We start from the raw sequence: 121,910 nt of genomic DNA on the forward strand, positions 1-121,910 counted from the left end.
TCTGAAAATTTTCAAACAAGAACCAAAGACAGTTGAGCATATAAACCTCCTGTGTAACGGTTATGTGAGCGCTTAGCACTAACTGTACAAGCCCAGTGGTCGCGGGAGGCTGGCCAATAAAGCCGATAGTCACGTACTTGGCTTTGATAATTGGATGAAATTGATTATCTCCCATTTGAACTCTCTTCACTTGGAGTCAAGGTTGTCACCAGCTGTATTGCAGGTGTTTGAGGCCTTTGAAGTTGTGTTGAAATAGTTGGGCGCAACTTGTACGTTCAGAAATATTTACTTGCCTTTGCATGTGTTAGTGATGGGTGACACAGGAGGGGCAGGATACGCTCACCTTTTCGCGAACAACTGGTATCATCAGTATTTGATAGTGATTTATAAAAACATACTCATGATATAGTCGGAATCGACTATCGACCCTGTTTTATGCAGATTTCTATTGGATATGGAAAGGGTTTTGTCGCTTCATTTCTTAAATTGTTGGCATCGTGCACATTTGCTTATTTGGAATGACTGTTCAAATACCTGTACATAGATTAATTGATAACAATATACTGTAACAGTTAAGACAAGTGATCTTCTTTAACTAAAAGACTAACACCGTTGTGATTATACAGTAAACTACGGTTATAACGAACACGCTTATAACGAACTGACGGATATAACGAACTTACTTTTTAGTCCCGGCTGTAGTTATGCTGTATATATGCTTATAACGAACTGCGGTTATAACGAACTAAAAATAGTAGTTCCTTTGAGTTCGTTATAACCGCAGTTTACTGTAGTTTTATTTGACTGTTGTCATATTAATCCTCAGACTGAAATACCGTGCATGACAATAGTACAGAAGCGTCAATGGTGAGGGGAATGCGTGGTAGCGTAAAGGTTAAAGCGTTAGCTCGTCAGGCGTCAGGCGTGAAGCCCATTTCTGGTATCCCCCGCCGTGGTATTGCTGGAATATTGCTAAAAGCGGCGTAAAACCATACTCACTCATAGGCAGGTGGATATACATACTCGGATCGTTTACACGAGTGGTATCAGATTCGCGTTCATTCAGCGCACCGCGCCCTGTTGATGAAGGGTTCGAATCCCAGATTTGCCCAAATTGTTACCCTTGTCTGTTCGCTTCATACCCATGCTCGTGGGTTTCACCACGGTGGTGAACGTCTAACATTGGGACACTTTGTGCTTGTATCCCACATTAAGCCGCCAACACCTGACATTCTGTTCAAATCGGCATTGAATCCAACACATTCACCCATTCACCTTAGCATGTGTCTGATTGATTATGGGTGACAGTGTTTCAGCTGTTGCGGGCTTACTGGCTGTTTTTCTGTAAAATTTAAATGAACAGATGCTTACGGTTATTGAGGCAATTAGCTTGGTCGCATTTACGTTTTACCAGGGAGGGAAGGTGTGGGTTGTGATCTTGTATATGTCGGAAAAAAAGAAAACGTGATGAACTAAATTATTTGTTTCTGGTTTACTGGTCTCGGTGGTGTAGTTTCAATACAATAAGCGTCAAGTGTTTATAGACAAGTAATAGTTTGTAGCATTATTTTATCTCATAAGAAAATCCAAGGCCCTCCTAGAATATAAATGGTTGCTCCCTTGAAGGACACGCGGGGATGAAGTCACAACGCTTATATTGATTATGTTTATATAGAATCTAACACAACACCATGTCATAATAGTCATAGTACTGGAATATCAATTCAACAAATGCATGGTGTGATTCCTTGGGACTAACGATGCAGTTAATAGAACTGATATGTTTAATGATTTTCCAATTTTTCCTTTTTAATTTTATGAAAACGAATCCAAAACCTGGAACATAATTTCTTCGATCTCGCTGCAGTGTGCTGTTACATGTGGTGAAACCAGTACTTGGATATATTTGCATATGCTGTGCTATGGTGAAAAGAGATCACAAAAAGTAATTCCTAATAGATGACATCATTTGCATATTGATTCGATCGTGATACCAATTTCATCGGATTGATTTATTTCATCGATAACACTATCCATAACATAATAAATACTTTTATAACAGGTTTTGAAGAATAAGTGAGTGAGTATGGTTTTACGCCGCTTTTAGCAATATTCCAGCAATATCACGGCGGGGGACATTCTTTTTGAAGAATGAAGATATATAGGATCAATCCATGCTTCCTTGCAACGACGTAATGATATTTCACAGTTTTCTGGTGAACAATTGACTTGCCTTGGCATGTGTTTGTGGCGGGGGCCACCTTTTCGCGATCACATGGTATTTGAAAGTGATTCATAAACACATGCTTATGATATAGTCAGAATCGTACAATGGACAGTTCTTTTGGTGGAGAATTCTTTTGATTATGGAAATGTTTTCGTCGCTTTTATTTACACCTGTGTTAGAATTGGTTGAAGAAGTGGAATAAGTGGATCGGGTGGTAAGAATCCAGGACGTCTTTGATTGTAATACTACAGTGCCCGTTGGGGTAGGACGTTGCTCTCACCAACCACTGGTTTATTTAACCAGTCTTAATTATATACTGACCGTCGTCATAACGAAGGAATATTGACGCCGCGAAAAGAAGGAATATTGCAGCGGCGAGTATTAACTGAATGGTAAAGTTTGATGTTAAGTTCTAAGTATTCATTGATTTTCTGGTAATTATATTTTCACTATCTTCATGCGGATTGGGACTGCCTCCGTGGTGTAGTGGTAGAGCGTCTGCCCGGAGAGCTGAAGGTCCGGGGTTCGATCCCAAAACCATACCAAAAGACATTAAATGATGGTACTTATTGTTACCCTGTCTGCCGCTCGGCATTAAGGATCGGAAACAAGAACTGGTGGGCTCGGAGTCAGTATACTGTGTCTGAGTGGAGTATTAATGTTAAACTGAGGCATGGTATCTCAGTGGGCTAGCACTATCAATCGGCATCAGTCCGTACAAGTACAAGCAGCCACACACACACACACACACACACACACGTACATGCACGTCGCTATGTAAGTGCAATTATCTTGGACGCGACGTTAAACCCCATTTCACCTTACCGCATGTGGATTGGTGATAAAACGGTTATTTTTGTTTCGTGGTGAGTTGTCTGAATCTTCCAACGTCGCTGACACTAATTGATGACGAGGCAGAAATTGACGCTTCACAAGGTAAATTCGCACGTGTTGCACATGGAAACTGTCTCCCACTACCCGGAAATACCCGTGGGTTCGACACGCCTGGTAAGTGTCACTTCAGCTGATTATGCAAATTTATGGTAATGTCAATCAGTCGAGTTTCGGATCTGACGACTCAACATTTAAAAATTATGAAAATAATCAACTTTATGAGTGTAAAATAAAATTTTAAACACCACATAAAGTGAAGATGATACATGTATTATTTATTGACATAAAACATACTGCAAAATCTAAAATGTTACCATGACAAATTAACAAATTTCAATTTATCATCCTTCAGGAGTTGAGAATATCGGGAGGAATAACTTTCCTTTTTCTTTTTTGGGGGGCGGGGGGTGGGGGGTGGGTTGGGGGTGGGGGTGGGGTGGGGTAGGTGTTTCATGCTCTCTCTTCTGATAAGCGCACAATGCGACTCTTACTAAAACATTGTTTGATCAGAGTTTCAACTTTCAAGGCCTTAGTTAAGCTTTAAACAAATTCCTCAGTGATAAAAAGGACTTCCTATGCAATTCCCTATTTGAACCATATGTTCCGGTATGTTACGGTATTTGCAGTTTCCCCTTCCCCGGTCTCACCGCCGTGCTCTAGCTCTATTCCGCTGTGGTGTTGCCCCGCTCCGTGTTGAGACAGGTCGCTACAATAATATACCATTGAATGAACGGGTGTGTTTTAACTGTCTTGAATGCGTGGAGGATGAAAGCCATGTTTTATTTCATTGTCCTTTATATAAAAACATTACTGATAGCCTTTTAACTACATGTGCGAATCTCTGTGATACTTTTCAAGTTTTATCTGATGTTGATAAGTTCTCTTTTATTATGTCCAATGATGATTTGTTGTTTCTAACGGCCAAAACCTGCAAACTTTTACTTGAAAAACGCAAGAATATTTTATATAATGCTTAGATTTACCTTCGTGATATATTTTACCCTTATAAATTCTACTTGTATTTATTTTTATGTGACCTCGTCTCTCATAACTCATATTGAGTGGTGCTGTACGTTTATCTATGTTCTATGTATATATGTATGTAGTATGTTGTACAGAAGTGAGACGTGAATAAACAATTGTCTGTCTGTCTGTGTTGATATCATTCTCCACCTTCCAGTCACCTAGTGCTCAGCACACTGTAATTAATTGATCAATAAGCATGGACGCGTGTGTGCTAAAAGATAATTGGTGACAAAGATGTACTTTGAAAAACTAAACTTGCATGTGAGTGAGTGAATTGGATCAAGAAATATATATTGTTTGATTTAACGCCGGTTTGAAAAAAAATGAACGTCGACATGTCATTGACGTTTACCACTTTGGGGAATTTCACGATCACGATTAAATTATAATGTTGACAAACCAAGGACCATAATCTGGTTGAATCTAAGATCAATCTGGTCAAATCCAAGTCAAGCGGATCCTGCCAAGACTAACGGAGGAAATTCACAGCGAATTGAAAGGTTTTCGACAGCAGCATGTATCCAACGTGTCGAGGCCTCTTTAGACTTACAAATAGGACGGTAGTACATCAGTTCACGTCAAGAGGAACATGCTTTACAATAAGCATAGATATATTTCTATGAATGTGTGTTCATGTCATGGTTGTCACTCTCTGCGCAATATCGCCTTGCTTTTCAGAATACGTGTTAACTGGAGCAAATCCGTCAGAGACGCATGTACGTTTAAAATGAACCACACATTACGTGTGATTGTTTGTTGTTTAACGCATATATCCAGCAAAATGACGGCGGTCTGTAAATAATCGAGTCTGGCCCAGACACCCAGTGATTGACATCATGAGCATCGATCAACGCAATTGGGATACGATGACATGCATCAACCAAGTCAGCGAGCCTGATCATCCGATCTCGATGGTGTTTTTTAATACATATAAATGTGAGAAAGATTTTTTCACTTCCCTGGTGTGTTGAGAAAGTACAATATTTTTTAACAATATTTCATTTGTGTTGCATATTATTTGCTTGTTAAATGTTAAGTGTAGGGTTTTTTGGGTGGATGGGGTTTGGCATGTAGGGGTTTGGGAGACAAATCGTCTTGGTCGACAGGTGTTGCAGATTTAGGTCTCTGCACCTGCTTACATGGGAATGTTTCGTGAATTTTTAGTGTTCAAAATATTTTTTACATGCAGCGTGATGTGATCCACCTCTGAGAACGTACACCAGTTACCAGAGTGCAATAACGCTAAAAAGGCTTATAAAAAACTCTCAATCAAACATAATCAGCTAGGTGTTAAGTGGCTATGACACCTGTTGATGGTCGGATAATTACACAGATGAAAAGATATATGGCATTGGTTGTTTTTCATGGCCCCAGACCGGGATGAATGGCCGTTAAGGCAGTGTAGTGTGATGAAATATGCGCGCATGAACTCTAAGGTTTAGTTTGAATAGAAAGGTGGAAATATTTACTTTGATTTTCATCATAATTTAAGTTAAAACGTCAACGCCACAGTGCAATCATCTTCATAACATCTGTTTAAATACATTCCATTAATAAAATGCCTTTAATAGACACATTTCAGATCACAATAAAGAGAATGCCAGTTTCTTAAAGTTAACAGTTTGTTTACCTTATGCAAAACGAGGAGATACAACATTGCCTAGCTGCAACAGTGTCCCTGATGTTACGACGACGTATGGATGTAAATATATCATAATAATATAATATTAATGTATTACTTGTACACAGCACTGTTTCCAGCGGTCTGTGTCTGAATATTACACTGCGGGTCGTCTTTAAGCATTGTATTGTAGGTTATATTTAAATCGTGGGTAATATTTGATATTGTAAGTGCAGGTTGCTCGTGTGACCCAATATTTATATGTTTTTAAACATGTGATTTAATTTATAATTTGTTTATATGTTAAATGTCTCTCATAACCCTGAATGGGTGGCCATGTTTTATCTTGTGGCGTAATGTATTTTTGTGACCATGGGTGAGACAAAAATAAAAAAAATTCTTCTTCTTCTTCTTCTTTAAAACTTAAAAGAGACACTTATCGTGACTGACTCTACCTTAACCGTATGTACATCGTATGAAAGCCCCACGAAGAAAGGCGATACTGGTTCTACAAAGCTCTGGTTCAGATTATTCAGATTATTTTTTTATATAATACATATATTGTTGCGGGGTAAATATCTGAACAAATGGAAAGTTGTTGTTCATTTTATGATAAAAGCGTTAATTTGTGTACATAAAAACTATGTATAAAAGAATATATATTTTTAAGTTAAGGCAATAGATTTATCCCATGGCGGCAGAGGTCGCCATCTTGTAAAATGGCAAATGAGGACTATTCGTAGTCCACTATAAATTGGATGTCGTTCGTTCGTTCGTTCGTTCGTTTTCGTTCGTTTTCGTTCGTTCGTTTTCTTTCGTTCGTTCGTTCGTTTGTTAGCGTGTGTTGATTAGAATGTATAAGGTGAGAACACCCCTGCCTTGGTGATATCATCACTAAATAAAACAAAAGAAACATATTTTTGAAACATACGAAGTTTGTACACTTATATGCGAGTGTAGTTAATCGGTAATATATGAATATTTTTCAACGTCTTTTTATTCTAATTGATAGTTCAGATAAGATGCTAGCGTTCATTTTCTTCCAAATGGTTTGGACTTGGTATCAGTGAAAAAATGTCGTATACAATATTATTGGTACAGGTGTATTCACCAAAAGTATTTTTTAAATAGCCATAATTGGATTAGAAAGTTTAACACATCCCATGACCAGTATTGCTTCTTCAAACGTGATACACGGTACGTACTATACTTCTAAAGTGTTGCAGATTTAGGTCTCTGCACCTGCTTACATGGGAATGTTTCGTGAATTTTTAGTGTTCAAAATATTGTTTACATGCAGTGTGATGTGATCCACCTCTGAGAACGTACACCAGTTACCAGAGTGCAATAACTCTACTAAGGCTTATAAAAAACTCTCAATCAAACATAACCAGCTAGGTGTTAAGTGGCTACGACACCTGTTGATGGTCGGATACGTCTTTTTATTCTAATTGACAGTTCAGATAAGATGCTAGCGTTCATTTTCTTCCAAATGGTTTGGAATTGGTATCAGTGAATTGTTTTCGTATACAACATTATTGGTACATGTGTATTCACCAAAAGTTTTTTTTTAAATACTTAATTGGATTAGAAAGTTTAACACATCCCCAGACCAGTATTGCTTCTTCAATCGTGATACACGGTACGTACTATACTTCTAAAGTAAAATTGATGTTAAGTTACTGCTTCATTCTATTCATGGATCAAAATGTAAATCTGACTTGTATTTAAAATCAAACGATCCTAATACCTAGGAAAACTAAAAAACCTAAAGCCTAAAGTGTCCTCCACACGCCCATCTTCTTCATCAATTGAAGCGAGTTGCGTCACACCTGTTTGTACATAGATACACCTGGCCGCTAATTACAGGTATCCAACCGAGCGTCCATGTGGGGAAAAGACGCCGCACACCTGAGCAATTGATCACAATAGGCATCAAATAGATACTTATCTCTGCATGAAATTGACATTAGCTTTAGATTAGCATTGTGTATCAACATGTATTGATGTAATTAATGAGAGAACAAGAAGTCATCAGGGCCATACTGGCTTGTATGAGGGATCGATTACATCTCCCCTTCAGAAACGTCCGTGGAGTGAGAGAGCAAAGCAGAAATTACTTTCCCCCGCTGTGGGGAAGAGAAGATGAACAAACAATGATGAAGAGTATTCAATTATGTGTTGGGATCTACACAGAAAGTTATAATGAACATGATCTGTGATGGTTTGTTAGTTGGCTAAATATCAAATATGCGAATATAATGTCTAAGGTTGATTTTACATTCATACAATACATCACCTGTTTTAATGAATATACGACTTTATAGTTCTATTGAAAGTATTTGCATGAGTTCAATTGTAATTACAAATTTGTAAAAATATTTCTTCCAATCTATGTATTACTTCTCGATTATTGCATTAAGCAATTTGTTTAACGCATCTTTCAATATTTTGTTCAAGCTACATGAACTAAAAAATATTATTACACATTGGTTACCATTATTATCTTGTAGCTGGGATTTTAGTCCCTTTTCCAACTCAGGTGTTTGTTGGTTTTCCATTGAATAATTTAACAAGAATTTGACTTTCATCTGACTGAGGATGGTACTTCTTTCAATAGTGCGACTTATTTAATTCAGAAAGTTGTTTCATATTTTTAGTTTAACTAGAGCAAAATACAACGTATTGTCAAAACCCAAAATACATGAACAACGTCATATAGACAGCCAAATAATCGTTGAAAAACATTATAGCCTCGTGTTAGCTTTCACGATTGTTTTGATTTCGAAAAACTAGCAAACTCGTAATCCAAACTCTGGTCCCTTTCATTCCAACATTTGTAAGAACCCGACCTCCACCACCACCTGGGAGGATACCACCACTTGTTATCAAATCAATTTGTTCCATGTTTGGAAGTAATTAGTACCTGGTAATTGTTCCTTTGATGACGTCACACAGTCATGTTGTGGTCAAATGCGACCGCCCCACCTGTTAGGTCAACTTGTATCGGTGATAGCAGGGACCTTGCACATGCCGTAGGCCTGCTTCGTTAATGTGCATGTTTTGTGTGACTGTTATTCTAAGTAAGCAATGAAAGGGACTTCCGCTGTTAAATCTATCCTTTAGGTGTGATAATGGATTCAAACTAATTCCTGAAAATCGCTTAAAGCGATAAACAGATGCATTTCAAATCGATTTTGTATCAGATTATACTACATACTATACCGTGGTTTGTGCTGCAGGTAAAACACATTACTAAAAAGTCCTTGCATAGATCGAATTTTACATTTTGGTTTTCAATTTGACGGTAGGTGTCTGTTTGCATCATTATAGCAAAAACTGTAAATAGAGAAAATGAACACTTTTTTCTTACCAAGTTACATAGACACTCGACCCGTGAAGATCCAGGGTAGGATAGGTCTTCAGCAACCCATGCTTGTCGTAAAAGGCGACTAACGGGATCGGGTGGTCAGGCTCGCTGACTTGGTTGGTGCATGTCATCGATCCCAATTGCGTAGATCGATACTCATGATGTCAATCACTGGATTGTCTGGTCCAGACTCGATTATTTACAGACCGCTGTCATATAGCTGGAATATTACTGAGTGCGGCGTTAAACAACAAACAAACAAACAAACAACATAGACACTCGTATGTTATTTAAATGAGTATAATACCATAGAATGTAGCTTTCACTTTTGTTCACTAAACAAATCCACTTGTAAAAATGTTATATTGTTACAATAAAAATCTTATTTCACAGTTGCATGATGTCTTTGTATTATATTCCCTTACTTTAGTGAGGGACTAAACTATATTTTATCCATATCGCGATGTTTATGTAATTGTAAGAGTGTAAGATTTGTGTATGTGTTTTGTGCCACGGGTGGGGCAGGATAACTTTTCGCACCCCCCTGGTGTCATCCCTATTTGACCGCCTCCGTGGTCTAGTGGTAGAGCGTCCACCCGGGTTCGATCCCCGGCCGCGTCATACCAAAAGACGTTAAAAGATGGTACTTGTTGTTACCCTGTCTGGCGCTCAGCATTAAGGGGCTAAAACAAGGACTGGTCGGCTCGGAGTCAGTATACTGTGTCTGAGTGGGGTATTCATGTTAAACTGCGGCATGGTATCTCAGTGAGCTTGCACTATAAATCGGCATCTGTCCGTACTATTACAAGCAGCCACACAAACACACACACGTACATGCACGTCGCTATATAAGTGTAATAATCTTGGACGCGACGTTAAACCCAATTTCACCTCACGTCATCACTATTTGATAGTGATTCGTCAACACATGTTCATTACATAGTCGGAATTGATATTTCTTATTGATGTGGAAATGTTTTGTGTCACTATAATTTATTCCAAAACTATTATTGAAAAAACACAATTTCCTAAATGTTCAGATATTGTACACCTCATGTGTTTAGGCACTGTGTGTTCTCGTCTATTTTAAACTTAACACAAACGCGACAAAATGCAACAGTTCAATAATCGCGTAAAATGTTCCAAAATATATTTACTTACAAGTATATATATATATATATTCATTTTCAAAATGACACACGTCACAGTCATTCTGTCATGAAAACATATGTTCCATAAGAAATGAATAGGTGATATTTTTTCTCACATATCATATCCAGTTGTGAAATAGCATGAAGTGTATAACACGTTTCTGACATCAGTAATTATATATTGATGAATTCGAATTCAAATGTTCATGAACCAAATTGTACAAAAATGATATAAGAAATTATGTACTGTATATACAATGTGATATGTAAAACGCATTCCCCCAAAATCGAAATACTAATTTGCACAAAAAACATCTATAATGTCTATTGCTTTATCTATTGAACACTTTGTAACACAAGTTATGTGGCATTTTTTTGAGTTACTGTTTCATGTTTTTCAAGGTCAAACGCTAAACAAAACACCCAGAGGCTGAGGAGATATATGAAAATAGACATTAAATTTGTTACCAAAAATTAACAACTAGACCACATACTTTAGTTACGTATAACTATGATAGCTACAGTTGCAGTGTTCCTTGTTACTATCTGCAATAATCTTGGACGCGACGTTAAAACCAATTTCACCTCACCTCGCCTCACCTTGTTACTATCAGACATGCACAATCATTAACTGGACATGTCCACATATGAACAATAGCTCATTTAGTACAGAAAGCAACTGTTTCTTAAGACGTGTACATGAGTGGATGAAGACAGGACACGAGAGCGAGTCGTGGGTGGGTGGGTGTATGATTGAGTTGGAATGATTCAGCCTTGGCACAGCCATCTGTGTCACCGTAAGTCGTTCATACCTTAAAACTAAGAAATCTTGGAATGATTTAGATACAAACAACATATTCAAAATACTATCCTCTCATGACAGATAATGTAAACCTGAAAAACCAAGCGTAATGTAAGTCGTTCATACCTTAAACTAAGAAATCTTGGAATGATTTAGATACAAACAACATATTCAAAATACTATCCTCTCATGACAGATAATGTAAACCTGAAAAACCAAGCGTAATGTAAACGTGTATACGGCATGCAAGATTAAGGCACAACTGCAGTGTTTTAAAAGGCGAATACTGGTTCAATAAATTATTATTTTTGTAATTTCCACTTAAAACAGTTACCATTTCGTCTTTTGATGTTTGAATAAGAAATGACTTTCGAAATATACTTAAATTAATAAATTAAACAATGTACTAAACACAGTTCCATCATGTCCATAAGTACTATGTACAAAGCAAGCAAACTGTATACTTTATTGCAAATAGAATTTGATTAAATTTATCATCATCATCATCATCATCGTCGTCATCATGGCATGTGTAAAAGTCTTTATTCATGAAGTAGTGGTTGGCTAATTCTACATATCCGAACTGCACGCACTCACACACACACACACATGAGGTTGGGTTTAAGTTTTTTTAAAGTGGATTTTATAAATAAAAACGACAAATTCCTTTCCATATTCACAAGAAATATCTGCTAAAAGCAAAGTAGAATTCAAAATAGGGAATTGCACCGGACATCATTTTTGTCGTTGATTTGGAAATGTCCTCCACCATCGTACTTTTTGAAAGCTTTACTGAGGCCTTGAATGTTGTAACCTTGATCAAACAACTTTTACATGGAATATTGCTCGACATAAAGGGAAAATTGACTATTGGAAAATTGAGGTCATCCCTCTTGTCATGTAGGCTTGGGGAAAAAGGACTTGGTCACTCTGAATCTTTATACATAGATCTAAATATGGAAAAGACGAGGCGGTCTAACTGGTCTTCTTTATTTGTAGTTCAGGTAGTTAAATCAGTGAAACAAACAAACATTACACGGTAATAGAAAATAACAAATCCACGACAGGGTGTTCGCATTTCCCCTTTTCTCTCTTCCATTCTGGTGGTGGGAGCATTAACCCTTTATAAAATATTAAAAACACATTTTTGTATTAGATCTTTAACACGCCTATGAAATGTGACATTTGGGATATACACGAGACAATTTATAAAGACTCTTTCAACGGATGGGGACCGCCTCCGTGGTTTTGTGGTAGAGCATCCGCCCGGAGAGCGGAAGGTCCAGGGTTCGATCCCGGGCCGCGTCATACAAAAAGACGTTAAAAGATTGTACTTGTTGTTACCCTGTCTGGCGCTCGGCATTAAGGGGCTAAAACAAGGACTGGTCGGCTCGGAGTCAGTATACTGTGTCTGAGTGGGGTATTCATGTTAAACTGCGGCATGGTATCTCAGTGAGCTAGCACTATAAATCGGCATCAGTCCGGACTAGTACAAGCAGCCACACACACACATACACGTGCATGCACGTCGCTATATAAGTGCAATAATCTTGGACGCGACGTTAAACCCAATTTCACCTCACCTCACCTTCAACGGATGGGAGGGGTGAAACAAACATAATTCCAAAAAATAATGTTATAATTTCTTTAGGGTCTTAATAGGCTGTGTCACTTTTTACGTAGGAGAATTGTTCTCACCAAGACACGGGTTGAGTTCTGGCAAGCTGCCTTTTGCTACACGCCAACAGATTTATACAAATATATTCAAGCCTTTCAACGTCTTCAATACCCTTAAACATAAGTTAATGGCCCAAGCCACGCTTTCTCATAAAATGAGGATAAATGTAAGACCGCCGATAGAAATCCTTTACCTTTATAAACAACATTTTGGACCTTGTAAGCTCCACCATCTGCTGTGAAAAATTGCCAATGAATAACGTTCTCGTTTCATCTCAGATGGAATATAGGTAGAAAAATAAACGTAAACAGTTGACGTTTTTGCGCTCATTAATATGAAAGAGTGTGTAATCTATACGCCTGGAACAGGACTCACATTTCATGCTACATGAGTTCCAGCGCATTGTTGACAGAATTAAAAGAAACAAATTCATAATCGAACAATTTGTCGACAATATACACAGTCCCATCTCGTCACAACAATAACCAGTTTTATACGACTGGCATCGCTGGTGCTTGACTCCACACATGGGCTATGTATGGGATGAGAACAGAGCAACCAAAACACATTATGGGGCCTGATCTTGACGCCCTGTTGCGACGGATTAAAAGCCTTCTGATCCACTCTGAGTTAACAGAAGAAGAAAGGAATGGCAATCTTCGCCATAGACGATGAACACAAGGCGGTATTAACTGCCATATTCCACCAAAATCTGCCAAATCCCACGGATAGGCTTACAGCTTTGATCTAAGTCGACTCGCATGGCTGAAAAACAAGATGGCGGAGATTTATTGTTGGCATTTCTCACCTCCGCACTGCCCCCTGGCGGGGCTGAGATGAGTTGAATTGTGTCGGAATGACCCTGCGCCGAGTCAGGGCAGTCCATCGTTGATGACTATGTGTCGAAATGATCAGAGCTGAACAAACCATTTCGTTGTTGATACCTCGCCCACAATACGACAGTGAGGCTCCCCGAAGTTTCTGTGCTATCAAATCAGTGCTCTCCTGGTTATGTTAGGGAGCACCTGGGACACTCGCGTTTATTTAAGTCAATCAAGTTTTGTGGTCCTTCAACTGAATGTTATAGCCAAATTGACACTATCAATGTCAAGCACCCATGGACGCTTCAATTCAAAACTTGCATAATTTTATATTGGAGAAGGGATTATAACCTTCAAGGGATATGAAGATTCCGTTCTTGTGGAAACATCTTGTCTGAATGACTTGAAGTGTTATTTTTGTCAGCATAGGTCGTAAAGCGTGTTTTTCAATTATGATTTATTTTTCATCACTGAACATATGCTCAGATCATTCATCCAAATATCCAATCTTTCAAAAAACGAGGTTGTGACTTATGGGTATATACTGGTATGTATTGACAAAATGTAGAAATTTCAAAATGACAGCAGAGACTCGAAGACCTTTACATTCAATATGTTGTCAATATATTACCGCTTTTGGAAAAGGTTTGTAACTTGTGGAGGATATGGTTTGCAGTTTCACAAGATAGGAATACACTCTTTGATCAAAATTGTACAACTATATATCAAACAATATTCATTAAAACAGCTGATGTTCACCGATAATGTCGGGACTCTTTTCTATGTGCATGTATATTTGAAGATGAATAAAACTTGTCATGTCCTCTTTGTTTAGATTGTGATCTTATCTCATTATTCTGTTGTGATTATTCGCCTTTGCGGAACGGTGACCTGATCCTTTTCCTGGGAAGAAATGCATGCAGGTATTACAGTAACGAATTGAGTTGTCTTTATTTGTTTCCATTTCTGTTTGTTTAGAGTTATTTCTTATCAACGAAATAGTTAAAAGTAAAACGAAGTACTCACGAATTGTGATAATGTTATGTAGACTATACCCTGGTAACGGTAACTCGACCATTTGCAATAATTATATTTTCAGGTAAACTATACGAGATCATACGACTGCCCCCATGATCTAGTGGTAGAGCATCTGCCCGGAGAGCGTAAGGTCCGGGGTTCGATCCCTGGCCGCGTCATACCAAAAGACGTTAAAAGATGGTACTTGTTGTTTACCCGCCTGTCGCCCGGAATTAAGGGGCTGAAACAAGGACTGGTCGGCTCTGAGTCAGTATACTGTGTCTGAGTGGGGTATCTCAGTGTATCTCAAGCACTATAAAATTAGTCACAAATAGCCAGACACACGTGCATGCACGTCGCTGTATAAGTGCAATAATCTTGGAAGCGACGTTAAACCCCATTTCTCCCTTACTTTAAGTCAATTAACGAGTACGTTTGTTATATACCTTAGAGAGTATATTATCACTGTGAATGGAATATCAAGTGAGCAGGTAGATGATGAGATCTGTATATGCAAATTGTCTCATACTTAACGCTGAGTAATATATTTTATTTGACCCCATTTAAATACATAAACATGCCACCCCGTTAATCTGGAACCCATTAGTCTCGAAACTTCCCAGGCCATTACCGCCAGGTATTATCAGAGGATTTATTACGAATCCGTGATTCGTTAATCCGGAATTTTGCTATTCCGGGCAACTTGATTCGGAACTGGCTGAGTTTTGGTGTAGTGTTTTTAATGGTTATTTTGAGTATTACGAGTCAAAGATAACATCGCCATTCAAACACGAGTATGGTTTTACGCCGCTTTTAGCAATGTTGCAGCCATGGTGGGGAAGGGAGGGGTGGCGGAGGGGTGTGGATGTGTGTGGGGGTCGGGGTGGAGGAGCAGGAAGAATGGACTTCACACACTGCACCCAAGCGGAAAATGGAACTTGCGTTTTCGGCATAACGAGCCAGCGTTGTATCCACTTGAATACATTACCATCTGCTTAAGCATTATTCCAGCCATATCACGACAGGGGTCTCCAATTATGGGCCTCCCATGTACGGAATCGAACCCGGACCTTATGCGTGACGAGAGAACACGGTAACTACTTGATATATGTGGCTTTGAAAGATGCACAGTTAGCTGTCAACTTTAACCATTTCGCAACCCAGCCGCTCTAATGTGCCAAAAATGTAAATTCAAAATTCTAATAAGTGGCGGGAACTTTTAAATTTAGAAATTTAGAGATTATTTTAAAAATACGTTTTAATTACTTCATATTAAATTGAAATTGTAGCTGATACGTATCCCGCGACATCACATACGGCGTAATGGAGACCGCCAACTGAGCAAGTCGATACACTTGTACAGAAGGTTGGCTTCTTTATAGTGCGTGATCTTGGGGGCCCCTTTGGAAGCAACACGTGCTTGCAATGAAAATTAAGTCTATTCATTCAATTTTATTCAAACTCTGAAACTGATTAGCTTTGCATGACGTGTACAAAAAGGAGGATTATGCATATTCGGTTTTTAATTACGGTGTTGGTTAGATAAATCACGAATTTCAATATCGCTCAAAAACACATTTGGGATGTATTTTCTTTCTGAATATAATTAATGCAGTCATGCTAAAAAATAATGGACGAAGGTTTATTAAAAGACAGATAATTTGATATTCATGGATATTCCACACGACTCAAGAAACGGCTAGCTAGGTTTTAGAAAAGGCTTTGTGTTACAGCAGTCCACACCACATAATTTTTAAAATTCGGAAATTGATGCTTGAATGGCAAGATAAGTTGGTGTGAAGAACAATTCGATTCGATGAATTTTGAATGACGTGATTGGAGTTCAGATCATATTGCCAATGGTACAAATGGCTGGTCTGAACGCATCTGGGGGGCATGGGTGGCCCAGCCGCCTAGGACGCCGCGATTCGCTGTGTAGAGTTGCGTCCCTTGGGCACGACAGAAACCTATGATTGGTGGTTCGAATCCCGGTTCGCCCCGATTATGTTTCTAGGTTTGTCAGCACCATACCCATGCTCGTGGGTTTCACCGAAGTGATAAACGTCCGAGACCTGCATCACTTCGGGCTTTCCTCCAACATTAAGCTGACACGTCGTGATATAACTCGAATATTGTTAAAGCGGCGGTAAACCCAACTCACTTACTGAACGCATCCATGCCAGATAGGTCATTCTCGCCCAGCGTTTGTTTTACGATCAAATCATGAAATCTCGAAGACAGCTGTGGGCATATATACCAGGCTGGGGGGAAAGTTGCACTTGAATTGTCGGACAATACTCCAGGGCTCTGAACTTACAAAATTAATAAACCCGGGACACATAATCCGTAATTCCCCCTTCCTTTACAGGTTAGTCAATGATACATTCTCTGCTCAACAGCTTGCTCTCTACCGTGACATCTCACCCTGGAAGGAGCATCAGCTTCTGGGATTCCACGGTCCAACGATTATGACATTCCGTAAGAGACAATGTCTTCTGTGTTCTTGCCTTCATACATTACCGACCGCCTCCGTGGTCTAGTGGTAGAGTGTCCGCCCGGAGAGCGGAAGGTCCGGGGTTCTATGCCCGACCGCGTCATACCAAAAGACGTTTCAAGATGGTACTTGTTGTTACCCTGACTGGCGCTCGGCATTAAGGGGCTAAAACAAGGACTGGTCGGCTCGGAGTCAGTATACTGTGTCTGAGTGGGGTATTCATGTTAAACTGCGGCATGGTATCTCAGTGAGCTAGCACTATAAATCGGCATCAGTCCGGACTAGTACAAGCAGCCACACACACACACACACGTACATGCACGTCGCTATATAAGTGCAATAATCTTGGACGCCATTTCACCTCACCTCATACATTACCGGTAAGAACATTTTCTATAACTTCTTTCTACCCCCAGCCAATTATAATACAACAAGGAACGAATTATTAAACTGAGAATAAGGATAGCGGGAGTTAAGCCAAGACGCATTAGCATAAGCTACTATTGCAACGTTTACAATGCTATTATTGTTTCACCGCGTAGGTTACACTAACATCTGGTCATAAAACAAATGTTGTTAAATTATCTTTCAAATTTAATAAAAGGGAGCCAAAAGACTGTCCTCATTTTCAAGTGCAGTAATATAGATTTGCCTAATATATAACTACTATAGGCTTGCATAGGCTGTATTGGATAGATTTGTTTCAGGGACGGAATGACAGACTATATGTTGGTCACCAATAACGTTTTACCCTGACTGCGTTTAGCATTACGCCATATGAAAGTATACGTTCTGGTTCAGAGCGAGTTAGGGTTAATTTGTCTGTTATTATAGGTTGGACAATTACCACCACATGAGGGTTGGGGGAAGGTAGGTGTCATGGGTGATGTACAACTTAATAATCCTAGACGCGACTGTTTTCACTGACATGTGCTCTCTCAACCTTTCAATTTCTTTGAAAATTACTGGGCGAGATTCATAAATCATCAATGCAAGAGAACAACCATCCTTGATTATCCGCCGAAACAGATTCCATCCAAAGCAAAGGGGGAATTAGCAACGAAAACCATATGAATGGTTGGTTGGTTGGTTGGTTTGTTGTTTAACGCCGCACTCAGCAATACTCCAGCTATATGACGGCGGTCTGTAAAATAATCGAGTCTGGACCAGGCAATCCAGTGATTGACATCATGAGTATCGATCCACGCAATTGGGATCGATGACATGTATCAACCAAGTCAGCGAGCCTGACCACCCGATCCCGTTAGTCGCCTTTTACGACAAGCATAGTCGCCTTTTACGGCAAGCATGGGTTGCTGAAGACCTATTCTACCCCGGATCTTCATATGAAAGTCAGTGATGACAACAGGCGCTCGCGAAAATTGTGAGCATGTATAAACCAGAAAATGTCGGATTTTGTTAAACAATGCAGATCAGTTAATGTCATATTAATAAAAATGACAAAACCTTTTTCCATATTCCTAAGAAATCTCTGTCAAAAGCAAAGTCGATTGTACGATTCAGACTAAATCCCGAGCATGTGTTTATCCTCACCTGTATCCTGCCCCACCGGTGGCACCCGTCACAAACACCTGCAAAGGCAAGTCAAACAAAGATACATAAACACTCGGGGAGCATTCCCTTCATAGTTTTTTCGCTTCGAATTCATTTTCATGATGCTGTTGAAGCTTCAAGCTTGTTTAACACTACGACGAGTGTCCAAGGAGTATCCAAACACGCATGCGCAGTGGTGGTAGGGTGCTGAGTGGCTAAAGAGTTCCATTTTCCGGATGGGTACAATGTGTGAAGTCCATTGTGTCCTAGCCCTGATATGGCTGCAGTATTGCTAAAAGCAGCGTAAAAATATATTTACTCATTCACTTAATCATGCAAGACACACGTGCGATTAAAAAAATATTCTAACACATAGTTCTGAACATGTATGGTTTATCTCAAGTGACTCTGACAAAAACAATGGTCGGCTCGGAGTCAGTATACTGTGGCGGAGTGGGGCATTCATGTTAAACTGCGGCATGGTACCTCAGTGTGCTAGCACTATAATACTAGCTTTGTTTCAAGAATTGATAACTAGTAATTTTACTGAGAAGTGGAAGTGTCCTGCCTCAGGCTAATTTTATCAGTGTGACTTGCAATTTATTTGATGCCATTTGGAGTTTTTTTCCCATCAAGATATACAGTATTTGAAAGCATGGTTTCATTATATTGGCCGAGTCAACATTCGTCAGCCACAATGATGCAACAAATGGCCTCACACATGTTGAAAGATCAAGAATTCAGTTCTGGTCTGAAGAAGCAACACTAGAACAACCAAGGCGCTCATCTCGCTCATGCACCCATGCTTGCCGTAAAAGGCGACTATGCTCGACGTACGAGGCGACAAACGGGATCGGGTGGTCAGGCTCGCTGACTTTGCTGATGCATGTTATCGATCCCAATTGCGTGGATCGATGTTTATGAGGTCAGTCACTGGATTGTCTGGTGAAGACTCGATTATTTACAGACCGCGGTCATTATGCTGGAATATTGCGGCGTTAAACAACAAACAAACACACAGAAAACATTCAAGGCATACAAGTCGTCTGCCCAGACATCGATACTGTAGTTGGGCCTAAGTCTTTTACGCCATTCTCAAATCATCCTTGGTCGTTGTTTTCTACTTCCATAAACACTACCAAAATATCAAATACAGTAAACTACGGTTATAACGAACTCAAAGGGACCACTAATTTTAGTTCGTTATAACCGTAGTTCGTTATAAGCATATAAACAGCATAACTACAGCAAATAGTCGGGACCAAAAAAGTAAGTTCGTTATATCCGTCAGTTCGTTTTAAGCGTGTTCGTTATAACCGTAGTTTACTGTATCTCGAAATACTTTACAGATCTCATTTTCCAAATATACTCTTCTGTCGGGGTGACATAGACAGGTTCAAAGAAGCAACCTAACATTTTGGATACATAGTGTCTTTTCATTGATAAAGGTATGAAATGGGAATGACATCATTTCAGACAGACAGTTTATTCAGTATTTTAGGCATCAAGGCCCATAGTACAATGCAGATTGGATATTAACATGGTTACGTGATGTACATGATCAGATTTTAAATCAAGTTAAACATTCCTCATTTTAAAGACATGTTTTAAGAATACAGAAACAGCATGGATCATATCAGGATTTTCAGAGTTTAGCAGATTTATCATTTCGGTGTGTACTGATGGCGATTGAGACGAACGTGGATAGCTGATCGTATTAAGGGGACGATATCTTATTGAATCTCTGGAATGCCACACGTCAAGATCAGGGCCCACTTGCAAAAAGCGATCTTAGAGCTACGACTATTGTAAGCCTATGTTACAGTATGGGAGTTACGATCATCTTAGTGCTAAGATCACTTTGTGCAAGTGGGCCCTGATTAAGCATGGCTGCGATTCCCACGTCACTACCATACTGAGGCAGTTGCCATCTGGACAGATCTTCCAAGACAAACAAGCTTGGATTGGTAGTCTGCCAACAATCAAAGGAGAAATCGAGACCCTTTATAACCTATTTATGCAAAGATGGAGAGGGAATTAAAGAAACATAACCCAATTTATCATCTTTTCGTTTGACGCAAAATGTCCTCGAAAGTAAAATGTTACCTTTACGAAACTTGCAGGAATTCTGTTGACAATTCGTTGACTCTTTGGTCAAGACTGACGCTTTTTTACTTACAGACACATATCGTTAACTCGAAATCGCGTAGATCGCAGTCATTTAAAAAAAAACAAAAAAAACATTTACGTTACCGTCAGTCTGTCTATTGTCAGAGCTCTGCTTGTCTCATGTGTCTCAGCAACATCAGAGCCATATAAATTCCGACAACCTGTTTATTATTCGATATGGATATGGTCGCGTCATACCAAAATACAAACGTGAAGATCCAGGTTAGAGTAGGTCTTCAGCAACCCATTCTTGCCGTGAAAGGTGACTATGCTTGTCGTAAGAGGCGACAAGCGGGATCGGGTGGTCGGGATCGGGTGGTCGGGATCGGGTGGTCAGGCTCGCTGACTTGGTTGATGCGTGTCATCGCATCCCAACTGCGTGGATCGATGCTCATGATATCAATTACTGGATTGTCTGGTCCAGACTCGATTATTTACAGACCGCCGTCATATAGCTGGAATATTGATAAGAAAGGCGTCAAACATCAAACATCAAACCAAAATACTTTAAGATATGGTACGTGTTGTCACCCTGTCAGACAACGCTCGGCATTAAGGCGATAAAACAAGGACTGGTCGGCTTGGAGTAAGTCCACAGTGTCGGAGTGAATTACCAATGTTAAAACTGCAGCAGGATATCTCAGTGGGCTAGCACTATAAAACCAGAATAAGCCCAGCCTTGTACAAGCAGGCACACACACGCACGCATGCTCGTCGCTATATAAGTGCAATAATCTGGGCCAGACAATCCAGTGATTGATAACATGAGCATCGATCCACGCAATTGGGATACGATGACAGGCATCAACCAAGACAGCGAGCCTGATCATCCGATCTCTAGTGACATGTATACAGTATACATGTTTCGTATTATCGATCCTTTAATCAGGATAATTTCAATGGAACTTTAACAATTGCAGAAACGAATTTCATTATATAGCCCTTAGTATGTATGTCCATGTCGGAATTCCAGCCAGCTTGCTACACCAATTCCGTCTGAAAACAACGTTTATAATTGTAAAACGGAGGGAGTTAACACATTTATAGCACCATTTCACAATTAATATCTTTGTATTACACACAAAAAATCGACAAGAACAGTGAAATGACAAGTAACATATCACAGAATCACATCTAAAATTAGCTGAATATTAAAAAGATTAAAACATAAACAAACATACAATAAAACATTTAGGTTATAGATCGCCAGCAACCCTAATATGGAACAACACGGTTCTCAAGCAGGATTTACCGCCCTTCTCATTGGCGATTGTTGGCAAATGTAGTCTTTAGAGTGAGTGAGTGAGTATGGTTTTACGCCGCTTTTAGCAATATTCCAGCAATATCACGGCGGGGGACACCAGAAATGGGCTTCACACATTGCACCCATGTCGGGAATCGAACCCGGGTCTTCGGCGTGACGAGCGAACGCTTTAACCACTAGGCTACCCGACCGCCCCTGTAGTCTTTAGAAGCTGCAAGCCCCGACAAAACTCGCGAGGGCCTCATTTAAAAAACTGCATCTTATTGTGACAAATAAATAGACATATAAAATAACTCAGGCCACAATTACCCATACACCTTTGAAATTACGGGCCCGACACGATGTCTACCGGCCACGGGTTGACGGCCAGTTGCTTATTTCGAACACTGATTACAATACGATTAAAACTTAAAAAGACAAAAACATGCTTTTAGAGACTATAACGTTTACCTATACATATTTGACAGCCATAAAACTATTCACGTCATTTGACCCCATTCTATCAACACCTTGTTTGGGGCGCAGTTTATTCCCACAGCCTGATCTAAAAAACGAGAAAGTATAAACTGAATGTCAAAAGAAATTGTTCACTTGAAAATTGGATGTGACCAAAACAATAGTAAAATGAGTGAGTATGGTTTTACGCAACTTTTAGCAATATTCCAGCAATGTCATGGCGGGGGACACCAGAAATGGGCTTCACACATTGTACCCATGTCGGGAATCGAACCTGGGTCTTCGGCGTGACGAGCGAACGCTTTAACCACAAGGCTACCCGACCGCACCCAAAACTATACAAACGTTATCAAAACGTTACTTGGCTGAACACAGTTGTCGAAACACTGCAATTTCTTGTTTGTTTCATTTTAGCAACCATCAAGTGTATTCTTTCTTCTGCCCAACAGGTTATTTTAAATATTTTAATCACGGGAATATTAGGGTTGGGAAATGGTCACAAAGACTTACCGAGTCTCACATCTGTTGGTAATGACAAGACACGTGGCCATTATTGCAAAATTCAAAAATATGATGAAAAGTAATAATAATCGAAAGTGGGTATTATTTTTTAATATCACTTTGTCATGGTTTGGACGATAAACCGTGACAAGTAACTCATAAAGCGGATACACTTATCTATAGCTTGCATCTATGTTTATCTACGTGTATATTTACAGCATCAGGGTGTCAATGGCAAAAGCGCAGGTGAAAATGGAAAGGCTGTTTGTTGAAGACTGTATCATAGAATTGTCAACTGGAATGAAACGTATCTGTCGCATATTTGGTTCCTACCGGAAATAGGCAATATTTGATACGATTTAAAACTAGATTTCACCAATTGATGTCGTTTCAGCAAAATAGATCCATTGAAGAAAACTTTTTAGGTATTTTGACATCACAAAAGCCACAATATAATAAATTTATCATGTGACCAGCAACGCCGGGTATTTATCCAAGCATATCGCAAAATGTTCAAATCTACCGATTATTTCAGTCAATATCCCCATTTACTGGGGGGAAAAACAACAACAAAAAGTATTAGAAAATATCGTAGTGTATAACGATCGTTCATGAAACAGAACCTATTATTGTGCATTTAATTTCACAATCAGATTGTTCGCGAGTGTTGTACAAGCTGGTGTAAACGGCATCGATAAATAACTGACGCGTATTGCTTATAGTATCCTCATAACATAGGTAGGGTAATTATATCCAACCTTAAAAGTGTCTGTCTCTTACTTTTAATCGCCCACGGGTAATTACAATTCTTCCCTGAAGTGCAATGCTTTGTGTAAAACAGACCATTTGATAGCGGTGTGAAACGGGACACTGCGTTAGTAATTTGTCAATTGATATATTTAAAAATTGAAACAAGGCGTGAATATGAATTATGCTGATAGAGGACGGCCATCTCGTTCTAGTCTCGCATGGCTCGTGATCTCGCGTCAGCTCATCTGGTAAGTCAATTGCGGTATTGTAATGCGCAGTGTATGTTCGACAGTGAAGCGAGTAGCTACTCAAAAGACGCATTATGAACAGTAATACCGATCTTAACTTCCCGTGAAAATTGTGATTCTCGTGGAAAATGACACGACATGGTTTGGAAGCACCAAGCAATGCCAACACTGGTTCCATTGTCCCCGGATTACTCATAGTCGGGTTGCTTCCAAATCGATAAAATTCGCCATACAAAACCTAATTTCTCCCGCCTATCGTTATTAAGTTGCTTTTATCCCTATCCCAGCTCGTCTAAAATATAACTGCTTTGTTAAGCCCTTCTAGCCACGGCGATCATGCTGTGAGGAAGGAGGATGAAATTTGATGTTACAATAGGCGACAATGAATGGTCCCCGACCGCCATTTTCTTTCTGGCGCCGTAGTGCGAGTCTATTGACGAAATTCGCACTTCGAGTCGAAATGGAAACTATGAAAGCATTTAACTTCTGAGAGCAAGATAAATTGATTATATTTTGCTTCGTGTATGGATGATAGAGTCTTTTTAATACGGGCTAGATAAGCGAAAGGATTAGAGGGCTTATATGTGACTGCCCTGACAGTCTTAACGCTTTGCCGCCATTGCCTCAATGATACGATAGAGAAAATGAGAGGGTTGCTTTCATACCCTGTCGGGGAATTTTGATAGAAATATGCTACGTATTTGGGGATAACGCACGTAAACAAGGTTAGAGTATTATTGCTTCTGTCGCCGGCGTTCGCTGACCATTACAAGAAGGCGTGTCGAACCCCTCAACACATACAACTTACAACAATAAGATTATTTTCTACATTTTCGTTTCATTGAAAGTTAAATTAGCTAATAATTTGGATTGGTTTTGTGTTATTTGTACAGTCCGGTGTAGTTTTCCGATTGGTACGGATATTTCTAGAAGGAATGCCTCGAAATTGATGCTTTCAATGTCGAAATGCACAGCAGTTGGCAGGACGGATCGCATTGTCCTGTTTGTTTGTATGTTTGTATGTAAAAACAAATAAATAACATTGTATTATTATTATTATTATTATTAGAGTTATTTTTATAAATTCAATTTAGTTATTATGCAACTTAAAAATATATGAATTAATGTTATTCCTCTTATGTATGTTTTATCTTTTAGGGGTGATTCCGAGATACAGTCTACAATGCCCTTCAAGTGTGACAGCTTTACCGTAGTCTTCTAGAATAAGCAAGTCAATAACTATTTGTTAAGAGCCATCGAATGACACCAACATGTTCATAATGACAGCGTGGTTTTGTTCCATTTGCGGTAACATATGCTCCCAGTGTATAATCTTCACTGAATCAGAACACGAACAAATGAGGATTTTTGATAATTCAAATTACATTGTATGTATAATATAATGTGTAATGAGTCCGCTTTCTCGTGAGAATTCACTTGATAATGTGCTTCTGTGATAGTTTAAATTTCGAACGTGAACAATACTGAGTTGCTGTGACGGTTCAGAATGATGTAATTATTTTTAAGTACGCGTGGTTGTACTGGCAGTAGTAATTGTGTGCCAGCATAATGAAGATAAAAATGGCGATGATGATGTTATTGATGATACATTACGCTGATTTTAATAACAGCATAATATTAACACGCAACGGTTCGATAATTTTATGAAGAGAAATTGAAAATGGTCTCCAATGATGCACACCAAAAACTATTTTTAAAATATTTTTTAAAATACAAACGGAAAATAACCACACAAATATAACTATATTGCATGCTATGGCTAAGCATATTCAATCTCTTAAATTAAGATTTTATTTGAATAAGAAAATCGCCAATTTGAAAACAGTTTTAATAATGTTAAAATATATTTTTGTATATAAACTTGGGACACTAAACAATATATATATAAATACAATACCTTACCATCAATCTCGTAAATGTAACTTTTATTAAATAAATATGTCACCAACTTGAAAACCTAATTTGATGCACCAAAACCTCGTCCATCCCCGACATTCCATTTTTTTATTACGCACAAAGCGAAATAATTCTTTTATATATATTTCAACACCCCAAGGCATCCAAAGAATTCCCAACCCCCACATCAGCCCAACCCACCTCTACTGGGCTGTCAGGGACGAACATCCTCTCATTTGCCGGCACATCACGGTCCCTGAGCCACAAAGAACCCTCCTAAAGGTTAAGGGCAAATACAATTAATGAATCGGAACTGAATGATCCGGAATGGCAATTGATAGTCGATAAAGGTGCTAGAGACACAAAGAAGACAAGTGTTTATGTGGGCGAAACAGGTGAACTATGTTCGCAAGCTCCCTGTCCGTGTTGATTACAAGAATTAACGCCGAAGAGGTTAAGGAGGCGGTGATCTTTCTCCCTTAAGTCAATCGCTAATGCATTTAGCTGCAGTTTTATGCGATAAGCTGAGAACAAATAAAGTGGTTTTATTGGAAGACATCGATCAATCATGTGTTAGGGCATTCTTACCCTGTATAGCGCTGTTCGGGAACGATGACAAATGATGGCTTTGAATCTCTGGCCCGTGGAGGCTACGTTTCTCAAAAGCAAAGCCGACCTTTTGTACTTGTATTACAATAGCAGTTTGGATATACCATAACGTGCAAAACAGAATATATATGTGCTCATTTGTGTACCTGTAGTATTTGATCAGACATAACTGGAGCAATCTTTTGTTATGACTGTATTGTCACACAAAAAATCTTCATGTACATTAAATTTATCTGCAGAAGATCTAAGGATTGAAGGATGTTAATATCAGATACACATAAATCCCATGCTAATGTATATCTTTGTGGCCTGTTTAGGTGTAAAATATCTCCTTTATATTTTGTTCTTGCGCGTCATTTTTGCGAAATGTCGCCACTTTATTGATTTTATTTCGGGGGATGGGAGTAGCACATGAACATGGAAATTGTGTCAAAAGACATATAAGAGATCACAGATAAAATGTCAAAGGCGAAAATGATTTAAAACAAATCCATTTCATGACCACCGCCATTATGCAAATATTAACTTGGGATAAAGAAACATTTTTATTCGATCCATACTTTTCGTGGGACAATCGGTCGCTGAAAATGTTGTTGTTTAACGCCGCAGTCAGCAATTTTCCAGCAACATCAAGTGCAAAGTCCCATGTAGTTGAGGCACGATGACAAGCTACCAACCAAATCACCTAGCCGGGCCACCTGATCCATTTAGACGCATCTTACGACCAGCATAGGGACTGGGAACCTGTATTCTAACCCGCTATCCCGACGGACGTATTGTATGTGGAAATGATTTTGTGAAAACACAACGCCCTCGACATTATATATGCGAGTGTTCAACAGGTCCACCTTGTTATTTCTTGTAACTTTTGATGTAAATGACCTGAAGGGCACCCGTGGCGGCTGTTTGAAGCACTTCTTACGTTATTAGCTGAAAATTGAAATGAAATTGCTCGCGTGACTTCGTACACAATCTGTTTATCAAAAAGACGATTTCTGTGTCAGTTTTTATAGGCTCACTGGCTGAATTCTTATTTTGGTTCAAGGATATTTATTTGAAATATCTCTTAGCGCTTGTGTACAATAAAATACACTGTACTTACAAAAACTATTTAAATACACATTTCCGAATATTTTTTAGATATTTTTTATGACCATAAGTGAGATACCGAACATTCTGAAATCGGGTTTCAATTTATTCGAATTTATTCAGTTCAATGAAGTGCATGGAGAATTTTTCTCAATCCAACAACAAAAGACAACGGTTATGTTCGTAATCTCAGCAAATCATCACTCACGCACGCAAATACGCACGCAACTACGCACGCACGCACGCACGCACGCACGCACCCACACATCAACACCCATTCTGTTGCTTTTAAGTTATGCACTAATTCCCGGATCATGCCTCGTCATGTTAAACGCGAAATTGTCATAACAGATCAGTTCATAATTGCTTTTTCTTCTCTTTCGTTTTCCTTATGTCATCATCTTGAATCTGTGTTCGTTCATTTTAATTTCAGTTAAATGAATAATTGATTACTCAGATTGTATGCTTTATGAATCTTAAATGAGAAAGGAAGGGGTTCTTTTATGTGGATTGACAAGATGTAACATGCCATAAACTGTCTTAGGTTCAACTATTCAAGCAGTAATCTCAAGTTTAAACTTTTTCGCAATATTTTATTATGAATGCATATATTTTCTTGTTGTATACTTGGTGTTCAAATGTGAAAACAAACAGATTTTTATTTTGATTAGAATAAGAATAATTTGATACTTCTCTCGTGTATCTTGTCTTCCGTGTTGCTTGTATACAGTATGTTATACATGCTGGTTATAGTACACAAAGACCTACTGAATCTGTACTAATATTGGTATAATGTTCATGTTGTAAATTAATAATATTTTTCCATGTCAATATATAATAAAATATATTGATAAAAGTTGCATTGTATGTATGTATGTATGTATGTATGTATGTATGTATGTATGTATGTATGTATGTATGTATGTATGTATGTATGTATGTATGTATGTATGTATGTATGTATGTATGTATGTATGTATGTATGTTACCATAATGTAACTTGTGCCTAATCCATTTGATTTACTTTCGCAGTAAAATACGTTTGAAGTTTAAACGAAAGTTTATACGGACTGTGTTACCACGACAAAACATCGAAGCAGCAATATAAATACAGACTGCACATTCATTGCCATTAACTATTGTCAATAGTTTAACGTTGTTTTTAGCGAACACCTGGAGTCATCCCTATTTTTATAAACACAAGTTTATGATGTATTTGGAATCGAACAACGGACTCTGCTTAAAGAAAATGTTTCTTTTGATTATTGAAATGTTTTGTTTTATTTACATGCAACATACATTTCCGCAACAATACTGGAAACTGAAATTGTTGTGTGTGTTTTAATAAATGTTTTATGAAACCTATTCATGATTTGTTCATCAATGCTGCAATACCTCAAACTCTCCGTAAAAAAGCAGAAACGTACGGTGTTGTCATTTGTGTGTCTGTTTTCGGTATTTGAAGATTGTGTACGTACCTTATGTACGTACAAATTCAATTTACAGATCAAGATGATATTTTAGAATACTGATTTCCAGTGATCCATTCACATACGTTTCACCTCTATTTTGCCTTTTACGCCCATCTGTTTCGGTGGATAATCGAGACTGGTTATTCTCTGACGTTGGCGTTTTATATTCAGAATATGTAAACTTTAAAGACAATATATGAGACCATATGGAATATAGTTATTGTTTAAAACAAGAAATAAAAGAGACCTTTGAAACTGCCTCATCTGATCCATGTTTGGATCTGTGCATAAAGATTCAGAGTGACAAATAACTATAAACAATAATGTATGACAAGAGGGATGAGTTCAATTTTCCAATAGTCAACTTTCCCTTTATAAAGACCAATATTCCTGCAGCTCCAGCCTTTGGTGTCTACATGTAAGAAATGTTGGGGTACAGTCGAGCATGAAGATTTCAAGTAAAAATTTCAAAAGGTTTTATGGTAGACATGTGAAGACCATTTCCAAATTTGACGCATCAGTGACAAACTCTATGTCTGATGCAATTCCCTATTTTGACTTTTACCGTATGTTCCCGGTGTTGTTTTTTCCAGGTGAACAATCGGCTTGCTCTGTCTCCTGCTAGTTTAATTACAATATGATATTATATTATACTTACACGTACATTTGAAATGTCATCTGTCTCTATAAAAGTTTTCAACGCAAGAGTTAAACAAATAATATGTTTTGTTATCTTGTCATATTTTTACTAGTTTTTCTTTGGCCAGTTGTATTTCACATTGGATATCGAAGGCTTTCTCGTAGCTTTCTCGTTCAAATTGTTGAAAATGATAATGCCACGTGTATCCAGGGATATGTTGTCGTTTACTTAATGCTTTTAAGTTTATGTTAACCATCCTGCGTTGTAATACCCTGCACAGCTGTGTGTGGCACTCCTTATTCTGTCATCATGATCAATGTGTCTCTGACCAGTTTTGAAATTATTCCATTTTTGTTCGTTCAAACGTATCTAAATGCCACCAACGTGAGAGTGTGAATGAAATGTAACGTCGATTCGGCAGTGTTTCAGCGACGTTAACCAACTGAATTGAATACCTACCTGACAAAGATAATATTTTTTAATTTCTCTCAGTGATATAGTCGGAAAGGTACAATGAGTTTTCTAATGATAATGAAGACGGTTTTAATAGGTGTCAAAGTTTTTAACAGTATCTGACTTATTCAGATGTTTTGGTCCCAATACGATAATATGCAATAGTATGAGTATGTAAACAACGTTTGTGCTTAATGCAACCTACACGTTGTTTCTTTATATGAATTCATTTCAAACATATAGAAATAGTTGACAGAACCTTTCCGCAAATTGTCAATAAAGTGAATTATGCATCAAAGCACAGCAAAATGTAGTTTTCCCAACGAAACACGTACGGGGAGTCAAACGTGAAGAAAAAGACACTCAATGCGTTGGGCAAATTGAGTTCAAACATTCACTTCTTTTGCACTGTGTGCAATTTGAAAAGCATCAAATGAAAATGCTCAACTCTTTAGAGTCTTCAACATTGGCTAATGCCCTATCATATTCGTGTATCCAACAGCCCTTCACATCTTTCAAACGTTCTTGATATAGTTTCTTTACTCCTCCAGGTATGCTATAAATTCCTATTATCCCACCTCACTTAAGCAATATAACAAAAGTCAAGAGTTACCCCGTCTTCAAAGTAGATCCGTACACCCCACCCCCAAATTGATTCCGTGACAGGTTGACAGGTCCGATCCTCATTCATCCCCATTCATGTGGAAGAAAATCAACATCACGTGACAACAACGCTCCAACCGCAGGTAAAACTAGCCATGTGTGAAGTATTGCTCTGTCAACCGACCTAAGTAATTATATTAAAGTCGTATACGCGACGAAATCCGAGTTATGATACAAATTTCACACCGCAGTGCGACAGAGGTGTTAGAACTACCAGTGCCAACCTGAGATATGTTGAACCCCGTTTTACCGTACCACTTGGCTGGTTTGGGCCTTCTCAGGCCTCTGTCTATGGAAGGTATGTATTCACACCTTAACTAACTTATATCCAGCATTCACAGTCACGCTGGTGCTAAAACTCATAGCCGAAGTGTGCGGATACATTTACCGTGAAATTATTTACTAACCTCAATTACTCTGTGTCGGATACAAATTACCGATTTGATGTGCTATGACGCAGGTCTAGGATTATATTACGTTTGAAGGGAGAGGGAAAATGTTAATATTTGCATGAAGTACAGATAGGACAGACACATAGTGTCGATAATGTAAATGTTTGGATATTCTATTCCAAAGAAGTATTCACCAATATACCACCCAGTTTTATTGTATTTTGTTTTCTTCGTTTTATATACGGTTTTCTCTTCACTGGGGGTCCGTTGTTATGGATTTGTTGCATGTTGATATAATTAACGAAATAATATGCTCATTAAACATTCATAGTTCTACCGTAGAGCGAAGCTCAATATTGTCTGTGCCCACAGACAAACATTTTAAACATTGATACACATTGAGATAGTTTTGTTGAATTTTACATCGTAAGCAATGTTTCTTATCAACCAAGCCCGCTGCCATTGTTTTGATGGATTATTTTGCATTTAGTTTCAATGTATATCGTGTTTGGAAATACACATTGTAGACACAGGTTCCTGGGAACTTAAAACGTTGGCTTCAAACATGTTTTTCGCGGAGTAAAATATCATTACACCTTAGCAATAATCATGATCGTAATATTCTTAGTCAAACTGTCATAAAACAGATATGTCTATTCCATCAGAGCATGAACTAATATAATTGGAGAACTGCCATAGAGCATAGGTGATATACGTGAAGTATCTTTCGTATTCGGTAGAAATGTCCTCTCAAATACGATTTACCTGAAATGAGTTATCTCAAATGAATAACAGCGGACCAACCAGCTAACTCAACTGAATACAATCCTCCAAGAAAGTAACTATTTAAAGGACTATATAAACTTCCCGCTGAGTAAAACAAACGCTGATTGGTCTCGCAATTAATTGCGAGAAATGACAATTGAGACAGAGCAAGGTGTTTTCCTTGCGGTGCGCCTCTTTCAACATTTAACTTGCCACAAGGTTTCGGTGTTAATATGCTGGTAACCTGTTGGTTAACAGGTTGCCTTCTTATCAAGTTTGTAATGATCCTATCTTTAAAACAACGCCGAAAGTTTAGAAATTGCTCGCAAAGTGTTGTGTTGCTTTGATCCGAGTGTTTTATTACATGGCTTAATTAGCGCTGAGATTGCCAAATGTGATAGGGCACAGTTTTCAAGACGGGGGGTAGGACATGTGCCTGATATCCTGAGACGGTGACCCCCTATTAAGTCTGACTGAGATATCCCGTCTGTCAATTGTCTTAACGTGCATAATTAAGCGCAAAATTTGCATAAAATTAAGACTACAAATTTGCCATCACACCCCTCGCTTCTCAAATCGCAACGTGAGTGCTAAAGGTGAAGTTTGGCACGAAGCAGGGCCAGGAAAGTCTCTAGTGACATGATGGATTTTTCTCGGATAGAACAAGAGGCACTTATGAAAGGTGTGTGTTTAAGAATGTTTGGTGTGTTACAATCTGTATCAATCCAATGGCTTACTAAGGTCAAATTTGTCAAATAGACTGATTCAGTATTTGTGCTTTTAATTATAACACGTCTGTAATTTAAATTTGTTTGAACAATGTATATCCTTATGTGTTCTACGTCGTAAATAAATTTTCGTTTTATACGTTTTCAGAGGAAGGTTTTAAATTGTTTAAAGTTGTGTAATCGGATAATGATGATACTATTATTTTGGATATTTCGCAATTTACTTAGAAGCCGAATTTTAGTACCATCGCTTTCGGGACACCTCAAACTAATGTTAAGTCCCTTATCGAATCAGATAATCTGCAAATTTACATGCTCTTCACTTAACGCGTCATAAACTAATTGACTAATAACACTTACGCGCGTGCGCAATCACTACTCCTTTCTTAATGATGCATAATTCCGCTTCATATTTACCATCTCTAGGACGTTCATCTTGCAATGAGCGATAATACTATAAATGGGATCGCATTAATGCTGAGGTTTGGTAATCTTATTTTTAGGTAAATGTCAAAACCATCTCTTTCATAACAATACTCGTGGAAAGGTGATCTTTACTGTGGTAGGCTAATGTAAAACCTATTATAATTCCACAGTTAAATTAGCCACATTTATAGCATACACCTACAAGTAACGAATTGACTTTAAATTATTGGTTTGATAAAGAAAAGCCATCGCATGATTAGTTCTAGGACGTGTAGATCATCTACATCAGAAAAATGAGAAGATTGCAATTCTTAATATTTAAATTAATCGTTAACTATTTGATTATTTAATTCCACGATTATCAAATGTGCAATTTCGGGCTATGTTTCTGTGTGTGCGTATATATGTAACATTTTTGAAGATATATAAACAAAAGAAAAAAGTGTGAGCAATGAGAAAAGTTAAATTGGTACGCCCAAGGCGCGAAAAAGTTAATGATTCAAAACCAAAGAGTGTAATTAAATTATCATGGTAGGGTGGGTCAGTGCCTAAGTAATCAAGGCCATGTGGCAAAGCGAATCATTTAGTTTTGTTACGGGCTCCGACGCAACAGTTGGGTAGGCGATTTGTGGTTTCGTGCCGGACGTAATGCGTTTTCACGCCTTCGGGCACTGAAGAGCTCCACAATGAAAACATTCGGACTTTCTTTGTTAAAGATCGCAGATGAGAAATGATGTCTGTTTGTTGGGTTGATATCTTAACAATAAACCTTTATCACCCGAATTTACTTTCAAAATAGTAGTTGTTGTTGTCATATGTCAATGGATTGGTATTCTACTGATGTATCTTTTCGCCCCACCTGTTTTCCTTAACTAAACGGTGTCGACATCGTTTAAATAATCATTGAGGAGTAATTAATTTCTGTCCGTTTTCCATGGTTTCCCGTTGAGTCTCACTTGTAATGACATGTTCATTTTCACCAACATTGCACCTGTTGTTTTGCGATGAAGCGTTGGTGCATTTTTTGTGTAAATTCATCTGTTATGAGTATGGTGTCTGCACTTTAACATTCATCACTTTAGGCACCAGCGCATCCTACAGACAAAGGCAATGGGATTTAAAATTATTTTAATACATCGCGTTTAATCAACTGTGCTGAAAATACCTGTTATCCATGTTTATCGATAAATAACACCTATTCCACAGTTGTATCTTATGTGAAAATGAATGTTATGATACCAACCTGAGTAATGATTTAAAATAGTATCGCCATTTTGTATGCGTTCCTCTTCAAGATTTCTTTCTTATGGCGCTGTTGTAAGTATTGAAAATAGTATGTTGAAATGCGCATTTAAGAATATACAGAATCTTAAAATATTTTATTTATGTGGTGTACAGGTAATAAACCAAAATTAATCTGAGAGTATAATTCCTGAAACTAAAATGCGATAATTTCTTTTTAAATATATGGAGTCAGTTAAGAACAAAATGCATTTCGCTGTCTGTGGTCTTCAGATAGTGTTGGTGATTAAACTTCAATGGAACATGATAGTTTGAGATATTGAAATCACCATACAATCAATATTCGTGCAGTACCACATTTATAAGAAGTACAATTACATTCCAGTACTCAACGTTTTATACTAAATAACATGGTCATAGAAGGTCGTTTGGGGAGTCAAAAGAGTTTTATTAATATGATTTTGAACTACCTCTAACCTGCACCGTATACACGTGTCCCGTTTGACGCCCGTTATGATGATCAACTTTAACTATTGATACCTTTCGTAAATCGTTCGACATGTACCTGATGCTTGTGTATGCTTCGACAGTAAATTAAATGTTTCATTGTAAACATATGCTGCCTTTTCATAGTCTTTCCATCATTGTAGTTGTCATTTCTTTTGAACTTCGGGCATCAAATGTCTGCCATCCATATGACTTATTGATTCATCAGGCGTTAGTTCAAGCACTTTATATCAAAGGCCATCCCGTACTAAAGTACCGATAATCGTTAAAATTTGCATATACTCATACGAATCATAATAATCATCATTCCATTCGTCACAGTTGTCTTTAAATGACACGAAGCTGAACATCAACACAGCAGTAATACCAAAGTTTGCGATTTCGCTGCAAAAATCTAAATTCCATTAAGTCAATATTTCCACTCTTCGAGGGTTATTACTGTGTATATCCACGTGGGGCTCTTTTGTTGGACGTCAGCATAAAATCAAAATTGGTTCTGAAACCCATTTCCAAATGAATACTTTATAGTAATTACATCATTGATTAAACTTTGGCCTCCACCACCTTCTAACAAACCCCCGTCGACAGACGGTCGCGAAAAGGAACACGGTGCCATAGACAAGGACAATGTGTCCGCAACTTGTCGACGGCTGTCAATTATACCTCCCTATAGCAGTATTGATTGTGAAAAGAGTGTATATTTCTCGTGAGTGTTTTCCCACTGTCTCGCTGTACATATCAGTATGTGGTATAATGAGCTGGTAACAAGTGCCACAATGTCATAAATAGCTGTAATTACCAAGACTGTGGCAGCTTGGGAAATTTTCATTGGAGGGTTACGTATAAAAGTCGACTTAAACACAAAAGAGGCTCAACGATTTCTGCAGGACAGGTTGGTTATTTAGGGAAGTTAAACAGAGTATTTTCAAAAAGCTCTTATACAAGTTTGTTATTGTCATGATTTCATTATTTGTAACTTTCTGAAAGGACTGGGTGTTTCTAGTATAAACTGTGCATATTATTGATATGAGCCATGACGCCAGCCATAACGATTGGTACACAAATTTGATTGCTATCAAATACGCCAAGACATAAAATCTCTTGTAAATTCAGTTTTAAGCCATTGTTCTTATATTTATGTGGATGGCAGCTTTGCGGCCTATAAATAACGGGAATGTCCCTTTAATACTGTGTGTTTAATCGGAACAACAAGCGTACATCATAAACACAGCCGAATATCGATTTTTAGCATCCATTTCGTTATGACCCTTAATGGTATGCACAAATCACAATCATTGTATTTCGGTGCAATAAGTTAACAGCAAGTACTATTCAATATTCTTGTAGCCAATGCCCATGAATGCCTTCGAGTATATATTTATATATATATATAATTTCAGAAAATATTCTCTGTATATACTGAACGGAGAGTGAAAGGTTGTTTATGTGATTGTAAGATGAAAGCCACTTTAATCTGTTTTCATGGCATTATGTTGCATTATTTAGTGCTATAAGTATAAGAACATAAATGCAAACTAGGTCACCGCGCATAAAGGTATGACGTAATTAAATACAAAACACCATACAGAATTGGTATTTTTTACGATTCCGTCTGATGAGACGCGGTTTTAGAATTATATGATTATTTTTTCACATTTACGATACCATCCGTTAAAAAGAATATTCTTCTTGTTCTCATTCGTGGAAATAATGCACGTTAATGTGTATGGAGGTATTGTTTGGATTCATTTTTCATACGTACAAATACAAAACACAAATAGCCATTATATAACTTGAAAATGTGAATAACGACTCAAATCCAATGCAAGTACATTGTGGTGTATGGCGATATATGCAATTAGTTGTAATGAGAATAATTCTGCATTGACGTTCTAAAAAGAATTATTTTTCTGTTTGCCTTGTATGTTAAGCGTTTAGCGTTTAGAATAATGCTCATCTGTCTCTCTCGAAGGTGTGTGCGGTAAAAAGCCCATATGAAATTATGGAGGAAAGATTTATGCCAAATAATTCCCATTACATTAACAATATACTTATCCACGTTAGCATTAATACGCATTTTAAGAGTTTTATAGGGCGCTCATCCTTGATGTACATCGGACGCTATTAAACGACAGTCTTTCACAAATTACGGTTGTATTATGATAAATAGGATTACATATCAAATATCAAAGATGGGCACATTGACTTTACAGATAGTGGTTTCCTAAAGATAAATTTCGGAATAAAGGGGCTAAGTTTTTTAACTTTTGTCACGTTATAATCGCTTAACATTCTGTTGATTTTATTATCATTTTATGGTTATATCCACAATTTAGATATTTAATAGCCTACTGTGAGTGGAAATATTTTCCATACAACTAATTTTATGACTATATCGTGAAAAGAATTAAAAAGACCTTAATGGACAATACTATTATCGTCGCTTTTCATAGGAATCATCGGACACGGGACTTATTTCCAAAACTCAAACAAGTTCACTGGTTTGAAACACCGCATCGGTTAACTATGTCAGAAATCATCGAAAATTTAACTATGACGCTGTAATTACATAATGAATGTTAAGTTAAGAAAGATGAATACAGACTAAAAACCTTCATCGGCACGCTTTATATTGAGAACATGTATTTGTATGAAAGAATTATATAAACTTTATAAAAAAAATCCTGACTAAAATGAATTTTAGTTGAAGTATTCTAGCAGAATGTTTAATGGCTAAATTCGGAGTCAAGCTCCTGTATTATAACCATACAATCAAATGGACTGAAAATACATCTAAGGGCTGCTTCCTTTTGTGTTCGGGCTTTTAAACGTCTGTGCGACAATTAACCATTACTCTTTTCATTTATTGCAAGATGGGAAGCTTGAACAAATAAAAGCCTGCAACATGGCCGAACCTATCCTATTTCCTCAAAAGTAACTTTATTATTTTGAGACATTGTGTTGTTTTTACACGGGTGACTTTTGGAACAGTAATGGCTGAGGAATGAACAGTGTTTACAATAGATTATGTTTCATCCTATTTAATTTATTGTTATTTATCACGTTGAGAATAGGGTCATTAGATGTGCCCCACACTCTGAAAATGTATTGACGTTTATACCTTGGGCAATGTTTTGAAACCGGTGGGTCTGTTTGTCGTGCAAAAACGTTCTATTAAGAAACACACGAGTGTTGATATGTTATTGATTATAAAGAAACTGATGAAATTTCGTCTTGATGAAAGTTATGATAGAACTAATAAGCCGGATTTCACAAATCCTCGAAACAGTATAAATTCCTTCCAAGTTAAATAACAACTGAGAACTGTATACAAGTTGTGTTGTCATAAAGTTGTTGAGTCAATACGGCATTTAATTATCGCGCAATCGCGCAATTTGTCTATGATTTTTTCAAAGAGAAAATAATATTTAATTTATGAATGGATGTTTCCAATTATCTTTCTTGGGTGTTTCATATCCTCAAGAAAAATATCGCAGGGTAACGCGAATTGATTTTCTGATGTTAATGCATACAATGTGACCACTCAAAGGCAATGTTCTTTAATTAAACATTTTCCAAACGGCTTAAATAACTCTATTTAAATTTGTTCTTTAAACAAAATAACTTTTTGCCTTTTCTAAATGATTGAATTCAGTACTATACGTATAACTGCAATGTCGATAATTTTTCATCAGTATACAGTAACCTGTGTCAAATGTTTTTTTCAAATCGTCATGTGTCCATTTCATTTAGGCCAAGGTCGTGTAAATCAACTCGGCGGCGTCTTCATCAACGGCCGTCCTCTTCCTAACCACATCCGCCTAAAGATCGTCGAGTTGGCGTCTCAAGGTGTACGTCCATGCGTCATAAGCCGTCAGCTTCGAGTCTCCCACGGGTGCGTCTCAAAAATACTTCAACGTTATCAAGAAACCGGAAGTATACGTCCTGGCGTCATCGGTGGAAGCAAGCCGCGGGTTGCCACACCGGAAGTGGAGAAACGGATTGAGACGTACAAGAAAGACAACCCAGGTATTTTCAGCTGGGAGATACGAGATAGGCTACTCAAGGAAGGAATCTGTGACAGAAGCACTGTCCCGAGTGTTAGCTCAATCAGTCGTGTTCTCCGGTCCAAATTCTGCAAAGGTTCCGACGACGAGAGCATAGATGGAGAAGACGAGGAAGAAGAGGTTGCCAGGAGCAACGGAGAAAAACTGGTAGATTCTGCAGGAGACGACACTGCAGATACAAGTGAAGATAAACTTGAGGGTAAGGATCTATTTGTTTGTTTGGACAGGTACATCGTAGGTTTTGACAAGCATATCCATAAAACCCCGAAAGCATATCTCTTCACATAGAGGGGCGGTCGGGTAGCCTAGTGGTTAAAGCGTTCGCTCGTCACGCTGAAGACCCGGCTTCGATTCTCGACATGGGTACAATGTGTGAAGCCCATTTCTGGTGTTCCCCGCCGTGATATTGCTGGAATATTGCTAAAAGCGGCGTAAAACCATACTGACTCACTCTCCACATAGATGTTTTTTTTAATTTCAATCCATCATCGATAAATTGATCCAGAATCTGATTGGTCAATCAACTGTCCATCAACCTGTGCAACGAAACCTTCTAAACTCGAAGTCATGGGGACCGTCGAACATATATCGAGTTATCCGTAGTTCGAGATAAGAGGTGCGTCGAAATCATACTTTAGTGCCAACACATATGCTGAAGGGCCATAAAGTTACAGGTATATCAAAGTACAGATTTCGTTGCACCAGGCATACGTATATGCTTCAATTCAAAATCGTTTTAGTTTATATCGGTTTAGAGACATTCCGCATACGAAGTGTATGATCAGTTAACATATTAATGGTATACTTTATAAAATACAAAAAGTACAAATAAATACGATAAGGCTATGAAACTTTCTTGTCCTTATAGAATCCAGGCGTCATGCCGCTTGAATATTACTGAGTGTGGCATTTAACAACAAAAAGAGTGCACAAACATCTACTTAATTTTTGAAAACAGTACAGTATGTTAGTTCCTATTTCAAAATTGAGCTGTTGGTGCAGTCATGTTTTAACAATATCTCACCGTTTTATCTGAAGTTTCATCAGAGTGAATAAAAATTTAATTGTTATCTGCCTATAATTTTGTCCGGATACACGATGATCAAAGTTGATGAACATGACACAAAAAGCGGGATGTTAATGCTGAACAACTGGACGTGCTACTTTCACGGCGAAAAAGGTGTATCAACTGATGTTTACTGTTCGGAACATAGCATGTTTGTTGCAAAACGAATATTATGACTGTTACTTTGAATTTAAACATTCGGTGTAGCTGGACTTTTATACGTGTGTGCTCCAACGTCAAAGAATCATTAATGATGCTGTATAATGTCTTTCTAGTTTATGGCCTATTGTGTGCCTCGTGATGTTTGAAAATGAATTGTCGCGTGATGGATTTTTGAATAGCTAAAACGAATATTTAATTATCATGATTTGGGTTTTGGTCATCCGTATAATGAATTCATAGAATCAATTTGAAAGTGATAATGAAAAACAATGTTTTTTCAACGAATTAATGAACGATTTTATTGAGCCCTTGACACACCCTTAAACGCGTGATGCATTCAAATCACTCAATACCCAATTTCATACTTAAAATTAGGAGATCGTTAGCAGAAATCTCCGTACAGTCACGTGACAGTGACGAAGATCCGAATAGACAAGTCAGAAATTACTCACTCAAGTCTAAACGGGGACAGAATTAGTACAACGAAGTGACAGCAAGGAATAGCAAAATGTGTCCAGTTGCATTGAGCTGTTTGATTGTCCTATTATTAAAGAGGTTGTTTGGCCAACAACCATTCCATTGTCGCGCCTAATCCTCATATCTCTTCCTTCTGACAAACCAGATAAGTGATAGGTGTGTGTTACAAGGAAGCGCCCTCTACTGACCCGTGAAATAGGGCTAATTGTCTCCCTTGTTAAACTCTGACTTCGCTCGTTCTATTACCTCCACTTTAGACTATTGCCATTCTACCGATGGCCTAAGAAAATATACTTTTGTCCTAAATGGCGTGTACTGCCGTAGGCTTGTTGCTGACCACGTGTTTGATTGACAGCTTGTGTCATGCGCGCCAGGATGCGCGTTAAACGAGAAGGTGTGAATTGAACATTACAAAGTGACACGTGATTTTATTATTAAATTTCGTTGGGTAAACATGGATTGCGGGTGAAAGAAAACACCAATAATTGCTGAGAAAATAATTTAGAATTCCATTTCAAGCAAGCTTGATTTAACTCTATTACTGTCATTTATAGGCGCAAGCTGACCATTTCATTACTCTTTATCCCTTTGTTATAGTTTCAAATTCACGAGGTTCGAGCTGATGACGCAAATGATGAAGCCAGATTGTTAACCATAACATAGCATCAGTCGTTATAAACCTGGATCCATTTGTTTCAGCGGATGCTTTGTCGTCAATGCTGTACTGGTTGTGATCTATATGTTTAGCATTGCTGGTTGTTCTCAAATGACGGACGTTTTCACGAAATGACGTAGCGTTTGTTCAAGATAACGTTAAGATAGTCGAGCACTCAATGTAACTTTGTTTGCGGTGAGGTATTTGAGTAGGGCCAGATGTTTCTAATTCTAAATGGAACATATTTTTATGGGATTGAATCCACCTAAATTTGTAGGGGGTCATGTCAAGGTGAGAGTAAAGTGCCGTTTGATTCAAAGTTTCTCTTTAAATTACCTCGAGCCGAGCGTCTCATTTTCGTTTGCTCTGGGTCGAACACTCAAATTCTCATCTATAAAATAACCCAACAGGGCTCAGTGGTGGTGTCAAGCTCGCCGCATCTACCACACCTGTGAGGAGTTATAAACGTGATTGATGGATCTGCGCATCGGGGGTGGTTGTTAATTGCGCACACTCCCTCGGTTGTTGGTAATTTTTACCAAAACTTGACCACCTTTTTAAACGGAGATGGATCAAACGCTAAGTCCAACCGTGTTGATTCTTTTGCAAGGAACGGGCTCTTGAGCCTTACAAACAGACAGTATTAAAATTAATGTCAGTTTGCGAGTCCTTTTCAAGCCACGAAATTATACCCAACTTATTTCTGCTTCGTTTTTGGTGTAGAATAGATTTTGAATTGAGAAGTCATTGTGGGTGAATTATGAACCGTGAAACAAACCTGACTACGCTACAATGTCGTGGCGGGAGATCCCCCCATCAGCTATTAAACATCTCACAGCACGAAACATTTAAATTTCTCATAATAAATTTGTCATTTTCTTCGTGTACCGAACCGTTACGACGGTTTGAAAAGACCCCTCGAAATCGGCAAGCAACTGAAACTAATGCTGAATTTTCCGATTTGATCATTTACTGTGAGAGCCGTGGCGTGTGCACATCTCTCGCCAGGGGGCGCCTTTGAAGATCAACTCCCGTCGTTCCGTGCGGCTGTGAATGTTAGCAGACGACCGATGTGTTTGAAACCAGCTTTAGAGACCCTAGCAGTTCACAGTAGGGGGGGAATCATAAACCTTATTCCATACATCTCTTCCCTGAGCTACCTTCAATAACTCTAAGCCGAATTTCATTTCAATTGTGAAAAACGACCCGCCATTTTGACCCCCAATGAATAATTTATTTGAGATACATTCCTTTGAGCATGAGATGATTTCTGTTTCAACCCCTTCCGAAAATTCAATTAATTTAAGATGGCTGTATTAAAAAGTGAGCAGTCAGTGACAGTCAGTTGAAGCTAAAAGTTCCACCGACCATGAAATCAAATCGCATCATACTCGCATGGGAGACGCATCGCTATAGCTTCTGTTAGTAGAAACTGAAAATACAAATAGAAACCTTTCTTCCCCCATAGATAATAAAAAAAATGAAGAGAAAAAAAAACCCATTATGAAACCCAATGAAATATGATGAAGTGATTTGTAACTGATTGAATTTAGCGACATGTTTATATGGGGCTGTCTTGTAACACCCCATCCAGTCTGGGGTCATGACAAGTCGCCCGCAGTAAAGCAATTGGGAGGCTGTTTTATATGTACCTCATGTCAAAGAAACTTGTCATGAGACAGTACTTCACAGTACTTAATTCACTGAAAAGACACGGTTCATGCCCATAATCACACTTGTTACTGTATATCATTGACAAAGGTGAGAATTGTATTGCTTTCATGACTTATCGCCTTTTGAATAATGACATATAGTTTAAGCATTGTCTCCTGAAATTGACATTGAAAAACACTTTGTAAATTAATGTTGCATACTTGTTTTATATAAATGTGTTTGTAATATCTAAAACCATGCACCATCCTTTTGATATTATAGCAGATAGATTGTCATTCAGTAAACGATATTTACACTTTATAATATAAGATGAGGTGAGGTCAAATGGGTGACTCAATTGGTGATACGTTTATAAGAAAACGAGTTTTCAGTTCTGGCTATTCCAAACAAATCGAAAAACAAATTTCTGACCTTTCGTCAACTTCTTGATCGGGATTAAAGCGGATTCCCAAACGCAAATTAAAATCGTCTCAGTTACTGTTTGAACTTTCTTCTCAGTCATGTCAGTCAGCACAATAAAGCTATTTTGGGTCAAAACCTTACACTGGTTCTGGGACATTCAAGTCGACTGCTTGCTGTCGGAACGTAGCTTGAAATGCCACGTGCCTCACGTCATGTCACTGTACCGGTATTTGCACGTGCAAAACGCACCTCGTGCATTTAGAGCAGAGACGACGCTTCACTGTTGTGTCCCCCCTTATACCGCGCATCGCAACATGGAAACACGGGTTTACTTATATGATTTTAGGTTTACGTATAGGTTTACGTTTCAGTACTAAATTATTTTGACGGTTTATAAGACTGATAAAACACCACTCCTCGTCCATGGTCGAGATGGTAAAACACTCTGGAGGCGGAGACCTGGTGATTAAAACATGGGGATTCGCGTTCGGTATCACAAGCGCGGTCCCTGCCACCCTGGAATCTTACAATCGCAACCAAAACCTCGGAGTCGTGTTTTATTCTTTACTGAACGTGTTTTTGATATGACCAGCCCGTGTTTTCACCAAGATTGTGTGCTTTTTTTCAGCCGTGTTCAGATTTGTTCACAAAAGTGAATAATCATCTTTACCAATAACCAGTTTTCGAATATATCGTACATAATCAGATGTATATTTTCGTTATTGAAATTTATTTAAATATTAATCTATTTCAGATGTTTCGGACTGTGATTCTGAACCAGGACTGCAGTTGAAGAGAAAACAGAGGAGAAGCCGGACTACTTTCACGGCGGAGCAACTTGAAGAACTCGAGAGAGCGTTCGAAAGAACGCATTATCCTGATATTTATACAAGGGAAGAATTAGCACAGAGAACTAAGTTAACGGAAGCACGTGTTCAAGTTTGGTTTAGCAATAGACGCGCAAGATGGCGAAAACAAGTAGGAACCAATCAGCTATCAGCAATCAATACATTCCTCCAGATGCCTCAAGCAGTGCCGAGCTCCCATGCGCCGTATGGACTTCCTGAATCAAGCTATCACATTCCTTCCGCTTCCGGTACGCATTTTATGATTCATTCGAAATCGGTTACCATGCCGCCAGTTGTTTGATGAAAATAAGGAAATATCCATCGTTGCGATCAGTGATGTCAGAATAAAATGTTGATTGTACATGTTATTTTTTGGCCAAGGCAATGAACCGTGTTACTATTGTAATATATCTTTTTTTCAGACACGTTTTGGCATCGTCCACCACTGCCCGGCCCTCTTCATCAAGCATTTTCCCATCCGCCATCATTCAAACCGGAAGTATCATATGGAGGATTGATGGACTCGTATCTGAGCCATGCAGCTCAAGTAAGGCGCTTACCACATATATTATATACACATATGTTTCGTTTCTGAGTCAGAAATAGTCATTTCAAACGGGATTATTGCTACATTTATTGTTAAAGCATCTGGCTTGACTGCGCGAGTGAAGCTTGAACGTCACCATTTGCGAACACCTGGTGTCATCCCTGATTTTCAGTGGTCCATTCATATAATTTTCACAGCTCTTTTGCCTTTTGCGCCAAATGGAATCTCATTCGGTGGATAATAGAGACTAGCTATTCTCTTGCATTGACAATTCATATATACTTGTTTCTAAGTCTTGTCTGACTAATTGTGCCACTGTGGGAATTGAACCCTTTGTTATGCGTGGCGAGAGAACGCGTAAACCACAAAGCTAGACTGAAACGAAGGTCGTTATCTCAATATCTGAATGTAGCAGGCTGGCTATCCGTTGTTATCACATCCGACCATTATAATCGGGTTATGATTCCTAAGAATTACCCGAGTGACCCTTGACACCAATGTCAGTCGTCTTCCGCGATATAAAATATGTTATTGTGAGTCATAAAAAAAGATAGATTATATTACATAAAGAAAAAAATAGAATAGACTGCGATCGATGGTTATTGATTTCCCATGACTGAAAAAAGTGAGCGTATGTTGCATGAACCTGCGATAGCAATTTGTCGCTATACGCAAGAGCGACCATTGATCTTGCAAAGATAACAATTCTGAAACTCAATAGAGGCATGTTGCAAAACTCCAATTCTATAATTATTTATATTTATTGAAAACATTTTGTATTTTCTATTTCTTTCATTCTTTCAGGTCCCCTCATACAACAGCCTGGCGTCAGGGACAACATATTCCACAGCATGGTCAACGCCGACGGTGAATTCAACTCTCGCAACACTAAGCTCATACCATCCTGGCGTCTCGACATACCCGTATGACGTCGCAAAGTCTAGTATTACTCCCTCGACCTTCACGTCTCAAGGTACATGACCCCATTAATCGATGTATTTTGTATAAAAATAATGTGTTTTTTAAAAGAGTAATCACCTGCTAATCCAGAGTAAAGATGGAAGAAAAAAATGGACAGAAAAGCAGTCATAAAGGCAAACATTTCGGGTCCTTATGAATGAAGATGATGTCTTGTATAGGGAGGGATCAGTCGCCACAAATCGTTGTGCAGAGTAACGTCCCTTATCCGTGCCAGAATCCTATGATCGTGGTTTCGAATCCCAGAATCGCCTTGGTTTGTCAGTTCCATTCCCTAAGTGACAAACATCTAGTACCTACATCTCCTCGGTTTTTCTCCCACATTAAGCTGACACGCCATGATAAAACTGTAATACTGTTGAAAACGCCCTCAAACCCACCTCACGCACTCGCGTATACATATATGAATAAGTGTGTTGGAATGCGGTCGGCTGTCACACAGAAGCTCGTGGTTTAATTCCACATGTTTGTTCAGTTTGTAAAACCTATTCTCTTTGTCCCCAACCCTAATTCCCAAAAGGAATTAACGATATATTGAAACTACTATATACGCACTATAAATTAAAACGTGTCGTTGTCTTTTCAGGCGTGGACAAGTGCTCAACAGATGAAACATTAGCGGCATTACGACTGAAATCTCGTGAACATTCCGCCATGTTGGGGTTCGGTCTCGTCAATACAGATCTCGCGAGACCTACAAGTTCATATCAAACTGTGTAACGTGCAACCACATGCGTCATCCATTTTGACAAACACAAACATTCCTATGCTCAAAATGACAGCTGCATCAACCGTGGTTGACAATCTGGTTATGTGACGAAATAAGGAAGAAGAGACTACGCTTCAGTGAGAAGCACCCAAGATCTCAGATGTAACTGAGTCGAAAGGATCATTCCACAATGCCATTGTATATAGCTACCTAAGTATATACAAGATAATGTATTCCAAGTGAACTGATCGTACATGCATGACAATGTCATACTGATAGACTCCTGATATGGCATTGATTTTAAACCGGTATGTTTCATGAGCAAAGTTAGCAAATCAATGGTGCTATCTGTATGGTTATACAGTCTGTTTGTGAATTTGCCCCATAGAAAAACATTTTACATTATATTTAAGCATTGATGAAGTCTTTGACTTGTGGTTGGTGTTGTTTCAAGAATGTCTTGGAATGTACTTGTCATGTAAATATAAATGTTCCTGTATTGTTTCTATGTGTGGGACCTTCTGTAGTGTGCATAATGTGCAATCCACATTTATAAACAACGCAGATTATTGTATATATTGACATACATTTGCCATACATAAGTATAGTGATGTAAACATACTACTGATGCAATATTTACTTTTGAAACGAGAATAAATATATTTTCAAACTATATCGTGGTTTCTATGCTACTTTTAACATACTCTTCTTTGATAAAGTTTGATCATGCCTTCTGGAAGAGACAGTCAGTGTGATTTTACAATGCTTTCTGCAATATTTCCGGTCGTTTTCAGGCGCTGGCGGTTTATATTCAAACATGATCCAAATGTGGATAATCCAGAGGCCGTGGGATTTTAACAATACGTTTACAGTCAAATATAGGAACTGATTTTCGCCACCAACTACAATCATATTGTTTGGCAACAATCTTTCTTTGTTTGTTTGTTGTTTAACGCCGCACTCAGCAATATTCCAGCTATATGGCGGTGGTCCGTAAATAATCGAGTCTGGACCAGAGAATCCAGTCATTGGCATCATGAGCATCAATCCACGCAATTGGGATACAATGACATGCATCAACCAAATCAGCGAGCCTGACCACCCGATTCGGTTACTCGCCACTTACGACAAGCACGGTCGCCATTTACGGCAAGAATTGGGTTGTTGAAGACCTACTCTAACCCGGATCTTCACGGGCTTTAATTGACAACATCCATCAACACAGAAAGAGCATGACGACTGTTAATGTCAACCACGACCATTTATACCATTTCGCTGTCCACTCGGGTTTGTTTTTGTTACCTTGCAATGAGTGAGAAGGACATTTTAAAAGTTTTCCTAAAACTCCATTTCTATTGGGTTTATCAAGGAGGAAAAAGCGCGCTGGACTTCTATTCCAGGGGCCGTGGGTTCGAATCCCACCAGGGATGCAGCAATCATTTTAATTTTAATTTTTTAACATACTTCTTTACCAACTGGGGGCACGGGTGGCCCAGTCGTCTAAGGCGCCGCGATTCGCTGTGCTGAGTTACGTCCCTTGGGCACGCCAGAAACCTATGATCGTGGGTTTGAATCCCGGTTCGCCCCGATTATGTTTCTAGGTTTGTCAGCACCATACCCGTGCTCGTGGGTTTCACCGAAGTGGTAAACATCTGAGACCTGCATCACTTCGGGCTTTCCTCCCACATTAAGCTGACACGCCGTGATATGACTGGAATACTGTTAAAAAGCGGCGTTAAACCCAACTCACTCACTCTTTACCAACTACAATCATATCGTGAGGCAACATTCTTCATTTTAATGTCATAAGGTGATAAGAGATTTAAAATGTTACAGACCTATTTCACTGATCAATGTTGACTGTAAATTAATATCAGGCACATTGTCTTTTAGACTCAAGTCTGTCATGTCAGATATTATCTCCCCTGAACAATCCTGCTGTGTACCAGGTAGAGACATTGCACACAATTTACATTCGGTCAGGGATGTAGTTGATATAGTGGATAGTGAAGATAAAGATGCATTTTTAATTAAAGTAGATCAAGAGAAAGCTTTCGATAGAGTTTCACATAATTACTTGTTGGATATTTTACAAAAATTCAATTTTGGGAATAATTTTATATCCTGGATTAGAATTTTGTATACAGACATTAAAAGTTCTGTCAAGTGTAATGGGCATTTAAGTCCATATTTCAAACTATCCCGTGGAGTAAGGCAAGGGGACCCGATGAGTTCCATGCTGTTTGTGCTTATTTCTGAACCATTAAATTTGTTAATAAAAGATAACCCATCTATTCAAGGCATCAACATTGGCAATGTTTCATCTTTAATATATCAACATGCCGATGACACTACTATTACAGTGTGCAACTCACAGTCAGTGGAAAATACTTTTGAAACAATTAAATATTATTGCGAAGCAACTCAAGCCAAGATCAATTTACAAAAGTCGGAGGTGTTACTTCTTGGTAAAGCCAAGTTCAATAAATGTAACATTAGTCTTCCCGTGAAGGTTAAAAAAGATTGTGTTGAACTTCTGGGAATATATCTTGGCTCTGACTTGGCCACTTGTGAGACACTAAATTGGACGAAAAAGATAAATAAAATTCAAACTCTACTTAATTCATGGATTCAACGTCGACTCACACTGCAGGGCAGAGCCACGGTTTTAAACATCCTCATTGCCTCTAGATTATGGTACTCTTTTACAGTGTTACCAGTGCCACACTGGGTAGAAGTAGCCTTTTCCAAAATGTTTTCAAAATTCTTATGGGTAAATAAAAAGCCAAAAATAGCAGCTGTGACATGCATGGGCAAATGTACAGAAGGTGTTTTAAATATACCCAATTTGTGCCTTAAAAAGTATGCTTTAAGATTGAAACTGCTAAAAGCTTTCTTAGATTGTAAATTAGACTCATTATGGAAAGCAACTATGTCTTTCTTCTTTTCAAAATATTTAAATATGGGATTACAATCAAACATACTATGTTTAAAGTTTGACAAAAAAGATATGTTGCATGTAAATCCTTTTTATGCTGAGTTGTTGCTTGCCTGGGAGGACATCAGTGGTGGTAAGAGAAGCAAACCTACCACTTTACCGGATATAATGTGTCAGCCTTTATTCAACAACCCTCTAACTGTGTATATGAACAAAACTTTGTTGTTTAAATCATTCATTGAAGGTGGAATCACTTGCATAAAAGATATTTGCTATGAAGTTGTACCACAATTTTTGTCACCTGATAGTATTGTTGAAATTGTACAAGAAACAATACCTGATGTTGATGTGGCCACAATCAAGAATTGTTATGCTGTTATTTTATATGCGCTTCCAACAGATTGGAAACAGATCATATTGTCTGATGTTGTCATAAATCCTCCTTGTAAAGAAATACTTTGTACTGTAGCGAACGAAGATGTATCAGTGCAGCTGTTTACGGTGAAATATTGTTATGAAATTTTCAGAACAAAATATTAAAAAAAACCAGTTGCCATGAATTGGTGGAATAATATATCTCTTGACATCAACTGGAAAGATGTTTGGGTTAATGTGTATCAAAATGACAAATCAGCCGAATGTATACAACTAGATTTTAAGATTGCCCATAACATTATTTACACATATGACAGACTCAGCCAATTTGGTTTGACAGACACAGATATTTGTCCAGTTTGTCAAGATGAAAAAGAAGATGTGCTGCACTTGTTCATCTTCTGTAAAGAGTTATCGTTCTTACAATCACTATTTGTTGACATCCTCACTGATGTGTGTCAAGATACTGGGTTCACTCTTGGACAATTCTCGCTGTGGTTATTGTTTGGGTTTCTTCCTGAGAGAAGTGTGTCGGCAAAACCATTGTTAGATATACTGTTATCAATTTATCGGTTGGCAGTATTTAAGAGAAGAGTTGTTATAAGCCTAGGTACAGTCTCTTTTCACATAAACACATTTTTCAAATCCTTGGTAAAAAGACATCTCACATTTCTTTTATATCATTACACAAAAATGAAAAGATTGCATGTCTTTATTCAAAAATACATAATGTCTAATGACCTCATCGAGTTAGATGGGAATGACATTCTTTTGAAACATCCTCTTGATTAGCTCAATTATAAAGTTACTTATACTATTTCATTTCACATGAAAGCTTTTTTCAAATCTTTCATAAAGTGTCATTTTAGTTGAATGATTGTTCACTATTGAAAAATGAATCAATTACAAAGTTGTGTGTACATAATCAAATGTAAAAATCTATTTCTCATATTTCTGTCTTTAGAATTAAAATGTTAACCACTGCCACCCAACTTCTGTGATACCCTTTTTATCTTTGTGGTGGCAGTGTCAGCACTGTCTGCGTTTGTATTATATTCCTGTGAATAAATTTAATCAAGAAAAAAAAAAAAAGAAAAAAAAAGCGCGCTGGACTTCTAATACAGAGGCCGTGGGTTCGAATCCCACCAGGGATGCAACAATCCTTTTAATTTTAATTTTTTAACATACTTCTTTACCAACTACCATCATATCGTGAGGCAACTTTCTTTATTTAAATGTCATCATAAACACAGAAAGAGCACGAGGCATGTCAGTGTCTACCACGTCCATTGCAGAATCAATTCCATTTCGCTATCCACTTGGGTTTTAGTGGGTTTTTTTTTACCCAAATGATTGTGAAAGATGTATGGTATGCTGGATCTTTTCATAAAAGTAGCCTTCTTAATGCCAGGTCCCTGTAGCGCAGGGGATAGCGCGCTGGACTTCTAATCCAGAGGCCGTGGGTTCGAATCCCACCAGGGATGCAACAATCATTTTAATTTTAATTTTTAACATACTTCTTCACCAACAACCATCATATCGTGAGGCAACTTTCTTCATTTTAATGTCATCATAAACACAGAAAGAGCACGAGGCATGTCAGTGTCTACCACGTCCATTGCAGAATCAATTCCATTTCGCTATCCACTTGGGTTTGTTTTTTGTTTTTTACCCAAATGATTGTGAAAGATGTATGGTATGCCGGATCTTTTCATAAAAGTAGGCTTCTTAATGCCAGGTCCCTGTAGCGCAGCGGATAGCGCGCTGGACTTCTAATCCAGAGGCCGTGGGTTCGAATCCCACCAGGGATGCAACAATCATTTTTATTTTTATTTTTTAACATACTTCTTTACCAACTACAATCATATCGTGAGGCCACATTCTTCATTTTAATGTCATCATAAACACAGAAAGAGCACGAGGCATGTCAGTGTCTACCACATCCATTGCAGAATCAATTCCATTTCGCTATAAGTACCACTTGGGTTTGGTTTTGTTTTTTTACCCAGATGATTGTGAAAGATGTATGGTATGTTGGATCTTTTCATAAAAGTAGGCTTCTTAATGCCAGGTCCCTGTAGCGCAGGGGATAGCGCGCTGGACTTCTAATCCAGAGGCCGTGGGTTCGAATCCCACCAGGGATGCAACAATCATTTTAATTTTAATTTTTTAACATACTTCTTTACCAACTACCATCATATCGTGAGGCAACTTTCTTTATTTTAATGTCATCATAAACACAGAAAGAGCACGAGGCATGTCAGTGTCTACCACGTCCATTGCAGAATCAATTCCATTTCGCTATCCACTTGGGTTTGTTTTTTGTTTTTTACCCAAATGATTGTGAAAGATGTATGGTATGCCGGATCTTTTCATAAAAGTAGGCTTCTTAATGCCAGGTCCCTGTAGCGCAGCGGATAGCGCGCTGGACTTCTAATCCAGAGGCCGTGGGTTCGAATCCCACCAGGGATGCAACAATCATTTTTATTTTTATTTTTTAACATACTTCTTTACCAACTACAATCATATCGTGAGGCCACATTCTTCATTTTAATGTCATCATAAACACAGAAAGAGCACGAGGCATGTCAGTGTCTACCACATCCATTGCAGAATCAATTCCATTTCGCTATAAGTACAACTTGGGTTTGGTTTTGTTTTTTTACCCAGATGATTGTGAAAGATGTATGGTATGTTGGATCTTTTCATAAAAGTAGGCTTCTTAATGCCAGGTCCCTGTAGCGCAGGGGATAGCGCGCTGGACTTCTAATCCAGAGGCCGTGGGTTCGAATCCCACCAGGGATGCAACAATCATTTTAATTTTAATTTTTTAACATACTTCTTTACCAACTACCATCATATCGTGAGGCAACTTTCTTTATTTTAATGTCATCATAAACACAGAAAGAGCACGAGGCATGTCAGTGTCTACCACGTCCATTGCAGAATCAATTCCATTTCGCTATCCACTCGGGTTTTAGTGTTGTTTTTTTACCCAAATGATTGTGAAAGATGTATGGTATGCTGGATCTTTTCATAAAAATAGGCTTCTTAATGCTAGGTCCCTGTAGCGCAGGGGATAGCGCGCTGGACTTCTAATCCAGAGGCCGTGGGTTCGAATCCCACCAGGGATGCAACAATCATTTTAATTTTAATTTTTAACATACTTCTTTACCAACTACCATCATATCGTGAGGCAACTTTCTTCATTTTAATGTCATCATAAACACAGAAAGAGCACGAGGCATGTCAGTGTCTACCACATCCATTGCAGAATCAATTCCATTTCGCTATCCACTTGGGTTTGTTTTTTGTTTTTTACCCAAATGATTGTGAAAGATGTATGGTATGCCGGATCTTTTCATAAAAGTAGGCTTCCTATTGCCAGGTCCCTGTAGCGCAGCGGATAGCGCGCTGGACTTCTAATCCAGAGGCCGTGGGTTCGAATCCCACCAGGGATGCAACAATCATTTTTATTTTTATTTTTTAACATACTTCTTTACCAACTACAATCATATCGTGAGGCCACATTCTTCATTTTAATGTCATCATAAACACAGAAAGAGCACGAGGCATGTCAGTGTCTACCACGTCCATTGCAGAATCAATTCCATTTCGCTATCCACTCGGGTTTTAGTGGGTTTTTTTTACCCAGATGATTGTGAAAGATGTATGGTATGCCGGATCTTTTCATAAAAGTAGGCTTCCTATTGCCAGGTCCCTGTAGCGCAGCGGATAGCACGCTGGACTTCTAATCCAGAGGCCGTGGGTTCGAATCCCACCAGGGATGCAACAATCATTTTAATTTTAATTTTTTAACATACTTCTTTACCAACTACCATCATATCGTGAGGCAACTTTCTTTATTTTAATGTCATCATAAACACAGAAAGAGCACGAGGCATGTCAGTGTCTACCACGTCCATTGCAGAATCAATTCCATTTCGCTATCCACTCGGGTTTTAGTGGGTTTTTTTTACCCAAATGATTGTGAAAGATGTATGGTATGCTGGATCTTTTCATAAAAATAGGCTTCTTAATGCCAGGTCCCTGTAGCGCAGGGGAAAGCGCGCTGGACTTCTAATCCAGAGGCCGTGGGTTCGAATCCCACCAGTGATGCAACAACCATTTTAATTTTAATTTTTAACATACTTCTTTACCAACAACCATCATATCGTGAGGCAACTTTCTTCATTTTAATGTCATCATAAACACAGAAAGAGCACGAGGCATGTCAGTGTCTACCACGTCCATTGCAGAATCAATTCCATTTCGCTATCCACTTGGGTTTGTTTTTTGTTTTTTACCCAAATGATTGTGAAAGATGTATGGTATGCTGGATCTTTTCATAAAAGTAGGCTTCTTAATGCCAGGTCCCTGTAGCGCAGGGGATAGCGCGCTGGACTTCTAATCCAGAGGCCGTGGGTTCGAATCCCACCAGGGATGCAACAATCATTTTACTTTTAATTTTTTAACATACTTCTTTACCAACTACCATCATATCGTGAGGCAACTTTCTTTATTTTAATGTCATCATAAACACAGAAAAAGCACGAGGCATGTCAGTGTCTACCACATCCATTGCAGAATCAATTCTATTTCGCTATCCACTCGGGTTTTAGTGGGTTTTTTTTACCCAAATGATTGTGAAAGATGTATGGTATGCTGGATCTTTTCATAAAAGTAGGCTTCTTAATGCCAGGTCCCTGTAGCGCAGGGGATAGCGCGCTGGACTTCTAATCCAGAGGCCGTGGGTTCGAATCCCACCAGGGATGCAACAATCATTTTAATTTTAATTTTTAACATACTTCTTTACCAAATACCATCATATCGTGAGGCAACTTTCTTCATTTTAATGTCATCATAAACACAGAAAGAGCACGAGGCATGTCAGTGTCTACCACGTCCATTGCAGAATCAATTCCATTTCGCTATCCACTCGGGTTTGTTTTTTGTTTTTTACCCAAATGATTGTGAAAGATGTATGGTATGCCGGATCATTTCATAAAAGTAGGCTTCCTATTGCCAGGTCCCTGTAGCGCAGCGGATAGCGCGCTGGACTTCTAATCCAGAGGCCGTGGGTTCGAATCCCACCAGGGATGCAACAATCATTTTAATTTTATTTTTTTAACATACTTCTTTACCAACTACCATCATATCGTGAGGCAACTTTCTTTATTTTAATGTCATCATAAACACAGAAAGAGCACGGGGCATGTCAGTGTCTACCACGTCCATTGCAGAATCAATTCCATTTCGCTATCCACTCGGGTTTTAGTGGGTTTTTTTTACACAAATGATTGTGAAAGATGTATGGTATGCTGGATCTTTTCATAAAAGTAGGCTTCTTAATGCCAGGTCCCTGTAGCGCAGGGGATAGCGCGCTGGACTTCTAATCCAGAGGCCGTGGGTTCGAATCCCACCAGGGATGCAACAATCATTTTAATTTTAATTTTTAACACACCTCTATACCAACTACCATCATATCGTGAGGCAACTTTCTTCATTTTAATGTCATCATAAACACAGAAAGAGCACGAGGCATGTCAGTGTCTACCACGTCCATTGCAGAATCAATTCCATTTCGCTATCCACTCGGGTTTTAGTGGGTTTTTTTTACCCAAATGGTTGTGAAAGATGTATGGTATGCTGGATCTTTTCATAAAAGTAGGCTTCTTAATGCCAGGTCCCTGTAGCGCAGGGGATAGCGCGCTGGACTTCTAATCCAGAGGTCGTGGGTTCGAATCCCACCAGGGATGCAACAATCATTTTAATTTTAATTTTTTAACATACATCTTTACCAACTACCATCATATCGTGAGGCCACATTCTTCATTTTAATGTCATCATAAACACAGAAAGAGCACGAGGCATGTCAGTGTCTACCACATCCATTGCAGAATCAATTCCATTTCGCTATCCACTCGGGTTTGTTTTTTGTTTTTTACCCAAATGATTGTGAAAGATGTATGGTATGCTGGATCTTTTCATAAAAGTAGGGTTCCTATTGCCAGGTCCCTGTAGCGCAGCGGATAGCGCGCTGGACTTCTAATCCAGAGGCCGTGGGTTCGAATCCCACCAGGGATGCAACAATCATTTTAATTTTAATTTTTTAACACACTTCTTTACCAACTACAATCATATCGTGAGGCCACATTCTTCATTTTAATGTCATCATAAACACAGAAAGAGCACGAGGCATGTCAGTGTCTACCACATCCATTGCAGAATCAATTCCATTTCGCTATAAGTACCACTTGGGATTGGTTTTCTTTTTTTACCCAGATGATTGTGAAAGATGTATGGTATGCTGGATCTTTTCATAAAAGTAGGCTTCTTCATGCCAGGTCCCTGTAGCGCAGCGGATAGCGCGCTGGACTTCTAATCCAGAGGCCGTGGGTTCGAATCCCACCAGGGATGCAACAATCATTTTAATTTTATTTTTTTAACATACTTATTTACCAACTACCATCATATCGTGAGGCAACTTTCTTTATTTTAATGTCATCATAAACACAGAAAGAGCACGAGGCATGTCAGTGTCTACCACGTCCATTGCAGAATCAATTCCATTTCGCTATCCACTTGGGTTTGTTTTTTGTTTTTTACCCAAATGATTGTGAAAGATGTATGGTATGCCGGATCTTTTCATAAAAGTAGGCTTCCTATTGCCAGGTCCCTGTAGCGCAGCGGATAGCGCGCTGGACTTCTAATCCAGAGGCCGTGGGTTCGAATCCCACCAGGGATGCAACAATCATTTTAATTTTAATTTTTTAACACACTTCTTTACCAACTACAATCATATCGTGAGGCCACATTCTTCATTTTAATGTCATCATAAACACAGAAAGAGCACGAGGCATGTCAGTGTCTACCACATCCATTGCAGAATCAATTCCATTTCGCTATAAGTACCACTTGGGATTGGTTTTCTTTTTTTACCCAGATGATTGTGAAAGATGTATGGTATGCTGGATCTTTTCATAAAAGTAGGCTTCTTCATGCCAGGTCCCTGTAGCGCAGCGGATAGCGCGCTGGACTTCTAATCCAGAGGCCGTGGGTTCGAATCCCACCAGGGATGCAACAATCATTTTAATTTTATTTTTTTAACATACTTATTTACCAACTACCATCATATCGTGAGGCAACTTTCTTTATTTTAATGTCATCATAAACACAGAAAGAGCACGGAGCATGTCAGTGTCTACCACGTCCATTGCAGAATCAATTCCATTTCGCTATCCACTCGGGTTTTAGTGGGTTTTTTTTACCCAAATGATTGTGAAAGATGTATGGTATGCTGGATCTTTTCATAAAAGTAGGCTTCTTAATGCCAGGTCCCTGTAGCGCAGGGGATAGCGCGCTGGACTTCTAATCCAGAGGCCGTGGGTTCGAATCCCACCAGGGATGCAACAATCATTTTAATTTTAATTTTTAACACACCTCTTTACCAACTACCATCATATCGTGAGGCAACTTTCTTCATTTTAATGTCATCATAAACACAGAAAGAGCACGAGGCATGTCAGTGTCTACCACGTCCATTGCAGAATCAATTCCATTACGCTATCCACTTGGGTTTGTTTTTTGTTTTTTACCCAGATGATTGTGAAAGATGTATGGTATGCCGGATCTTTTCATAAAAGTAGGCTTCCTATTGCCAGGTCCCTGTAGCGCAGGGGATAGCGCGCTGGACTTCTAATCCAGAGGCCGTGGGTTCGAATCCCACCAGGGATGCAACAATCATTTTAATTTTATTTTTTTAACATACTTCTTTACCAACTACCATCATATCGTGAGGCAACTTTCTTTATTTTAATGTCATCATAAACACAGAAAGAGCACGGGGCATGTCAGTGTCTACCACGTCCATTGCAGAATCAATTCCATTTCGCTATCCACTCGGGTTTTAGTGGGTTTTTTTTACCCAAATGATTGTGAAAGATGTATGGTATGCTGGATCTTTTCATAAAAGTAGGCTTCTTCATGCCAGGTCCCTGTAGCGCAGGGGATAGCGCGCTGGACTTCTAATCCAGAGGCCGTGGGTTCGAATCCCACCAGGGATGCAACAATCATTTTAATTTTTATTTTTTAACATACTTCTTTACCAACTACAATCATATCGTGAGGCCACATTCTTCATTTTAATGTCATCATAAACACAGAAAGAGCACGAGGCATGTCAGTGTCTACCACATCCATTGCAGAATCAATTCCATTTCGCTATAAGTACCACTTGGGGTTTTTTTTGTTTTTTTTACCCAAATGATTGTGAAAGATGTATGGTATGCTGGATCTTTTCATAAAAGTAGGCTTCTTGATGCCAGGTCCCTGTAGCGCAGGGGATAGCGCGCTGGACTTCTAATCCAGAGGCCGTGGGTTCGAATCCCACCAGGGATGCAACAATCATTTTACTTTTAATTTTTTAACATACTTCTTTACCAACTACCATCATATCGTGAGGCAACTTTCTTTATTTTAATGTCATCATAAACACAGAAAAAGCACGAGGCATGTCAGTGTATACCACATCCATTGCAGAATCAATTCCATTTCGCTATCCACTCGGGTTTTAGTGGGTTTTTTTTACCCAAATGTTTGTGAAAGATGTATGGTATGCTGGATCTTTTCATAAAAGTAGGCTTCTTAATGCCAGGTCCCTGTAGCGCAGGGGATAGCGCGCTGGACTTCTAATCCAGAGGCCGTGGGTTCGAATCCCACCAGGGATGCAACAATCATTTTAATTTTAATTTTTAACATACTTCTTTACCAACTACCATCATATCGTGAGGCAACTTTCTTCATTTTAATGTCATCATAAACACAGAAAGAGCACGAGGCATGTCAGTGTCTACCACGTCCATTGCAGAATCAATTCCATTTCGCTATCCACTTGGGTTTGTTTTTTGTTTTTTACCCAAATGATTGTGAAAGATGTATGGTATGCTGGATCTTTTCATAAAAGTAGGCTTCCTATTGCCAGGTCCCTGTAGCGCAGGGGATAGCGCGCTGGACTTCTAATCCAGAGGCCGTGGGTTCGAATCCCACCAGGGATGCAACTATCATTTTAATTTTAATTTTTTAACATACTTCTTTACCAACTACCATCATATCGTGAGGCAACTTTCTTTATTTTAATGTCATCATAAACACAGAAAGAGCACGAGGCATGTCAGTGTCTACCACATCCATTGCAGAATCAATTCCATTTCGCTATAAGTACCACTTGGGATTGGTTTTCTTTTTTTACCCAAATGATTGTGAAAGATGTATGGTATGCTGGATCTTTTCATAAAAGTAGGCTTCTTCATGCCAGGTCCCTGTAGCGCAGCGGATAGCGCGCTGGACTTCTAATCCAGAGGCCGTGGGTTCGAATCCCACCAGGGATGCAACAATCATTTTAATTTTAATTTTTAACATACTTCTTTACCAACTACCATCATATCGTGAGGCAACTTTCTTCATTTTAATGTCATCATAAACACAGAAAGAGCACGAGGCATGTCAGTGTCTACCACGTCCATTGCAGAATCAATTCCATTTCGCTATCCACTTGGGTTTGTTTTTTGTTTTTTACCCAAATGATTGTGAAAGATGTATGGTATGCTGGATCTTTTCATAAAAGTAGGCTTCCTATTGCCAGGTCCCTGTAGCGCAGGGGATAGCGCGCTGGACTTCTAATCCAGAGGCCGTGGGTTCGAATCCCACCAGGGATGCAACTATCATTTTAATTTTAATTTTTTAACATACTTCTTTACCAACTACAATCATATCGTGAGGCAACTTTCTTTATTTTAATGTCATCATAAACACAGAAAGAGCACGAGGCATGTCAGTGTCTACCACATCCATTGCAGAATCAATTCCATTTCGCTATAAGTACCACTTGGGATTGGTTTTCTTTTTTTACCCAAATGATTGTGAAAGATGTATGGTATGCTGGATCTTTTCATAAAAGTAGGCTTCTTCATGCCAGGTCCCTGTAGCGCAGCGGATAGCGCGCTGGACTTCTAATCCAGAGGCCGTGGGTTCGAATCCCACCAGGGATGCAACAATCATTTTAATTTTAATTTTTAACATACTTCTTTACCAACTACCATCATATCGTGAGGCAACTTTCTTCATTTTAATGTCATCATAAACACAGAAAGAGCACGAGGCATGTCAGTGTCTACCACGTCCATTGCAGAATCAATTCCATTTCGCTATCCACTCGGGTTTGTTTTTTGTTTTTTACCCAAATGATTGTGAAAGATGTATGGTATGCTGGATCTTTTCATAAAAGTAGGCTTCTTAATGCCAGGTCCCTGTAGCGCAGGGGATAGCGCGCTGGACTTCTAATCCAGAGGCCGTGGGTTCGAATCCCACCAGGGATGCAACAATCATTTTAATTTTAATTTTTAACATACTTCTTTACCAAATAACATCATATCGTGAGGCAACTTTCTTCATTTTAATGTCATCATAAACACAGAAAGAGCACGAGGCATGTCAGTGTCTACCACGTCCATTGCAGAATCAATTCCATTTCGCTATCCACTTGGGTTTGTTTTTTGTTTTTTACCCAAATGATTGTTAAAGATGTATGGTATGCCGGATCTTTTCATAAAAGTAGGCTTCCTATTGCCAGGTCCCTGTAGCGCAGCGGATAGCGCGCTGGACTTCTAATCCAGAGGCCGTGGGTTCGAATTCCACTAGGGATGCAACAATCATTTTTATTTTTATTTTTTAACATACTTCTTTACCAACTACAATCATATCGTGAGGCCACATTCTTCATTTTAATGTCATCATAAAAACAGAAAGAGCACGATGCATGTCAGTGTCTACAACATCCATTGCAGAATCAATTCCATTTCGCTATAAGTTTCACTTGGGTTTGGTTTTGTTTTTTTACCCAGATGATTGTGAAAGATGTATGGTATGCTGGATCTTTTCATAAAAGTAGGCTTAGCCAGGTCCCTGTAGCGCAGGGGATAGCGCGCTGGACTTCTAATCCAGAGGCCGTGGGTTCGAATCCCACCAGGGATGCAACAATCATTTTAATTTTATTTTTTTAACATACTTCTTTACCAACTACCATCATATCGTGAGGCAACTTTCTTTATTTTAATGTCATCATAAACACAGAAAGAGCACGGGGCATGTCAGTGTCTACCACGTCCATTGCAGAATCAATTCCATTTCGCTATCCACTCGGGTTTTAGTGGGTTTTTTTTACCCAAATGATTGTGAAAGATGTATGGTATGCTGGATCTTTTCATAAAAGTAGGCTTCTTAATGCCAGGTCCCTGTAGCGCAGGGGATAGCGCGCTGGACTTCTAATCCAGAGGCCGTGGGTTCGAATCCCACCAGGGATGCAACATCATTTTAATTTTAATTTTTAACACACCTCTATACCAACAACCATCATATCGTGAGGCAACTTTCTTCATTTTAATGTCATCATAAACACAGAAAGAGCACGAGGCATGTCAGTGTCTACCACGTCCATTGCAGAATCAATTCCATTTCGCTATCCACTCGGGTTTTAGTGGGTTTTTTTTACCCAAATGGTTGTGAAAGATGTATGGTATGCTGGATCTTTTCATAAAAGTAGGCTTCTTAATGCCAGGTCCCTGTAGCGCAGGGGATAGCGCGCTGGACTTCTAATCCAGAGGCCGTGGGTTCGAATCCCACCAGGGATGCAACAATCATTTTACTTTTAATTTTTTAACATACTTCTTTACCAACTACCATCATATCGTGAGGCAACTTTCTTTATTTAAATGTCATCATAAACACAGAAAAAGCACGATGCATGTCAGTGTATACCACATCCATTGCAGAATCAATTCCATTTCGCTATCCACTCGGGTTTTAGTAGGTTTTTTTTACCCAAATGATTGTGAAAGATGTATGGTATGCTGGATCTTTTCATAAAAGTAGGCTTCTTAATGCTAGGTCCCTGTAGCGCAGGGGATAGCGCGCTGGACTTCTAATCCAGAGGCCGTGGTTTCGAATCCCACCAGGGATGCAACAATCATTTTAATTTTAATTTTTAACATACTTCTTTACCAACTACCATCATATCGTGAGGCAACTTTCTTCATTTTAATGTCATCATAAACACAGAAAGAGCACGAGGCATGTCAGTGTCTACCACGTCCATTGCAGAATCAATTCCATTTCGCTATCCACTTGGGTTTGTTTTTTGTTTTTTACCCAAATGATTGTGAAAGATGTATGGTATGCTGGATCTTTTCATAAAAGTAGGCTTCCTATTGCCAGGTCCCTGTAGCGCAGGGGATAGCGCGCTGGACTTCTAATCCAGAGGCCGTGGGTTCGAATCCCACCAGGGATGCAACAATCATTTTAATTTTAATTTTTTAACATACTTCTTTACCAACTACAATCATATCGTGAGGCAACTTTCTTCATTTTAATGTCATCATAAACACAGAAAGAGCACGAGGCATGTCAGTGTCTACCACGTTCATTGCAGAATCAATTCCATTTCGCTATCCACTCGGGTTTGTTTTTTGTTTTTTACCCAAATGATTGTGAAAGATGTATGGTATGCTGGATCTTTTCATAAAAGTAGGCTTCCTATTGCCAGGTCCCTGTAGCGCAGCGGATAGCGCGCTGGACTTCTAATCCAGAGGCCGCGGGTTCGAATCCCACCAGGGATGCAACTATCATTTTAATTTTAATTTTTTAACATACTTCTTTACCAACTACAATCATATCGTGAGGCAACTTTCTTTATTTTAATGTCATCATAAACACAGAAAGAGCACGAGGCATGTCAGTGTCTACCACATCCATTGCAGAATCAATTCCATTTCGCTATAAGTACCACTTGGGATTGGTTTTCTTTTTTTACCCAAATGATTGTGAAAGATGTATGGTATGCTGGATCTTTTCATAAAAGTAGGCTTCTTCATGCCAGGTCCCTGTAGCGCAGCGGATAGCGCGCTGGACTTCTAATCCAGAGGCCGTGGGTTCGAATCCCACCAGGGATGCAACAATCATTTTAATTTTAATTTTTAACATACTTCTTTACCAACTACCATCATATCGTGAGGCAACTTTCTTCATTTTAATGTCATCATAAACACAGAAAGAGCACGAGGCATGTCAGTGTCTACCACGTCCATTGCAGAATCAATTCCATTTCGCTATCCACTTGGGTTTGTTTTTTGTTTTTTACCCAAATGATTGTGAAAGATGTATGGTATGCTGGATCTTTTCATAAAAGTAGGCTTCCTATTGCCAGGTCCCTGTAGCGCAGGGGATAGCGCGCTGGACTTCTAATCCAGAGGCCGTGGGTTCGAATCCCACCAGGGATGCAACAATCATTTTTATTTTTTATTTTTAACATACTTCTTTACCAACTACAATCATATCGTGAGGCCACATTCTTCATTTTAATGTCATCATAAAAACTGAAAGAGCACGAGGCATGTCAGTGTCTACCACGTCCATTGCAGAATCAATTCCATTTCGCTATCCACTCGGGTTTGTTTTTTGTTTTTTACCCAAATGATTGTGAAAGATGTATGGTATGCCGGATCTTTTCATAAAAGTAGGCTTCCTATTGCCAGGTCCCTGTAGCGCAGGGGATAGCGCGCTGGACTTCTAATCCTGAGGCCGTGGGTTCGAATCCCACCAGGGATGCAACAATCATTTTAATTTTAATTTTTAACATACTTCTTTACCAAATAACATCATATCGTGAGGCAACTTTCTTCATTTTAATGTCATCATAAACACAGAAAGAGCACGAGGCATGTCAGTGTCTACCACGTCCATTGCAGAATCAATTCCATTTCGCTATCCACTCGGGTTTGTTTTTTGTTTTTTACCCAAATGATTGTGAAAGATGTATGGTATGCCGGATCTTTTCATAAAAGTAGGCTTCCTATTGCCAGGTCCCTGTAGCGCAGCGGATAGCGCGCTGGACTTCTAATCCAGAGGCCGTGGGTTCGAATCCCACCAGGGATGCAACAATCATTTTTATTTTTAATTTTTAACATACTTCTTTACCAACTACAATCATATCGTGAGGCCACATTCTTCATTTTAATGTCATCATAAAAACTGAAAGAGCACGATGCATGTCAGTGTCTACAACATCCATTGCAGAATCAATTCCATTTCGCTATAAGTACCACTTGGGATTGGTTTTCATTTTTTACCCAAATGATTGTGAAAGATGTATGGTATGCTGGATCTTTTCATAAAAGTAGGCTTCTTCATGCCAGGTCCCTGTAGCGCAGCGGATAGCGCGCTGGACTTCTAATCCAGAGGCCGTGGGTTCGAATCCCACCAGGGATGCAACAATCATTTTAATTTTAATTTTTAACATACTTCTTTACCAACTACCATCATATCGTGAGGCAACTTTCTTCATTTTAATGTCATCATAAACACAGAAAGAGCACGAGGCATGTCAGTGTCTACCACGTCCATTGCAGAATCAATTCCATTTCGCTATCCACTTGGGTTTGTTTTTTGTTTTTTACCCAAATGATTGTGAAAGATGTATGGTATGCTGGATCTTTTCATAAAAGTAGGCTTCCTATTGCCAGGTCCCTGTAGCGCAGGGGATAGCGCGCTGGACTTCTAATCCAGAGGCCGTGGGTTCGAATCCCACCAGGGATGCAACAATCATTTTAATTTAAATTTTTTAACATACTTCTTTACCAACTACGATCATATCGTGAGGCCACATTCTTCATTTTAATGTCATCATAAACACAGAAAGAGCACGAGGCATGTCAGTGTCTACCACGTCCATTGCAGAATCAATTCCATTTCGCTATCCACTCGGGTTTGTTTTTTGTTTTTTACCCAAATGATTGTGAAAGATGTATGGTATGCTGGATCTTTTCATAAAAGTAGGCTTCCTATTGCCAGGTCCCTGTAGCGCAGCGGATAGCGCGCTGGACTTCTAATCCTGAGGCCGTGGGTTCGAATCCCACCAGGGATGCAACAATCATTTTCATTTTAATTTTTTAACATACTTCTTTACCAACTACAATCATATCGTGAGGCCACATTCTTCATTTTAATGTCATCATAAACACAGAAAGAGCACGAGGCATGTCAGTGTCTACCACGTCCATTGCAGAATCAATTCCATTTCGCTATCCACTCGGGTTTGTTTTTTGTTTTTTACCCAAATGATTGTGAAAGATGTATGGTATGCCGGATCTTTTCATAAAAGTAGGCTTCCTATTGCCAGGTCCCTGTAGCGCAGCGGATAGCGCGCTGGACTTCTAATCCAGAGGCCGTGGGTTCGAATCCCACCAGGGATGCAACAATCATTTTTATTTTTAATTTTTAACATACTTCTTTACCAACTACAATCATATCGTGAGGCCACATTCTTCATTTTAATGTCATCATAAAAACTGAAAGAGCACGAGGCATGTCAGTGTCTACCACGTCCATTGCAGAATCAATTCCATTTCGCTATCCACTCGGGTTTGTTTTTTGTTTTTTACCCAAATGATTGTGAAAGATGTATGGTATGCCGGATCTTTTCATAAAAGTAGGCTTCCTATTGCCAGGTCCCTGTAGCGCAGGGGATAGCGCGCTGGACTTCTAATCCTGAGGCCGTGGGTTCGAATCCCACCAGGGATGCAACAATCATTTTAATTTTAATTTTTAACATACTTCTTTACCAAATAACATCATATCGTGAGGCAACTTTCTTCATTTTAATGTCATCATAAACACAGAAAGAGCACGAGGCATGTCAGTGTCTACCACGTCCATTGCAGAATCAATTCCATTTCGCTATCCACTCGGGTTTGTTTTTTGTTTTTTACCCAAATGATTGTGAAAGATGTATGGTATGCCGGATCTTTTCATAAAAGTAGGCTTCCTATTGCCAGGTCCCTGTAGCGCAGCGGATAGCGCGCTGGACTTCTAATCCAGAGGCCGTGGGTTCGAATCCCACCAGGGATGCAACAATCATTTTTATTTTTAATTTTTAACATACTTCTTTACCAACTACAATCATATCGTGAGGCCACATTCTTCATTTTAATGTCATCATACAAACTGAAAGAGCACGATGCATGTCAGTGTCTACAACATCCATTGCAGAATCAATTCCATTTCGCTATAAGTACCACTTGGGATTGGTTTTCATTTTTTACCCAAATGATTGTGAAAGATGTATGGTATGCTGGATCTTTTCATAAAAGTAGGCTTCTTCATGCCAGGTCCCTGTAGTGCAGCGGATAGCGCGCTGGACTTCTAATCCAGAGGCCGTGGGTTCGAATCCCACCAGGGATGCAACAATCATTTTAATTTTAATTTTTAACATACTTCTTTACCAACTACCATCATATCGTGAGGCAACTTTCTTCATTTTAATGTCATCATAAACACAGAAAGAGCACGAGGCATGTCAGTGTCTACCACGTCCATTGCAGAATCAATTCCATTTCGCTATCCACTTGGGTTTGTTTTTTGTTTTTTACCCAAATGATTGTGAAAGATGTATGGTATGCTGGATCTTTTCATAAAAGTAGGCTTCCTATTGCCAGGTCCCTGTAGCGCAGGGGATAGCGCGCTGGACTTCTAATCCAGAGGCCGTGGGTTCGAATCCCACCAGGGATGCAACAATCATTTTCATTTTAATTTTTTAACATACTTCTTTACCAACTACGATCATATCGTGAGGCCACATTCTTCATTTTAATGTCATCATAAACACAGAAAGAGCACGAGGCATGTCAGTGTCTACCACGTCCATTGCAGAATCAATTCCATTTCGCTATCCACTCGGGTTTGTTTTTTGTTTTTTACCCAAATGATTGTGAAAGATGTATGGTATGCTGGATCTTTTCATAAAAGTAGGCTTCCTATTGCCAGGTCCCTGTAGCGCAGCGGATAGCGCGCTGGACTTCTAATCCTGAGGCCGTGGGTTCGAATCCCACCAGGGATGCAACAATCATTTTAATTTTAATTTTTTAACATACTTCTTTACCAACTACAATCATATCGTGAGGCCACATTCTTCATTTTAATGTCATCATAAACACAGAAAGAGCACGAGGCATGTCAGTGTCTACCACATCCATTGCAGAATCAATTCCATTTCGCTATAAGTACCACTTGGGTTTTGTTTTGTTTTTTTACCCAAATGATTGTGAAAGATGTATGGTATGCTGGATCTTTTCATAAAAGTAGGCTTCTTAATGCCAGGTCCCTGTAGCGCAGCGGATAGCGCGCTGGACTTCTAATCCAGAGGCCGTGGGTTCGAATCCCACCAGGGATGCAACAATCATTTTAATTTTAATTTTTAACATACTTCTTTACCAACTACCATCATATCGTGAGGCAACTTTCTTCATTTTAATGTCATCATAAACACAGAAAGAGCACGAGGCATGTCAGTGTCTACCACGTCCATTGCAGAATCAATTCCATTTCGCTATCCACTTGGGTTTGTTTTTTGTTTTTTACCCAAATGATTGTGAAAGATGTATGGTATGCTGGATCTTTTCATAAAAGTAGGCTTCCTATTGCCAGGTCCCTGTAGCGCAGGGGATAGCGCGCTGGACTTCTAATCCAGAGGCCGTGGGTTCGAATCCCACCAGGGATGCAACAATCATTTTAATTTAAATTTTTTAACATACTTCTTTACCAACTACGATCATATCGTGAGGCCACATTCTTCATTTTAATGTCATCATAAACACAGAAAGAGCACGAGGCATGTCAGTGTCTACCACGTCCATTGCAGAATCAATTCCATTTCGCTATCCACTCGGGTTTGTTTTTTGTTTTTTACCCAAATGATTGTGAAAGATGTATGGTATGCTGGATCTTTTCATAAAAGTAGGCTTCCTATTGCCAGGTCCCTGTAGCGCAGGGGATAGCGCGCTGGACTTCTAATCCTGAGGCCGTGGGTTCGAATCCCACCAGGGATGCAACAATCATTTTCATTTTAATTTTTTAACATACTTCTTTACCAACTACAATCATATCGTGAGGCCACATTCTTCATTTTAATGTCATCATAAACACAGAAAGAGCACGAGGCATGTCAGTGTCTACCACATCCATTGCAGAATCAATTCCATTTCGCTATAAGTACCACTTGGGTTTTGTTTTGTTTTTTTACCCAAATGATTGTGAAAGATGTATGGTATGCTGGATCTTTTCATAAAAGTAGGCTTCTTAATGCCAGGTCCCTGTAGCGCAGGGGATAGCGCGCTGGACTTCTAATCCAGAGGCCGTGGGTTCGAATCCCACCAGGGATGCAACAATCATTTTAATTTTAATTTTTAACATACTTCTTTACCAAATACCATCATATCGTGAGGCAACTTTCTTCATTTTAATGTCATCATAAACACAGAAAGAGCACGAGGCATGTCAGTGTCTACCACGTCCATTGCAGAATCAATTCCATTTCGCTATCCACTCGGGTTTGTTTTTTGTTTTTTACCCAAATGATTGTGAAAGATGTATGGTATGCCGGATCTTTTCATAAAAGTAGGCTTCCTATTGCCAGGTCCCTGTAGCGCAGCGGATAGCGCGCTGGACTTCTAATCCAGAGGCCGTGGGTTCGAATCCCACCAGGGATGCAACAATCATTTTTATTTTTATTTTTTAACATACTTCTTTACCAACTACAATCATATCGTGAGGCCACATTCTTCATTTTAATGTCATCATAAAAACAGAAAGAGCACGATGCATGTCAGTGTCTACAACATCCATTGCAGAATCAATTCCATTTCGCTATAAGTATCACTTGGGTTTGGTTTGGTTTTTTTACCCAGATGATTGTGAAAGATGTATGGTATGCTGGATCTTTTCATAAAAGTAGGCTTAGCCAGGTCCCTGTAGCGCAGGGGATAGCGCGCTGGACTTCTAATCCAGAGGCCGTGGGTTCGAATCCCACCAGGGATGCAACAATCATTTTAATTTTATTTTTTTAACATACTTCTTTACCAACTACCATCATATCGTGAGGCAACTTTCTTTATTTTAATGTCATCATAAACACAGAAAGAGCACGGGGCATGTCAGTGTCTACCACGTCCATTGCAGAATCAATTCCATTTCGCTATCCACTCGGGTTTTAGTGGGTTTTTTTTACCCAAATGATTGTGAAAGATGTATGGTATGCTGGATCTTTTCATAAAAGTAGGCTTCTTAATGCCAGGTCCCTGTAGCGCAGGGGATAGCGCGCTGGACTTCTAATCCAGAGGCCGTGGGTTCGAATCCCACCAGGGATGCAACAATCATTTTAATTTTAATTTTTAACATACTTTTTTACCAACTACCATCATATCGTGAGGCAACTTTCTTCATTTTAATGTCATCATAAACACAGAAAGAGCACGAGGCATGTCAGTGTCTACCACGTCCATTGCAGAATCAATTCCATTACGCTATCCACTTGGGTTTGTTTTTTGTTTTTTACCCAAATGATTGTGAACGATGTATGGTATGCTGGATCTTTTCATAAAAGTAGGCTTCCTATTGCCAGGTCCCTGTAGCGCAGCGGATAGCGCGCTGGACTTCTAATCCAGAGGCCGTGGGTTCGAATCCCACCAGGGATGCAACAATCATTTTTATTTTAATTTTTAACATACTTCTTTACCAACAACCATCATATCGTGAGGCAACTTTCTTCATTTTAATGTCATCATAAACACAGAAAGAGCACGAGGCATGTCAGTGTCTACCACGTCCATTGCAGAATTAATTCCATTTCGCTATCCACTTGGGTTTGTTTTTTGTTTTTTACCCAAATGATTGTGAAAGATGTATGGTATGCTGGATCTTTTCATAAAAGTAGGCTTCCTATTGCCAGGTCCCTGTAGCACAGCGGATAGCGCGCTGGACTTCTAATGCAGAGGCCGTGGGTTCGAATCCCACCAGGGATGCAACAATCATTTTTATTTTTATTTTTTAACATACTTCTTTACCAACTACAATCATATCGTGAGGCCACATTCTTCATTTTAATGTCATCATAAACACAGAAAGAGCACGAGGCATGTCAGTGTCTACAACATCCATTGCAGAATCAATTCCATTTCGCTATAAGTACCACTTGGGTTTTGTTTTGATTTTTTACCCAGATGATTGTGAAAGATGTATGGTATGCTGGATCTTTTCATAAAAGTAGGCTTCTTAATGCCAGGTCCCTGTAGCGCAGCGGATAGCGCGCTGGACTTCTAATCCAGAGGCCGTGGGTTCGAATCCCACCAGGGATGCAACAATCATTTTAATTTTAATTTTTTAACATACTTCTTTACCAACTACCATCATATCGTGAGGCAACTTTCTTCATTTTAATGTCATCATAAACACAGAAAGAGCACGAGGCATGTCAGTGTCTACCACGTCCATTGCAGAATCAATTCCATTACGCTATCCACTTGGGTTTGTTTTTTGTTTTTTACCCAAATGATTGTGAAAGATGTATGGTATGCCGGATCTTTTCATAAAAGTAGGCTTCCTATTGCCAGGTCCCTGTAGCGCAGCGGATAGCGCGCTGGACTTCTAATCCAGAGGCCGTGTGTTCGAATCCCACCAGGGATGCAACAATCATTTTTATTTTAATTTTTAACATACTTCTTTACCAACAACCATCATATCGTGAGGCCACATTCTTCATTTTAATGTCATCATAAACACAGAAAGAGCACAAGGCATGTCAGTGTCTACAACATCCATTGCAGAATCAATTCCATTTCGCTATAAGTACCACTTGGGTTTGTTTTTTGTTTTTTACCCAAATGATTGTGAAAGATGTATGGTATGCTGGATCTTTTCATAAAAGTAGGCTTCCTATTGCCAGGTCCCTGTAGCGCAGCGGATAGCGCGCTGGACTTCTAATCCAGAGGCCGTGGGTTCGAATCCCACCAGGGATGCAACAATCATTTTCATTTTATTTTTTTAACATACTTCTTTACCAACTACAATCATATCGTGAGGCCACATTCTTCATTTTAATGTCATCATAAACACAGAAAGAGCACGAGGCATGTCAGTGTCTACCACATCCATTGCAGAATCAATTCCATTTCGCTATAAGTACCACTTGGGTTTGGTTTTCTTTTTGTACCCAGATGATTGTGAAAGATGTATGGTATGCTGGATCTTTTCATAAAAGTAGGCTTCTTAATGCCAGGTCCCTGTAGCGCAGGGGATAGCGCGCTGGACTTCTAATCCAGAGGCCGTGGGTTCGAATCCCACCAGGGATGCAACAATCATTTTAATTTTAATTTTTAACATACTTCTTTACCAACTACCATCATATCGTGAGGCAACTTTCTTCATTTTAATGTCATCATAAACACAGAAAGAGCACGAGGCATGTCAGTGTCTACCACATCCATTGCAGAATCAATTCCATTTTGCTATCCACTCGGGTTTGTTTTTTGTTTTTTACCCAAATGATTGTGAAAGATGTATGGTATGCTGGATCTTTTCATAAAAGTAGGCTTCCTATTGCCAGGTCCCTGTAGCGCAGCGGATAGCGCGCTGGACTTCTAATCCAGAGGCCGTGGGTTCGAATCCCACCAGGGATGCAACAATCATTTTAATTTTATTTTTTTAACATACTTCTTTACCAACTGCCATCATATCGTGAGGCAACTTTCTTTATTTTAATGTCATCATAAACACAGAAAGAGCACGAGGCATGTCAGTGTCTACCACGTCCATTGCAGAATCAATTCCATTTCGCTATCCACTCGGGTTTTAGTGGGGTTTTTTTTACCCAAATGATTGTGAAAGATGTATGGTATGCTGGATCTTTTCATAAAAGTAGGCTTCTTAATGCCAGGTGCCTGTAGCGCAGGGGATAGCGCGCTGGACTTCTAATCCAGAGGCCGTGGGTTCGAATCCCACCAGGGATGCAACAATCATTTTTATTTTTAATTTTAACATACTTCTTTACCAACAACCATCATATCGTGAGGCAACTTTCTTCATTTTAATGTCATCATAAACACAGAAAGAGCACGAGGCATGTCAGTGTCTACCACGTCCATTGCAGAATCAATTCCATTTCGCTATCCACTCGGGTTTTAGTGGGGTTTGTTTTTTACCCAAATGATTGTGAAAGATGTATGGTATGCTGGATCTTTTCATAAAAGTAGGCTTCTTGATGCCAGGTCCCTGTAGCGCAGCGGATAGCGCGCTGGACTTCTAATCCAGAGGCCGTGGGTTCGAATCCCACCAGGGATGCAACAATCATTTTCATTTTATTTTTTTAACATACTTCTTTACCAACTACAATCATATCGTGAGGCCACATTCTTCATTTTAATGTCATCATAAACACAGAAAGAGCACGAGGCATGTCAGTGTCTACCACGTCCATTGCAGAATCAATTCCATTTCGCTATAAGTACCACTTGGGTTTGGTTTTCTTTTTGTACCCAGATGATTGTGAAAGATGTATGGTATGCTGGATCTTTTCATAAAAGTAGGCTTCTTAATGCCAGGTCCCTGTAGCGCAGGGGATAGCGCGCTGGACTTCTAATCCAGAGGCCGTGGGTTCGAATCCCACCAGGGATGCAACAATCATTTTAATTTTAATTTTTTAACATACTTCTTTACCAACTACAATCTAATCGTGAGGCCACATTCTTCATTTTAATGTCATCATAAACACAGAAAGAGCACGAGGCATGTCAGTGTCTACCACATCCATTGCAGAATCAATTCCATTTCGCTATAAGTACCACTTGGGTTTTGTTTTGTTTTTTTACCCAAATGATTGTGAAAGATGTATGGTATGCTGGATCTTTTCATAAAAGTAGGCTTCTTAATGCCAGGTCCCTGTAGCGCAGGGGATAGCGCGCTGGACTTCTAATCCAGAGGCCGTGGGTTCGAATCCCACCAGGGATGCAACAATCATTTTAATTTTAATTTTTAACATACTTCTTTACCAAATACCATCATATCGTGAGGCAACTTTCTTCATTTTAATGTCATCATAAACACAGAAAGAGCACGAGGCATGTCAGTGTCTACCACATCCATTGCAGAATCAATTCCATTTTGCTATCCACTCGGGTTTGTTTTTTGTTTTTTACCCAAATGATTGTGAAAGATGTATGGTATGCTGGATCTTTTCATAAAAGTAGGCTTCCTATTGCCAGGTCCCTGTAGCGCAGCGGATAGCGCGCTGGACTTCTAATCCAGAGGCCGTGGGTTCGAATCCCACCAGGGATGCAACAATCATTTTAATTTTATTTTTTTAACATACTTCTTTACCAACTGCCATCATATCGTGAGGCAACTTTCTTTATTTTAATGTCATCATAAACACAGAAAGAGCACGAGGCATGTCAGTGTCTACCACGTCCATTGCAGAATCAATTCCATTTCGCTATCCACTCGGGTTTTAGTGGGGTTTTTTTTACCCAAATGATTGTGAAAGATGTATGGTATGCTGGATCTTTTCATAAAAGTAGGCTTCTTAATGCCAGGTGCCTGTAGCGCAGGGGATAGCGCGCTGGACTTCTAATCCAGAGGCCGTGGGTTCGAATCCCACCAGGGATGCAACAATCATTTTTATTTTTATTTTTAACATACTTCTTTACCAACAACCATCATATCGTGAGGCAACTTTCTTCATTTTAATGTCATCATAAACACAGAAAGAGCACGAGGCATGTCAGTGTCTACCACATCCATTGCAGAATCAATTCCATTTTGCTATCCACTCGGGTTTGTTTTTTGTTTTTTACCCAAATGATTGTGAAAGATGTATGGTATGCTGGATCTTTTCATAAAAGTAGGCTTCCTATTGCCAGGTCCCTGTAGCGCAGCGGATAGCGCGCTGGACTTCTAATCCAGAGGCCGTGGGTTCGAATCCCACCAGGGATGCAACAATCATTTTTATTTTTATTTTTTAACATACTTCTTTACCAACTACAATCATATCGTGAGGCCACATTCTTCATTTTAATGTCATCATAAACACAGAAAGAGCACGAGGCATGTCAGTGTCTACAACATCCATTGCAGAATCAATTCCATTTCGCTATAAGTACCACTTGGGTTTTGTTTTGATTTTTTACCCAGATGATTGTGAAAGATGTATGGTATGCTGGATCTTTTCATAAAAGTAGGCTTCTTAATGCCAGGTCCCTGTAGCGCAGCGGATAGCGCGCTGGACTTCTAATCCAGAGGCCGTGGGTTCGAATCCCACCAGGGATGCAACAATCATTTTAATTTTAATTTTTTAACATACTTCTTTACCAACTACCATCATATCGTGAGGCAACTTTCTTCATTTTAATGTCATCATAAACACAGAAAGAGCACGAGGCATGTCAGTGTCTACCACGTCCATTGCAGAATCAATTCCATTACGCTATCCACTTGGGTTTGTTTTTTGTTTTTTACCCAAATGATTGTGAAAGATGTATGGTATGCCGGATCTTTTCATAAAAGTAGGCTTCCTATTGCCAGGTCCCTGTAGCGCAGCGGATAGCGCGCTGGACTTCTAATCCAGAGGCCGTGTGTTCGAATCCCACCAGGGATGCAACAATCATTTTTATTTTAATTTTTAACATACTTCTTTACCAACAACCATCATATCGTGAGGCCACATTCTTCATTTTAATGTCATCATAAACACAGAAAGAGCACAAGGCATGTCAGTGTCTACAACATCCATTGCAGAATCAATTCCATTTCGCTATAAGTACCACTTGGGTTTGTTTTTTGTTTTTTACCCAAATGATTGTGAAAGATGTATGGTATGCTGGATCTTTTCATAAAAGTAGGCTTCCTATTGCCAGGTCCCTGTAGCGCAGCGGATAGCGCGCTGGACTTCTAATCCAGAGGCCGTGGGTTCGAATCCCACCAGGGATGCAACAATCATTTTCATTTTATTTTTTTAACATACTTCTTTACCAACTACAATCATATCGTGAGGCCACATTCTTCATTTTAATGTCATCATAAACACAGAAAGAGCACGAGGCATGTCAGTGTCTACCACATCCATTGCAGAATCAATTCCATTTCGCTATAAGTACCACTTGGGTTTGGTTTTCTTTTTGTACCCAGATGATTGTGAAAGATGTATGGTATGCTGGATCTTTTCATAAAAGTAGGCTTCTTAATGCCAGGTCCCTGTAGCGCAGCGGATAGCGCGCTGGACTTCTAATCCAGAGGCCGTGGGTTCGAATCCCACCAGGGATGCAACAATCATTTTAATTTTAATTTTTAACATACTTCTTTACCAACTACCATCATATCGTGAGGCAACTTTCTTCATTTTAATGTCATCATAAACACAGAAAGAGCACGAGGCATGTCAGTGTCTACCACATCCATTGCAGAATCAATTCCATTTTGCTATCCACTCGGGTTTGTTTTTTGTTTTTTACCCAAATGATTGTGAAAGATGTATGGTATGCTGGATCTTTTCATAAAAGTAGGCTTCCTATTGCCAGGTCCCTGTAGCGCAGCGGATAGCGCGCTGGACTTCTAATCCAGAGGCCGTGGGTTCGAATCCCACCAGGGATGCAACAATCATTTTAATTTTATTTTTTTAACATACTTCTTTACCAACTGCCATCATATCGTGAGGCAACTTTCTTCATTTTAATGTCATCATAAACACAGAAAGAGCACGAGGCATGTCAGTGTCTACCACGTCCATTGCAGAATCAATTCCATTTCGCTATCCACTCGGGTTTTAGTGGGGTTTTTTTTACCCAAATGATTGTGAAAGATGTATGGTATGCTGGATCTTTTCATAAAAGTAGGCTTCTTAATGCCAGGTGCCTGTAGCGCAGGGGATAGCGCGCTGGACTTCTAATCCAGAGGCCGTGGGTTCGAATCCCACCAGGGATGCAACAATCATTTTAATTTTAATTTTTAACATACTTCTTTACCAACTACCATCATATCGTGAGGCAACTTTCTTCATTTTAATGTCATCATAAACACAGAAAGAGCACGAGGCATGTCAGTGTCTACCACGTCCATTGCAGAATCAATTCCATTTCGCTATCCACTCGGGTTTTAGTGGGGTTTTTTACCCAAATGATTGTGAAAGATGTATGGTATGCTGGATCTTTTCATAAAAGTAGGCTTCCTATTGCTAGGTCCCTGTAGCGCAGCGGATAGCGCGCTGGACTTCTAATCCAGAGGCCGTGGGTTCGAATCCCACCAGGGATGCAACAATCATTTTAATTTTATTTTTTTAACATACTTCTTTACCAACTACCATCATATCGTGAGCCAACTTTCTTTATTTTAATGTCATCATAAACACAGAAAGAGCACGAGGCATGTCAGTGTCTACCACGTCCATTGCAGAATCAATTCCATTTCGCTATCCACTCGGGTTTTAGTGGGTTTTTTTACCCAAATGATTGTGAAAGATGTATGGTATGCTGGATCTTTTCATAAAAGTAGGCTTCTTAATGCCAGGTCCCTGTAGCGCAGGGGATAGCGCGCTGGACTTCTAATCCAGAGGCCGTGGGTTCGAATCCCACCAGGGATGCAACAATCATTTTAATTTTAATTTTTAACATACTTCTTTACCAACAACCATCATATCGTGAGGCAACTTTCTTTATTTTAATGTCATCATAAACACAGAAAGAGCACGAGGCATGTCAGTGTCTACCACGTCCATTGCAGAATCAATTCCATTTCGCTATCCACTTGGGTTTGTTTTTTGTTTTTTACCCAAATGATTGTGAAAGATGTATGGTATGCTGGATCTTTTCATAAAAGTAGGCTTCCTATTGCCAGGTCCCTGTAGCGCAGCGGATAGCGCGCTGGACTTCTAATCCAGAGGCCGTGGGTTCGAATCCCACCAGGGATGCAACAATCATTTTTATTTTTATTTTTTAACATACTTCTTTACCAACTACAATCATATCGTGAGGCCACATTCTTCATTTTAATGTCATCATAAACACAGAAAGAGCACGAGGCATGTCAGTGTCTACAACATCCATTGCAGAATCAATTCCATTTCGCTATAAGTACCACTTGGGTTTTGTTTTGATTTTTTACCCAGATGATTGTGAAAGATGTATGGTATGCTGGATCTTTTCATAAAAGTAGGCTTCTTGATGCCAGGTCCCTGTAGCGCAGCGGATAGCGCGCTGGACTTCTAATCCAGAGGCCGGGGGTTCGAATCCCACCAGGGATGCAACAATCATTTTAATTTTAATTTTTTAACATACTTCTTTACCAACTACCATCATATCGTGAGCCAACTTTCTTTATTTTAATGTCATCATAAACACAGAAAGAGCACGAGGCATGTCAGTGTCTACCACGTCCATTGCAGAATCAATTCCATTTCGCTATCCACTTGGGTTTGTTTTTTGTTTTTTACCCAAATGATTGTGAAAGATGTATGGTATGCTGGATCTTTTCATAAAAGTAGGCTTCCTATTGCCAGGTCCCTGTAGCGCAGCGGATAGCGCGCTGGACTTCTAATCCAGAGGCCGTGGGTTCGAATCCCACCAGGGATGCAACAGTCATTTTTATTTTTATTTTTAACATACTTCTTTACCAACAACCATCATATCGTGAGGCAACTTTCTTTATTTTAATGTCATCATAAACACAGAAAGAGCACGAGGCATGTCAGTGTCTACCACGTCCATTGCAGAATCAATTCCATTTCGCTATCCACTTGGGTTTGTTTTTTGTTTTTTACCCAAATGATTGTGAAAGATGTATGGTATGCTGGATCTTTTCATAAAAGTAGGCTTCCTATTGCCAGGTCCCTGTAGCGCAGCGGATAGCGCGCTGGACTTCTAATCCAGAGGCCGTGGGTTCGAATCCCACCAGGGATGCAACAGTCATTTTTATTTTTATTTTTAACATACTTCTTTACCAACAACCATCATATCGTGAGGCAACTTTCTTCATTTTAATGTCATCATAAACACAGAAAGAGCACGAGGCATGTCAGTGTCTACCACGTCCATTGCAGAATCAATTCCATTTCGCTATCCACTTGGGTTTGTTTTTTGTTTTTTACCCAAATGATTGTGAAAGATGTATGGTATGCTGGATCTTTTCATAAAAGTAGGCTTCCTATTGCCAGGTCCCTGTAGCGCAGCGGATAGCGCGCTGGACTTCTAATCCAGAGGCCGTGGGTTCGAATCCCACCAGGGATGCAACAATCATTTTTATTTTTATTTTTTAACATACTTCTTTACCAACTACAATCTAATCGTGAGGCCACATTCTTCATTTTAATGTCATCATAAACACAGAAAGAGCACGAGGCATGTCAGTGTCTACCACATCCATTGCAGAATCAATTCCATTTCGCTATCCACTTGGGTTTGTTTTTTGTTTTTTACCCAGATGATTGTGAAAGATGTATGGTATGCTGGACCTTTTCATAAAAGTAGGCTTCCTATTGCCAGGTCCCTGTAGCGCAGGGGATAGCGTGCCGGACTTCTAATCCAGAGGCCGTGGGTTCGAATCCCACCAGGGATGCAACAATCATTTTAATTTTAATTTTTTAACATACTTCTTTACCAACTACCATCATATCGTGAGCCAACTTTCTTTATTTTAATGTCATCATAAACACAGAAAGAGCACGAGGCATGTCAGTGTCTACCACGTCCATTGCAGAATCAATTCCATTTCGCTATCCACTCGGGTTTGGTTTTAGTGGGTTTTTTTTACCCAAATGATTGTGAAAGATGTATGGTATGCTGGATCTTTTAATAAAAGTAGGCTTCTTAATGCCAGGTCCCTGTAGCGCAGGGGATAGCGCGCTGGACTTCTAATCCAGAGGCCGTGGGTTCGAATCCCACCAGGGATGCAACAATCATTTTAATTTTAATTTTTTAACATACTTCTTTACCAACTACCATCATATCGTGAGGCAACTTTCTTCATTTTAATGTCATCATAAACACAGAAAGAGCACGAGGCATGTCAGTGTCTACCACGTCCATTGCAGAATCAATTCCATTACGCTAACCACTTGGGTTTGTTTTTTGTTTTTTACCCAAATGATTGTGAAAGATGTATGGTATGCCGGATCTTTTCATAAAAGTAGGCTTCCTATTGCCAGGTCCCTGTAGCGCAGCGGATAGCGCGCTGGACTTCTAATCCAGAGGCCGTGGGTTCGAATCCCACTAGGGATGCAACAATCATTTTTATTTTAATTTTTAACATACTTCTTTACCAACAACCATCATATCGTGAGGCCACATTCTTCATTTTAATGTCATCATAAACACAGAAAGAGCACGAGGCATGTCAGTGTCTACAACATCCATTGCAGAATCAATTCCATTTCGCTATAAGTACCACTTGGGTTTGGTTTTGTTTTTTTACCCAAATGATTGTGAAAGATGTATGGTATGCTGGATCTTTTCATAAAAGTAGACTTCTTGATGCCAGGTCCCTGTAGCGCAGGGGATAGCGCGCTGGACTTCTAATCCAGAGGCCGTGGGTTCGAATCCCACCAGGGATGCAACAATCATTTTAATTTTGATTTTTTAACATACTTCTTTACCAACTACCATCATATCGTGAGCCAACTTTCTTTATTTTAATGTCATCATAAACACAGAAAGAGCACGAGGCATGTCAGTGTCTACCACGTCCATTGCAGAATCAATTCCATTTCGCTATCCACTCGGGTTTTAGTGGGTTTTTTTACCCAAATGATTGTGAAAGATGTATGGTATGCTGGATCTTTCATAAAAGTAGGCTTCTTAATGCCAGGTCCCTGTAGCGCAGCGGATAGCGCGCTGGACTTCTAATCCAGAGGCCGTGGGTTCGAATCCCACCAGGGATGCAACAATCATTTTAATTTTAATTTTTAACATACTTCTTTACCAACAACCATCATATCGTGAGGCAACTTTCTTTATTTTAATGTCATCATAAACACAGAAAGAGCACGAGGCATGTCAGTGTCTACCACGTCCATTGCAGAATCAATTCCATTTCGCTATCCACTTGGGTTTGTTTTTTGTTTTTTACCCAAATGATTGTGAAAGATGTATGGTATGCCGGATCTTTTCATAAAAGTAGGCTTCCTCTTGCCAGGTCCCTGTAGCGCAGCGGATAGCGCGCTGGACTTCTAATCCTGAGGCCTCGGGTTCGAATCCCACCAGGGATGCAACAATCATTTTAATTTTAATTTTTTAACATACTTCTTTACCAACTACCATCATATCGTGAGGCAACTTTCTTTATTTTAATGTCATCATAAACACAGAAAGAGCACGAGGCATGTCAGTGTCTACCACGTCCATTGCAGAATCAATTCCATTTCGCTATCCACTCGGGTTTTAGTGGAGTTTTTTACCCAAATGATTGTGAAAGATGTATGGTATGCTGGATCTTTTCATAAAAGTAGGCTTCTTAATGCCAGGTCCCTGTAGCGCAGGGGATAGCGCGCTGGACTTCTAATCCAGAGGCCGTGGGTTCGAATCCCACCAGGGATGCAACAATCATTTTAATTTTAATTTTTAACATACTTCTTTACCAACAACCATCATATCGTGAGGCAACTTTCTTTATTTTAATGTCATCATAAACACAGAAAGAGCACGAGGCATGTCAGTGTCTACCACGTCCATTGCAGAATCAATTCCATTTCGCTATCCACTTGGGTTTGTTTTTTGTTTTTTACCCAAATGATTGTGAAAGATGTATGGTATGCCGGATCTTTTCATAAAAGTAGGCTTCCTATTGCCAGGTCCCTGTAGCGCAGCGGATAGCGCGCTGGACTTCTAATCCAGAGGCCTCGGGTTCGAATCCCACCAGGGATGCAACAATCATTTTTATTTTTATTTTTTAACATACTTCTTTACCAACTACAATCATATCGTGAGGCCACATTCTTCATTTTAATGTCATCATAAACACAGAAAGAGCACAAGGCATGTCAGTGTCTACCACATCCATTGCAGAATCAATTCCATTTCGCTATAAGTACCACTTGGGTTTGGTTTTCTTTTTTTACCCAGATGATTGTGAAAGATGTATGGTATGCTGGATCTTTTCATAAAAGTAGACTTCTTGATGCCAGGTCCCTGTAGCGCAGGGGATAGCGCATTGGACTTCTAATCCAGAGGCCGTGGGTTCGAATCCCACCAGGGATGCAACAATCATTTTAATTTTAATTTTTTAACATACTTCTTTACCAACAACCATCATATCGTGAGGCAACTTTCTTTATTTTAATGTCATCATAAACACAGAAAGAGCACGAGGCATGTCAGTGTCTACCACGTCCATTGCAGAATCAATTCCATTTCGCTATCCACTTGGGTTTGTTTTTTGTTTTTTACCCAAATGATTGTGAAAGATGTATGGTATGCTGGATCTTTTCATAAAAGTAGGCTTCCTATTGCCAGGTCCCTGTAGCGCAGCGGATAGCGCGCTGGACTTCTAATCCAGAGGCCGTGGGTTCGAATCCCACCAGGGATGCAACAATCATTTTTATTTTAATTTTTTAACATACTTCTTTACCAACTACAATCATATCGTGAGGCCACATTCTTCATTTTAATGTCATCATAAACACAGAAAGAGCACAAGGCATGTCAGTGTCTACCACATCCATTGCAGAATCAATTCCATTTCGCTATAAGTACCACTTGGGATTGGTTTTGTTTTTTTACCCAGATGATTGTGAAAGATGTATGGTATGCTGGATCTTTTCATAAAAGTAGACTTCTTGATGCCAGGTCCCTGTAGCGCAGGGGATAGCGCGCTGGACTTCTAATCCAGAGGCCGTGGGTTCGAATCCCACCAGGGATGCAACAATCATTTTAATTTTAATTTTTAACATACTTCTTTACCAACTACCATCATATCGTGAGGCAACTTTCTTCATTTTAATGTCATCATAAACACAGAAAGAGCACGAGGCATGTCAGTGTCTACCACGTCCATTGCAGAATCAATTCCATTTCGCTATCCACTCGGGTTTGTTTTTTGTTTTTTACCCAAATGATTGTGAAAGATGTATGGTATGCTGGATCTTTTCATAAAAGTAGGCTTCCTATTGCCAGGTCCCTGTAGCGCAGCGGATAGCGCGCTGGACTTCTAATCCAGAGGCCGTGGGTTCGAATCCCACCAGGGATGCAACAATCATTTTAATTTTATTTTTTTAACATACTTCTTTACCAACTACCATCATATCGTGAGGCAACTTTCTTTATTTTAATGACATCATAAACACAGAAAGAGCACGAGGCATGTCAGTGTCTACCACGTCCATTGCAGAATCAATTCCATTTCGCTATCCACTCGGGTTTTAGTGGGTTTTTTTACCCAAATGATTGTGAAAGATGTATGGTATGCTGGATCTTTTCATAAAAGTAGGCTCCTTAATGCCAGGTCCCTGTAGCGCAGCGGATAGCGCGCTGGACTTCTAATCCAGAGGCCGTGGGTTCGAATCCCACCAGGGATGCAACAATCATTTTAATTTTATTTTTTTAACATACTTCTTTACCAACTACCATCATATCGTGAGGCAACTTTCTTTATTTTAATGTCATCATAAACACAGAAAGAGCACGAGGCATGTCAGTGTCTACCACGTCCATTGCAGAATCAATTCCATTTCGCTATCCACTCGGGTTTTAGTGGGTTTTTTTACCCAAATGATTGTGAAAGATGTATGGTATGCTGGATCTTTTCATAAAAGTAGGCTTCTTAATGCCAGGTCCCTGTAGCGCAGGGGATAGCGCGCTGGACTTCTAATCCAGAGGCCGTGGGTTCGAATCCCACCAGGGATGCAACAATCATTTTAATTTTAATTTTTAACATACTTCTTTACCAACAACCATCATATCGTGAGGCAACTTTCTTTATTTTAATGTCATCATAAACACAGAAAGAGCACGAGGCATGTCAGTGTCTACCACGTCCATTGCAGAATCAATTCCATTTCGCTATCCACTTGGGTTTGTTTTTTGTTTTTTACCCAAATGATTGTGAAAGATGTATGGTATGCTGGATCTTTTCATAAAAGTAGGCTTCCTCTTGCCAGGTCCCTGTAGCGCAGCGGATAGCGCGCTGGACTTCTAATCCAGAGGCCGTGGGTTCGAATCCCACCAGGGATGCAACAATCATTTTCATTTTAATTTTTTAACATACTTCTTTACCAACTACAATCATATCGTGAGGCCACATTCTTCATTTTAATGTCATCATAAACACAGAAAGAGCACGAGGCATGTCAGTGTCTACCACATCCATTGCAGAATCAATTCCATTTCGCTATAAGTACCACTTGGGTTTGGTTTTGTTTTTGTACCCAGATGATTGTGAAAGATGTATGGTATGCTGGATCTTTTCATAAAAGTAGACTTCTTGATGCCAGGTCCCTGTAGCGCAGGGGATAGCGCGCTGGACTTCTAATCCAGAGGCCGTGGGTTCGAATCCCACCAGGGATGCAACAATCATTTTAATTTTGATTTTTTAACATACTTCTTTACCAACTACCATCATATCGTGAGCCAACTTTCTTTATTTTAATGTCATCATAAACACAGAAAGAGCACGAGGCATGTCAGTGTCTACCACGTCCATTGCAGAATCAATTCCATTTCGCTATCCACTCGGGTTTTAGTGGGTTTTTTTACCCAAATGATTGTGAAAGATGTATGGTATGCTGGATCTTTCATAAAAGTAGGCTTCTTAATGCCAGGTCCCTGTAGCGCAGCGGATAGCGCGCTGGACTTCTAATCCAGAGGCCGTGGGTTCGAATCCCACCAGGGATGCAACAATCATTTTAATTTTAATTTTTAACATACTTCTTTACCAACAACCATCATATCGTGAGGCAACTTTCTTTATTTTAATGTCATCATAAACACAGAAAGAGCACGAGGCATGTCAGTGTCTACCACGTCCATTGCAGAATCAATTCCATTTCGCTATCCACTTGGGTTTGTTTTTTGTTTTTTACCCAAATGATTGTGAAAGATGTATGGTATGCCGGATCTTTTCATAAAAGTAGGCTTCCTCTTGCCAGGTCCCTGTAGCGCAGCGGATAGCGCGCTGGACTTCTAATCCTGAGGCCTCGGGTTCGAATCCCACCAGGGATGCAACAATCATTTTAATTTTAATTTTTTAACATACTTCTTTACCAACTACCATCATATCGTGAGGCAACTTTCTTTATTTTAATGTCATCATAAACACAGAAAGAGCACGAGGCATGTCAGTGTCTACCACGTCCATTGCAGAATCAATTCCATTTCGCTATCCACTCGGGTTTTAGTGGAGTTTTTTACCCAAATGATTGTGAAAGATGTATGGTATGCTGGATCTTTTCATAAAAGTAGGCTTCTTAATGCCAGGTCCCTGTAGCGCAGGGGATAGCGCGCTGGACTTCTAATCCAGAGGCCGTGGGTTCGAATCCCACCAGGGATGCAACAATCATTTTAATTTTAATTTTTAACATACTTCTTTACCAACAACCATCATATCGTGAGGCAACTTTCTTTATTTTAATGTCATCATAAACACAGAAAGAGCACGAGGCATGTCAGTGTCTACCACGTCCATTGCAGAATCAATTCCATTTCGCTATCCACTTGGGTTTGTTTTTTGTTTTTTACCCAAATGATTGTGAAAGATGTATGGTATGCCGGATCTTTTCATAAAAGTAGGCTTCCTATTGCCAGGTCCCTGTAGCGCAGCGGATAGCGCGCTGGACTTCTAATCCAGAGGCCTCGGGTTCGAATTCCACCAGGGATGCAACAATCATTTTTATTTTTATTTTTTAACATACTTCTTTACCAACTACAATCATATCGTGAGGCCACATTCTTCATTTTAATGTCATCATAAACACAGAAAGAGCACAAGGCATGTCAGTGTCTACCACATCCATTGCAGAATCAATTCCATTTCGCTATAAGTACCACTTGGGTTTGGTTTTCTTTTTTTACCCAGATGATTGTGAAAGATGTATGGTATGCTGGATCTTTTCATAAAAGTAGACTTCTTGATGCCAGGTCCCTGTAGCGCAGCGGATAGCGCACTGGACTTCTAATCCAGAGGCCGTGGGTTCGAATCCCACCAGGGATGCAACAATCATTTTAATTTTAATTTTTTAACATACTTCTTTACCAACAACCATCATATCGTGAGGCAACTTTCTTTATTTTAATGTCATCATAAACACAGAAAGAGCACGAGGCATGTCAGTGTCTACCACGTCCATTGCAGAATCAATTCCATTTCGCTATCCACTTGGGTTTGTTTTTTGTTTTTTACCCAAATGATTGTGAAAGATGTATGGTATGCTGGATCTTTTCATAAAAGTAGGCTTCCTATTGCCAGGTCCCTGTAGCGCAGCGGATAGCGCGCTGGACTTCTAATCCAGAGGCCGTGGGTTCGAATCCCACCAGGGATGCAACAATCATTTTTATTTTAATTTTTTAACATACTTCTTTACCAACTACAATCATATCGTGAGGCCACATTCTTCATTTTAATGTCATCATAAACACAGAAAGAGCACAAGGCATGTCAGTGTCTACCACATCCATTGCAGAATCAATTCCATTTCGCTATAAGTACCACTTGGGATTGGTTTTGTTTTTTTACCCAGATGATTGTGAAAGATGTATGGTATGCTGGATCTTTTCATAAAAGTAGACTTCTTGATGCCAGGTCCCTGTAGCGCAGGGGATAGCGCGCTGGACTTCTAATCCAGAGGCCGTGGGTTCGAATCCCACCAGGGATGCAACAATCATTTTAATTTTAATTTTTAACATACTTCTTTACCAACTACCATCATATCGTGAGGCAACTTTCTTCATTTTAATGTCATCATAAACACAGAAAGAGCACGAGGCATGTCAGTGTCTACCACGTCCATTGCAGAATCAATTCCATTTCGCTATCCACTCGGGTTTGTTTTTTGTTTTTTACCCAAATGATTGTGAAAGATGTATGGTATGCTGGATCTTTTCATAAAAGTAGGCTTCCTATTGCCAGGTCCCTGTAGCGCAGCGGATAGCGCGCTGGACTTCTAATCCAGAGGCCGTGGGTTCGAATCCCACCAGGGATGCAACAATCATTTTAATTTTATTTTTTTAACATACTTCTTTACCAACTACCATCATATCGTGAGGCAACTTTCTTTATTTTAATGACATCATAAACACAGAAAGAGCACGAGGCATGTCAGTGTCTACCACGTCCATTGCAGAATCAATTCCATTTCGCTATCCACTCGGGTTTTAGTGGGTTTTTTTACCCAAATGATTGTGAAAGATGTATGGTATGCTGGATCTTTTCATAAAAGTAGGCTCCTTAATGCCAGGTCCCTGTAGCGCAGCGGATAGCGCGCTGGACTTCTAATCCAGAGGCCGTGGGTTCGAATCCCACCAGGGATGCAACAATCATTTTAATTTTATTTTTTTAACATACTTCTTTACCAACTACCATCATATCGTGAGGCAACTTTCTTTATTTTAATGTCATCATAAACACAGAAAGAGCACGAGGCATGTCAGTGTCTACCACGTCCATTGCAGAATCAATTCCATTTCGCTATCCACTCGGGTTTTAGTGGGTTTTTTTACCCAAATGATTGTGAAAGATGTATGGTATGCTGGATCTTTTCATAAAAGTAGGCTTCTTAATGCCAGGTCCCTGTAGCGCAGGGGATAGCGCGCTGGACTTCTAATCCAGAGGCCGTGGGTTCGAATCCCACCAGGGATGCAACAATCATTTTAATTTTAATTTTTAACATACTTCTTTACCAACAACCATCATATCGTGAGGCAACTTTCTTTATTTTAATGTCATCATAAACACAGAAAGAGCACGAGGCATGTCAGTGTCTACCACGTCCATTGCAGAATCAATTCCATTTCGCTATCCACTTGGGTTTGTTTTTTGTTTTTTACCCAAATGATTGTGAAAGATGTATGGTATGCTGGATCTTTTCATAAAAGTAGGCTTCCTCTTGCCAGGTCCCTGTAGCGCAGCGGATAGCGCGCTGGACTTCTAATCCAGAGGCCGTGGGTTCGAATCCCACCAGGGATGCAACAATCATTTTCATTTTAATTTTTTAACATACTTCTTTACCAACTACAATCATATCGTGAGGCCACATTCTTCATTTTAATGTCATCATAAACACAGAAAGAGCACGAGGCATGTCAGTGTCTACCACATCCATTGCAGAATCAATTCCATTTTGCTATAAGTACCACTTGGGTTTGGTTTTGTTTTTGTACCCAGATGATTGTGAAAGATGTATGGTATGCTGGATCTTTTCATAAAAGTAGGCTTCTTAATGCCAGGTCCCTGTAGCGCAGGGGATAGCGCGCTGGACTTCTAATCCAGAGGCCGTGGGTTCGAATCCCAGCAGGGATGCAACAATCATTTTAATTTTAATTTTTAACATACTTCTTTACCAACTACCATCATATCGTGAGGCAACTTTCTTCATTTTAATGTCATCATAAACACAGAAAGAGCACGAGGCATGTCAGTGTCTACCACGTCCATTGCAGAATCAATTCCATTTCGCTATCCACTCGGGTTTGTTTTTTGTTTTTTACCCAAATGATTGTGAAAGATGTATGGTATGCTGGATCTTTTCATAAAAGTAGGCTTCCTATTGCCAGGTCCCTGTAGCGCAGCGGATAGCGCGCTGGACTTCTAATCCAGAGGTCGTGGGTTCGAATCCCACCAGGGATGCAACAATCATTTTAATTTTATTTTTTTAACATACTTCTTTACCAACTACCATCATATCGTGAGGCAACTTTCTTTATTTTAATGTCATCATAAACACAGAAAGAGCACGAGGCATGTCAGTGTCTACCACGTCCATTGCAGAATCAATTCCATTTCGCTATCCACTTGGGTTTGTTTTTTGTTTTTTACCCAGATGATTGTGAAAGATGTATGGTATGCTGGATCTTTTCATAAAAGTAGGCTTCTTAATGCCAGGTCCCTGTAGCGCAGGGGATAGCGCGCTGGACTTCTAATCCAGAGGCCGTGGGTTCGAATCCCACCAGGGATGCAACAATCATTTTTATTTTAATTTTTAACATACTTCTTTACCAACAACCATCATATCGTGAGGCAACTTTCTTCATTTTAATGTCATCATAAACACAGAAAGAGCACGAGGCATGTCAGTGTCTACCACGTCCATTGCAGAATCAATTCCATTTCGCTATCCACTCGGGTTTTAGTGGGTTTTTTTACCCAAATGATTGTGAAAGATGTATGGTATGCTGGATCTTTTCATAAAAGTAGGCTTCTTAATGCCAGGTCCCTGTAGCGCAGGGGATAGCGCGCTGGACTTCTAATCCAGAGGCCTTGGGTTCGAATCCCACCAGGGATGCAACAATCATTTTAATTTTAATTTTAATTTTTAACATACTTCTTTACCAACAACCATCATATCGTGAGGCAACTTTCTTTATTTTAATGTCATCATAAACACAGAAAGAGCACGAGGCATGTCAGTGTCTACCACGTCCATTGCAGAATCAATTCCATTTCGCTATCCACTTGGGTTTGTTTTTTGTTTTTTACCCAAATGATTGTGAAAGATGTATGGTATGCTGGATCTTTTCATAAAAGTAGGCTTCCTCTTGCCAGGTCCCTGTAGCGCAGCGGATAGCGCGCTGGACTTCTAATCCTGAGGCCGTGGGTTCGAATCCCACCAGGGATGCAACAATCATTTTCATTTTAATTTTTTAACATACTTCTTTACCAACTACAATCATATCGTGAGGCCACATTCTTCATTTTAATGTCATCATAAACACAGAAAAAGCACGAGGCATGTCAGTGTCTACCACATCCATTGCAGAATCAATTCCATTTCGCTATAAGTACCACTTGGGTTTGGTTTGGTTTTTGTACCCAGATGATTGTGAAAGATGTATGGTATGCTGGATCTTTTCATAAAAGTAGGCTTCTTAATGCCAGGTCCCTGTAGCGCAGGGGATAGAGCGCTGGACTTCTAATCCAGAGGCCGTGGGTTCGAATCCCACCAGGGATGCAACAATCATTTTTATTTTTATTTTTTAACATACTTCTTTACCAACTACAATCATATCGTTTACCAACTACAATCATATCGTGAGGCCACATTCTTCATTTTAATGTCATCATAAACACAGAAAGAGCACGAGGCATGTCAGTGTCTACAACATCCATTGCAGAATCAATTCCATTTCGCTATAAGTACCACTTGGGTTTGGTTTTCTTTTTTTACCCAGATGATTGTGAAAGATGTATGGTATGCTGGATCTTTTCATAAAAGTAGGCTTCCTCTTTCCAGGTCCCTGTAGCGCAGGGGATAGCGCGCTGGACTTCTAATCCAGAAGCCGTGGGTTCGAATCCCACCAGGGATGCAACAATCATTTTAATTTTAATTTTTTAACATACTTCTTTACCAACTACCATCATATCGTGAGCCAACTTTCTTTATTTTAATGTCATCATAAACACAGAAAGAGCACGAGGCATGTCAGTGTCTACCACATCCATTGCAGAATCAATTCCATTTCGCTATCCACTCGGGTTTTAGTGGGTTTTTTTTACCCAAATGATTGTGAAAGATGTATGGTATGCTGGATCTTTTCATAAAAGTAGGCTTCTTAATGCCAGGTCCCTGTAGCGCAGGGGATAGCGCGCTGGACTTCTAATCCAGAGGCCGTGGGTTCGAATCCCACCAGGGATGCAACAATCATTTTAATTTTAATTTTTAACATACTTCTTTACCAACAACCATCATATCGTGAGGCAACTTTCTTCATTTTAATGTCATCATAAACACAGAAAGAGCACGAGGCATGTCAGTGTCTACCACGTCCATTGCAGAATCAATTCCATTTCGCTATCCACTTGAGGCAACTTTCTTCATTTTAATGTCATCATAAACACAGAAAGAGCACGAGGCATGTCAGTGTCTACCACTTCCATTGCAGAATCAATTCCATTTCGCTATCCACTTGGGTTTGTTTTTTGTTTTTTACCCAGATGATTGTGAAAGATGTATGGTATGCTGGATCTTTTCATAAAAGTAGGCTTCCTCTTGCCAGGTCCCTGTAGCGCAGCGGATAGCGCGCTGGACTTCTAATCCAGAGGCCGTGGGTTCGAATCCCACCAGGGATGCAACAATCATTTTAATTTTAATTTTTTAACATACTTCTTTACCAACTACAATCATATCGTGAGGCCACATTCTTCATTTTAATGTCATCATAAACACAGAAAGAGCACGAGGCATGTCAGTGTCTACCACATCCATTGCAGAATCAATTCCATTTCGCTATCCACTCGGGTTTTGGTGGGTTTTTTTACGTAAATGATTGTGATAGATGTATGGTATGCTGGATCTTTTCATAAAAGTAGGCTTCTTAATGCCAGGTCCCTGTAGCGCAGGGGATAGCGCGCTGGACTTCTAATCCAGGGCCCGTGGGTTCGAATCAGGGATGCAGAAATCATTTTAATTTTAATTTTTAACATACTTCTTTACCACCTACAATCATATGAGGCAACATTCTTGTCATCATAAACACAGGAAGAGCATGAGGCCTTTCTGTGTTTACCGCGTTTATTGAAACTGTCCGATTATTCACATGTTATGAGACTCCGAACACACCCACACAAGTATTGTTTTCAACGTGTTAATGGAATGGAGGCCCCGATTCCTCCTTAAAATACTCTAACCTATTTCATTTAATCTTCAGATGAAAATAAGAGGTCGCGATTAAGTCCTCCAATGCCATTTCAGAGGTACGTTTGGAACTCATGTTAACATAATCATACGTCTGGGGGAGGTATTTGATTTAATTTAATTCACAGGACAGTTCAAGCTAGCTCAATTTTTTTCCATACATGCTATATGACCGAAAGGTTTATGTGACGTATTGCCATCCGTCTTTGTACGGCGTGCGTCATCCGGCATGCGAACTCTTTTCACAATCCAAAACGATTTATTCATAAAATATGTCGAAAGATAGCATTTATAGCTCACCTGGTACGAAGTTCCGCGGTTAGCTTATGTTTTCCCGCTGCATTCGTCGTCTTTAAAAAAATATCTCCTCTTATCCCACCCTGTGAGTTTCTACCAAACGTGACAGGAAGATTCCACAAGCAGTTGGGAATCAAAAAGCTGCAAATAGAGTGTTTGGGCGGGCCTAATGGTGTTCAGTGACTACAATATATCTAAATAGGATTTTCTATGATATGTGTTTTCTACAGTTACAAAAAATAACTGTTTTTGACTCGACACGGTATTTGTGAAACCGACGAGTGTCGTTTTAAACAAAAAAATTATTGCATTCGAATTCCTGTCGTTTTTAATATCCTATGCACAAAGCGATCTTAGTGCTACAACTATCGTAAGCCTGTGTTAAAGCATGGGAGTTACGATCGTCTTAGTGCAAAGATCATTTCGTGCAAGTGGACCCTGGTGTATGCTTAACTGTCATATGTGTAATACTGCTTCAAAATGTCCATTATGCTATGACTAAAACTCTGTTAATGGACTATTATAACAACCCACCACTATCTACGACTAAGTCTGGGCCCACTTGCACAAAGCGATCTTAGCGCTACGACTATTGTAAGCCTATGTTAAAGTATGGGAGTTAAGATCATCTTAGCGCTAAAATCGCTTTGTGCAAGTGGGCCCTGGTCTGCTCCAAAATGACTCCACCGAAAAGTTGCATTCGCCGAAGCAGTTATAGGTTCACGGGCGTGGGCATTGTTGTAGGGTTTCCATATTGAACGAAATCGGACAATAACTATAGTAACGGAAATGAGGATGCCTTGTAGAGTATCGTAAGATAACCTTTGTACTACAGTAAGTTTGATAGTAGTCGGTTAGAGGGTCAGGGGTCATACACCCTTTTATAAAACCTGCATATAGCAACCAGGGGGTCGTTGTAGAGAGGGAATCCAAACGTGATTAGTCATTTGCACAAAATGATCAATTATATCTGTAAAGTTTCATGAATGTCCGATAAGTATTATTTCATAGTGATAATCATAAATGTAAAAAGAAATGTCATCTTCAGCTCTTAAGTGCAATTAATTTACATTAAGAGTTGTGACACGGGTTAACCCGCAACCCTGAATGTAAAAAATGTTTACATTAAGAGTAATTTTTACATTGAGGGTTATAACAAGGGTTAACCCGCAAGCCTTAATAAACATTTTTGTACAAGAAGAGTAAGTTTTGCATTGAGGGTTGCAGCATGGCTTTCGTTAACAAACAATGGTATATTTTATGTCTCATCTTCCGAAAATGAAATTTGGAATTGATGTGTTAGCCCTTGAACATAATAAGGGTGATAAAAGCACATTTTATGAAGAGCTTTCATCTGCATTGAACGAAATTACTGGAGGGAAAAGACATTTGCTTCAAAATGGAGATGACATTTTGAATCAACCACCTTTCAAAAATCCACTAATCACCTTCAATTGGAAAACTCTTATGTTTCAGTCGTCTATTTCAAGTGGAATTATTTGCATTAAACATATTTGTTTTGAAGTCATTCCAAAATTCATGTCTGTCAGCACCATACAACAATGCTATGCAATCATTCTATACGCGCTTCCATCAGGACAGGACGTGTCAGTTGAAGTTGTTGCAGCTAACATTTGTTACGAAATGTTCATTAAAAAAAACACTTAAAAAAAAAACAGTTGTTATTTCTTAGTGGAGTAATATTGCTTTGGATATTTGATTGGAAAGATATTTGGCTGAATGTGTGGCAAAAAGATAAATCAACAGATTCTATACAGTTAGATTTTAGAATTGCTCATCGGTTTTACGATTGATACCTCAATGAACCGAAAAAGATACACAGTCAATCCTTATAATTAAATTCGACATCGAAAACATGTACAATAGTTTAACCAAACAGTTGTATATATCAAATCAGACAAAAATGACGAGATTGATAAACATTCCAGGTGTAGGAATACATACTGTGGCGTGACATGAATCAGGTGATTGTTTCATTTATGCACATAACTTGACACGCCCACAAAGCTAGTAGCCAATCGGAAAATTGGGATCAAAACAAAGTTCCTCGGACCTGGCAAACAATGCAAAATACGAGAAGAACTGCTACAGTCAGACTGCAACGAACCGGAACAAATATGTCCGTGAGAAGGCGGCTGTTTCAAATGACATGGCCAGTTACCGCCAGATTCCAACATTAGTTCCCTGCGAACGGGAAGACTCAGATGGCAAAATGCGGGCTAGAAATGAAACCCGAAGACATGAAGTTTCCTCACATCAAGCTGACGCGCCGTTATACAACTGAAGTCATGTTCAACACAGACTTAAACCAAATTCACTCTCTTATGCAACTAGTTTGCCCAGATTACAGCTATTTTGATGTGTTGCTTATAATACTGAAGATTTCCTCTGTGATTCAGGACGTAGTGTGATATTGAACAGGAAAGTGATAACTGTTATCTACAATTATGGAGAGAGACATGAGCACTATCATAAACCTTTTCCCTATGGTTAGGAAACAGTTTTCGTCATATTTCATTTCGATGCAGATCGCGGAACCGAGCACGTCAAGATTTGGCAATGGAACCTACTCAGGTGAGTGAGTTTAGTTTCATGCTGCTTTGAACAATATTTCAGTTATAAATTATATATTTTGATTTGATTTTGTACGGCCCGTGAAGTGAGGTTTAACGTCGCGTTCAAGATTATTGCAGATAAAAAGCGACATGCATGTGTATGTATGTGAGTGTGAGTGTGAGTGTATGTGAGTGTGAGTGTTTGAGTGAGTGAGTGAGTGAGTGAGTGGACTAACCCGGACGTAATGCTGGCTTGATAGTGGTAGCATATTAAGGTGATTACCCCACCCATACACAGTTTACTGACTCGAAGCCGACCTGTCCTTGTTTTATCCCCTTTGGAACCGCGTAGTAGTTGTAGTCGTAGTTAAGTGGATATCTCATGCACCATTATTTTGTACTTGATAATCACACCATTCATTCACTGAATTTGATTTTAAAAACAGCAGAAACTTATATCGGTTCAATATGTCATCACATCACAAAAATCTAATATATCCAAATATACCAATATGCATATTTTTCTTATAGAAAATCAATGTTTTCATATTATGGTTCCGTTTAATGAGGCTTATTATTTCGCATTCAATTTCGCGAGCAACTACGGCATCGTTCAGGAAAAGTTACTCTTCCGTTTAGATGTTTCACCAGATACAAAGAAACACAACTGAAAGCTTTGAAACACGACCGTCACGGTGTGTTGTTAATGGGATTCACGGCGAAGAAACATTTCTTAAACTTTTCATTATGACATTGTGTTGTGACGGGCTCTTGAAAGTTTGAAATTCGTTCTTCCTCCCCTTTTGTGCAAGCTATTCATTTGTAGTTCATAATGTACTCCATGTAATCCTTAAACGCTTTAATAACAATGCGAAACGCTTGCATGTATATCAACATTATTGCAGCCATTAGATTTGTTCCAATAAATATAATTTATTTCCTTTCATCTGTTGGGTTGATATTTTGTCATCCAGGAGAAATTTCAGGTTTTCGTATAATACTGAATAATTGGACTTTTCGCCAGTCAGCGGAGTGTAAGTAAGTGAGGATTGGCTGCAAAGAACTAGTAGTCCTGGGACAGGCAAACCGTGGCTGTTGTTGTGACATCGGGTTGCAACCACGTTGTGACCTGGATTACTGTAAGTCACCTGAAATCTCTTACTTGTCCGTGAGCACGGGTAACCCAATCGCCAAGGACGCCGCAATTCATGTATGTTGCGCAGAGTTGCGTCCCTTAGACGTGCCAGAAACCTATTGTCGTGAAATACCTGAAATAGTGTTCAAAGCGCCGTTAAATCCAACTCACTCACACAAAGGTGGATTGCGTTTTCTTGCTTGTTTGGCCTTTTGATCGCCGGCGGCGTTGAACGTTGCTCGTAGAACCATACAAGCAAGCCAGGCCATACAGGTTTTACAAATGTTACTATAACGGTAATGCTATTTTTCAGGGCATTATCATTTGCAGAAGCCCGAGGTCTTCCATTAACTGCCCGACGAAGGAGGGCAGTTGAAAAGACCGAGGGCTTCTGCACATGATAATGCCCTGAAGAACAGCGTTACCGTTATTATAGCTAAAATGGATGGAATTTTGTATCAAATAAAAAGAAACAACAATATCGGTTTTGAAACATTTACTGCAATCAACACAAATGTCACTGACCCACTATTACAAATATGGAAACGTCATAGAACAAAGCAGGTGACGTCACTATTTAACGTGACGTCACCTATGCCTACCCTATGACGTCACCCAACAACGGACGTGATAATGGCCCGTCGTCAAGCCATAGGGCATTATCAAGTTACAGTGGCCCGCTGATTCTTGATAACATGCGGGCGGTGTACTGATAATTCTATCCATTTTAGCTATAATATCAATTATAGGGACAAGTTTCTTGACCAACAACAATCATATTGTGTGGCAAGAATCTTCATTTGAATGCCATCACAAACACAGAAAAAGCATGAGGCCTGTCAATGTCTGCCATGTTCATTTCAAAGTCAATACCATTAGGCTGTCCACACGTGTTGTGGAGATTGCTGGGAAAGTCCAAAATGTTTGGCGCAGGGCGGTGAGGTTTACCACTTTGATGAGGCGAACGAACACGGATATGTTACTGGCAGACCAGGATTCCATATCACAGCCAATCATGCAAATCAACACTGCACGGCGAATTTTTATTACAGGAGTGAGTGGGTTGGGTTTAACGCCGCTTTTAACAGTATTCCAGTTATATCGCGGCGTGTCAGCTTAATGTGGGAGGAAAGCCCGAAGTGATGCAGGTCTCTGACGTTTACCACTTCGGTGAAACCCACGAGCACGGGTATGGTGCTGACAAACCTGGAAACATAATTGGGGCGAACCGTGATTCGAACCCACAATCATAGGTTTCTGGCGTGCCCAAGGGACGCAACTCTGCACAGCGAATCGCGGCGCCTTAGACGACTGGGCCACCCGTGCCCCCTTATTACAGGACAATTAGGTAGCACTTTATGTGATTCTTGGCCAATCAGCACCATACCTGTGCTCGTGCTTTCATCGAAGTGGCATCCGTGGGGACACTTGGGTAGAATGTGTCCCCAGCACCACAGAGCTGATTGGGGGGGGGGGGGGGGAGCGACCAAAGTGGGCATCCCCTGAAGATCCGGGTTAGAATGGATCTTCAGCTACCCGATCTTGTCATAAGAGGCGACTAACGGGGTCGGATGGTTAGACTGGCTGACTTGGTTGATGCATGTCATCGTATCCAAATTGCGTAGACCGATGCTCATGACGTCAACCACTGAATTGTATCGTCCAAACTCGACTATTTACTGACTACTAACCGCCGTCATATAGCTGGAATATTGCTGAGTGCGGCGTAAAACAACAAGCAAACAAAGTGGTGCATTTCCATAAAAAGATGACACGTCGTGATAAAATAGAAATATCGTCTCACTCACTCACTCACTCACTCACTTTAGGAACTTTAGGAGGATACTGTTCTTAAGACAGAAATATCGGTTCACTCACTGACTCACCCACCCACCCACCCACTCACCCACTCACTCGATCACTCACCAACCCACTCACTCACTCACTCACTCACCAACCCACTCACTCACTCACTTTAGGAGGATACTGTTGTCAATCACTACAGCATCTGGTGGGATTGGTCTTCCTTATCCAATATTTTTTATAACAAAATGTGCTTTATGGGACTTCCCGAAGAGTGTTCTTTGTGACACAAATCCTAGGTTGATGCATGTCATCATATCCCAGTTGCGTACATCGATGCTCATGATATCAATCACTGGATTGTCCTGTCCAGACTCGATTATGTAATGACCGCCGTCATATTGCTGAAATATTGCTGAAATATTGCTGAAATATTGCTGAATGCAGCGTTAAACATCATGTTTAAAAGTTCATATGACGATCGCTTTTATTTAGATGACTGGTCCACCCGTAGCCTTACAAACAATGGATAAGAATCTCCGTCAATCTATAATTCGAACGCACACATTAAAGGCGACAAATGTAAGGTTATGTATAAATGAATTGCCGTGAGACTTTGTAAAGAGAAGGAAAGTCTCACATGACTTTCCTTGCGCGAAATGAGGCCATGGTCATCCAATCAAAACGTACGTACGTTCTCTTATCGGAAACCGTTATTTCCGTCCCATGTTACCATCTATGAGCCTGAAACAAGCGGTGAAAGTGCAACGCAGGAAACGGCCTTCAAGGGTATTTTCTAAAATTTCGCTGTGCATCTTCACGATCTCACTCTAGAGCTCATCATGAAGTTTTATAAGGTAAGAAAACGATTTGTGAACCATTTTTAAATATATCTCAGAAATACAGCCAACCCTTCCCAATTTAGAAATACTTTAATTGGTTTGGTGTAAATTTCATATGTATGTGTGCGAGTGTGAGTGTGTGTGCTTGCTTCGTCCGTTATTTGTGTGTGTGTGTGTGTGTGTGTGAGAGAGAGAGAGAGAGAGAGAGAGAGAGAGAGAGAGAGAGAGAGAGAGAGAGAGAGAGAGAGAGACAGACAGAGACAGAGACACACACACACAGAGTGGGGAATCGAACCCGGGCCGTCGGCATGACGAGCGAACCATTAGGCTACCCCACCGCCCCTTTTGGAGCTAAAAATATATTTTGAGTGCATGATGTTTTATGCCGGTGTAGGAGGATCAGGTCGATCCCGCGGATCAAATCACTGCCCTCAGAATCATAACACACACACACACACGCGCACACGCACACACATACACACACACGCACACACACACACACGCACACATGTAATTAGTAATAATTGACTGACTTATTTATTCCTTGCTTCACCCTTAAAATAATTATATTGGTAGACTTTTCATTTCCTTACCAGTATGTCAATATAACAATACAAAATTATTTTAAAAAGTATATAACCGTATTTGACAAAATCAAAAAATACCGCCATTCAAAGTGAGTAAATGTGTGAGTGAGTTAAAAGTTTACATCGCGTCGTATACATTTATATTGCAGCCTCATAGCCATGTCAATAAAGGACAGTACAACAACTAGTATATTTTCACAGAATTATTAATAAAGCTAGTTTTAACATACCACCATTCAAATACTGTCTATAACTTGTTTAACTGTAAACTACTACATTGAAAAGTAGTAGGTTGGTAGGTTTGTTGTTTTACGCCGCACTCAGCAATATTCCAGCTACATGACGGCGGTCTGTAAGTAATCGAGTCTGGACCAGACAATCCAGTGATTGACATCATGAGCATCGATCCACGCAATTGGGATGCGATTACATGCATCAACCAAGTCAGCGAGCCTGACCACCCGATCCCGTTAGTCGCCTCGTACGACAAGCATATTCGCCTTTTACGACAAGCATGAGTTGCTGAAGATCTATTCTACCCCGGATCTTCACGGGTCCTATATTTAAAGTTGAGTGTTACGATGATGATGGTAAAATCGATCTACATAGATAAGGACATGATTTAAACATATTTTATTCAATGAATCTGGATCGGTAAACAAGCCAAAGAGCTTATGTTAATACCTCTCCAGTACAAGTTATCTTCATGAAGACATTAAACGAAATAATACATGATGATCAACTAAATACGTTAACAAGAAGTGTGGTCATGGACAACAGTTTGTAGTTATGAGAAGAAAAAATAATATAAACTGGGCGGCAAAAGAAAGTATAGGTCCAGTTCCATGATCGATAACAAAATATCAAGAAGAGGTTTTGTTGTTAATTATAATATAATCTAGGGAGGGGTAACAAATGATTGATCGACCTCAGTTTGAATGATATTGTGCAATCACAGGTAATGTAAGATCAAGGTAAACAATGGTGGGGTAAGAAATTTCATTTTCAAAAGTTGTCTGAAATGTCACCAAAACATTGTCAGACACACTACATGTTCATTGTCGACACGGTTGCCTTCAATTGCGTGTATGACCTCCAGCTGCCTCAATGCATGCTGTGATACGCCGCCTCATCGATGACGTCAGTCTTTTGTTGACGTGGAGTAGAATCCGTTGCCTCTCGTCTCTCAGGGCCTGCTGCAATTCTTGTCTGTTGACGGGCGGCTGATGGCGTGCTCTAATCTGTCTGTCAAGATGGTCCCACAGATGTTCAATAGGATTCATATCGGGTGAGTGGGCAGGCCAGGGCAAAACGTCAACGTTCTGCTGGTTTAGAAAGTTCCGAGTCAGTCTTGCAGTATGGGGCCTGGCATTGTCGTGTTGAAACAATGTTCCCTGCTGTTGGTTTTGTAAGAACGGAAGCACAACTGGCTGCAACAATTGGTCTCTGTACTGCATTTCGAAACAAGTTAAACCGACTTTCATCAGTAAACAGCACTCGATGCCAGTTTCTCACTTGCCAGCGTCGAACCTGCCTCGCCCATCACAGTCTCAGGCGTCGATTTTTAGCAGTCACTACCATTCCTCGGAAAGGACGATACGCACGGGTTCCAACAGCACCAAGTCGTCGTAGTACTGTACGTTGGCTAATGGGATGTCCCAACGCTGTTGCTGCCGTCGCCGTCGCCGTCGCCGTTACGAATCTGTTTCGCAGGTGAATGAGCCGTATCTGACCGTCTTCCAGTGGTGTTGTATCTCGGGGTCGTCCGGTTCTAGGCCTGTCCTGTGTCCTTCCTGTCTGCCTGTACCGTTGAATCAGCCTTGCTTCTGACAATGGTGTACAACCAAACCTTCTGGCAATTTCGGCCTGTGTTGCCCCAATTTACCTCTCTCTGCTCGTGTGACAGTCGTGGCATTTCTTTTGTGTGCTTTCATCTCGTGTGGTTATACCCTGCAGACGAACGCATTTATACAGCTAACATGCACGTGCAGTTTATGCCATAAGCGGGAAACCTGTTTCACCATTTTTTTGTCACCGCACGAGCGCCGTCAAAGGTGGCGCGTTCGGGTGAGGTGTTTTTTGGTACCTGTGCCTGGGCAGTCATATTCCCAAAAAGCACTTTCCACTAGTTATCGCTGTTTTTAGGGAAATTACAAATTGCCAACCTATACCTTCTTTTGCCGCTTAGTTTATAAGCGGGATATATACTGAACCGCAAAAGAAACGACACCCCAAGTAACATTGCAGGAAAAGTTTTCATTTAAATATCTGGGTAATTTTTGTCAAAGTTTCTAAAATTTAACATTACCTTGTCCAGAAAAATGAAATTTGATGATAAAAAAACAAAGCAGATGACAATAAAACCGATCGCCCAAACGCATGCACGTGAGTTCCGTGCAAATTTAAATGCACATGCGTTCCCACATTTCATGCCCTGTAAAAATCCACCTAAATCGGATAACATTCATTCGTTATTGAATTGCTACCACATGCCACGATTGACAAGAAATCAGCGACACCAAGCCCTTGGACAATTGCAAGCTGGACAAACCGCCCGGCAAGTAGCCAATGCATTTCAAGTCCCCCTAGGGATCATATACAGGCTCCAGCAACGGTACCAGACCACCAACAGTACAGATGACCGACCACGTAGTGGAAGACCAAGGGTCACCACCCGACGTCAGGATCGTAAGATTGTGCAACAGCATTTTCAAGATTGCTTTGTTACTGCTGCGGAAACTGCTCGACAGACCATGGGGACACACCAGCGACAAATTAGTGCGGACACCGTGCGTCGACGATTGACGAGCAGACACCTCCACTGTCACAGGCCACACCGAGGACCCATTCTGACACCACGTCATCGCCAGGACCGTCTTCATTGGGCAACACAGCACCAGCATTGGCGCAACCAGCAGTGGAGAAGAGTCCTCTTTTCAGACGAGAGCCGTTACTGATTCTCAACAGCAGATGACAGAGAGAGAGTGAGTCTGGCGACGCCGTGGGGAACGTTATTCGGATGCTTGTGTTGTTGAGAGAGACTCGTGGGGTCGTCCGAGCATCATGGTGTGGGGTGGAATTGATCTTGCATAGAGGGTCGGCCCTTTGGTCTTCCAGAACATCGGTCCAGGGAGAGGCAATGGTGTCGCAGCAGCTCGGTACATTGATCAAGCCTTGAGACTACACGCCATACCTCATTTTTCCAAGGGTTTTAGCATGATAACGCCCGTGCCCACACTACATGAGCAACAAGAGACTTCCTTCAGCAGAATGGCATCAGAACCATACAGTGGCCTGCCCCAAGTCCTGAATTAAATCCCATTGAGCACCTGTGGGACGAGATTCAAAGACGGTTGAATGGCGTCCGACCAAGGCCGACAACTGCAGCTTAACTGCGCCAGGCGTTCCTCAGAGTGTGGGCTCAAGTGCATATGGCCTTTTTCAACCGCTTCATCCATTCCATGTATCGACGTTTCACGGCAGTTATCAATGCACATGGCGGACACACGAGATACTGACTTGTGATGCCATTTTCTCAGAGACCAAGGTTGTGTTTCACTTAAAGAACATTTGACACTTTAATTTCGACCTAAATGATCAGTTTTGCCAAGTTTCATCTTTTTAATATGTCTCAAAGTATGTTTGGACAAATAAGGTTTCTAATATATCTATCCATGGTAACGTTTCTTTTGCGGTTCAGTATATATACTCACGTCAGTTTAAACCTTTTGGAATGCAGTATGTATGCATGCACTGATTTTAAGATATCAAGATTAGTAGCTTCTGTACAATTAGCACATCCATTCAGTACAGTGTTAAAATTTTTATTAATGCGAACCGCTAACGGTCTCATGTTTCGCATTAATTTCCTGTTCGCATTAAGTTCATGATTTACAGTATATGTGTTTGTGTATATGAGTTATTTTTCAATATTTCTTTAAAAATGTTACTTGAAATAATATGTCTCGTGGCAACAGTTATGGTGGGTTAATTTAAAATTTAGAACTGTATTTCATATAAGGAAAACGTAATTCGTCAACATGTGAATACCACTCATGCTCACACTCACACTCACGCTCACACCACGAACACACTCACGCTCACACTCACACTCACACTCACACTCACGCTCACACTCACGCTGACACTCACACTCACGCTAACACTCACACTCATGCTCACGCTCACACCACAAACACACTCACGCTCACACTCACACTCACACTCACGCTAACACTCACACTCACACTCACGCTAACACTCACACTCACACTCACGCTAACACTCACACCACAAACACACTCACGCTCACACTCACACTCACACTCACGCTCACACTCATGCTCACGCTCACACCACAAACACACTCACGCTAACACTCACACCACAAACACACATTCTGAGAGAGATATGATTTGATATTAGCATTATTTCACTCTAGAGTGTGTCAGTCAGTTCTGGGGTCAGGTCGCCTTTTAGTGATTCTATCTTAGGACAAAATCAGTCTGGAGTGAAATTAAGTATGTTGACTCTCACAAGAAGTGTCGGTTACTGGGGATCAATTCTACCTATGAATACCCACGGATCGTTAGAGTGAGTATCGTTTTACGCCGCTTTTAGCAATATTCCAGCAATATCACGGCGGGGCACACCAGAAATGGGCTTCACAAATCGTACCCATGTGGGGAATCGAACCCGCGTCTTCGGCGTGACGAGCGAACGCTTGAACCACAAGGCTTCCCCCAAAGCGGATCGTTAGAAGAAATGACCATCTCAAAATTCCTTATTTGAAATCACAGTGAGACTAATATTTGAATAGATCATATTCAACAACGTATTTTCATGTTGTGGGTTTAAGTTTAGATTCCATAATTAATTTCCCTGTGGTCTGTTGTAAATTTCCTCGTGATTTACTGTCCGTCAACAGTGTGCCATCTGTCGCCCAAACGGAACCGCGGTCTCCGGGCAAGGGAAATGTCCTCATTGTTTAGAACAACAAGTGGGAAAGATAGCAATGATTACACATGTTGGCCAGAGTGATACACCCGAACAGCTCGATAAAGGCATTGTATACACACAAGGATGTGGGGAAAATATCCTATATTTGCCATTGTTTATAACACTGTGATGACGACAATATCCTTAACTGAAATATAGTTTTCTCAGAAGCGGATCCAGGATTTTGAAAAAGGATGTGGTGGAAGTGTTGTGGTAGGAGAGGCGTGTGTCTAGTCACACTGTCTAAATCTCAATGATTCTGTTGAAAACCTACCCTCGGATCCGCGGAGGTCATTTTCTTTATAGTGAGTGAGTGAGTTGGGTTTAACGCCGCTTTTAACAGTATTCCAGTTATGTCACGGCGTGTCAGCTTAATGTGGAAGGAAAGCCCGAAGTGATGCAGGTCTCAGACGTTTATCACTTCGGTGAAACCCACGAGCACGGGTATGGTGCTGACAAACCTAGAAACATAATCTGGGCGAACCGGGATTCGAACCCACAATCATAGGTTTCTGGCGTGCCCATGGGACGCAACTCTGCACAGCGAATGGTGGCGCCTTAGACGACTGGGCCACCCGTGCCCCCTTCTCTTTATAGATATAGGTGACAAAGAAACAAAGAAACTGAAACTGTAGTGGTACCATGGGCGGATACAGCTTTTTTGAAAAGGGGGGGGGGTGCACAATTAAGATCTATTTATTGTCTTTGGTGGTAATTTATACAGAAATAAAGATTTTTTTCGAAATAAAAAAGGGGGGGGGGGGGGGGGGGGATGCGCACCCCCGCACCCCTCCTCTGTATCCGCCCATGGGTAGTGGTGGTAGTAGTAGCGTTGGTCGGTAGTGGTAGTGATAGTAGAAGTAGGAGGGATCGTGTACAGGTTCAGACTTAGATACCTTTACTATCTGACATGGATGAAACACAGGGGTTATGTAGCTGTTATCAAGCTGATGTTACACTTTGAACAGAAATGTGCATACATCATGAAAAACACAAAACTTACAAACTTCCTTGTATTTTCAGCACCTGTACATGGCCCTGCTCCTTGCTATCTCAGGCTTAGCAACGTCTGGGGATGTAGGAGGAGCTAGCTGCCAGCCGTGCCACTGTTATTCTGTTGAAGGCGTTATGGAGGCGGACTGTTCTCACAGAAACCTACATGAGATCCCAATACACCTGCCACCTAATATCACCGATCTTAATCTTTCAGGAAACAACATTGTTCGTTTAGAAAATGGATATCTCAATTACAACAAGCTGCTTAGGTTGGATGTTTCGTCGAACAGAGTAAGAAGCATTGAGCTTGATGCTTTCCGGAATCTGACAAACCTGGTAACTTTGGATCTTCGTGGAAATCAATTACCCCCAACAAATAAGAGTTACCATGATGGGGTGTTCAGCCATCAGGGAAAGCTGAGGAAACTTTACATTCATAACAACGTTGAATCACGTCCTTCCGCTGATAGTTTAATAAGAAGCTTTTCAAGTTCATACCCTGATGGCGCCTTCAAAGATCTTTTTGCTTTGGAAGAACTGATCATTGATGGTATGAGAGAGATATATTTTGGAACTGGATTCAAATTCTTGAAACAACTCAAATATCTGTCTCTTGGTGGAGGGGATGGTGGAATGTGTCATACCCGCAACTTGAGGAATAAGACCTTTGAGAATGTGCAAAACCTAAAGACTCTAGATGTGTCACACTGTCTGTTGATTGACATTGAACTCTCATCTTTTGAAATGCTTAAGAATCTCCAAATTCTTGATCTATCATTTAACAGGTTCTTAGGTATATTCAAGGCTGGACAAGCTCTGTACGGACTGCAGAATTCCTCACTCAAGGTTTTTGACGCGAGTAGGTTAAGTCGGACTCTAGGGCCAAGTATAACTTTGCAAACAACTCATATGAAATATCTTAGAAACATAGAATTAGAAGAATTAAATATTACAGGAAACAGAATCGAACTGATTGATCGAAATGCAATGTTATACCTTCCAAAATCTCTTAAAAAGATTTGTATCAGAGATAATCACCTAGGGTTTGGGTTATACATGCTTGAATTGTTTATTTTGACGAACTTGAAATGGTTTGATGCCTCTTATCAAGGTACATCATCTCTTTCCTTCTTTGATAATGAAAAATTGTATTCAAGACATCGGCGTCATTCAGTTCAAAACACACAAGCTTTGACATTGAATGTTGCTCTAACCATACCCCCAAATGCTACATATGCAGATTTCAGTTATTGCAAAATGACTTATGATATTGTAAATTTTCATTTCAGTGAGAACAGTCTTCGTGAGTTAAATTTATCACATAATTATCTCAGCAAATGGATCGGGCCCATTTGGGGGCTAAAACATCTGGAGATAGTTGATTTGTCGCACAATTTCTGTGATTTCATAGGTAAAGAATTTGGTAAGCACTTTCCATCCATTAAAACGTTGAACCTTGGTTACAATTATCTAGGCTATACACTCCAAAATGATAACAGTAAATTTTTTCATGATTTCCCCTTGCTTGAAAGTCTGGATCTGTCAAATAATAAAATAACTTCTTTTCCCAAGACAATCATAAAAAATCTAACGCTTATCAAAAACGTAAATCTAAGTAATAATTATTTGATGACGTGGAATTCAGAAATAGTCAACTTTGACATGAAAATGCTAGACCTATCAAGAAACCTGTTTGAAGAGGTTCCATCTCTTTTGCGACATCAAGTCGGTTCCATGACCATGAACGATTTCAAACTGTACTTTGAAGAAAACCCTTTGAGGTGCAGCTGCACAACGCTGGCGTCATTGATATGGATGACAGAACATGCATCTAAAATACAAAATTATGCAGGAATATCATGTGTTGATGAGGGTGGCAGAAAAGTTATCATGGAAAACATCCATCAAGTTATTCTTGATCTGAAAAAGAAATGTGCATCATATCTGGGCATGACTCTTGGGGCCCTATGTCTTGTGATGCTGGTTCTGTGTTTGGGCATAGCAGGAATCGTGTACAGGTTCAGATGGAAACTGAGATACCTTTACTATCTGGCACGGATGAAACACAGGGGTTATGTTGCTTCTGGGGAGGAAGAAGAGGATGGGTCACAGTTTGAGTTTGATGCCTTCATCTCCTACGCTGACGAGGACCGTGGGATTGTTGTGGAGGACATGAGGCAGATATTGGAGGGAAGGCATGGACTTCGACTCTGTATCCACCATCGAGACTTTCTCGTTGGAGAAGCTATTGCTGCCAACATCCTGAACGCCATCAAATCCAGCAGGAAGACGGTGATCGTCCTTTCAAGAAACTTCTTGAGGAGCTACTGGTGTAAGTACGAAGTGGAGATGGCCAGGATGGAGAGCATCTACACTGGACGGAACACGCTGCTGGTTGTAGTCCTAGAGAACATCCCTGTGAAGGACATGCCTCCTGATATTGTGGAGTTAATGCGTCAAGACTCCTACGTAGAGTACACGAATGATCGGGAAGGTCAGGAGGTGTTTTGGCAAAATATTGACCGTGCTGTGCGTATTGCTTAGATGCTTGTTTATATATAGAAGCATGTTCTGTGTGTATCATTTTCCTCATTTAACTTGTTTTAATTATAATATTTTAAGATTCCTTATTTAGCATATTTTATTTTAGCATACTTTAAATTTGATTTTAAGATTTTAAGATAAGGAGTGTCAAAACATTCTCCACAGGGCTGTAAAACAAGAGGGACGACTTCAACTTTCCCTTTAAGTCGACCAATATTCCTGCAGCTCCAGCCCTAGGTGTCTGCATTTCAAAAACATTGAGGTACAACCAAGCATTTTCTTTCTACCAAGATTTCAAAGAGCGTCATAATCTCTTGCTCAAAAGACGTTTGACCAAGGTAACATCATCATTCAAGGTCAGAAAAGCTTTCAAAAAGTCGACACGTGGATGACATTTCCAAATTTGACGCATCAGTGACAAAATTATGTCCGATGCAATTACTAATTTGTCCCCGTGTTATTTCAGGTGAACAATTTATTTGCCTTTGCATGTGTTTGTGACGGATTGTGCAGGTGGGGAGACCTTTTCGCGGATATCTTATGAACATGCAAAGGGTTTTAACGCTTTTATTTACATTTTATTTCAGTGAAACCAAGATGTATACAGTCTTTCTTATATGTTTGATGTGGTTTATTGTTAAAGTTGCTGTTTGTTGTGCTTGGGTTGACCTGACCCCTCCGTGTTTTCTTGTTCACAATAATCTGATTTATCTAATGTATACCCATACCATGCATGTCTTACAAAAGGTCAATGTTTTTCATATGTTACTATTTTGTTTCCCCGTGACATTACGCTGGGCACACAACAAGAGTGAGTGAGTGAGTAAGTGGTGTTTTAAGCCGCATCAGCAATATTCCAGCTATTCGCGGCTAGAAAAACACACAAGAGAATGTGGCAGAGGTTATCTTCGTTGCTATCACGGAATGCAGTTAAACTGTACCTTTTGATTACTGTGATTTGATTGAGACATATTTTATTCACAAAAAGTAAATGGGATTACGTGCAAGTGCTCCAACTTAGGACACCTCCTCCCAGATAATTACACAACTGATTCACAGCTTGTTCGTAACATGAACGGAACAGAAGGAAAGAAAAGAACAGGAAAGATACGTGAACAGTGAGAAAAATATAGTTTACATAAATCTCTTTGTATTATGTATGTAACTCTGTACACAATTGGAATTTTTTTATGTTATCCCCATATCATTGAATATCAAATTATCAGTTGGTTTTATCTTCGGTTATACTGCTTATGTTTCTGAGTAAAATGTCTCTTTCTCCATTAAACAAGTCGCATTCAAAGAAAACATTATATGCATTTTCACATTTCCTAACGCATAAACATATTGCTATGTCTAGTCCTTGTATACATAAATCATAGTTTAACTGACTAACGTTTGCCTTGGCTCAATGTGTGGGACAAGGATGTCTCGCATATGTATCTACATAAATCATAGTTTAACTGACTAACGTTATGCCTTGGCTTAGTGTGAAGGACAAGTATGTCTCGCATATGTATCTACATAAATCATAGTTTAACTGACTAACGTTATGCCTTGGCCTAGTGTGAAGGACAAGTATGTCTCGCATATGTATCTACATAAATCATAGTTTAACTGACTAACGTTATGCCTTGGCCTAGTGTGAAGGACAAGTATGTCTCGCATATGTATCTACATAAATCATAGTTTAACTGACTAACGTTATGCCTTGGCCTAGTGTGAAGGACAAGTATGTCTCGCATATGTATCTACATAAATCATAGTTTAACTGACTAACGTTATGCCTTGGCCTAGTGTGAAGGACAAGTATGTCTCGCATATGTATCTACATAAATCATAGTTTAACTGACTAACGTTATGCCTTGGCTTAGTGTGAAGGACAAGTATGTCTCGCATATGTATCTACATAAATCATAGTTTAACTGACTAACGTTATGCCTTGGCCTAGTGTGAAGGACAAGTATGTCTCGCATATGTATCTACATAAATCATAGTTTAACTGACTAACGTTATGCCTTGGCTTAGTGTGAAGGACAAGGATGTCTCGCATATGTATCTACATAAATCATAGTTTAACTGACTAACGTTATGCCTTGGCCTAGTGTGAAGGACAAGTATGTCTCGCATATGTATCTACATAAATCATAGTTTAACTGACTAACGTTATGCCTTGGCCTAGTGTGAAGGACAAGTATGTCTCGCATATGTAGTTTCAGACATTTCAAAGTTGAAACTTCATTTCGCTCTAAAAAATATCTTTGTTGTTTGGAACGTAATGCAGTTTTAATGTGAAGACAACCATGTACGCCCATGTGTAAACACCCATTGCAGTTGCTGCAGCACAGGTCAGCCAGATGTATTAGGACATCTCATCTTACTTAATGTGTCAATCAATAAAACATGCTTACTTCTACTTTTAGAAGTGAAATGGGGTTTAACACCGTGTTCAATGTTATTGCATTTATGTAGGGGCGTGCATGCACATGTGTTTGTGTGACTGCGTGTTCTAGTACGGACTAAAGCCGGTGTGTTGTGGCGGGTCCTTGGGAGTTTGAAGTTCGATCTTCCTTCCTTATTATATAAATATACTTCCTGATGTACACATGCAATCCTAAAACGCAGTAATGTTAATAACAATGCACAGCGCTTGCACACACACACACATACTCACTCACTCACTCACTCACTCACTCACTCACTCACTCACTCACTCACTCACGCACGCACGCACGCACGCACACACACACACACACATATATTTAAGAATTGACCTTCACTTTGTGTGAGTTCATTGGAGTATGAACCTTCATAGAGTGAGGGCCAAACTGTATGAACGTCGGAGCTTGCACACACATACATACATACATACATACATACATACATACATACATACATACATACATACATACATACATACATACATACATCACACGAGTGATATTAGCAAATATCGCCGTGGGCGCTTATTAGAGCGGGGCGCTTATTACGTCGAATACGGTATATATATATATACCGTCGTATATTGAAGTGACTTCTTTTTGCCAAAAAATGTAAATAAATATATCTGCTTTAGTCTGGTGTTGTTGTTTCAGTCAGATGAAATTTCATGTTTTCGTAAAATCCTGAAAAATGCGACTTTTCACCACAGTAAGCAAAACTACAATAAACTAAGGATTGACAGCGGAGAGTATGGGTCTGGGAGAGATAGGGGGGCACGGGTGGCCCAGTCGTCTAAGGCGCCGCGATTCGCTGTGCAGAGTTGCGTCCCTTGGACACGCCAGAAACCTATGATTGTTGGTTCGAATCCCGGTTCGCCCCGATTATGTTTCTAGGTTTGTCAGCACCATACCCGTGCTCGTGGGTTTCACCGAAGTGGTAACCGTCTGAGACCTGCATCACTTCGGGCTTTCCTCCCACATTAAGCTGACACGCCACGATATAACTGGAATAATGTTAGAAGCGGCGTTAAACCAAACTCACTCACTGGGAGAGATAGCCGTGGCTGATTTTGTGACATCAGCTTGCATCCACGTGGCGACCTGGAATAGTCCCTCGGACACCGGACGTGAGCACGGATGAACCCAGCGTCTTATAGGCACCGCAATTTGTTGTGCAGAGTAGCGTCCCTTGGTCATGCCGGTAACCAAGCTCCTTCCCAGCGCGTGACACCTTCGTTACACTCTCGGTAACATCGCGATAGTATTGAGAGCTCTGCGAATGAGCTATCGCTGTGAGGAATTTGTGCCGCTAACATATGGTCATGTCTTCGAATCCTGGTTCGCGCTGATTGTTTCTTGGTTTTCCAGAACCATACCCGTGCTATCCGTGCTTCTGGGTTTCATATAAATGGTTTCGATCTGAGACCTGCATCACTTTGGGGGTTCTTTCCACGTGGAGCTGAAACTGCGTGGCGTGACTGAAAAATGTTCAAATTCAAACAATTGCTTGTCCGTGGAGGCTACTAAAGTGGATGACATTGCTATGCTTGTTTGGCGTGTTTGATTGCGAGTACTCCTACGAAATTGGACATTCCTCATACAACCAGGGGCGGTCGGGTAGCCTAGTGGTTAAAGCGTTCGCTCGTCACGCCGAAGACCCGGGTTCGATTCCGGCCGACATGGGTACAATGTGTGAAGCCCATTTCTGGTGTCCCCCGCCGTGATATTGCTGGAATATTGCTAAAAGCGGCGTAAAACCAAACTCACTCACTCACTCATACAACCAGCTTCCGGTTTGTCTCGTCCAGACTAGATTATGTAAATGCTGCCGTGATATAGCCGGAATATATCATGAGCAAATGTTTATAAATCACTATCAAATAGTAATGATACCAGGTGTTCGCGAAATGGTGAGCATATCCTGCCCCACCGGTACATCCGTCACAAACACATGCAAAGTCAGGTCAATTGTTCATAAGAAAGACATGGGAACATATGGTACAAGTCAAAATAGGGAATTGCAACGGACATCATATTTGTCACTGATGCGTCAAATTTGGAAATGTCCTCCACATAACTACGATAAAACGTGAAAGCTCTTCTGGGGCCTTGAATGTTGTCACCTTGATCAAACAATTTCTGAGCAAGAGTGGTATGACGCTCTTTGGTATAAAGAGCATGCATGTATCTCAGAAGTTGGGTAATGTAAACATCAAAGACTGATGCTGCTGGACTATGGCTCGACATGAAGGGATTGTTGACTCTCGGAAAGTTGAAGTCATCCCTCTTGTCATACAGTCTTGTGGAGAGTGTTTTGTCACTCTGAATCTTTATGCATAGATCTAAATATGAAACAGATGAGGCGGTCTCACGTGTCTCCTTTATTTCTAGTTCAGGTGGGAAGGGAATTGGTTATTTGATTGTTATTGAACAATATCAGATCATCGATATACCTGTTATGTTATGTTAAACTTCTTGGCCGAATTACCTTGTTTTGACTTTGCCAATCCGAGAAATATTGTCAAAGACCTGCATACCTCTAGGCTTTCCTCACACATTAAGCTTACAGGCCCAGATATAAGTTAAATATACAGTAAACTACGGTTATAACGAACTCAAAGGGATCACTAATTTCAGTCGGTATAACCGTAGTTCGTTATAAGCATATATACAGCATAACGACAGCAAATAGTCGTGACAAAAAAGTAGGTTCGTTATATCCGTCAGTTCGTTATAAGCGTGTTCGTTATAAACGTAGTTTACTGGTATTCAATTCAAAACAGCGTTCAGCCTACTTCACTCACTTAATATATGAACATGAATACTATCTCAGTTCTCCCATATAGCATTTCTGTTAACAGCGCAGACACTGATGACGTGATCTGCACGGGAAGCATCATAAACTGCTCGGCAAAAGAATGTATACACCCATATTTGATGGTGGCAAAAAATGAAACAACAAGAAATGTTTATTCGTTAGTAATATATATTATACGGGTATCCTAGTGGTAATTTGGACCTTAAGTTTGCAGTGTTTCGGCGATTGTTTTCAAACCAGTAACGTTTCGATAACGTTTGTAATACGGGGATCAAATTTTCAAGTGTATACATTCTTTTGTACGGCAGTTTATATTCCTATAAAGTGTAAGTGTTTTTGAGTGTTCAGCGTCCGGGAATTTCATTTGGAACCTACCGCGTTACCAGAATGAGGAAACGAAACACGCCGAAAACCAAGGTTTGATTCCCCCACTTGCGTATATAATGTGTGAAGCCCAGCCATTTCTGACACACCCACACCCACCCCCCCCCCCCCCCCCCCCCCCCCCCCACCCACACCCCAATATTTCAATCTCTTATATTCGAAATCACCATTTAATGTATAATACCAAACAAAAGATTTGCAAACATGTTTGTTTACATAAGCACTCTTGCATCGAGTTGCACCTAGTAACACAAAATATGCCATAAAACGTATGGAATAGTCAAGATCTACTCGTATTTTGTGTATAAACTGTTGCTGGTCATTTGTCGCATATTTTCAAGGATCTGTTATGAATAACTACGACTTCCTCAGCAAATTTACTAAATATTTCGTTTCCTCAGAGACCATTACATATTTTATCGCCTCTGGTTTCCACGAAGCTCATCAGATCATATTTAAAGACTCCGTAGCTCTCGAACATGTTTGGACTCGTCCGAGCGACTCCAATGTCCTGTACTCACTCTGGCGACTGGAAAACTCAAAAAGGAGCATAGCTACCAACAACAACAACACGCTCGCATGCTTGGACACAGACCTGCTAACAGAGAAGATAGTGTTTGGTTTTGTCGCTGATGGAACAAAGGTTATTTTTGCTCTACATTATCTTTATGTCACCGCTCCATATATCTCCACCGCTAGAAAATAATGGCCCAGATAATAATATCAGCCTGTGAAACATAAAATTCGGCCCAGGCGTGTTGTGCCCGTGTGGATATAGTGATTTGTGTTATTCTTTTAGAAAGCGGCACGCGAGATCAGTGAAGCGATAGCCAATTTTTCTTGAGACATGAACCTCCTAGTTTAGTACTTTTTCCAGTGTATCAACATACATGATCGTGCACACGTATCTGAGACCCCACAGTGATGACAATCTACGCAGCACAGTACAAAGGATGATAAACAGAGATATGATCTTTTCCAGCTATCTCACATCTTAACATGTACAATGTACAGGTACAGGTACAAGGCCTCTGAAGTTCTAGGGTAGAATAGGTCTTTAGCAACCCATGCTTGGCGTAAAAGGCGACTATGCTTGTTGTAAAAGGCGACTAACGGGATCGGGTGGTCAGGTTCGTTGACTTGGTTGATGCATGTCATCGATGCCAATTGCGTGGATCAATGCTCATGATGTCAATCACTGGATTGTCTGGTCGTGACTCAACTATTTACAGACCGCCGTCATATAGCTGGAATATTGCTGAGTGTGGCGTTAAACAACAAACCAACCAGCCAACAAGCCCCTAAATAATAATGACAACAAGGTAGATGATTCAAAGCCCACTGAAAACATCAAGGTGTTTAGCCTACCTCTTGCCGTTGAAGTTATGTTTCAAATTAGGCAACACGAGGTAAGATATTCAATAAGTAATGAAAACATACCCGAAACTTACTTTTTCACCAATGCAAATTTTAATCATACTTGGGGTATGCAGCTATTGATAACTAGACTGCAATGAAAGGGCTCGAAATCAAATGACGGAAACAAGATGCCGCATGATCGAGTTTGTCTCTCTGGAGGCATTATTGTATTGGGATTGGGATAAGACACGTACCGGTAATCAGAAATACTGCTTTGGGGCTCAAAGATTTGTAACACAAGGATATATATTCATCCCGGACAGTCGTGATGTAATCCTGGGTGGCCCTGGCAGTTTGCCTCAGACCACAATTGTTTTCCTTCTTTGCTATCTATAGTGACATGACAGCCCACAATAATTAGTAACAGCAAACTATCCTTTTCCCCTGTCACTAGATGAGAGAAACATGATATTTCACAAGACACATGGAATATGCTATTTATTATATAATTTTTGTGTAGTTGTCTACCTGAAAATTAAATTATTTCATTACGAATGTAAAACCTTGAAACGTATATTCTCCCTACCTAATACACAGGACGGTTAACCACCCCTTATATTTGCGTCTAAAAAAGTAATTTCGTGTTTTCAAAATCTTAAGAAATATAAACAAAAGTAAAAAAAATAATTTAGCGTCACAAAAATTCTATATCATGCATACAGATATGATTGTAAATATTTTTGAAAGCTACGAGACATGTTGGAAGTAAAAGAATATACGCCAGTCAAGAAACAAAAATGGCGCTTTGCAAAACGATCAGTTTTGGTTGACAAGTGAAATGAGAAATTTACAGTTTATAACGAAACATTTTCGAAAGATTAACAAACCTCAAGAAGTGATATTAACTCCACAAATGGCCATCTTTCATTATTTTGCCTTGTCAATAGGGAACTTACATAAAAAGGATCGTACGGCCGAGACACTTACAATTAAGGGAGACAATTTCAGGGGAGGTAACATTTGGTTATTGATACGTTCCGTCAAAGAGTTATGTTCACTGTAGTGAAATATCAAGTGTTATGTTCACTGCAATGAAAATATCACTTTTCTCAACTTCGGAAAGTATATAATAAAACAGTGTTTGTGTTTGTATTATATGTCAAATATGTTTATTATCTTCCAAAACTGGCTCCACAGGAGATATCGTTACAATGAAATTGCATTACAATGCTTTGCAGGCCATTGTGACATCATCAGTTGACATGACGTCACAATTTAATGAAATAACTTAAATCTCTGCCACCGGAGCTGGTTAACTGTTTACTCTCAAGACACTGCTTATTACTGTTTACAAACTGAAAAAAACTAAGAAGTATGATTATTGATGAAAAACAGAATCCCAGCAAGCCTTGGAGTTTCATCAAGTATGTTGATATATGTGATATCACTAGCTACCCAAACTATTTGACACATTCTTATAGTACATGTACCAAGAAGGAGTGAGTGAGTTGGGTTTAACGCCGCTTTTAACAGTAATCTAGTTATATCACAGCGTGTCAGCTTAATGTGGGAGGAAAGCCCGAAGTAATGCAGGTTTCAGACATTTACCACTTCTGTGAAACCCACGAGCATGGGTATAGTGCTGACAAACCTAGAAACATGATCGGGGCGAACCGGGATTCGGACCCACAGTTTCTGGCGTGCCCAAGGGACACAACTCTGCACAGCGAATCGCGGAGCCTCAGACAAATGGGCCACCTGCGCCCCCACCAAGAAGGACACATTCGCACCAATATACTTATTTAGGTTTCAAGTTTTGCACTACAATCAACAATAGATAGGGTCCCTCAAAATATATGTCAAGAATGGACATATCTTCTGGCCTCTGTTTTCAGAGTCCAAGGTTGTCCATATCCTGTATCCACACTTGTATGGGCATAGGGAATGGCAATATCACTCTGCCTTTTATTAAACAACACAATTTGCTGTACAGCTTTGTTGTCCTTTGCCATGCTGAGATATAGAGAATCTCACCCGAGTGTCTTTTGATATCAAATATAGCAACGAGTGTTGTTATGTTTGATATTAAAAGACACTCGGGTGAGATTTTATTTATCATCCAACATCATTCTTCCAACTTTTTCAGTTTATTGACAGTAATAAGCAGTGTCTTAAGTGTAAAAAGTACTGCTTACAGCTTCAATAGCAGAGCCATTAGTGATGTCATGGTAACCAATGATGTCACAATGGTCTGCAAAGCATTGTGATGCAATTTCATTGCAGCGATATTTACAGTGTAGATGTCGCTTGGTCTCACCCAAGGGATATCTCCTGTGGGAGCCACTTTTGGATGATAAATGTTGATTGTGGTGGGTTTTTGTTTTGTCCAGCACAATACCCATTTTAAAGGGCTTCACCAAAGTGGTCTGTCCCAGACAGCCTGCCATGATACCATTGTCAGTATTCATGCATTACTAGTGTCCATGAGACACAGAACAAAAATATACTAATATTAGGACATATCAAGCTGACAGCATCGTCAATACAATACGTCCTTGTTGTCTGTGTGTATGAAAAATGTTTGGTGAGTGAGTATGGTTTTACGCCGCTTTTAGCAATATTCCAGCAATATCACGGCGGGGGACACCAGAAATGGGCTTCACACATTGTACCCATGTCGGGAATCGTACCCGGGTCTTCGGCGTGACGAGCGAATGCTTTAACCACTAGGCTACCCGACCGCCCCTCAAAAATGTTTAAATCTACTGGCCTGGGCATGGCTCCTAGCATCATTTTCAGTAGATTTTAGTGTTATCATATTGATTGTTTTTTAGCTGAGTTTACGAGAACGAACAGATTTTCACAAGACTCCTGCTTTGAACAAGTGGCTAAGGTCTCAGACTGGGCTTGTACCGGGTATACACTATGTTCCCATTATAGTATTTTGTTCTCTCTCACCTTGAGTGATACACATTCCTGTTTTATCTCTGTTTCTTTGCTTCCCTTTCAGAGTGAATTATGGCAGAGAATACCGACAATAAGCCAGAAACAAAAACAAATGAGCAGGATACCAAAGGTAAGAAAGAAGTAAAGTGATGAACCCAAAATACATGTTCATATTAAAAGAACTCTTAATGGTAGAAACAAATGGACTTAAGTACATCAAGTCAAGTTCTGTTAATCTGACATGGTTGGCTGCGTATGATTAACAAGTATGTCAGATAAACAAAATTAAGTAGTATCAATGTTATGATCGAAATTCGGGCAACTACAAGATGGATAACAATACATACTTGTTGTAATAAAAAAAGGAAGTATGCTGATCACTGTGTTGGATTAACAAGACTGATTAATGAGTAATTTTGGTCATTCGTTGCAAATTAGGTGTGTCCGAGTGCAAGACTGTCGGATTAACGGGCCTTAATACCACCGATTTAATCGGTTCCCATCATTAGAGTAGTACAGATGATGGTGATTCAGCCGCAACCCATCCTGAAACATTCCCGAACCCTTACAAGGCTTCTATGGGGGTATTAAGTTTATGTAAATTGTTTGATGACGATCCATGGATCGTCATGTCCTTTAAGCTAAATTGTAATGATAAAGGATTCTGGCTCATTCCTATCTGGGCCAGACCTAGACCCTAACAATGCTTCTATATTATCCATATAAGATTTATAGGACATTAGCAGAACGTTTGTTTGGATATCAGTATGGGAATGAAATGAAATCTGATCGGTTAAGATCAACGGAATGGGTGACATGATTATCAGCTGTTGTATCAGCGCTAAATAATGAAGTAAAAAAGATTAATTGGGAAGAAACCATCTGATGCTGTTAAAATGAAATCTTTGACTTCCGAATCTTCAGCACCACGGAGAGGCAAAGAACAAAAACTTCCGGATAGAGTAAGTGTGAACTTGAAGGAGGCCAACGTCGTGCAACTGACCCAGTATGATCTCTTAAGATATATAACATTAGTTGATTGGTTATGAAAGAAGGCGAGCCATCTATATATTATCTTAAAGATGGACTGGGCAGGGGATTTATCCCTAAGTGACTATAAGCATAGGGAGAAACACCATCCTTGTCAATCCATCTCTTTGTATCTGAAGGGGATAATGATGTCTTGTTCATTCTTAATCCATATGTCCTGTGCTTCTTAAAGTATTCATCTCATGTTTGAATGTTCTACCATTGAATAATGCTTCTTCATACTGTTCGTGTTTGATATGCTTTTTTACCACATACTTCTTAATGCCTTTAGCTTTTCTTATCTCCTCTTTATCAGATTTCTTTATAGAATTCATCTGAGGTCTTATCTGAGGGATTATCTTTTGGGTAATCGCTTGTTTCGTACATATCTATCTATCTATCTATCTATCTATCTATCTATCTATCTGACCAATTTAACATCAACACGCGCTTCCTTAGATTCTCCATAGTTTTACCAAATACTGAGTTATTCATGAGTTTATATAAGTTCTTTTCGAAATGGCTAGTAGCCATTCTTTCTTAAATCTGTGTTCAGCCTTATATAGGGCTCCATCCAAGGGCTTTGATCAATACTCAAGACCTCATTACCGCTTATTTTAATCGTAATGTTCTTTACAATTGCACGACCTATGTTCTGAATAAGCTCCCTGTTAACATCAGAAGAAGACAAACTAATTGTAAGTGATAGTCGGTGAGTTCCTGGAACTAACACATGAGGACCAAGATAAGGAGCACGAACCAGAATTGTCCTATTTTGGTCAATGGTACTTGGGTTATTAGTTATTGTTACAGACTGGCGAAGTGCTTTGACCCCTAATGGATCCTGAAGTCAACGTTGTGGATTTAACTTGCGCCCATATTGCATAGACATTGTTTATATTGAAATTACGTTTTCCTATGTTTAATATAAAAAATGGATAAAATTAATCTAGATGACCTAACTGATACCACTTCAGCCGAAGGAGAGACTTTATGGGGCAAGGAGTAAATCTTAATGAGGAAGTTCTACAATCAATTGTTAATGATTATTACGATGCCTTAAAAGAAGACAAAAAATATGTTACTCCCATTGTCCGTGACTATTCCAAGTTTGCAATTGAGAGTAAAGGAATATTGTGACTGTGTGGCTCTCCAGATACTGATCTTAGGAATTCTCGTTTTCGGAAACCCCTAGCGTTGTCTACAACAGCTGGGCGCCGTGGTGGTAACAATATAATTTATAATTCGTAATGAATTAGGGTCAGTCGGGTAGCCTAGTGGTCAAAGCATTCGCTCGTCACACCGAAAACCCGGGTTCGATTCCCGACATGGGTACATTGTGTGAAGCCCATTTCTGGTGGCCCCCGCCGTGATATTGCTGGAATATTGCTAAAAGCGGCGTAAAACCATACTCACTCACTCACTCACTCGTAATGAATTAGGTCTGGTAGACTATGACAACTCACAAGCAAAACTTTCTGCAAAGACTACTAAGGTAGGCTGTGGGGACTGAACTTGGTGCAACGGCTGCTGCCAAAGATAAAGATAATTTGGAAGACTTACCACAACACGCATGGTCTCGGGAACACCATGGTAACCTATGAAGAGTCTACATTACAGGCAGATATTTTCTTTGATAAATGTTGGCTTCATCTATCACACAAGAGTCACTAAGAAATCGGTGTCACAGCAGTAAACGTTTCTGGTTTATTATTACCCGTATAACCTACCTCTTGACCAAACTTGCATGTTGCTCAGTGACATATCCATGCCTTTTCCAAAAACATAGTCTACTTTAGAACCAGCATACTGTAGTACATCCTGATATTGCCTGATAGCTGAAGACAGGTCAACTTGTGACGAAATAGCGTCCTCTATGTTCGCAGTAAACTGCTTTTGAGCATCAAACAAGGGCTGGGACGGGTAACTTTGGTACTGAGTAGGTCCCGGGTACCCACAGGACTACCCTGATCACGGTCCAGTGACACACATCAGTCAGGACCATCATTGGGTACTGTGGACACCAAGGCCATGTTTTAGATTTAATTGTTAACTGAAATTTATGTCAAAGTCAAAAGTGTTTAGACCGCTTAATTTGGGTAGGAATCACAGAACAAATCCGTGTAAACTCTTATTTTGTATGTGGCATAATATTGTTTACTTTGTTGGTTTAGCAGAAGAAATATTGGGAACTAAAATGTATTATTTCTACATTAACAAGTTACATCTGAGAGATGAATGTCTTCTCTTTAATAGATGTTAGTGGTGACCGCGACATCGTCAACAATTGGATGACATCACATGCTTCCATGGCAACCGAACAACCTAGTGAGTAGAATCCACATGAGTGAAATTTAAGGAAATTACATACATGATGACAACAGTATTCACATTCAAAGGTCCTCTCTGTTCTGATGGTATTGTGTTTGTTTGTTTGTTTAAAGCCGCACTCAGCAATATTCCAGCTATATGACAGCGGTCTGTAAATAATCAAGTCTGGACCAGACAATCCAGTGATTGACATCATGCGCATCGGTCAACGAACGTTGAACCATATGGTTGTCAGTTTTGATTTCTGTCAATGATTGATGATGAAGATGAAGCTGAGACAGAGATTTAATGTAATGAATGCAATATTCATATACACCTGCCAAGTACCTAGTTCATTATGATTTATAGTATATACATAGTGGCCAAAGCACATAAATTGCAGAGTTCTGGACATCAGGTAGCCTAGTGGTTAAAGTGTTCACTCGCCACGCCGAAGACCCGGGTTCGATTCCGACATTGGTACAATGTGTGAAGCTCATTTCTGGTGTCCTCCGCCTTGATATTGCTTGAATATTGCTAAAAGCGGCATAAAACCATACTCACTCACTCATTCTGAAAATCGATCAAGTATTGACAATGGAATGGGGATCAGTCATATCCTGGTTGAACAGGGAAAGCCAGAGAGAGGCATTTAGCACACAATTTTCATTTATGTTTCACACATCAGTTCGTCTCAAAACTGTACAGATTATAATAAAAATCAGGTGTAGCACTGGTGTCACTGCCATCATATAGAAATTTACTTTAAAAAATATTGTTACACTTTCTAACTTTCAAAAACGTTTAACAATATATTGTATGTAAAGCATTTTTGTAGAAAAAATATGCTCATGTGAATGCTATGATATTCCTTTACCATTTTACAGTACACAAAATGTTGCTTTCAAGGACATATTTACAGTAAATAATCATGAAACTTTCTTCATATTCCTTTTAACCATGTTTGTCAGTGGATTAAACTGTGGTGCATGTATATTCGTTTTTACAATCAATTAGGACTGAACTACACTATTCTGTCCTAGAAAATTTTAGGGAAAGCAAGCATGTGTGCTTCGGCCTAAGTTTAGGTTTTCTTTCTAGTAAGCTCAACTTATTATGGTCCATTGGTGTTAACACTAAAATCAACTGGAAAATATTCTAAATGTCAAGTTCAGCTTGTAGACTGTCACAAACTGAGGGGGGCACGGGTGGCCCAGTCGTCTTAGGCACCGTGATTCGCTGTGCAGAGATGCATCCCTTGTGCACGCCAGAAACCGATGATTGCGGGTTCCAATCCCGGTTCGCCCTGATTGTGTTTCTAGGTTTGTCAGCATCAAGCCCGTGCTCGTTGGTTTCATCGAAGTGGTAAACGTCTGTGACCTGCATCACTTCGGGCTTTCCTCCTACATTAAGCTGGCACGCGGTGATAAAACTGGAATAATGTTAAAAGCAGCGTTTAACCCAACTCACTCACTCACAAACTGAAATATTAAAAAGTTATATATTATTGATGAATTTCAGAAGGGGAGAACCTGGAAGATCTGTTATCAACACTACAGAAACAGATCAAGGGCTCCGATTGGTTGAAGGAAAACACCGCAGAGAAGTGGACAGCCGAAAACAAGGAATTAGCTGAAGAATTTATGAAAGCAAAAGAATGCAAAGAAAAGAAGGCAGACTCATGAAGAGAACTGAAATCGTCTTAGGAAAAGACGTGAACAAAAGTTACGACAAAAGAAGTTAGGCTCAGGAAGGTTCTGTTATAGGCCTATGGTTGTGTTGGTAAACCAGTTCTGATATTTTTCCTCATTGCCATGGATATCAGAAGAAATTAACCATGAGGCATTTTACTTTCAATTATAAATGGAACCAAAACTGAAAGGAATTATTTTAAAATCCATGAGATAATGATCATGAAGGAAGCATTACATATTTTGATATCCAGTGCAGGCTTGATACCTAATGTCAGTGAATGTGAATTGAAGGTACATAGTATTGAGGTCTGAACTGGTGTCAAGCAATACTAACACATCCTGATGATTATGGAAACACGTTGTTGGCTTGAGAAAAAAAAGAAGAGGTTTTATCAAAGGGAGATAATTAGATGTATGTTTCAAATTATCTCCCTTTGACCAATGATGCCCAACAGTTGCACATGACCAGAATTTCACAGTCTTTCATGACTTTGGCAAGTTTTTGTGAGTTACAAACTACATATACAACAAGCAAATTGCAATAGTCCCTTGGAGTTTGGTTTAACCATGTTTTACTGTATTTTAATTCATTTTACTTCTTTTTGTGTTAAGAC

The 121,910-nt window shown here is 39.7% G+C and overlaps 3 protein-coding genes and 118 non-coding genes across 122 annotated transcripts; all 121 read left to right on the forward strand.

The window, feature by feature from the left end:
• The first annotated feature begins 31,028 nt into the window (after nucleotides 1–31,028).
• Nucleotides 31,029–47,204, forward strand: LOC124139112 (paired box protein Pax-7-like). Of its 2 annotated transcripts, none has more exons than XM_046506135.2 (6): nucleotides 31,029–31,184; nucleotides 38,700–39,212; nucleotides 44,204–44,545; nucleotides 44,720–44,844; nucleotides 45,649–45,817; nucleotides 46,409–47,204. In XM_046506135.2, the coding sequence occupies exons 1-6, from the start codon at nucleotides 31,118–31,120 to the stop codon at nucleotides 46,540–46,542; spliced, it is 1,350 nt and encodes a 449-aa protein (XP_046362091.1). In that variant the 5' UTR covers nucleotides 31,029–31,117; the 3' UTR covers nucleotides 46,543–47,204. The 2 variants fall into 2 exon arrangements, with proteins under 2 accessions (XP_046362091.1, XP_046362092.1); XM_046506136.2 differs by lacking the exon at nucleotides 31,029–31,184 and adding an exon at nucleotides 32,611–32,725.
• Nucleotides 47,205–51,255: 4,051 nt separating this feature from the next.
• Trnar-ucu lies at nucleotides 51,256–51,328 on the forward strand. The gene has a single exon. It is a non-coding gene; the product is annotated as a tRNA-Arg (tRNA).
• A 254-nt stretch (nucleotides 51,329–51,582) lies between these two features.
• Nucleotides 51,583–51,655, forward strand: Trnar-ucu. Its single transcript has one exon. It is a non-coding gene; the product is annotated as a tRNA-Arg (tRNA).
• Nucleotides 51,656–51,915: 260 nt separating this feature from the next.
• Trnar-ucu lies at nucleotides 51,916–51,988 on the forward strand. The gene has a single exon. It is a non-coding gene; the product is annotated as a tRNA-Arg (tRNA).
• Nucleotides 51,989–52,243: 255 nt separating this feature from the next.
• On the forward strand, nucleotides 52,244–52,316 carry Trnar-ucu. The gene has a single exon. It is a non-coding gene; the product is annotated as a tRNA-Arg (tRNA).
• A 260-nt stretch (nucleotides 52,317–52,576) lies between these two features.
• Trnar-ucu lies at nucleotides 52,577–52,649 on the forward strand. Its single transcript has one exon. It is a non-coding gene; the product is annotated as a tRNA-Arg (tRNA).
• A 256-nt stretch (nucleotides 52,650–52,905) lies between these two features.
• On the forward strand, nucleotides 52,906–52,978 carry Trnar-ucu. Its single transcript has one exon. It is a non-coding gene; the product is annotated as a tRNA-Arg (tRNA).
• Nucleotides 52,979–53,232: 254 nt separating this feature from the next.
• Trnar-ucu lies at nucleotides 53,233–53,305 on the forward strand. Its single transcript has one exon. It is a non-coding gene; the product is annotated as a tRNA-Arg (tRNA).
• Nucleotides 53,306–53,561: 256 nt separating this feature from the next.
• Trnar-ucu lies at nucleotides 53,562–53,634 on the forward strand. The gene has a single exon. It is a non-coding gene; the product is annotated as a tRNA-Arg (tRNA).
• A 256-nt stretch (nucleotides 53,635–53,890) lies between these two features.
• Nucleotides 53,891–53,963, forward strand: Trnar-ucu. The gene has a single exon. It is a non-coding gene; the product is annotated as a tRNA-Arg (tRNA).
• Nucleotides 53,964–54,217: 254 nt separating this feature from the next.
• Trnar-ucu lies at nucleotides 54,218–54,290 on the forward strand. The gene has a single exon. It is a non-coding gene; the product is annotated as a tRNA-Arg (tRNA).
• Nucleotides 54,291–54,546: 256 nt separating this feature from the next.
• Trnar-ucu lies at nucleotides 54,547–54,619 on the forward strand. The gene has a single exon. It is a non-coding gene; the product is annotated as a tRNA-Arg (tRNA).
• A 254-nt stretch (nucleotides 54,620–54,873) lies between these two features.
• Trnar-ucu lies at nucleotides 54,874–54,946 on the forward strand. The gene has a single exon. It is a non-coding gene; the product is annotated as a tRNA-Arg (tRNA).
• Nucleotides 54,947–55,202: 256 nt separating this feature from the next.
• On the forward strand, nucleotides 55,203–55,275 carry Trnar-ucu. The gene has a single exon. It is a non-coding gene; the product is annotated as a tRNA-Arg (tRNA).
• Nucleotides 55,276–55,530: 255 nt separating this feature from the next.
• Trnar-ucu lies at nucleotides 55,531–55,603 on the forward strand. The gene has a single exon. It is a non-coding gene; the product is annotated as a tRNA-Arg (tRNA).
• Nucleotides 55,604–55,858: 255 nt separating this feature from the next.
• Nucleotides 55,859–55,931, forward strand: Trnar-ucu. The gene has a single exon. It is a non-coding gene; the product is annotated as a tRNA-Arg (tRNA).
• A 260-nt stretch (nucleotides 55,932–56,191) lies between these two features.
• On the forward strand, nucleotides 56,192–56,264 carry Trnar-ucu. The gene has a single exon. It is a non-coding gene; the product is annotated as a tRNA-Arg (tRNA).
• Nucleotides 56,265–56,519: 255 nt separating this feature from the next.
• Nucleotides 56,520–56,592, forward strand: Trnar-ucu. The gene has a single exon. It is a non-coding gene; the product is annotated as a tRNA-Arg (tRNA).
• A 260-nt stretch (nucleotides 56,593–56,852) lies between these two features.
• On the forward strand, nucleotides 56,853–56,925 carry Trnar-ucu. The gene has a single exon. It is a non-coding gene; the product is annotated as a tRNA-Arg (tRNA).
• Nucleotides 56,926–57,181: 256 nt separating this feature from the next.
• On the forward strand, nucleotides 57,182–57,254 carry Trnar-ucu. The gene has a single exon. It is a non-coding gene; the product is annotated as a tRNA-Arg (tRNA).
• Nucleotides 57,255–57,508: 254 nt separating this feature from the next.
• Trnar-ucu lies at nucleotides 57,509–57,581 on the forward strand. The gene has a single exon. It is a non-coding gene; the product is annotated as a tRNA-Arg (tRNA).
• Nucleotides 57,582–57,837: 256 nt separating this feature from the next.
• On the forward strand, nucleotides 57,838–57,910 carry Trnar-ucu. The gene has a single exon. It is a non-coding gene; the product is annotated as a tRNA-Arg (tRNA).
• Nucleotides 57,911–58,171: 261 nt separating this feature from the next.
• Nucleotides 58,172–58,244, forward strand: Trnar-ucu. The gene has a single exon. It is a non-coding gene; the product is annotated as a tRNA-Arg (tRNA).
• Nucleotides 58,245–58,500: 256 nt separating this feature from the next.
• Trnar-ucu lies at nucleotides 58,501–58,573 on the forward strand. The gene has a single exon. It is a non-coding gene; the product is annotated as a tRNA-Arg (tRNA).
• Nucleotides 58,574–58,827: 254 nt separating this feature from the next.
• Nucleotides 58,828–58,900, forward strand: Trnar-ucu. Its single transcript has one exon. It is a non-coding gene; the product is annotated as a tRNA-Arg (tRNA).
• A 260-nt stretch (nucleotides 58,901–59,160) lies between these two features.
• Nucleotides 59,161–59,233, forward strand: Trnar-ucu. The gene has a single exon. It is a non-coding gene; the product is annotated as a tRNA-Arg (tRNA).
• Nucleotides 59,234–59,487: 254 nt separating this feature from the next.
• Nucleotides 59,488–59,560, forward strand: Trnar-ucu. The gene has a single exon. It is a non-coding gene; the product is annotated as a tRNA-Arg (tRNA).
• A 260-nt stretch (nucleotides 59,561–59,820) lies between these two features.
• On the forward strand, nucleotides 59,821–59,893 carry Trnar-ucu. The gene has a single exon. It is a non-coding gene; the product is annotated as a tRNA-Arg (tRNA).
• Nucleotides 59,894–60,147: 254 nt separating this feature from the next.
• Nucleotides 60,148–60,220, forward strand: Trnar-ucu. The gene has a single exon. It is a non-coding gene; the product is annotated as a tRNA-Arg (tRNA).
• A 254-nt stretch (nucleotides 60,221–60,474) lies between these two features.
• Trnar-ucu lies at nucleotides 60,475–60,547 on the forward strand. The gene has a single exon. It is a non-coding gene; the product is annotated as a tRNA-Arg (tRNA).
• A 255-nt stretch (nucleotides 60,548–60,802) lies between these two features.
• Trnar-ucu lies at nucleotides 60,803–60,875 on the forward strand. The gene has a single exon. It is a non-coding gene; the product is annotated as a tRNA-Arg (tRNA).
• A 256-nt stretch (nucleotides 60,876–61,131) lies between these two features.
• On the forward strand, nucleotides 61,132–61,204 carry Trnar-ucu. The gene has a single exon. It is a non-coding gene; the product is annotated as a tRNA-Arg (tRNA).
• Nucleotides 61,205–61,458: 254 nt separating this feature from the next.
• On the forward strand, nucleotides 61,459–61,531 carry Trnar-ucu. The gene has a single exon. It is a non-coding gene; the product is annotated as a tRNA-Arg (tRNA).
• Nucleotides 61,532–61,787: 256 nt separating this feature from the next.
• On the forward strand, nucleotides 61,788–61,860 carry Trnar-ucu. The gene has a single exon. It is a non-coding gene; the product is annotated as a tRNA-Arg (tRNA).
• Nucleotides 61,861–62,114: 254 nt separating this feature from the next.
• Trnar-ucu lies at nucleotides 62,115–62,187 on the forward strand. Its single transcript has one exon. It is a non-coding gene; the product is annotated as a tRNA-Arg (tRNA).
• Nucleotides 62,188–62,442: 255 nt separating this feature from the next.
• Nucleotides 62,443–62,515, forward strand: Trnar-ucu. Its single transcript has one exon. It is a non-coding gene; the product is annotated as a tRNA-Arg (tRNA).
• Nucleotides 62,516–62,775: 260 nt separating this feature from the next.
• Nucleotides 62,776–62,848, forward strand: Trnar-ucu. Its single transcript has one exon. It is a non-coding gene; the product is annotated as a tRNA-Arg (tRNA).
• A 254-nt stretch (nucleotides 62,849–63,102) lies between these two features.
• On the forward strand, nucleotides 63,103–63,175 carry Trnar-ucu. The gene has a single exon. It is a non-coding gene; the product is annotated as a tRNA-Arg (tRNA).
• Nucleotides 63,176–63,430: 255 nt separating this feature from the next.
• On the forward strand, nucleotides 63,431–63,503 carry Trnar-ucu. Its single transcript has one exon. It is a non-coding gene; the product is annotated as a tRNA-Arg (tRNA).
• A 254-nt stretch (nucleotides 63,504–63,757) lies between these two features.
• Nucleotides 63,758–63,830, forward strand: Trnar-ucu. Its single transcript has one exon. It is a non-coding gene; the product is annotated as a tRNA-Arg (tRNA).
• A 260-nt stretch (nucleotides 63,831–64,090) lies between these two features.
• Trnar-ucu lies at nucleotides 64,091–64,163 on the forward strand. The gene has a single exon. It is a non-coding gene; the product is annotated as a tRNA-Arg (tRNA).
• A 254-nt stretch (nucleotides 64,164–64,417) lies between these two features.
• Nucleotides 64,418–64,490, forward strand: Trnar-ucu. Its single transcript has one exon. It is a non-coding gene; the product is annotated as a tRNA-Arg (tRNA).
• Nucleotides 64,491–64,745: 255 nt separating this feature from the next.
• Trnar-ucu lies at nucleotides 64,746–64,818 on the forward strand. Its single transcript has one exon. It is a non-coding gene; the product is annotated as a tRNA-Arg (tRNA).
• Nucleotides 64,819–65,073: 255 nt separating this feature from the next.
• Trnar-ucu lies at nucleotides 65,074–65,146 on the forward strand. Its single transcript has one exon. It is a non-coding gene; the product is annotated as a tRNA-Arg (tRNA).
• Nucleotides 65,147–65,401: 255 nt separating this feature from the next.
• Nucleotides 65,402–65,474, forward strand: Trnar-ucu. The gene has a single exon. It is a non-coding gene; the product is annotated as a tRNA-Arg (tRNA).
• A 254-nt stretch (nucleotides 65,475–65,728) lies between these two features.
• Nucleotides 65,729–65,801, forward strand: Trnar-ucu. Its single transcript has one exon. It is a non-coding gene; the product is annotated as a tRNA-Arg (tRNA).
• A 260-nt stretch (nucleotides 65,802–66,061) lies between these two features.
• Trnar-ucu lies at nucleotides 66,062–66,134 on the forward strand. Its single transcript has one exon. It is a non-coding gene; the product is annotated as a tRNA-Arg (tRNA).
• Nucleotides 66,135–66,388: 254 nt separating this feature from the next.
• On the forward strand, nucleotides 66,389–66,461 carry Trnar-ucu. The gene has a single exon. It is a non-coding gene; the product is annotated as a tRNA-Arg (tRNA).
• A 255-nt stretch (nucleotides 66,462–66,716) lies between these two features.
• Nucleotides 66,717–66,789, forward strand: Trnar-ucu. Its single transcript has one exon. It is a non-coding gene; the product is annotated as a tRNA-Arg (tRNA).
• A 260-nt stretch (nucleotides 66,790–67,049) lies between these two features.
• On the forward strand, nucleotides 67,050–67,122 carry Trnar-ucu. Its single transcript has one exon. It is a non-coding gene; the product is annotated as a tRNA-Arg (tRNA).
• A 254-nt stretch (nucleotides 67,123–67,376) lies between these two features.
• Nucleotides 67,377–67,449, forward strand: Trnar-ucu. Its single transcript has one exon. It is a non-coding gene; the product is annotated as a tRNA-Arg (tRNA).
• A 255-nt stretch (nucleotides 67,450–67,704) lies between these two features.
• Nucleotides 67,705–67,777, forward strand: Trnar-ucu. Its single transcript has one exon. It is a non-coding gene; the product is annotated as a tRNA-Arg (tRNA).
• A 260-nt stretch (nucleotides 67,778–68,037) lies between these two features.
• On the forward strand, nucleotides 68,038–68,110 carry Trnar-ucu. The gene has a single exon. It is a non-coding gene; the product is annotated as a tRNA-Arg (tRNA).
• Nucleotides 68,111–68,364: 254 nt separating this feature from the next.
• Nucleotides 68,365–68,437, forward strand: Trnar-ucu. Its single transcript has one exon. It is a non-coding gene; the product is annotated as a tRNA-Arg (tRNA).
• Nucleotides 68,438–68,692: 255 nt separating this feature from the next.
• Trnar-ucu lies at nucleotides 68,693–68,765 on the forward strand. The gene has a single exon. It is a non-coding gene; the product is annotated as a tRNA-Arg (tRNA).
• Nucleotides 68,766–69,021: 256 nt separating this feature from the next.
• Trnar-ucu lies at nucleotides 69,022–69,094 on the forward strand. Its single transcript has one exon. It is a non-coding gene; the product is annotated as a tRNA-Arg (tRNA).
• Nucleotides 69,095–69,348: 254 nt separating this feature from the next.
• Trnar-ucu lies at nucleotides 69,349–69,421 on the forward strand. The gene has a single exon. It is a non-coding gene; the product is annotated as a tRNA-Arg (tRNA).
• A 254-nt stretch (nucleotides 69,422–69,675) lies between these two features.
• Nucleotides 69,676–69,748, forward strand: Trnar-ucu. The gene has a single exon. It is a non-coding gene; the product is annotated as a tRNA-Arg (tRNA).
• Nucleotides 69,749–70,008: 260 nt separating this feature from the next.
• On the forward strand, nucleotides 70,009–70,081 carry Trnar-ucu. Its single transcript has one exon. It is a non-coding gene; the product is annotated as a tRNA-Arg (tRNA).
• A 255-nt stretch (nucleotides 70,082–70,336) lies between these two features.
• Nucleotides 70,337–70,409, forward strand: Trnar-ucu. Its single transcript has one exon. It is a non-coding gene; the product is annotated as a tRNA-Arg (tRNA).
• A 259-nt stretch (nucleotides 70,410–70,668) lies between these two features.
• Nucleotides 70,669–70,741, forward strand: Trnar-ucu. The gene has a single exon. It is a non-coding gene; the product is annotated as a tRNA-Arg (tRNA).
• Nucleotides 70,742–71,001: 260 nt separating this feature from the next.
• On the forward strand, nucleotides 71,002–71,074 carry Trnar-ucu. Its single transcript has one exon. It is a non-coding gene; the product is annotated as a tRNA-Arg (tRNA).
• Nucleotides 71,075–71,328: 254 nt separating this feature from the next.
• On the forward strand, nucleotides 71,329–71,401 carry Trnar-ucu. Its single transcript has one exon. It is a non-coding gene; the product is annotated as a tRNA-Arg (tRNA).
• A 257-nt stretch (nucleotides 71,402–71,658) lies between these two features.
• Nucleotides 71,659–71,731, forward strand: Trnar-ucu. The gene has a single exon. It is a non-coding gene; the product is annotated as a tRNA-Arg (tRNA).
• Nucleotides 71,732–71,989: 258 nt separating this feature from the next.
• On the forward strand, nucleotides 71,990–72,062 carry Trnar-ucu. Its single transcript has one exon. It is a non-coding gene; the product is annotated as a tRNA-Arg (tRNA).
• Nucleotides 72,063–72,322: 260 nt separating this feature from the next.
• Nucleotides 72,323–72,395, forward strand: Trnar-ucu. The gene has a single exon. It is a non-coding gene; the product is annotated as a tRNA-Arg (tRNA).
• A 260-nt stretch (nucleotides 72,396–72,655) lies between these two features.
• Trnar-ucu lies at nucleotides 72,656–72,728 on the forward strand. Its single transcript has one exon. It is a non-coding gene; the product is annotated as a tRNA-Arg (tRNA).
• Nucleotides 72,729–72,982: 254 nt separating this feature from the next.
• Trnar-ucu lies at nucleotides 72,983–73,055 on the forward strand. The gene has a single exon. It is a non-coding gene; the product is annotated as a tRNA-Arg (tRNA).
• A 257-nt stretch (nucleotides 73,056–73,312) lies between these two features.
• Trnar-ucu lies at nucleotides 73,313–73,385 on the forward strand. The gene has a single exon. It is a non-coding gene; the product is annotated as a tRNA-Arg (tRNA).
• Nucleotides 73,386–73,639: 254 nt separating this feature from the next.
• On the forward strand, nucleotides 73,640–73,712 carry Trnar-ucu. Its single transcript has one exon. It is a non-coding gene; the product is annotated as a tRNA-Arg (tRNA).
• A 260-nt stretch (nucleotides 73,713–73,972) lies between these two features.
• Nucleotides 73,973–74,045, forward strand: Trnar-ucu. The gene has a single exon. It is a non-coding gene; the product is annotated as a tRNA-Arg (tRNA).
• A 255-nt stretch (nucleotides 74,046–74,300) lies between these two features.
• Trnar-ucu lies at nucleotides 74,301–74,373 on the forward strand. The gene has a single exon. It is a non-coding gene; the product is annotated as a tRNA-Arg (tRNA).
• Nucleotides 74,374–74,632: 259 nt separating this feature from the next.
• Nucleotides 74,633–74,705, forward strand: Trnar-ucu. Its single transcript has one exon. It is a non-coding gene; the product is annotated as a tRNA-Arg (tRNA).
• A 260-nt stretch (nucleotides 74,706–74,965) lies between these two features.
• Nucleotides 74,966–75,038, forward strand: Trnar-ucu. The gene has a single exon. It is a non-coding gene; the product is annotated as a tRNA-Arg (tRNA).
• A 254-nt stretch (nucleotides 75,039–75,292) lies between these two features.
• Trnar-ucu lies at nucleotides 75,293–75,365 on the forward strand. The gene has a single exon. It is a non-coding gene; the product is annotated as a tRNA-Arg (tRNA).
• A 257-nt stretch (nucleotides 75,366–75,622) lies between these two features.
• Nucleotides 75,623–75,695, forward strand: Trnar-ucu. Its single transcript has one exon. It is a non-coding gene; the product is annotated as a tRNA-Arg (tRNA).
• A 254-nt stretch (nucleotides 75,696–75,949) lies between these two features.
• Trnar-ucu lies at nucleotides 75,950–76,022 on the forward strand. Its single transcript has one exon. It is a non-coding gene; the product is annotated as a tRNA-Arg (tRNA).
• A 255-nt stretch (nucleotides 76,023–76,277) lies between these two features.
• Trnar-ucu lies at nucleotides 76,278–76,350 on the forward strand. Its single transcript has one exon. It is a non-coding gene; the product is annotated as a tRNA-Arg (tRNA).
• Nucleotides 76,351–76,604: 254 nt separating this feature from the next.
• Trnar-ucu lies at nucleotides 76,605–76,677 on the forward strand. Its single transcript has one exon. It is a non-coding gene; the product is annotated as a tRNA-Arg (tRNA).
• Nucleotides 76,678–76,937: 260 nt separating this feature from the next.
• Trnar-ucu lies at nucleotides 76,938–77,010 on the forward strand. Its single transcript has one exon. It is a non-coding gene; the product is annotated as a tRNA-Arg (tRNA).
• A 255-nt stretch (nucleotides 77,011–77,265) lies between these two features.
• Nucleotides 77,266–77,338, forward strand: Trnar-ucu. Its single transcript has one exon. It is a non-coding gene; the product is annotated as a tRNA-Arg (tRNA).
• A 254-nt stretch (nucleotides 77,339–77,592) lies between these two features.
• Trnar-ucu lies at nucleotides 77,593–77,665 on the forward strand. Its single transcript has one exon. It is a non-coding gene; the product is annotated as a tRNA-Arg (tRNA).
• A 254-nt stretch (nucleotides 77,666–77,919) lies between these two features.
• Nucleotides 77,920–77,992, forward strand: Trnar-ucu. Its single transcript has one exon. It is a non-coding gene; the product is annotated as a tRNA-Arg (tRNA).
• A 255-nt stretch (nucleotides 77,993–78,247) lies between these two features.
• Trnar-ucu lies at nucleotides 78,248–78,320 on the forward strand. Its single transcript has one exon. It is a non-coding gene; the product is annotated as a tRNA-Arg (tRNA).
• A 261-nt stretch (nucleotides 78,321–78,581) lies between these two features.
• Trnar-ucu lies at nucleotides 78,582–78,654 on the forward strand. The gene has a single exon. It is a non-coding gene; the product is annotated as a tRNA-Arg (tRNA).
• Nucleotides 78,655–78,909: 255 nt separating this feature from the next.
• On the forward strand, nucleotides 78,910–78,982 carry Trnar-ucu. The gene has a single exon. It is a non-coding gene; the product is annotated as a tRNA-Arg (tRNA).
• A 259-nt stretch (nucleotides 78,983–79,241) lies between these two features.
• Nucleotides 79,242–79,314, forward strand: Trnar-ucu. The gene has a single exon. It is a non-coding gene; the product is annotated as a tRNA-Arg (tRNA).
• Nucleotides 79,315–79,568: 254 nt separating this feature from the next.
• Nucleotides 79,569–79,641, forward strand: Trnar-ucu. Its single transcript has one exon. It is a non-coding gene; the product is annotated as a tRNA-Arg (tRNA).
• Nucleotides 79,642–79,895: 254 nt separating this feature from the next.
• Trnar-ucu lies at nucleotides 79,896–79,968 on the forward strand. Its single transcript has one exon. It is a non-coding gene; the product is annotated as a tRNA-Arg (tRNA).
• Nucleotides 79,969–80,223: 255 nt separating this feature from the next.
• Nucleotides 80,224–80,296, forward strand: Trnar-ucu. The gene has a single exon. It is a non-coding gene; the product is annotated as a tRNA-Arg (tRNA).
• Nucleotides 80,297–80,550: 254 nt separating this feature from the next.
• Nucleotides 80,551–80,623, forward strand: Trnar-ucu. The gene has a single exon. It is a non-coding gene; the product is annotated as a tRNA-Arg (tRNA).
• Nucleotides 80,624–80,883: 260 nt separating this feature from the next.
• Nucleotides 80,884–80,956, forward strand: Trnar-ucu. Its single transcript has one exon. It is a non-coding gene; the product is annotated as a tRNA-Arg (tRNA).
• A 255-nt stretch (nucleotides 80,957–81,211) lies between these two features.
• On the forward strand, nucleotides 81,212–81,284 carry Trnar-ucu. The gene has a single exon. It is a non-coding gene; the product is annotated as a tRNA-Arg (tRNA).
• A 260-nt stretch (nucleotides 81,285–81,544) lies between these two features.
• Nucleotides 81,545–81,617, forward strand: Trnar-ucu. The gene has a single exon. It is a non-coding gene; the product is annotated as a tRNA-Arg (tRNA).
• Nucleotides 81,618–81,871: 254 nt separating this feature from the next.
• On the forward strand, nucleotides 81,872–81,944 carry Trnar-ucu. The gene has a single exon. It is a non-coding gene; the product is annotated as a tRNA-Arg (tRNA).
• Nucleotides 81,945–82,199: 255 nt separating this feature from the next.
• Trnar-ucu lies at nucleotides 82,200–82,272 on the forward strand. Its single transcript has one exon. It is a non-coding gene; the product is annotated as a tRNA-Arg (tRNA).
• A 255-nt stretch (nucleotides 82,273–82,527) lies between these two features.
• Trnar-ucu lies at nucleotides 82,528–82,600 on the forward strand. The gene has a single exon. It is a non-coding gene; the product is annotated as a tRNA-Arg (tRNA).
• Nucleotides 82,601–82,854: 254 nt separating this feature from the next.
• On the forward strand, nucleotides 82,855–82,927 carry Trnar-ucu. The gene has a single exon. It is a non-coding gene; the product is annotated as a tRNA-Arg (tRNA).
• Nucleotides 82,928–83,187: 260 nt separating this feature from the next.
• Nucleotides 83,188–83,260, forward strand: Trnar-ucu. Its single transcript has one exon. It is a non-coding gene; the product is annotated as a tRNA-Arg (tRNA).
• Nucleotides 83,261–83,514: 254 nt separating this feature from the next.
• Nucleotides 83,515–83,587, forward strand: Trnar-ucu. The gene has a single exon. It is a non-coding gene; the product is annotated as a tRNA-Arg (tRNA).
• Nucleotides 83,588–83,841: 254 nt separating this feature from the next.
• Nucleotides 83,842–83,914, forward strand: Trnar-ucu. The gene has a single exon. It is a non-coding gene; the product is annotated as a tRNA-Arg (tRNA).
• Nucleotides 83,915–84,169: 255 nt separating this feature from the next.
• Nucleotides 84,170–84,242, forward strand: Trnar-ucu. Its single transcript has one exon. It is a non-coding gene; the product is annotated as a tRNA-Arg (tRNA).
• Nucleotides 84,243–84,496: 254 nt separating this feature from the next.
• Nucleotides 84,497–84,569, forward strand: Trnar-ucu. The gene has a single exon. It is a non-coding gene; the product is annotated as a tRNA-Arg (tRNA).
• A 260-nt stretch (nucleotides 84,570–84,829) lies between these two features.
• Trnar-ucu lies at nucleotides 84,830–84,902 on the forward strand. Its single transcript has one exon. It is a non-coding gene; the product is annotated as a tRNA-Arg (tRNA).
• Nucleotides 84,903–85,157: 255 nt separating this feature from the next.
• On the forward strand, nucleotides 85,158–85,230 carry Trnar-ucu. The gene has a single exon. It is a non-coding gene; the product is annotated as a tRNA-Arg (tRNA).
• Nucleotides 85,231–85,490: 260 nt separating this feature from the next.
• Nucleotides 85,491–85,563, forward strand: Trnar-ucu. Its single transcript has one exon. It is a non-coding gene; the product is annotated as a tRNA-Arg (tRNA).
• Nucleotides 85,564–85,817: 254 nt separating this feature from the next.
• Trnar-ucu lies at nucleotides 85,818–85,890 on the forward strand. Its single transcript has one exon. It is a non-coding gene; the product is annotated as a tRNA-Arg (tRNA).
• Nucleotides 85,891–86,145: 255 nt separating this feature from the next.
• Nucleotides 86,146–86,218, forward strand: Trnar-ucu. The gene has a single exon. It is a non-coding gene; the product is annotated as a tRNA-Arg (tRNA).
• A 255-nt stretch (nucleotides 86,219–86,473) lies between these two features.
• Nucleotides 86,474–86,546, forward strand: Trnar-ucu. The gene has a single exon. It is a non-coding gene; the product is annotated as a tRNA-Arg (tRNA).
• A 254-nt stretch (nucleotides 86,547–86,800) lies between these two features.
• On the forward strand, nucleotides 86,801–86,873 carry Trnar-ucu. Its single transcript has one exon. It is a non-coding gene; the product is annotated as a tRNA-Arg (tRNA).
• Nucleotides 86,874–87,133: 260 nt separating this feature from the next.
• On the forward strand, nucleotides 87,134–87,206 carry Trnar-ucu. The gene has a single exon. It is a non-coding gene; the product is annotated as a tRNA-Arg (tRNA).
• Nucleotides 87,207–87,460: 254 nt separating this feature from the next.
• Nucleotides 87,461–87,533, forward strand: Trnar-ucu. Its single transcript has one exon. It is a non-coding gene; the product is annotated as a tRNA-Arg (tRNA).
• Nucleotides 87,534–87,788: 255 nt separating this feature from the next.
• Trnar-ucu lies at nucleotides 87,789–87,861 on the forward strand. The gene has a single exon. It is a non-coding gene; the product is annotated as a tRNA-Arg (tRNA).
• Nucleotides 87,862–88,115: 254 nt separating this feature from the next.
• Nucleotides 88,116–88,188, forward strand: Trnar-ucu. The gene has a single exon. It is a non-coding gene; the product is annotated as a tRNA-Arg (tRNA).
• A 260-nt stretch (nucleotides 88,189–88,448) lies between these two features.
• Nucleotides 88,449–88,521, forward strand: Trnar-ucu. The gene has a single exon. It is a non-coding gene; the product is annotated as a tRNA-Arg (tRNA).
• Nucleotides 88,522–88,781: 260 nt separating this feature from the next.
• Nucleotides 88,782–88,854, forward strand: Trnar-ucu. The gene has a single exon. It is a non-coding gene; the product is annotated as a tRNA-Arg (tRNA).
• Nucleotides 88,855–89,136: 282 nt separating this feature from the next.
• On the forward strand, nucleotides 89,137–89,209 carry Trnar-ucu. The gene has a single exon. It is a non-coding gene; the product is annotated as a tRNA-Arg (tRNA).
• Nucleotides 89,210–89,465: 256 nt separating this feature from the next.
• Nucleotides 89,466–89,538, forward strand: Trnar-ucu. The gene has a single exon. It is a non-coding gene; the product is annotated as a tRNA-Arg (tRNA).
• Nucleotides 89,539–89,899: 361 nt separating this feature from the next.
• On the forward strand, nucleotides 89,900–89,972 carry Trnar-ucu. The gene has a single exon. It is a non-coding gene; the product is annotated as a tRNA-Arg (tRNA).
• A 7,112-nt stretch (nucleotides 89,973–97,084) lies between these two features.
• On the forward strand, nucleotides 97,085–109,047 carry LOC124139113 (toll-like receptor 4). Its single transcript, XM_046506137.2, has 2 exons — nucleotides 97,085–97,205; nucleotides 103,799–109,047. The coding sequence occupies exons 1-2, from the start codon at nucleotides 97,191–97,193 to the stop codon at nucleotides 106,313–106,315; spliced, it is 2,532 nt and encodes an 843-aa protein (XP_046362093.1). The 5' UTR covers nucleotides 97,085–97,190; the 3' UTR covers nucleotides 106,316–109,047.
• A 3,397-nt stretch (nucleotides 109,048–112,444) lies between these two features.
• On the forward strand, nucleotides 112,445–121,658 carry LOC124139114. The gene is made up of 4 exons (XM_046506138.2): nucleotides 112,445–112,601; nucleotides 116,328–116,393; nucleotides 119,549–119,620; nucleotides 121,124–121,658. Exons 2-4 carry the CDS (start codon nucleotides 116,336–116,338, stop codon nucleotides 121,285–121,287), a joined length of 294 nt encoding a protein of 97 aa, XP_046362094.2. The 5' UTR covers nucleotides 112,445–112,601; nucleotides 116,328–116,335; the 3' UTR covers nucleotides 121,288–121,658.
• Nucleotides 121,659–121,910: the final 252 nt, after the last annotated feature.

Source organism: Haliotis rufescens, unplaced genomic scaffold (genome assembly GCF_023055435.1).
Source record: "Haliotis rufescens isolate VD_foot unplaced genomic scaffold, xgHalRufe1.0.p SCAF_13, whole genome shotgun sequence".
In the NCBI taxonomy this organism is placed as follows: Eukaryota; Metazoa; Mollusca; class Gastropoda; order Lepetellida; family Haliotidae; genus Haliotis; species Haliotis rufescens.

Excerpts from the sequence above, each read along its gene's own strand:
- LOC124139112 (XM_046506135.2), top strand. The coding sequence starts at position 31,118 with ATGTTGAACCCCGTTTTACCGTACCACTTGGCTGGTTTGGGCCTTCTC. Across the intron at positions 39,213-44,203 it reads AAGTGAAGATAAACTTGAGG|ATGTTTCGGACTGTGATTCT; the intron begins GTAAGGATCTAT and ends AATCTATTTCAG. Across the intron at positions 44,546-44,719 it reads TCACATTCCTTCCGCTTCCG|ACACGTTTTGGCATCGTCCA; the intron begins GTACGCATTTTA and ends TCTTTTTTTCAG.
- LOC124139114 (XM_046506138.2), top strand. The coding sequence starts at position 116,336 with ATGGCAGAGAATACCGACAATAAGCCAGAAACAAAAACAAATGAGCAG. Across the intron at positions 116,394-119,548 it reads AAATGAGCAGGATACCAAAG|ATGTTAGTGGTGACCGCGAC; the intron begins GTAAGAAAGAAG and ends TCTCTTTAATAG. Across the intron at positions 119,621-121,123 it reads CATGGCAACCGAACAACCTA|AAGGGGAGAACCTGGAAGAT; the intron begins GTGAGTAGAATC and ends GATGAATTTCAG.